General features: G+C 44.9%; 1 protein-coding gene across 1 annotated transcript; it reads right to left on the bottom strand.

Annotated features, from left to right (window-relative positions):
* Window positions 1–11762: 11762 nt before the first annotated feature.
* LOC140491234 (scavenger receptor cysteine-rich domain-containing group B protein) lies at window positions 11763–90285 on the bottom strand. The gene is made up of 11 exons (XM_072589207.1): window positions 90245–90285; window positions 88523–88555; window positions 86203–86232; window positions 76939–77244; window positions 56998–57063; window positions 55254–55568; window positions 49873–49965; window positions 44989–45054; window positions 43422–43733; window positions 40163–40252; window positions 11763–12088 (listed from the first exon to the last, which is right to left on the bottom strand). The coding sequence occupies exons 1-11, from the start codon at window positions 90264–90266 to the stop codon at window positions 11772–11774; spliced, it is 1650 nt and encodes a 549-aa protein (XP_072445308.1). The 5' UTR covers window positions 90267–90285; the 3' UTR covers window positions 11763–11771.
* Window positions 90286–144179: the final 53894 nt, after the last annotated feature.

Below are 144179 nucleotides of genomic sequence, written 5' to 3' on the forward strand. Positions count from 1 at the left end.
CTTTATCACTCTTATCCAAACAAGTCATAATGGTGTACACCTCAAACAAATCTCCTCTCGATCTCCTTTACTCCAGGGAGAACAAACATTGCTTCCCCAGTTGGATTGTAGCTAATAGCAGATGAGTATTTAATGAGCTCCTTAGATAGTTGCTAATTCTCCCCTCTCTGGAATTACAAGAATCACTGAAGGGATCCGAGTGGGAGCTTTGGTTGGTCATTCCTTGCTCGGCCGAGCATTCTGACAGTGATCACACTGGACCATCAGTAAGGCCAGCGGTGTGTGCAGTACAAATCTCAAACCAGGAGAGGTGATGGTCTGGACTGTTAATTCAGACACCCAGGTGATATTCTCAGGAACTTGGTTCAAATCTTGCCATGTTTGGTGGAATTTGAAATCAATTTTTAAAAAAGAGGCATTTGGATGGGTATATGAATAAGAAGGGTTTGGAGGGATATGGGCTGGGTGCTGGCAGGTGGGACTAGATTGGGTTGGGATATCTGGTCAGCATGGACGGGTTGGACCGAAGGGTCTGTTTCCATGCTGTACATCTCTATGACTCTAAGAGTCTAATGATGGCGATGAATCCATCGTTGATTGCTGGAGAAAAAAGCCCATCTGGTTCACTCATATTCTTGAGGTAAGGAAACAGCCATCCTTACTGAGTCTAATCTACATGTGACTCCAGACCTGCAGCAATATAGTCAACTGTTAACTGCCCTCTGGACAATTAGGAACAGGCAATAAATACTGGCCTAGCCAGCAATGCCCACATCTGTGAATGATTTTTTTTAAAAAAGGCACAGCTTACTTTGAAAAGCTTAAAATGTGCTGTCTCGAAAGGATTGCTTCGAGTTAAATATATTGTATGACAAAAGGAGAGGCAATTAGGTGGAAAAGGTGGAACAGTTAATCTAACCAAAAAGTATAAAGATCATTTAAGAAAGTGAATAATGAAAATGTTCCAATTGAAACAATCCAGAATCTTATAAGTTTTTATTATTTGTTGTAACTTGAATTTAACAACAAAAGGATATGGTACAAAAAGTACACAGTTGAACAGTGAGAGATACTGCATCGTTAACATAAATCAGACACGTTTTCTGAAATCCATGGATTTGGGAGAGTTAAAAGTCACTACTGAGTTTTCTGTAGCATGGAAACTGGAGAAACAGCCCATTTGTCTAGGAAGGAACACGCAGACACACACACACACAGACACACAGACACACACACACACACACACACACACACAGACACACACACACACACAGACACACACACACACACACAGAAAGACAGACATACACACAATAGCTACATAAAAAGCACTGTACCAAGCATGAAACTACAGGATTGCGAAATGGCTCGTTATTGTAATTATTCATGTACAGTGTCTTTATTACAAAATATTTGTACGAAACTTGAAATCAAAGGAAATTTTGTCATTAGAAAGATCATTTTAAGCCATATTTCCAGTCTTCACTCCGTTCGACAGTTTTAAATGCAAATTTTTTCAATAGTTCGCCGTATTCCACACACCAACACCTTTCCTCCACCTATGTGCTCGCCCTCCCCCCCCCCCTCCCCCAACACATTGAAGACTTACATTGGCACCTACGTCATGATGTCAGTCATGCACCATGCCATCACTCAATTTGACATTCACTTGGGTCTGAATGAGGACAGTCAGATTGGAAGAGTTTGAAACATGAAGAGCTTTCACAGCCAAATCCAAACAGACACCAGCCAGCAAAACAGGAGCAGGTATTCTGATTGATGGGTTGTTGTGGTTCTGTTCGCCGAGCTGGGAATTTGTGTTGCAGACGTTTCATCCCCTGTCTAGGTGACATCCTCAGGGCTTGGGAGCCTCCTGTGAAGCGCTTCTGTGCTGTTTCCTCCAGCATTTATAGTGGCCTGTCTCTGCCGCTTCCGGTTGTCAGTTCGAGCTGTCCGTTGCAGTGGCCGGTATATTGGGTCCAGGTCGATGTGCTTATTGATTGAATCTGTGGATGAGTGCCATGCCTCTAGGAATTCCCTGGCTGTTCTCTGTTTGGCTTGCCCAATAATGGTAGTGTTGTCCCAGTCGAATTCATGTTGCTTGTCATCTGAGTGTGTGGCTACTAAGGATAACTGGTCGTGTCATTTCGTGGCTAGTTGGTGTTCATGGATACGGATCGTTAGCTGTCTTCCTGTTTGTCCTATGTAGTGTTTTGTGCAGTCCTTGCATGGGATTTTGTACACTACATTGGTTTTGCTCACGAGCACCCGAGCTACAGATCTTCTCCCAAACTTTGATTAATGGTTTTTTTTCCCCTCCCGACAGACCCAGGGATAGTGTATTCAGCACTATTTCCAGCTGCAATCAGACACCCCAGCACAAACCAAGAGGACAAACCATCCTCACTTGTGAAGCAAGCAATTGACTATTCAGTGTTCCGATCAAACTGCAGCCTGTTCCATTAAACAGATAATCTGGGTTTGTCGCACGGCCAGAACCATGGTTAGTTTTCATCGGAAGTTGCAACACACTGTTCTTCTTCAACACATCAAGGATCAGTGCATTTCCCCACATAAACCTTTATCCCATTCTCCTCACTACTCCATTACTCAAAACACTGCCCTCAGTTTCAATCAACCCATTATCAATCTCTCGGAGACGTCCCACCAGTAGTGGCTCTGCCTTTAGCTGCTGAGGCCTGAAACCTTGGAATCCATTCCCTAAATCCACTCCACGTGACCTTTCTTTGACACTCCCCTGAAAACTACCGAACTGGCCGCATTAACAAGCAACAAAAGACACTCACATCAATGGTTAAGCCATTTAACTTTAGAAATCTCACTACTTCTCTCATCGTGAATAAGTGTTTCAGTTCTAAGGCATTAATGATAATAGACACTGATGGTAAAGCAATTCAAGCTCTTTCTTCTCCACACATATCCAATATCAAAACCTTCCTTTACCCAAACAGTTCCCACTACAGAATAACATGAGATTTGATACCATTGCTTTGTCAAACCCACAGATGTTCACTCCACTCAGGACTCAGTCCCCCCAAATCTCAGTCTACAGTTATATTCTGATGGTTCTAAGTGCTCACTGCTTGTCTATTAAACTCATCTCTGTAGACAATCGAAGCAGTGGGAATGGAAGAAAGAATCCGAACACTTCATTCTGGTCGGATAGTTGTTCTGCTCCACTGTACGTTATCCACATCTTATTCTGTTTTCACTTTTCTGTTCTTGAGACATAAACATTAACAACACTCAGTCAGCAGCAATTGTGAGGAAAGTTTCTTCAAACAGGTACAAAACTGATATGGTTGATGGGCCAGAGGGTTATTGAGCTCTTCATCTCCATATGGTGTTCAGTTAATCACGTTAAGCCAAGGTAGTATTGGAAATATGGTGACAATGTGTTTTTGCACAGATTGCCATATTGTCTGTGTGAAAGGCAGAGTCCAGCCAGCCAAAGTAAAACTCTGAAACTTCAAGGACTCAGTCCCCCCAAATCTCAGTCTACAGTTATATTCTGATGGTTCTAAGTGCTCACTGCTTGTCTATTAAACTCATCTCTGTAGACAATCGAAGCAGTGGGAATGGAAGAAAGAATCCGAACACTTCATTCTGGTCGGATAGTTGTTCTGCTCCACTGTACGTTATCCACATCTTATTCTGTTTTCACTTTTCTGTTCTTGAGACATAAACATTAACAACACTCAGTCAGCAGCAATTGTGAGGAAAGTTTCTTCAAACAGGTACAAAACTGATATGGTTGATGGGCCAGAGGGTTATTGAGCTCTTCATCTCCATATGGTGTTCAGTTAATCACGTTAAGCCAAGGTAGTATTGGAAATATGGTGACAATGTGTTTTTGCACAGATTGCCATATTGTCTGTGTGAAAGGCAGAGTCCAGCCAGCCAAAGTAAAACTCTGAAACTTCACCAGCATCTAAACAATGTCCTGACTTCAATATGAACGTCATACTTTCCCAGAAGATAAGAACCAGCAGAGGCCATTCCGCCCATTTCACCTTCCAGTGGGCTGATCCCCTGCCTCAAAGCCTCTCTCCTACATTAGTCTCCCTCCAAACATCTGCCAGTTTTGATCTTGAACCTGCTCCCTGGGGTAGAGTATTCCAAAGATTCACCACCCAGAGATAGAACAAATTCCTCCTCATCACACTCTTTAATGGCCTATCCCTTATGTTGAGATTAGGTGCTCTGGATCTTGACTCACAAGCCAGGCGAGAATTATTATTAGCATTCACCATCTCACACCCTGTAAGGACGTGTAACTTTCACTGAGCTCACCTTCAATTCTTCAAGACTCAGTGGAATACAAGACCCAGTCCCCTCAATCTCTCCTCGTAGGAAAACCCTGCCACCGCATGGATTCATCTGGTGAAACGCCATTGCATTCCCTCCTAGGTTCCCTGTCATTTTTGATGCTGCTGTGTAGGGCCCCAAGGTACTGTTTGTGGTAGAGGTTTCTTCAGCTGGAAGTCAATGTATCAGCACATTAACCACCAGCCTTTGAGTGGATGTGCAGCCATGCAGCTTAGAGAGAATGTCAACTCGCTCCATGATAAGTATACCCTTCCTTGGATAAGGGGATCAATAACTCAGAGTGAGTCTCACCAGAGCTCCACATAACTGCAGCAAAACATCTTTGCTTCTGTACTCCATTCCCCTTATGATGAAGACCCACAATCAAATTGTCTTCCTAATTACTTGCTGCACCTTTGTGTTGGAACTCACAAACAAGGAATTACAGATGCTTTTAGACTCTCACTTCCCAAACTCTCACTATTTAAGTAATATTCTGCCTTTCTGTTTTATATTTGTATCAAAGTGAATAACTTCCCACTTTCTTACACTAAATTCCTCTAGCCATGTTCTAACACCCTTTTATGCTTATATGCCTTCAATATACCCTTATATGCCTTCTATGCTCGCTTTGAGCAGAATTTCGGCAGAGAGGTAACACCTATTCCGGCAAGTCCTGATGAACCTATCCCAACAGTCACTGCATTAGAGCTCAGATCAGTTTTCCTTCATGTGAATCCAAGGAAAGCGATGGAGCCAGACGGAGTACCAGGCCGTGTACTCAGAGCATGTGCAGATCAACTGGCAGAGGTCTTCTCGGACATCTTCAACCTCTCCCTGCAGCAGGCCACAGTCCCTATCTGTTTCAAGAGGCCAACCTCATCCCTGTGCCTAAGAAGGCTCATGCAGCATGTCTCAATGACTACCGCCCAGTGGCCCTAACCTCAGTGGACATGAAGTGCTTTGAAAGGCTGGTCATGGCATTAATCAACTCCAGCCTCCCCACTATTCTTGACCCACTCCAATTTGCCTATCAGACCAACAGATCCACATCAGAAGCCATATCACTTGCCCTTCACTCCTCCCAAGAACATCTTGACACCAAGAACAGCTATGTAAGAATCATACTCATTGACTACAGTTCAGCCTTCAACACTATTATCCCCTCAAGACTGATTACTGAACTTAGTCATCTCAGACCAAGCCCCTCTCTCGGCAACTGGATCCTCAGTTTTGTGACCCACAGGCCACAATCAGTGAAGATTGGGGACAATATTTCATCCTCACTAACACTCAACACTGGAGCCCCTCAGGAGTGTGTACTCAGCCCCCAATTGTACTCATTGTATACCCATGACTGAATCGCCAAATACCAAACTAATGCCATTTACAAGTTCACTGATGACACCACCATAGTCGGTCGAATCTCAGATGGCGATGAAACAGACTACAGACGGGAGGTGGAAGACCTGGAAAAATGGTGCACTGAGAACAACCTAGCTCTCAATGCTGGCTAAACCAAGGAACTCATTATTGACTTTCGGCAGGATGTTACTCATGTCCCCCTAAACATTAACAGCAAAGAGGTGGAACGAGTGGAGAGTGTCAAGCTCCTGGGACTGGTCATCAACAACAATTTTTCTTGGACTCTTCATGTAGACACACTGGTAACAAAGGCTCAACAATGTCTCTTCTTCCTCAGGAAAATTTGGCATGACAATGAATACCTTGCCAACTTTTACAGGAGCGCCATTGAGAACACTGGATGTATCACTACCTGGTTTGGCAACTGTACCATTCAAAATTGGAGACAGTCTTAAATGGTACAACCTCCCATTTATAGAATCCATCTACCAGGCCCGCTGTCAAGGAAAGGCCACCAGCATTCTCAAAGATCCATCCCACCCTGACAATGTTTTTCTACAATCTCTAGCATCAGGGAGAAGGTACAGAAGCCTGAACGCACGCACCAGCCAGTTTCAAAACAGTTTCTACTCTACTGTTGTTAGAATACTGTATGGACTCACAAACTCTTAGCATTTGTCTGTACCTGTGTTTTGGTTTTTGCTGCTGTTTACCTATTATTTACTTATCTATGCTACTTAACTCTGTGATCTGCCTGTATTGCTCGCAAGACAAAGCTTTTCACTGTGTCTCGGTACATGTGACAATAAATTCAATTCAATTCTATTAGCCACTTCCTTGGATCTAATGCAATCTTTAATATATCTCATTAACTATGGTCAATTTCCCTTTCCCTTCAGGTGCTTATCCTCTCACTAACAGGTTAGAGACCAGAAACATGAGTTAAACCCGAGACCACTGCACATCCATTAGGCAGAATTTAACATAACGCACCCACCTTTGGCTCACAATTGCTCAGGAACCCAGGCTATAGGTGAGTGGCGATGGGCGGGGTGTTTGTAGGCGAAGTTCACAGCAAGAGCAGTTGGGTGGCACTGAGTGGGACCTCAGTTTGCAATAGTGGGTAATAAAAGCTGCAGGAGTTCCAATGAGGGAAGCCTCCCTGGAAGCCCATAGTCATCCCATTGGGGTTTGTTGTTTGAGGTTGTCTGTATGAATAGTCTCTCACCTGCCATTGGCTGTATAAGAAATGCCATTGGCAGTGCAGCATGAAGTCCATCCACACTCCTTCCCATGGTAGATATAACCAGAGAGAGAGAGAGAGACTGTGGGGTCCCCAATTTTACCCAGCATTCTCCTGGTTAAGTAAAGGTGCCTCCCACAAACCACCTGCTATGGGGAATGGCATTAAGTTCTGCCTATCATGGACAGCAATTGGCAAAGATCAGAGTAGACATCTAAAGGTGACAATACATATTAATATTATTGATCATTAATATTTATTGATATTACTAACACAATTAATATTAATTAACAATAATAATTGCTTATTATAATGCTAATATTGGTTATACCTGGTGAAACAGTAGCAGGCACATTTGATCCAATGGAAGGGCTTTGGACAATGTTCAATTACTGAAGTTGTACTGGCCTGAGGCTCAGTCTGACGCTCAAACATTATCAGGCCTCAGAGAGGTTTTCTTTGTCTGCTGCCTCTGATATTATTGTCCACACACCATTCAGCTGAGGCAGAGCAGAGGCAAAGACAGTAAGGCTCTCCCATCGCTTAACTGCCACCTCATACACGTCAGACCAATTCATCGCCGTTGATAGGCAGGAGAGTGGGCATGTTGGGGCTGGGAGGGTATGTCGGTGTTTCGCTCAAAATTAGAAGCCTGGAAAACTGGTTTCTAACTCTGTCCTGCACATGTCTGCTGCGGCTTTTGTGCTGACATTTTTGGAGAGGAGGAACTCTTCATTATGACCATTAACTCTGGCTCCCACAGCCCAAAATGGAACCTGACTAGAAGATAATTGCTGTCAGTCGAGTTACCAAGGACTGTGAAAACAGGTGACAATATGGAGATGGGGAGCTGGAATAAGTGAGTGCTTTTTGAAGCATTTCTGATTCAGGAAGAATAGGCTAACTCATTCTGGGCCACCTTTTCTTTTTAGGGTATGGGCGTCGCTGACTGGGCCAGTATTTATTGCATGTCCCTTGAGAAGGTAGTGGTGAGCTTCCTTTTTGAACCGCTGCAGTCCATGTGCTGTTGGTTGACCCACAATACCCTTAGGGAGACAATTCCAGGATTTTGATCCCGTGACAGTGAAGGAACAGTGATATATTTTCACATCAGAATAGGGAGTGGCTTGGAAGGGAACTTGCGGGTGGTGGTGTTCCCATGTATCTGCTGCCCCTGTTCTTCTAGATGGAAGTGGTCATGGGTTTGGAAGGTTATGTCTGTTATAACCTTTGGGAGGGGTTGAGACTTGCAGGGTGGTGGATACCAAGGGTTAAATGGGCAAAAACTTGGCAATTATGGGATGTTGCTCAGGCAGGGCAGCTTGCCCACTCCCAGGCAGCATTATGGCATTTTAATCATGTTCATTAGGTGAGAAACCTTGTGGGTTTAGCTACAGCCGAGCAGAATTCCCAGGCCTGGGGAAACCTAGCATCTACAGTAAGGCTAGGACAGGGTCATTTCCTCCATAGCTGGGCTAGGGATTCTAACTCCAGGTTAACCAAACTCCCCCATATGAAACATCTCTCCAGGGATAGGCAAAATAACACACACACTCACAGCACCCCTCTCCCCACCACCCTCAAAAGCATGTGTCTAATCACGAGTTCTGGCTTTGCTGTGTGACTGGTCTTCCCCTCCCCTGCCAAGCCCTCACCTCCAGTGCTGTAGTGTAAATAGCATCCCTTTCCTCTCTGTGTGAATCAGTGCCGTGAATATCAGCAAATACCCAAGCTGACATTGGTTGCCTCTCTGCACACCCTCAAGCACCAAGTTATCAGGAGTACACTGGGCCTTTTGTTCCTTACCTACGGACCAAGGAAGAGTGGCTAGGGCCAGAGATCAGCTCACTCAATACATGCTGGGCCTTCCTCTCAACGACTAAGATTTACTCTATTACTAGACCATTGGTGGTGCTTTCAGACCCATACTTAGACAGAAAGATAAGATTAACTATGGGGCACTAATCTCATTGATGAGTTCCAATGACAAATGGCTTGTACAACATGGAAGCAGTTTATAGAACTCCCCTCACATGTATTGTTCTCGCCAAACATGCACTGTGAAGGTCCTGTTAGAGTTTGGATTTGCTCCCACTCTGGTCATAGCTGTCACAATGCATTTCACATCATTATTTCAAACGATAGAGGCGAAGGTTTAATTGGGCAGTTTACCAGAAACTCATTTCAACATGAGCAAGAACACAGAGGTGGTTATTCAATTAGCTCATGAATGATCTATATCTGAATTTATTCACCTGCCATATTTCCCAAACCATTAATAACTAGACATTATTGATCTCAGTTTGACAAGTTTCAATAGTGATTTAAGAAGAATATGCACTGACTCATTCTGAGCCACCGTTTCTTTTTAGGATGACGGTGTGGCTGGTTGGCCCAGCATTTATTGCCCATCCCTAATTGCCCTTTGATAAGGTAGTGCTGAGCTGCCTGCTTGAGCCACTGCAGTCCATGTGCTTTTAGTTGACCCACAATGCCCTTAGGGAGAGACCCTCAATGGATTATGGGGGAAAGAGGATTATGAGGTTTTTCCCATTCTCCTCCTAAAGATAAGGTAACTAGCAAAGGTCTTTTCCCTAGGGTGGGGGAGTTCAGAACTAGGGGGCATATGTTTAAGGTGAGAGATAAAAAGATTTAAAAGGGACCCAAGGGAGGATCTTTTTCACACAGAGGGTGGTTCATACGTGGAATGAACTACTCCAGGAAGTTTTAGACACAGGTATAGTTACAACCTTGAAAAGATATTTGGACAGGTACATGAAAAGGTTTACAGGGATATGCGCCAAATGCAGGGCAAGTGGGTCGAGTTTAATTTGGGAAAGTTGGTCGGCATGGAGAAGTTGGTCCGAAGGATCTGTTTCCGTGCTGTATAACCCTGCTACTCTATAATCACTATTTAAAACTTTAACAAGACAGAACTGAAATGGACGTGACCTACACCCTACAGAGAAGATATCTAATATCCTCAAATAGGATGTGCGCCCTCTAAAATACACTTTAAATGATAAGAAAGAGAAAGCTATCTGTATATATAACACCACTGTAGGTGGTAAAAGGCAGACTTCACTCAATTCTCTAAGCAGTGTCTGCTAGCTGATAGCTGTCAGAACTGTGCAGTGTTCCTCTCCAAAGGGTGGCACGGTGGGTCAGTGGTTAGCACTGCTGCCTCACAGCACCAGGGACACTGGTCCAGGATTCTCTCAAGGAGAAAGTGAGGGCTGCAGATGCTGGAGATCAGAGCTGAAAATGTGTTGCTGGGAAAGCGCAGCAGGTCAGGCAGCATCCAAGGAGCAGGAGAATCGACGTTTCGGGCATCAGCCCTTCTTCAGGAATTATCAATTGTCTTACGGACCCAGATTTGATTCCACCCTGTGCGGAGTTTGCACATTCTTGAAGAAGGGCTCATCGCCGCCCCCCCCCCCCCCCACCTCCCCATGTAGAGTATTGTGAGCACTTTTGGGCCCCATACCTCAGGAAGGGTGTACTGGCCCAAGAGCAGGTCCAGAGGAGATTCACAAGAATGATCTCAGGAGTGAAAGGCTTAACAGATGAGGAGTGTTTGAGGACTCTCGGTCAATTTCAATGGGAGTTTAGAAGGATGAGGAGGGATCTGATTGAAACTTACAGAATATTGAATGGCCTGAACAGAGTGAACATTGGGAAGATGTTTCCATTGTTAGGAGAGACTAGGACCCAAGGGCACAGCCTTAGAGTAAAGGGAAGACTCTTTAGAATGGAGATAAGAAGGAAATTATTCAGCCAGAGAGTGGGGAATCTATGGAATTCATTGCCACAGTTGGCTGTGGAGGCCAGGTCACTGAGTGTATTTAAGACAAAGACAGATAGGTTCCTGTTTGTCAAGGGGATCATGGGTTGCAGGGAGAAAGCAGGAGAATGGGGTTGAGAAACTTATCAGCCGTGATTGAATGGTGGGAGAGACAAGGGTGGAGCAGACTTAATGGGCTGAATGGCCTAATTTCTGCTCCTGTGTCTGATGGTCTTACGGACCCAGATTTGATTCCACCCTGTGCGGAGTTTGCACATTCTCCTTGTGTTTCCGTTTTCCTCCCACAGTCCAAGGATGTGCAGTTTGGGTGGATTGGCCATGCTAAATTGCCCATTGTGTCAAGCAATGTGCAGGTTAGGTGGGTGAGCCATGGGAAATGCAGGATTACAAGGATAGGGTGGGGTGTTCTTCAGAGGGTCAGTATAGGTTGAATGGCCTGCTTCCACACTGTAGGGATTCTATGATTGATGAATAGTTTATAGGCTGCAAGTTAGCTCAGCAAGCTAAGGTGAAGCAGAATAAAGCTAACATTCTGGGTTCAATCCCTGTACTGCCTGTGGTAGTTTATAGAGTCTCTGCTTGCCCACTTTCACCTTGTGCTTGTCGAGTGGTCACCCTCAAGTTACACATCACCAACTGTCTCTCTCCAGTGGAGGGAAGATTACTTTCTGGATTAGTCCTAACCTGCCGTACAGGTAGCAATTTATGGTGCTGTCTGCCTCAGGGAACCAACACTGGTCTCTAAATGAGTGCTGCTAAGAAACAGTGCCAAAGAAACACATCTCTCACCCGAAAGCACAGCTTTGCTGGTACAGGAAATAATCATCTTTCGTAAGATAATACACATTAAACCTGTGATGGGAGATAATATTTAAAATGTATAAAGTGCACATTATATGGGGATTTCAGTTTGGTAGTTTTGAGCTATTTACACATTTATAGATTTACATATATTCACCGTACCTCCCTTCACACACCGCACCCACCCCACCCCCTACAGCCAATGGAAGGCACCTTCGTTGAGATTGTTCATAATGTGCACATCACACTTGCATCTTCCGTGTGGTCGCAGTTGTGGACGTCCCAGCCGATATGGGAGCACTGGTTCAGCAAGCTCTCGTTTCCTTTGCATTTCACATTGTCGAGGTGGATGATGCCAACGCCCTGCCCGAAGTACGCCTGTGCCTTCGCAGCCTGGGCCCTGCCACATCCCAGCTGCCTGCAGACCACCCTCGCTGCCCGCAAGTCCCAGGCGTCATCGCAAACCGTGCCCCACTGGGCCATCAAGTAGATCTCCAGCCGGCCCTCACACCGGTGCCGTCCATTCACAAGGCGGACTTGTGATTCTAAAACGGGATTGCAAAAAAAAAACACACACACACAAATGATAACATGATTCAAAACCTTGCTATTTGTGGTAGCCATTGCCAAGAATGAGACGGTAACAACAATTTTTAACATGTGTACCATAAAAAAAACAACAAATCCCCTGTGTCCGGATCTTGGTGCCTCCTGTAATAGGAGCAGGTCAGATTTATAAATGGTCGGTAGCAGCCCATTCTGGGATTCCCAACTTCATTCCCATCAAAGGAAATTGTTATGGCCCCAGGATAAGGGGGTGTGGCTGGTGCAAGCACAAACAGCAATCCCACTCTGACCCATTCCTTTGATATTCATTTCAACCTCCTCACCATTTTCCGTAGAGTTAGATTTTTCATGGTAGCTGACATGTTTCAGGGTTTCACAAAGGAGTTATGAGGGATTCATGTTCTGGAGTTGAGGCCTTTTGAGTGGAAACATTTACAACTCCATATAATGCTCTGTGATAAATTAAATAGATTTTTTAAAAATGAGTGGGCTTTGCTTTTAAAAGCTAAGTGACCAGCATTCTGAAAGTGTTCAGACAATTAGAGTATTCAATCCAATACAGAAAGTGCTCTTACACATCCAACAGTATTGAGATGGATACTTAATGTGTCACTTTTCTCATCATTTGATCCATCCTTCGATTAACAGTTCAGTCATATGTTCAGCTATTTAAATCAGTAAAGCAGACAGTCATCGCAATGGTCTTAAAGTCTTCAGTTCCAGAGGTAATGCTGACACAGGCTGGAGTTTGGAAACCCATTATGAATGCTTGTCTGAACTCCAAATGTCACTGATGGATTTAACTCAGTGTGATACAGCCAGCAGAGAGTCTATGAGAGTTGTTTTGCTGTACACTTTTTATGAAATTAAAGCATTTTGAAGAGGCATTTGATCATTTCTTTTGGTTTTGACAATTTTATGAATACAGAATAAGTTAATTTTTTCAAGTTAAGTTTGAATCTCTGAAGGTTTGACTGTTTTATGATCTCCTAAAGGGATCCATGTTTCAAGATGGTTTGGAATGGCTAGAAAGTTTTGCAATGTTATAATGACAGTGATGGAAATGATCATTATTGAATCCTCCTGCTTGCTTCTTCCTGAACTCATGCAAGTATAGGCGCATGCAGAATAAAAAGGCATTTCATAATTTTCAAAGGCATGGTCATGTCTGCTTTCCCTAATCTATGTGGACTCAACATTTCTCTTTATTCTTTCATGGGATGTGGGCACCATTGGCAAGGCCAGCTTTTCAAATGGTTTGGTCAGTCATTTCCAGTGAAGAGGTGAACATGTTTGATGTGGCTCTAGAGTCAAATGTATCCAGGCCAGGTAAAGACTGTGCTAGGATTAGGGTCAGGGTCAGAGTTAGGGTTAGAGTTAGTATTAGGGTTAGGATTAGATTTAGGGTTAGATTTAGGGTTAGGTTAAGGTTAGGATCAGGGTCAGAGTTCGAGTTAGGATTAGGGTCAGGATTAGAGTCAGGGTTAGGATTAGGATTAGGGTCAGGGTCAGAGTTAGAGTTAGTATTAGGGTTAGGATTAGATTTAGGGTTAGGGTTAGGGTCAGAGTCAGAGTCAGATTTACAGTTAGAGTTAGGATTAGGGTTAGGACTACGATTAGGGTCAAGGTCAGAGTTAGAGTTCGAGTTAGGATTAGGGTTACGTTTAGATTCAGGGTTAGGGTTAGGATTAGTATTAGGATTAGGGTCAGGGTCTAAATTCGAGTTAGGATTAGGGTCAGGATTAGATTCAGGGTTAGGGTTAAGGTTAGGATTAGGGTCAGGGTCAGGGTCAGAGTTAGATTAGGGATTGGGTTAGGGTTAGGTTAGGGTTAGGGTCAGTCCCAAGGGTACGTTCATGAAGCAGAGCAGCTTTTAGAAGAATTGATGCTTTTCCTTTTCATTACTACTTACATGACCATTGTATTCCAGACTTGTGAATTGAATTTAGTCCCTGGCAGGATTTGAACCCGTGTCTGTATCCCTGGATTACCAATCCAGTGTCATAATCGCTGCATCCTCCAACACTTCCAACTTTGTTTCCTCACAGACTCTAAATCACCGACTCTTATTGAGGTCACAATAGTTGCCATAAGAATGTGAGTTCAGTATTCCCAGATAACTGCTACACTCCCCTGTAAAGAAAACATGTATCTCCTCCTGTATCTCCTCCCATAATGCTCGTTTGTACATGGTCAGTTTTCCTTTATCTCCTCCTTCTTGCCCTGAAATAAGCCCCATATTCTGACAGCTCGATGGGTGAGGGAGTTCTTTCATTCATTCGCAGGGTTTCGCTGGCTGGCCCAACATTTATTGTCGATTCTGAATTGGCCCTTGAGAAGGTGGTGGTGTGTTGCGAATCCTGATTAGATTCCTTGATGACTATCCCATCTTGATGGCCTCCAGTTATCATCTGTCTACAAGACAACAGCCTCTCACCATCTCAATCACCTTCTGTGATATTAAATACATCTCTATGGGCACCGCTCAGTGCATTCAGTCAATCCACACACTTCCCCCTAGTTTGACCTCTTTCCAACAATGGTCCCGTTCCCTGCCCTGAACACAGCTCTTGTTTTTTTTGCCTGCTTGTGTGCACAACTGAGTGTGAGGTTCATGCATGAACATCACTGGTTTTCACACGATGGGACAGAGATGCTATGGTCCAGGCCAGACCCCCTCAAAATATCTCCAGCAGGTAGCCTAGACCCTAACTTTTTCTTATTTCAAAGGTAGATGTGAAGTGGGTGTCCAGGTGTGATGCAGCTGGTCAAACCACTCAACTTTAAGGAAACCAGAATTTATTTAAACACTGCAGTTGAAACACAAATAAAAGAAAGCAGAACTTAGACTAACAACCACTGGAAAATGTAACTGACCCACAGTAACTATGACTAATTAGCAGTTCCAATCCAGGAACATCCCACAAACACACCCCTTGGCAGAAAGGTAAATTCAAACACAGATTCTTACAGGCAGGAGGCAACAATTTCTAGAGGGGGATTTCAGAAGAAAGTCAGTGAGGAATTCTTTACCGAAGCTTACAACTCCACTTGATTCACATATCTTATGATGGCTACAGCTAAAACTAAAACAGCTAGAAAAAGCCTGAGCTGGGAGAACTGTCCACTTCCCTCCCATTGTTAAACCAGACTCCTCGGCATCTCTGCCTTTACGACTTCTCTTCAAAAAAAAAACCAAGGACAAAATCACCTTTTGAAAGTGACAGCACTGTCACACAGAAAAGATTCCAGCAATGTGATCAGTGTTTACTCTGCCCAAGGTGGGAGCTCAAGCAGAAATGCCAGTTAAACCTTCATTCAGTGGGAGACATCGGGTGTCAACACCTGAGATGAACGCCAACTAAAGAGTCTGAGTCCAATCTCGGCATTGATGGCAACTGCGTGGCCTGAGCACTGTGCTCAATTGGATAGATTCACAATGTATCCAGTCCATGGATCCGAGGACTATCATTAACAGCAGCCACAGCTGAGTTCAACCACATTGGCACGGTGGCTCAGTGGTTAGCATGCTACCTCACAGTGCCAGAGACCCAGGTTCAATTCCAGCCTTGGGTGACTGTCTGTATGGAGTTTGTCTGCGTGGGTTTCCTTCAGGTGCTCCTGTTTCCTCCCACAGTCCAAAGATACGCAGGCCAGGTGAATTAGCCATGCTAAACTGCTCATAGTGTTAGGTGCATTAGTCAGAGGGAAATGTCCGGGTGGGTTACTTTTTGGAGGGTTGGTGTGGACTTATTGGGCTGAAGGACCTGTTTCCACACTGTAGGGAATCTAACCTAATACTGTAATCTCATGCCCCGGCCTATTAGCCTTGCTGCCATAACCATAAAGCCCGGGGACCAACTCTGGACTACTACGGAATATCTGAGGACATGTTCACCTGGCGAAATTAGAGCACCCAGTACATGTATTCTAAACAGCTGGAACAGGACACTGTAGACAGGAAACAGTGTCTGTGGGAAGAATCTTGGACAGGTCGGAACAACGTGGATCATGGAGAAGCACATGAGAAGTTCCATGACGCCATTCTCAACATTGGGAGGACATTTTGCATTTTCTAATTAAGTCCCAGACATCGAGGCCAGATACTCACTAGGCAATAATGAGGTGCCTAGTAACAGGGATCAATGCTCGCTATTGGCCTCATTAATGGCACATCTCACCTCATCAGTATACTGCTTCCAATCCTACCGCGAAGTAACCGCATGCCGACAATTCCCACCAGGAAAAGTCCCAGCTGGCCACATGCTCCTACAGATCTCCACCTTGAACATCCAGGAGTAATGTCTAGGACACACTCCATGGGCACCAGTTGCCTGCATCCCACAGACATGGACGCTGCCTTCCAACATTTGCCAGCTTGGCAGGACCCTCAGGGCACCTCTCCGACCCACTTGCATCTGCACGTTGGGTACACTGGTAACTAGTATTGCAATACTGATGTGAGGGCACTGGGCACAGGGTCAAACCGCAGTTCACACATGGACCAGGCTGCATCAGAACTGCTCACTTTTTCTCTGAGTGTTCACTCACTTGGCAACTACCTGCCTCTCAAAAAAAACAGCCTTGCTGCTCCTTAATAGGCTATCTCTGTTCGCATGTTAGCACTTGTATTGCTATATTGACTGTATGGTGCAGACACAGAGCTAGGCTGCTTATTGTAATGATGAGTGTGGATCAGTCCAGGGAGTGGACATCTTGCTGTATGGCACATTGAGACATCAATCTCACAAATACACCATGTGCCAGCTGCCTGTGGCAACAAATACTCTTTATATTTATTCAACTAAATGGCCATGTGGGGGCTAGTCCTTCATCAAGTTAATGCGGGAAGGGGTTACTGTCACTTAGAGAGGTCTCAATGTCATCAGCCAAGGGTGGGTCCGCGCACAGTCCAGGGTCAGTTATCCACTGGTGGTGGTCATGGTCAGGGAGTGAAATACAGTCAGTCCTGTAGGAGCCTCATAAGCAGTCAGGGGAACTGCGTTCTGTCAGAAGGGGAGCTGCAGGGAGAGTGATTGCAGTCTGGTCTCTCCTTCCCTGTGGTGGTCTGTCAAAGTCAGTCAGGGGCTGAAGATCCTGTCCTGGGGGTCCGTGTGCTGAGCAGTGGAGAGGAGGAAGGGGGCATTCAAGGCTAAGGGTGATGCATTGAGGTAGAAGCAAGGATGGTGATGGGAGCAATGGGAAAATATGTTGAGGTATAAAGGAGACATCTGTTAAGGAACAGGAATGCTTAGAGAGTAGGGGAGGGGGGAGCTGTTATGAGTGACCACCAAACATGGTCTCCATGGGGGCAGATGTGTGGGGAGATGGGAGTGGCGGTGTGTACAGGTCCATAGTCAATATCACCAAACTCTAATGCCAGGTTTCAGAGCAAGGAGATAAGTTAGTGGCAGAGATCGGTATAGTGGGTGTCCACTTAGAGTGGGGGGAGGGGGTGTGGGGGTAATAGAAATGGGGTGTCTGGGTAGAGCAAAGTTAAAGGGGACATGGAGACACTGGGGGGGGACGGGAAATATCTCGAGAGCAGGCTGAGTCTGGTGCTGAGCTGTCTTGTGTGAGTGAAATTCTCTCCCTGTTTAATAGCAGTGACCTGCAGCTGGGAAATGGCTGGGACAATGCTCGGGGGCGGGGGGGCTGTTTGATGAGTCGGAGTGTGTACTCTATCTCCGCTGGACATTCAGGAGGATACTGAAGGGGTGAATGTCAAATGCAGCTGTTTGGAGTTCACAGGCTGTGTCCAACATGTCACTGGCCCTCGAAAACTGTACAAAGAGTTCTTAATAGAACAGAAGTTACTGCCCCGATTTTAAAACAGACAATACTGACCACCACCAAATACTCATCCTCTCTCCACCTACACTGAATCTGAGTGCGCATGTGTGTGTGTGTGTGAGAGAGAGAGAGACTGTGTGTGTGTGTGTGTGTGTGTGTGTGTATGTGTGTGAGTGAGTGTGTGAATGTGTGCATGCGTGTGTGTGTGTGAGCGAGTGTGAGTGTGTGTGAGAGGGTGTGTCTGTGTGTGCACCTATGTGTGTGAGCGTGTGAGTGTGTGTCTGTGTGAGAGTGAGTGTGTGTGTGTCTCTGTGAGTGCCTGTGCATGTGTGTGTGAGAGAGAACAAGAGTATGTATGTGTATGTCTGTGTGCAGCTGTGTGTATGTCAGTGTACGTGTGTGCGTGTCGGTGTCTGTGTGAACGTGTCAGTGTCAGTATGAGTGTGTGCATCTGAGTGTGTCTGCTGGTGTGGGTCAGTTTGTGAGTGAGTGCTGGTGTGTGTTTATATCTCGTTGAGTGTTGTGCATGTCTGTGTACTGTGTTAATGTATACGTGTCAGTATGAGCACATTGGTGTGTGTGTCCACATGTAAGTGTGAGAGTGTAGGTCTGTGTGTAAGTATTGTTATGTGTGTAGAGTATACGTGTATACTGCATGCACAGTATTTCACAGGATCTAATTAATTTTACTGATGGTACACAGACACTCAAACTTTGAGAGTTTGTGTTTTGTTCACATGGATAGACAATGAGCTGCTGGTTCATGGTCAGGGACAGCTCATTCCTTGACCCTTGTTAAAGGATATCAGACAAAATGGAGAGTTGTGACAGTACAGTTCTACCTCAGAGGTAAAGATTGAAGAAATCAACAACAGATTAAAATGAGAAATATTTAACTATCCTGGCAAATGGATGAGGAGGCTGAGAGACACATGAAGAGGTAGCATGAGAGGAAGGTGAAGAAGGAGAAAAAGGAAAGAGGAGACATAAATAGTGAAAGGGAGAATCAGAGTGGGATAGAGAAACAGAAAATAATCCAGAAATCAATAGGGAGAGAGCTGAAATTGGAGGAGATACAGAGTGCAATGAACGTACAAATGGAGCAAGTCAGAGACGGAGATAGTGACGGGGGAGAGAAAGGAGAGGGAGTCTGACAGAGGAACAAAAAACCATCAGGAAACAGATAGTGAACAGGAGAAGAAGGTGGGGTGAGAGAGGGAGAATCAGCGGGAAAGAGGGACCTAAAGGAAGAGACAAGAGAAAAACATCTGATGAGAGAGGGATGGCAGGAAAAAGAGAACAGAAACATAACTGTTCTCCAGCACCTATCATAATCTGAGGAAATTCAAGATGTCTCTGCAGGCAATCACTTGCTGCTCACTGCTGCAGTACAGGAAAAAGAGCAACCAATTTATGCATAGCAAACTCCAAGAACTATCAGGAAGGTATGGCCAGTAAACCCGAGTTAGTGATGGATGATCAGTGGGTAATGTTTGCACAATATAGTGTGAGCTCTCCAACACCTTCAAATATTGGCCAAAGAAGATTTGTGAGAGTAGGGGATTCAGTAACCAGCAGAAACACATTAAAGCTAATGGGAAAAGAACTGGATGGAAGATGAGGAGAAAGTATCTTGACACCGTAAACTGTTGTGACTTGAAAAGTGACTGAAAGAACAAAGAAAGTCAATTCAATTATAATGCTCAAAAAGGAAATTACATCAATGGTTTTCTTGAAAAGGAAAGCATTGGTGGGACAAATAAAGAGATCTCAAATTACACCAACATACAGTTGAGGTATGATGGCCTAAATGGCAAAAATTCGACGGCAGAATGATTCCCACTTTAAATACAACAAAGAATGTCTTTCAGACTTTGGCAGTTCAGGCATTACTTAGATCCATCTCTGTTAATTAATGGACAAAACAGACACATGTAATGTTTGATTCCAGTTACTCTCTGTCTCAGGAAGGCGACTGTCCCCTCCACGTGTCTAAAGTCGAGCCAACCCTCAATGCGTCTGTGTGGTTTATAATTACCAACTAACCTGTGCGTTCATTTAGAGAGCCCCTGTGCTTCCAGCCCTCTCATTGTGACTGTGAGGAGAGCAGCAGAGAATGGGGACAGCACTGCTTTTGTTCATTGGGTGCCTGGTCCTGGGGCAGCACTTTCTCAAAACATTCAGAGGAAAATAGGATGCTCTTCAGACACACAAGACTGTGTGCTGTATAACATAATTATGACTGATATCGGTTGAAACGCCATTTTAATTCATTAACCCTTAAAACTCTATCCACGTGTACCAATTTCAAACTCAGTTTTGAACTGTTTGTAAAATGCTGTGTAATTAGTCAACCTCTCAGATTACTAACTGAGGAGTGATCCTCAGCCAATTTGCATTGCCCATGACATGATGCCGCTCAGGGATAACTTGTATTACTATCTGGAAATCTTCAAATTCCCTCAGGGTCCCTCGTCTCTCTCTGCCTCTGTATACTCCTCCAGGTCGAAAAGCCTTCTGGGGTTCCTCCTTTGTAGGATTTTAACTAATTTGCCATTGGTGATGGTGCCATTAGCTGTCTGGGCTGAAGCTGTGGAATTCCCTTTGTAATCTCCCCACTTCCCTCTCCCCTCCTTTAAAACAGTCCCTAAGACTGAACCCTTTGAGCAAATTATTTGCCAACTGTACCAATATCTGCTCTTATGACTCATATAAAATTATTCTTTATTCTTTTACTGCTGATATTTTATTGTGGCCAAGACATAATAAAACTTGCACACTTTGGTTCTCCTTGTGCTTTGGCCAGACCATGTGTGGAACAGTGTCTGCAAGTCAGGTCCCCGTGTACCTTACGTTGGTCACAGTGGGAGCAGGCTGTGCTGGAGAGGTCCACATCATTCCCAGTTAGACCAGACTTGGAAGTTCAAAGGACCCGACTGGTGACATTAATGTACCCCCACTTTCTAATTCACAGGGTTTACTTGCATTTGTGGGGAACATGGAGGAATACGCAAATCTGAAAAGATATACACAGTTTCAGTGATGTAATATGTTGCATGCTGAAATAAGTGACAAAAGTGCAATACATATAACTGAGAGATCTGTCTGATGAAACTAACTGTGATTTCTCTAATTCAGGCTCAGCTCAATTATGTAGCTGCAGTGACTCCTGACCCACTGATTTCCGAATCATCTGAATAAAACTCGCTGTGTTGTTCAGTACCACTTTGTGTCTCATGTTTTCCTCAGATCAGTGCGTGGCCACGCTGACAGGGAGGAAGTGGGTGCTGGATAATGGCTGGGCGACATTGTCACCTTATGGTCTCAAAGTGGTCAGATTGACTGAATTGTGCTGTTACACATGACTCAAGCATTGGGGCTGTCTGAAGGTTATATACAGGGATCCTGTGTTCCACTTGCATCAAATCCCAAAGCTAATGGAACGTGTGACTCAGAAAATAAACTATTTGCAATGGACACTGTGATTTATGTGATTTTGCATGAGGACTTACAGGATTTACATGTATTTGGAGAAGCAAGGACTGATTAGGGATAGTCGACATGGTTTTGTGTGTGGGAAATCATGTTTCACGAAATTGATTGAGTTTTTTGAAGAAGTGACAAAGAAGATTGATGAAGGCAGAGTGGCAGACAAGATCTGTGTGGACTTCAGCAAGGCACTTGACTAGGTTCCGCATGGTAGACTTATTAACAAGGCTTAATCACATGGAATCCAGAGAGAGTTAGCCATTTGGATACAAAATTAGCTTGAAGGTTGGAGGCACAGAGTTTTTTTGGACTGGAGACCTGTGACTAACGATGTACTGACAGGATTGGGTCCACTGTGTTTTGTCATTTATAGCAATGATGTGGTTGTAAGTATAAGAGGTATGGTTAGCAAGTTTGCAGATGAGACCAAAATTGATGGTGTAGTGGACAGTGAAAAAGGTTACCTCAGAGGACAATGGGACCTTGATCAGATGGACTGAGGAGTAACAGATGGAGTTTAATTTAGATAAACATATGGTGTTGCATTTTGTTGAGGCAAAACAGGGCAGGACAAAGAACCCTTGGAGTGCAGGGTCATAATTCCTTGAAAGTGGATTCACCGGTAGACGGGATAGTGAAGCAGGCATTTGGTATGCTTTCCTTTATTGGTCAGAGCATTGAGTTGGGAGTTGGGAGGGCATTTGCAGCTGTACAGCACATTGGTTAGGCCACCTTTTGAATACTGCATTCATTTCGGGTCTCCCTGCTGTCAGAAAGATGTTGTTAAACTTGAAAGGGTGCAGAAAAGATTTACAAGGATGTTTCCAGAGTTGGAGGATTTGAGCTATAGGGAGAGGCTGAACAGGCTGGGGCTGCTTTTCCCTGGAGTGTTAAAGGCTGAGAGGTGACACAATAGGGGTTTATAAAATCATGAGGGGCATGGATAGGGTGAATAACCAAGGTCTTTTTCCCAGAGTAGGGGAGTCCAGAATTAGAGGGCATTGGGTTTATGGTGACAGGGGAAAGATTTAAAAAGGACCTGAGGGGTAAACTTTTCAAGTGGTGGTACATGTATGGAATGAGCTGCCAGAGGAAGTGGAGGAGGCTGGTACAATTACAACATTTAAAAGGCATTTGGATGGGTATATGACTCCAACCCTACCCCACCCTCCTATTTATCTCCCAGCCCCCTTAACCTCACCCCCACATTCCTGATGAAGGCCTTATGCCCAAAATGTCGACTCTTGCTCCTCGGGTGCTGCCTGACCTGCTGTGTTTTTCCAGCACCACACTTTTCAACGCTGACTCTAAAGCATCTGCAATCCTCACTTTCCCTTAGAGGGATATGGACCAAATGCTGGCAAATGGGACAAGACTAATTTAGGATATCTGAACAGCATAGATAGGTTAGACTGAAGGGTCTGTTTCTGCTGTACAGCTCTATGACTCTCTAACTCTCAAATCCCTCTCTGCTGCAACATTTTGTAACTTATCTCAATTTAAATAATATTCATTTCTTATTCCCACTTCACAATTATGTTTGTGCCATCTGCAAACTTGGGTATCGTTCTTTCACTTTCCTCGCCCAAATCACCAACATAAATTGTAAATAATTACAGCCCCAGCACTGATCCCTGCTGCAACCACCAGCTGATGAAGGAGCAGCGCTCCAAAAGCTAGTGCTTCCAAATATACCTGTTGGACTGTAACCTGGTGTTGGGTGATTTTTTAACTTTGTCCACCCCAGTCCAACACTGGGGTCAAGGTGAGGAGGTTCTCAGGGAGATAGTGAAGAAAGAGATAAGTCTGAGACTGGTACAGTTAGGAAAGGGAACAAGTCAAACAGTCAGGGCAGGCAGAAACAATACAGAGAACGAAGCAGGATTGATCAATTAAACTGCACTTATTTCAATGCAAAAGGCCTAACAGGGAAGGCAGCTAAACTCAGGGCATGGTTAGGAACATAGCAATTACAGAAACATGGCTCAGGGATGGACAGGACTGGCAGATTAATGTTCCAGGATACAAATGCTACAGGAAGGACACAAAGGGGGCAAGAGAGCAGGGAGAGTGGTGTTTTTGATAAGGGATAACATCACAGCTGTACTTAGGGAGGATATTCCTGGGAACATGTTCAGGCAAGTTATTTGTGTCGAAGTGAGAAATAAGAAAGGGATGAGCATCTTATTGGGATTGTACTGTAGACCCCAGTAGTCGGCGGGAAATTGAGAAACAAGTTTGCAAGGAGATCTCAGTTATCTGTAAAATAATAGGGTAGTTATGGTCGGGGATTTTAACTTTCCAAACGTAGACTGGGACTGCCATAGTGTTAAGGGTTTAGATGGAGAGGAATTTGTTAAGTGTGTCCAAGAAACATTCCTGATTCAGTATGTGGATGTACCTACGAGAGAAGGTGCAAAATGTGACCTACTCTTGGGAAATAAGACAGGGCAGGTGACTGAGGTGTTAGTGGGGGAGCACTTTGGGACCAGTGACCATAATTCTATTTGTTTTAAAATAGTGACGGAAAAGGATAGACTGGATCTAAAAGTCAAAATTCTAAACTGGAGGAAGGCCAATCTTGACGGTATTAGGCAAGAACTTTCAAAAGTTGATTGGAGGCAGATGTTCGCAGGTTAAGAGACGGCTGGAAAATGGGAAGCCTTCAGAAATGAGATAGCGAGAGTCCAGAGAAAGTATGTTCCTGTCAGGGTGAAAAGAAAGGCTGGTAGGTATGGGGAATGCTGGGTGACTAGAGAAATTGGAGGGTTTTGTCAAGAAACAGAAGGAAGCATATATCAGGTAGAGACAGCAGAGATCGAGTGAATCCTTAGAAGGGTATAAAGGCAGTAGGAGTATACTTAAGAGGGAAATCAGAAGGGAAAAAAAGGGGACGTGAGATACCTTTGACAAATAGGGTGAAGGAGATTCCAGTGGGATTTTACAAATACATTAAAGACAAAAGGGTAATGAGGGAGAATAGGGTAACAAGTGAGAGGATAGGGCCCCTCAAAGATCAGCAAGTGTGGAACTGCAGGAGATGGGGGAGATACTAAACAAGTACTTTGCATCAGTGTTTACTGTGGAGAAGATAATGGAAGATATATTATGTGGAGAAATAGATGGTGACATCTTGAAAAATGTCCATATTACAGAGGAGGAGATGCTGGATGTCTTAAAATGCACAAAGGTGGATAAATCCCAGGACCTGATCAGGTGTACCTTAGCAAGGTAAGTGATTGCTGGGCCCCTTGCTGAGTTATTTGTATCATCGATAGTCACAGGTGAGGTGCCGGAAGACTGGAGGTTGGCTAACGTGGTGCCACTGTTTAAGAAAGGTGGTAAGGACAAGACAGGGAACTACAGACCAGTGAGCCTGACGTCGGTGGTGGGCAAGTTGTTGGAGGGAATCCTGAGGGACAGGATGTACATGTATTTGGAAAGGCAAGGACTGATTAAGGATAGTCAACATGGCTTTGTCTGTGGGAAAGCATGTATTACTGACTTGATTGAGTTTTTTGAAGAAGTAACAAAGAGGATTCTTGAGGGCAAAGTGGTGGACTTCATCTATATGAACTTAAGTAAGGCATTCAAGAAGGTTCCTCATGGTAGACTGGCTAGCAAGGTTAGATCACATGGAATCCAGGGAGAACTAGTCATTTGGACATAGAACTGGCTTGAAGGTATAAGACAGAGGGTGATGGTTGCTTTTCAGACTGGAGGCATTTGACCAGTGGAGTGCCACAACGATTGGTGCTGGGTCCACTGCTTTTTGTTATGTGAACATAGGAGGTATAGTTAGTAAGATTGCAGATGACACCAAAATTGGAGGTGTAGTGGACAGCGAAGAAGGTTATCTCAGATTACAACGGGATCTTGATCAGATGGGCCATTGGGTTGAGGAGTGGCAGATGGAGTTTAATTCAGATAAGTGCAAGGTGCTGCATTTTGGAAAGGCAAATCAGAGCAGGGCTTATGCACTTAATGGTAAGGTCCTGGGGAATGCAGCTGAACAAAGAAACTTTGGAGTGCAGGTTCATACTTCTTTGAAAGTCTCAGGTAGAAAGGATAGTGAAGAAGGTGTTTGGTATGCTTCCTTTTATTGGTCAGAGTATTGAGTACAGGAGTTGGGAGGTCATGTTACAGCTGTACAGGACATTGGTTAGGCCACTGTTGGAATATTGTATGCAATTCTGGTCTCTCTCCTATAGGAAGGATGTTGTGAAACTTGAAAGGGTTCAAAAAAGATTTACAAGGATGTTGCCAGGGTTGGAGGATTTGAGCTATAGGGAGAGGCTGAACAGGCTGGGGCTGTTTTCCCTGGAGTGTCGGAAACTGAGGGGTGACCTTATAGAGGTTTACAAAATTATGAGGGGCATGGATAGGATAAATAGACAAAGTCTTTTCCATGGGGTGTGGGAGTCCAGAACTAGAGGCATATGTTTAAGTTGAGAGGGGAAAGATTTAAAAAGGACCTAAGGGGCAACATTTTCACACAAAGGTTAGTGTGTGTATGGAATGAGCTGCCAGAGGAAGTGGTGGAGGCTGGTACAAGTACAAAATTTAAAAAGCATCTGGATGGGTATATGAACAGGAAGGGTGTAGAGGGATATGGGTTAAGTGCTGGCAAATGGGAGTAGATTAATTTAGGATATCTGGTCAGCATGGATGCCTTGGAACGAAGGGTTTGTTTTCATGTTGTACATCTCTATGACTGTAATATCTCATGCACCTTCCCTTTAGCCTCTGAACTTATCTGCCAACTTTTTGTATTTCATGCGTGAGGGTCTCAATTCCTTTGGGCTGCAGCTTTCTGCAGTCTTTCTCCATTTTGTACATTTTTATTACATTGACTTTGACTCTTCTAAACTCCAACCTAGCTTGTGTAACCATGCCTTGTAAGACAATCAGTACATTCCAGCTATAGTGTAGTAAGCCTTCTCTGACCTGTTTCCACTGCATTTCAATGCTCCCTTAAATAAGGAGATTCATCTTGTATGACATGACATATAATCTTCAATTATTGTGATCTGGTACTTATGTTAGCTCCTGGTGCATTAATATGAGGCACAGGTCACGTTGTGCAGAGTAATACATCACCAAATACCTACATTTGCACTCACAGGTCTGGGCTGAAACTAAGGAAATCAGTCAGATATACTGAAGTTCACTTCCCTCAGCATGTCATGCTGCAGAAGGACAGGACTCAGTAAGATGGAGACTGAGCCCTCTAGATTATTAGGTCACATGCCATAATACAGTGATGGCAGCATGATGTATATCACGTTTCTGTTTTAAGACACAACACTGCACACAGTATTTCAGAATTGGGTCTCACCAATATCCTTTACAATGGAAACAGAACCTCCCGCTGTTGCATTTAATTCCCCTTACAATAAATGATACCATTCTCTAAGCCTTCCTGTTGACTTGCTGTCCCTATTGTTGAGAATTCCGAGGCTGGAGTTGATCTTGAAGCTCCAGTAAAGATTGGATTGCATAAAATCACAATAATATACTGATTCAAAGAGCCACTTGGTCCGAGAATTTTATTCACTTTGATACACCTTCACCCCCAACATCACTGATGTTTTGTTCAAGTCCACACACACACCCACCCAATCAACTCCACACCTAATTGCTTCAGTTGACACAACCATCATTTGATCCAGACATCCATTGGCACTTAAATTCCCTCTCGACTCCACAAGAAAATCACCTACTCAAACAGAGTCTAGATTAGAGTGGTGCTGGAAAAGCACAGCAGTTCAGGCAGCATCCGAGGAGCAGGATTCCTGATGAAGGGCTTTTGCCTGAAACATTGATTTTCCTGCTCCTCGGATGCTGCCTGAACTGCTGTGTTTTTCCAGCACCACTCTAATCTAGACTCTGTTTGAGTAGGTGATTTTCTTGTGGAGTCGAGAGGGACTTTAAGTGCCAATGGATGTCTGGACCAACTGACGGTTGTGTCACTGAAGCAATTAGGTGTGGAGTTGATTGGGTGGTGTGAGTGTGTCAGTGTGTTTGTGTGTGTGAGAGAGAAAGAATGTGTGTGTGAGAGAGAATGTGTGTGTGAACATGTGTGTGTGTCAGTGTGACAGAGAGAGAGCGAAAGAATGTGTTTGTGTGAGAGTGTGTGTGAGAGAATATGTTCGTGTCAGAGTGTTTGCGTGTGTGAGAAAGAGAATGTGTGTGAGAGAGAATGTGTGTGTGTGAGAAAGAGAATGTGTGTGTGTGTGTGAGAGAGAGAGAGAGAGAATACGTTTGTGTCAGTTTGTGTGAGAGAGAATGTGTGTGTGTGTGTGTGAGAAAGAGAAGGTGTGTGTGTGAGAAAGAGAATGTGTGTGTGTGTGTGAGAGAGAGAATACGTTTGTGTCAGTTTGTGTGAGAGTGAATGTGTGTATGTGTGAGAAAGAGAATGTAAGTGAGTGAGAGAGAGAATGAGTTTGTATGAGAATGTGTTTGCGTTAGAGTGTGTGAGAGAGAATTTGTGCGAGAGTGTTTGCGTTAGAGAGAGAATGTGTGATCATGTGAGTGAGTGAAAGAGAGAGATGTGTGTGAGAGTGTATGTAAGCGAGAGTGAGATAATGTGTGTATAAGAGAGAGAGAAAATGGATGTGTGTGAGTGTGTGTAAGAGAGAGTGTGTGTGAGAGAGAGAAAAAAAGAGAATATGTATATGTGAGAGAGAGAGAATGTATTTGTGTGTGTCAGTAAGAGAGGGAGAATGTGTGTGAGAGTGTTTTTATGAGAGGGAGAGAGAGAATGTGTGTGTGTGCATGTGAGAGTGTGAGTGAGTGCGCGTCTGAGAGTGATTGAGTGTATGTGTGCGTGTGTGTGTTACCTTCATGTAAAACCCCTGCACAGTACAATGATTTTTATCGCTGACCTGTTGACAGTCAATGAGTCTGCCTATTGTCCTGACAGACAGGCAGCTCGCTCCTATTCTGGGGCAGCTCATCCTGTGCTTCTTGCTAAAGAATTTTGGGCTGGATGGCAACTGGTGACAATGCAAATCTGCCTTGGAGGTAAACACTTCGCAAACCAAAGACAGTTTAAAATGAGGATTATTTCACAATCTGTCAGATGGCAGGGTGAGAGAGACACAGAGACACAGCATCAGAGCAAAACAGAGACAGAGATGGAGAAACCACCAGCAGTGAAACTGAGACGCAATGTGAGAACGAGTTTGGGGGGAGGGGTAAAGAGGGAAGCAAATAGGGAGAGAATGGAGAGGTAGGAGGGAGAGAGAGAGAGATTCAGACAGGGAGTGTGTAATCAGAATTTGAGAGAAGCAGAGACAATGGGGTAGGGTGAATAAAAGAGAAAAAGGAGAGCAGGTGAGAAGCTGAACAGAAAAAGAGGGGAAGGCAAGGTAGAACTGTCAGAAAGGGGAGAATAAAAGGTTGGCTTCTTATCCACACTTCTCTCAGCCACAGGCCCTCCCAGAGATCTCTACAGTCCATCGATCCCTGGTGACATGTATTCATCACTGCAGTGTAGGTTACCTGGCATCCAGTGTTCACACAGCAGGCTCCCATGAGCATAAGGTCACACCCAGGAACTCAGAGGAAGTGAGGTTGGTCGATCAGTACATTATGGTCCCAGGGTAACAGGGAGAACTTTACAAATACTGGCATGGAGAATTTCAGAGTAGTACATTTAGGGACCAGTGGAAGGTAATTGATAACAGAAAGGAAGGACATATCTGGTAATAGACAGCAGATATTGAGTGAAGCCTTAGAAGAGTATAAATGCAGTAGGAGCATTCCTAAGGAGGAAATCAGGAAGGCAAAAAGGGGACATGAGATAACTTTGGCAAACAGGGTTAAGGAGAATTGAAACGGATTTTATAAATACATTAAGGACAAAATGGTAACTAGGGAGAAAATAGGACCCCTCTGGTCTCCCTCCTATTGGAAGGATGTTGTGAAACACGAAAGTGTTCAGAAGAGATTTACAAGGATGTTGTCAGGGTTGGAGGGTTTGAGCTACAGGGAGAGGCTGAACAGGCTGGGGTTGTTTTCCCTGGAGTGTTAAAGGCTGAGGGGTGACACAATAGGGGTTTATCAAATCATGAGGGGCATGGATAGGGTGAATAACCAAGGTCTTTTTTCCCCAGAGTAGGGGAGTCCAGAATTAGAGGGCATTGGGTTTATGGTGAGAGGGAAAGGGGACCTAAGGGGAAATGTTTTCACACAATGGGTGGTGTGTGTATGGAATGAGCGACCAGAGGAAGTGATGGAGGCTGGTACAAGTACAACATTTAAAAAGCATCTGGATGGGTATATGAAGAGGAAGGTTTAGAGGGATATGGGCCAAGTGCTGGCAAATGGGACTAGATTAGGCTAGGATATCTGATTGGCATGGATGAGTTAGATGGAAAGGTCTGTTTCCGTACTGTACATCTCTATGGGTGCTGGGCCCTCTACTTTTTGTCATTTACATAAATGATTTGTATGCGAGCATAAGAGGTACAGTTAGTAAGTTTGCAGATGACACCAAAATTGGGGGTGTAGTGAACAGTGAAGAGGGTTACCTCAGATTACAACAGGATCTGGACCAGATGGGCTATGGGCTGAGAAGTGAAAAATGTGTAGCTGGAGAAGCGCAGCAGGTCAGGCAGCATCCAGGGAGAAGGAGAATCGATGTTTCGGGCATAAGCCCTTCTTCAGGCAGCCCTTCATTCCTGAAGAAGGGCTTATGCCCGAAACGTCGATTCTCCTGCTCCTTGGATGCTGCCTGACCTGCTGCGCTTTTCCAGCAACACATTTTTCAGCTCTGATCTCCAGCATCTGCAGTCCTCACTTTCTCCATGGACTGAGAAGTGGCAGATAAATGAAAGCAAATCTTAGCAGGACTTATACACTTAATGGTCAGGTCCTAGGGAGTGTTGCTGAACAAAGAGACCTTGGAGTGCAGGTTCATAGTTCCTTGAAAGTGGAGTCGCAGGTAGATAAGATAGTGAAGGCTGCATTTGGTGTACTTTCCTTTATTGGTCAGAGTATTGAGTACAGGAGTTGGGAGGTCATGTTGTGGCTGTACAGGACATTGGTTAGGCCACTGTTGGAATATTGCGTGCAATTCTGGTCTCCTTCCTATCGGAAAGATGTTGTGAAACTTGAAAGGGTTCAGAAAAGATTTACAAGGATGTTGCCAAGGGTTGGATGATCTGAGCTACAGGGAGAGGCTGAACAGGCTGGGGCTGTTTTCCCTGGAGCGTCGGAGGCTGAGAGGTGACCTTATAGAGGTTTACAAAATTATGAGGGGCATGGATAGGATAAATAGACAAAGTATTTTCCCTGGGGTCAGGGAGTCCAGAACTAGAGGGGCATAGGTTTAGGGTGAGAGGGGAAAGATATAAGAGAGACCTAAGGGGCAACATTTTCACGCAGAGGGTAGTACGTGTATGGAATGAGCTGCCAGAGGATGTGGTGGAGGCTGGTACAATTGCAACATTTAAGAGGCATTTGAATAAGGGTATATGAATAGGAAGGGTTTGGAGGGAATTGGGGCGGGTGCTGGCAGGTGGGACTAGATTGGGTTGGGATACCTGGTCAGCATGGATAGGTTGGACCGAAGGGTCTGTTTCCATGCTGTACACCTCTATGACTCTATGACTGTAATATCTCATGTATCTTCCCTCTACCCTCTGAACTTCTCTGCTAACGTTTTGTGATTCATGCATGGACAAGTTGGACTGAAGGGTCTGTTTCTGTGCTGTACATCTCCATGACTCTAACTAGTTGGAAGATGAGGAGAATTCCTTCCTGCACCATCAGTTGTGATTGAAATGTACTGTTTGAAAGTTATCAGAAGCAGATAGTGGGTGGCACAGTGGTTTACACTGCTGCCTCACAGCACAGGAACCCAGGTTCGATTCTAGCCTCTGGCAACTGTCTGTGTGGAGTCTGCACATTTTCCCCTCGTGTGGGTTTCCTCTGGTTTCTTCCCACAGTCCAAAGATGCACAGGTTAGGTGAATTGGCCATGCTAAATTGTCTATAGTGTTCAGGGATGTGTAGTTAGAGGCATTAGTCAGGGAAATGTACAGTAATAGGGTAGGGGAGTGGATCTGGGTGGGATACTTCTCAGCGATCTAATCATACCATTAAATAGGGGAGTTAGATGAATAATTATAAAGGGAAACAAAGGCACGACAACCAGAAACTGAGAAGAGGTTATGTTGGTATAGTTCAGTAAATTTAAAAAGACATGACGGGCCAAATGGCTCAATTTTTCTGAAGAATGGTTTTTATGTTAAAGATTGAAGATCTGCTTTCAACCTTCACCAGTTCAGTCATAACCCGGCTCTACTTCTCTGTTGATTAATAAAGCAAACAGACTGTAAGACTGGAATCTTGATTCCAATTACTGTTCGTCTCTGGAAGGGAACTGTCCCTTCCACATGTCCGAAGTAGAGCCAATCCTCAATGTGTTTGTGTGATGTATAACTACAGACTAACTTGTGTGTTCATTTCAAAAGCCTCTGTGCTCCAGCTCTCTCATTGTGACTGTGAGGAGAGGAGCAGAGAATGAGGCCAGCACTGCTTTTGTTCATTGGGTGCCTGGTCCTTGGCCAGTCCGTCACTGCTAATGGAGTGTTCATAGACAAGCCAATCCTTGGAGGTAAGTACATTACTCTTTATTTACAAATATTCACAGGAGAGACAGATGCCATTCAGACACAGAAGACTGTGCCCTACACAATATAAATGTGACTGATATTTGCCTTAACTCCATCAGTTCCTTAAAACGTAAAACACTTCCCATGTATAAAGATTTCAGACTCAGTTTTGAACGGTTCGAAAAATGTTGTGTAATTATCCAACCTCACTAATTATCAACTAAGGGGTGATCCTCAGCCACCTTGTTTATCCCCCCTACATGCTGTCCCTGAGTGATAACTTGCATTATTATCTTAATATCTTCAAATCCCCTCATGGTCCCTTCCCTCCCTGCCTCTGTAATGGTCTCCAGTCCCAAAACCCTTCTGGATAGCTGCATTCCTGTGTAAATTGAAACCTCCAAACCTTCTTAAGATTTTAAGCAATTTGCAAATGGTGCCATCAGCTATCTGGGGGGGCTAGGCTGAGGAATTCCTTCCATATCTTCCCACCCTTTCCTCCTTTGGAGCTGTCCTTAAGACCGCGTTCTTTGGGGAAGCTTTTTCACAACTGTCCCTAATATCTGCTTTTGTGATTCAGCGTCAAATTTCATATTATTCTTTTGCTAGGATGAAACTTGCAATGTTTAATAGTGATCAAGTCTTGATAAACATTCCTTCAATCTCAATGTCTACAGTTCAGGCCACCCTGTACCTTGGTCAGACCAAATTTGGAGCAGTGTCTGCAAGTCAGGTCTCCATGTACTTTGAGTTAGCCACACTGGGAGCACTGTGTACTGGAGATGTCCACATCACGCTCAGTTAGCCCAGACCTGGAAGCTCACAGGATCTGACTGGTGACATTAACGTACTCTCACTTTCTAATTCACAGGGATGAGTACTCTTTGTGAGCACGATGGAGGGACATGCAGATACACATGTAGGAACAATGAGATTTGGAAAGATATACACTGTTTCGGTGGCTTATGTTGCATGCTGAAATGAGTAACCAAAAGGAAACATGAATGACTGAGAGATCTGCCTGAGGAAACTAACTGTGATTTCTCTAATTCAGGCTCAGCTCAATTGTGTAGCTGCAGTGACTCCTGACCCACTGATTTCCGAATTGTCTGAATAAAACTCGCTGTGTTGTTCAGTACCACTTTGTGTCTCATGTTTTCCTCAGATCAGTGCGTGGCCACACTGACAGGGAGGAAGTGGGTGCTGGATAATGGCTGGGCGACATTGTCACCGTGTGGTCTCAAAATGGTCAGATTGACTAAATTGTGCTGTTACACATGATTCAAGCATTGGGGCTGTCTGAAGGTTATATACAGGGATCCTGTGTTCCACTTGCATCAAATCTCAACACTAATGGAACGTGTGACTCAGAGAAACAAGCTATTTACAATAGAAACTGACTCCATACTCCAAACCCAGTCGACAGCTTAGCTCCTGATCTCAATCAGCTAGCTAGCAAAGTTCAATTGATGGAGCTTCTATTCCTAATTTCCTGTGACCAGTTGAACCAGATGATTTGGCCTTCCAAACGCAAAGGAAATGCTCCTCTCCATGTGGCCTCTTGGTCTCGGGGTTGATGTCCTGGTGGTCTGTCTAGTTCTTCAGCAGCTGGAGGTCTGCACCTACTGGCTCCACCCTCAGCCTCTCTTTCTCCAGCCCATGCTCCTGGCTCCAAACCCTTCCCACTTGGTCCACCTCCCACACCTGGAGGCTCCAAGGGAAATCCCCCAGTGTTCCTGCTGTTACCAGTGATCCCTGTGGAGATGAATGTTAGGGAAGGGTAACCAGAAATGTAACATATCAGCTGGGGCATAGTCACCTGTTCATGTTGTAACAGGGCCAGGTGGTATTTAAGATGGTGGGCAGGACCTGGATTCCAGGATTGCGGACACCAATGCCATAACGTGTTTTAATCACCCCTGAATAATGGTGCGAGTCAGGAAACTGTGTGCACTATTCCCACACACGCATTCTGCATTGGAGGTGAGCACTTGAGCAGACCCTACAACTTACATGGAGGTCAGGCTTGGGTGGTCAGACATATGGGTCATAGCACTTCATAAGGTTCCGGTCCATGGAGGACCCATAGGCTAGGATTGAGGAGATTTGAAAGGCAAGTTCTATAGGTGCTGCTATATCACATCAAAATAGAATCACAATAATTGTCAGTGAAATATAAGGCCATGTTGCCTGCCTGGTGCCAGTATGGGACATCTGCTCAAGGCACAAGAAGGACGTGGAGTGGAAGGAGAAGGATGTCACAGGCAAAAGATGGAAAGGAAGTCAGCACGAGGAGCTAGGCATGAAATTAAGAAGCAGCACTGCTAAGCCAGTAACCTCTGGGATTATTACCTGAGCCATGTGAAAATTGACATAAAGCACACAAGATTAGAGAAATGAATGTGTGGCTTAAAGACTGACGTGATAGAGATGGGTTCCAGTTCATGGAGCACTGGCACCGGTACTGGGGTCTGTAACATTCGGACAGGCTAAGTCTGAAACATGCTGGGGGGGTCAGAGTTGTCGTGAGCCACATAACAATGGAACTCATGAGCATTTGAAATGAAGTACTGGGTGAAAGTGATCAAATTCAGGAAGATATGCAAACCAAAGAGTCGAAATAATGCAAGAGAAAAAGGTATTAAGATGGGAAATGATGAACAGTAAGAGTTAAACAGTAGGTTACAACAATAAGAAAAGGACAAAACTTGAGGGTCTGTGGCTGTGTTCATATTGCATTAGAAAGAGAGACAGGAGAGCACAAATAGAAATAAATAAATATGATCTGGTGCCCATGACAGAGACATGGCAACAAGCTAGTATATACTGGGATCTGGATATTGAAGGCTATGTCACATTTAGGAAGCACAAGAAGATCAGAAACCATTCACAACAGGCCCAAATACTGAATGTTGGTATTAGCACAATAGAAAGAGTTGGCAGGAAACGAGGGTGTAGAAACAGTTTGGGTGAGATTGAGAAATGTGAAATGAAAAAAGGCATGAAGTTATTTGTGGGATTGGTGTAAAGGAGTCTTAACAGTGGCCACACAGTTAGAAAGATTATAAGGGGAGATATAATGGGAGTTTGAAAGAAAGGTTTACAATATACATTAATGACTTGGAGGAAGGAAGTGAGCGCCTAATTTGCAGGTGACACAAAAACTAGGTTGTACGTTTGCTCACTGAACTGGTGGGTTTGTTCTCAGACATTACATCACCATGCTAAGTAACATCATCAGTGAGCCTCTGGTGAAGCATTGATGTTCTGTCCTGCTTGCTATTTAACTCTCTTCTTGGAAGCCGATGTACCCCTTGTTGCATTAGAGCCAGTCTCAATACCAGAAACTTGGCTGTTCGTGCTACATTCCCCTGAGAATCCATCACCCCGTACATTTCTGGTCGGCATGGACAGGTTGGACCGAAGGGTCTGTTTCCATGCTGTACATCTCTATGACTCTCTCAGTTTGTTGTGGTGGGTGATATCATTTCCAATTCTGTTTCTGAGAGTTTGGTAAATGGGGTCCAAATCGATATGTTTGTTAATGGAATTCCTGTTTGAATGCCAGGCCTCTAGGAATTCCCGTGCATGTCTTTGTTTAGCCTGTCCCAGGATGGATTTATTGTCCCAGTCGAACTGGGGTCCCATTTTGTCTGTGTGTGTCTGTGGATATCAGTGATAGAAAACTGCATTTCTTCAATTGATACTTAAAACTATGGTGGTCGTTTTTCTTTGACTTAGTGCTACATTCATAGTGAGAAATGAAATAACAGGCAGAATAAATTCTACAACAGCAGCAACAATAACTTAGGAATAATTTATGTAGCACATTTAACACAGTCAAATATCTTCTAGTGCTGCACAGAAACATTGTGTTAGACTCCAGACCATTTAAGTAGATACTCGGAGAGGGGCCAAAAGCTAGTGCAAAAATAGTTTTTAAAGGGTGTTAATTTTGATGGTATTAGACAAGAACTTTCAAAAGCTGATTGGGGGCAGATGTTCGCAGGTAAAGGGATAGCTGGAAAATGGGAAGCCTTTAAAAATGAGATAACGAGAATCCAGAGTAAGTTTATTCCTGTCAGGGTGAAAGGAAAGGCTGGTAGGTATAGGGAATGCTGGATGACTAAAGAAATTGAGGTTTTGGTTAAGAAAAAGAAGGAAGCATATGTCAGGTACAGACAGGATAGATCGAGTGAATCCTTAGAAGAGTATAAAGGCAGAAAGAGTATACTTAAAAGAGAAATCAGGAAGGCAAAAAAGGGGACATGGGATAGCTTTGGCAAATAGAGTTCAGGAGAATCCAAAGGGTTTACATTAAGGTCAAAATGGTAACTCAGGAGAGAATAGGCCCCTCAAAAAATCAGCAAGGTGGCCTTTGTGTGGAGCCACAGAAAATGGGGGAGATACGAAACGAGTAGTTTGCATCAGTATTTACTGTGGGAAAGGATATGGAAGATATGGAATGTAGGGAAATGGATGGTGACATTTTGAAAAATGTTCATGTTACAGAGGAGAAAGTGCTGGATATCTTGAAATGCATTAAAGTGGATAAATCCCCAGGACTTGATCAGGTGTATCCCAGAACTCTGTGGAAAGCTAGGGAAGTGATTGCTGGGCCTCTTACTGAGATATTTGTATCATCGATAGTCACAGGTGGGGTGCCGGAAGACTGGAAGTTGGTGAATGTGGTGCCACTGTTTAAGAAAGGTGGTAAGGACAATCCAGGGAACTATAGACCAGTGAGTCTGACCTCAATGATGGGCAAGTTTTTGGAGGGAATCCTGAGGGACAAGATGTACATGTATTTGAAAAGGCAAGGACTGATTAGGGATAGTCAACATGGCTTTGTGCATGGGAAATCATGTCTCACAAACTTGATTGAGGTTTTTGAAGAAGTAACAAAGAGGATTGATGAGGGCAGAGCAGTAGATGTCAGCTAAATGGACTTCAGTAAGGCATTCGACAAGGTTCTCCATGGGAGACTGATCAGCAAGGTTAGATCTCATGGAATACAGGGAGAACTCGCCATTTGGATACAGAACTGGCTCAAAAGGTAGAAGACAGAGGGTGGAGGAAGGTTGTTTTTCAGACTGGAGGTCTGTGACCAGTGGAGTACTGCAAGGATCGGTGCTGGATCCACTACGTTTCGTCATTTATATAAATGATTTGGATGCGAGCATAAGAGGTGTAGTTGGTAAGTTTGCAGATGACACCACAATTGGAGGTGTAGTGGACAGCAAAGAAGTTTACCTCAGATTACAATGGGATCTTGATTAGATGGGCCAATGGGCTGAGAAGTGGCAGATGGAGTTTAATTCAGATAAACGTGAAGTGCTGCATTTTGGGAAAGCAAATCTTAGCAGGACTTATACACTTAAAGGTCAGGTCCTAGGGAGTGTTGCTGAACAAAGAAACCTTGGAGTGCAGGTTCATAGCTCCTTGAAAGTGGAGTCGCAGGTAGATAGGATAGTGAAGAAGGTGTTTGGTATGCTTTCCTTTGTTGGTCAGAGTATTGAGTACAGGAGTTGGGAGGTCATGTTGCAGCTGTACAGGACATTGGTTTGGCCACTGTTGGAATATTGCATGCAATTCTGGTCTCCTTCCTATCGGAAAGATGTTGTGAAACTTGAAGAGGTTCAGAAATGATTTACAAGGATGTTGCCAGTGTTGGAAGATTTGAGCTACAGGGAGAGGCTGAATAGGCTGGGGCTGTTTTCCCTGGAGCATCGAAGGCTGTGGGTCGAACGTATTGAGGTTTATAAAATCATGAGGGGCATGAAAAGGATAAATAGACAAAGTCTTTTCCCTGGGTGGAGGACTCCACTACTAGAGGGCATAGATTTAGGATGTGAGGGGAAAGATATAAAAGAGACCTAAAGAGCAACATTTTCATGCAGAGGTTGGTATGCGTATGGAATGAGCTGCCAGAGGAAGTGGTGGAGGCTGGTACAATTGTAACATTTAAAAGGCATCTGGATGGATATATGAATAGGAAGGGTTTGGAGGGATATGGGCCGGGTGTTGGCAGGTGGGACTAGATTAGGTAGGGATATCTGGTCGGCATGGATGGGTTGGACCAAAGGGTCTGTTTCCATGCTGTACACCTCTATGACTTTATAAATAGGAAACAGAATTAGAGAAACAAAAACATCTAGAGAGGGAATTTCAGAATTTTGGTCCCTTACTTGAAGGAAGAGCTCGGAGGGTCAACCTGAGGGAGATATCTATTTGATCCAGTAGGTTAACAAGGTAGTCTGACTAATGCCTTCTATAACTGATGTATTTTGCATTTTGCATTTAATTCCCCTCACAGTAAATGAAAACATTCTATTAGCTTTCTGAATTACTCTCTGTACCCAGATCCCTCCACTTGAAGAAATTCTCTTTCTCTATAGATTTCTAATCTGACCACAAAATGAAATATATTGGAACAGGAAGTCGATGTTGCTGCCATTGAGGTGTGCCTAGAACTGGGAGCCAGTGCTAAATCCACCAATATACCCATGGGTGGTGTACTGATGCCCAACGATGCCATGCCAACCTCACTCCACTCCCTGCTCCACTTGGCATACCATTCTGCCACTTGGCACCAGGCTCCCTATCTCCTTCTCTTCCCCAACACTCTACCCATTCACCCTCTCCTTCTTGCTCCCAAAGCCAGTCAACAGTAAGCAAGCGGGAGGGAAGCAATGAGGGCTGGGGAACGGGTGGACAAGTATTGGGTGTGCAACAGTGAGTAAATAACGATCCCAAGATTTGAATTGATTTTTAAACATGTGAAGCACACGGAAAACCTAAGAATTTGGTCTTAACGCTCCACAAGTGAAGATTGAGGGATTACTCAATTGAAGTGTATAAGATCCTGAATGTCTTTACAAGATGGGAGGGGACAGGATGTGTGTGTGTGTGTGTGTGTATGTAGTGGGGGGCACAGTTTTGCAATGAATGGTCAAGGGTCATCCTTTCAGGACAGAGATGAGGAGAATTTGTTTCTCTCTCAGAGATTTGAGAAGAGTTTGGAACTCACTGTTTCAGAAAGCAGTGAAGTGAGGGTCATTGAATTGTTGGAAGGTAAGGATAGATTCTTGTTCGCCAGGGGAATCGAGGATGATTCGGGTGGATAAGAATTCAAAATACAATTAGAGTGGTCATGACCTTATTGAATGGCGGAACAAGCCTGAGGTCTGCCTTATACACTTGTATTTTCTTGGTCGTATTCCTTGATGCAGGGATCCCATTGGCAGTGATGACACAGGCAATGTGACTGCACTGGGGGCATGTCTGTAAACACAACCATTCAGAGAATCTAACTTGCTGCACTGGGTGAATGATTGCATTCACATTTACTTGTTTCCAGTCAGTGGCTCTGGGCATTTTCAGATTTAAGAAGGTTCAAATGCAAGACGTATGTGTAACAAAAGCCGCCAGGATAAAGAGAGAGAGAGATGAATCTATGCTGGAACCTAGCCACAAGAACCTGCCAATCAAACGTGCAGTAACCTCCTCAACAAATGACAGGCACTGAGAAATGTCTGTGTATCTCTGTAGAGGTATTAACTAGCACAGTGTAGGAAATCAAGTGCACTATTAGATTGTTGAAATAAACAGATTAAGCCCAAGGCCTTGCAAAAAATAGACTCCAGGAAGAATAATGCATCTTTGCACTTGCTTCTTTCTATGTCTTGTGTTTAAATGCACCCACACAAACACACACTCAGACACACACACAGACACAGACACACACACACACTCAGACACGCGCGCACACTCAGACACGCGCGCACACTCAGACGCGCACACACTCAGACACAGACACAGACACACACACACACTCAGACTCACATACACGCAGCAAATAAGAGATTCCCACTTTGGCAATGGAGGCAATATCAGAGCACATTCAATTGAGGCATGTTGCTGAAGAGTGACAGGGAGGTTAGGGGTGAGGTATGACAGCAATAATGGAACAAAGATAGACAGGTTAGCAATGAGAATCAACCCAGTACTGATGCATTCATCACTTAATTTAAGAACACTGCCCGTACAAAACGATCACACCATGTTCCCATGGTTACATAGCCCAATGCACACTGCTAAAAGCTTCTGAAATAATTCAATGGTTACTGATTATATTGTGTATTACCTTTTGCCGTCTTCAATGCTTGTGATGTTCTTGTCGTGGTTATTACTGGCGCTTGTTTGCCAGAACCTGTCACCTCGGGAGTTTTATACTCTGAAATGAAATACAGATCTCCGTTAGTGACTGGTGAACTGTCTGGCGATTTGCGATAACTGTCTGGCGATTTGGGATAACTGGCGATTTGGGATGTCTCAGTTCCTATCCACACGGATTTGTTTATTCATGGAGAATATTGAAACTTGGCCAAATTCTAGAGCTTTCCAAGTGCTTCTTTTATGGGAGCCCCTGGGGTGACAGAACATACACAGCAGATGCTGAAGCAAAATCCTGTATCATTTCCTCTCAGATGGTTTGGTCTTTGCGGGCTATAATTCATGGTGGTACCTTCGTTCCCTGGTAGTTTAGTTTTTTTTTAACAATTTGCTGGCAAAGTTCTTTGGTGTTGCTCATGGTTAACCAAAGCTATGAATGACTTTTCAATGATTTACACACACACACACACTTCACTTTTGACTCATAGTTTTCATCTCCCCTCCTTTCTAATTTGCTGCTGTCTTCCTGTGAGCCACATGTGTGACAATAAAAACAGGAAGTACATGTATCAAATACAGGAAATGGAAACTACCTGGGCTGTTTTTTTAATATATTGGTACCACTATCCCATAGTATCATTTTGATGACCGTAAAACCATAATATGTGGAAGCAAAGCAGGCCGTTCAGCCCATCGAGTTCGCTCTGTCATTCAATGAGATCATGGCTCATCTGATAATCCTCAACTCCACTTTCTTGCATTTGCTCCTGAATTCTTTACTGATTAAAAATCTCTCAGACTTGAATATACTTAATGTCCCAACCTCAACAGTCCTCGGTGGTAAAGAATGCCACAGATCAACTACCCTCAGAGAGAAGACATTGCTCCTTGTCTCTGTCTTAAAAGGATTACCCCCTCACTCTCAGATGATGCCCTCTGCTTCTAGACTCTCCCAGAAGGAGAAATAAGCTTCCTACATCTGTCAGTGCCCTCTGAATCATGGGTGTTTCAAAACGTAAAGTGGGTAAATGCCTCGACTTGAGGGTAGGGAGCGAATTCCACTGGCAAGGAGATGAGGAGGGGGATTGGGACAGGACAGGAGAGAGGTGGGAAGGAGAGGAGAGAGGGGATAGGGAGAGGAGCGGAAAAGAGAGGAAGAGCAGTGAGAAGAGGGGAGGTGGAAGAGAGAGGGGAGAGAGAGGGGATGAGAAAGGAAGGGAGGGAACATGAGAGGAGAGACTGGAGCGGGGAGAGAAGGGAGGGGAAAGGGGACATGGAAGAGACAGCAAAGGATGTGATAAGAAAGGAGAGGAGGGCTGAAAGGAATGGCAGTCAGTGACATTGAGCCAGTAAAGTGGCTCCTCAGTCAATTGTCTCTCCCTCATGTAGCACACCCATAATGTCAAGGTGGTATAAAACCAGAGTAAAATGTCGTCCTTGGCTCATGGCTTTTCATTGGCTGACATGAGCTGGATGCAAATGGACTCTTCTAGCACTGCATTTGGCTGGAACCCAGGCAATGAAAAGAGTGAATCTCACTGACCTGCAAACCAGATCCGTTGGGATTTACATACTAACTATGGTGGCAAAAAGCATTTTCATTCGTTAAATCTGATGAGCTCCAAAATAATTCTGTTCCTTATTGCAAAAGCCGTTAATTGCTGAGAAGAGACAGGAAGCTGAAACCTTTTGCCTTGTGCTCATCAGGACAATTACAGAATGCCAAATCTCAAACAACCCCAACTATTTATACCACAGGAGAAAAGAGCGCTGATTTGTTGGCAAGTTGATTCCAATTGTCTGAGGCATTGCCATGGAAAATAAAAGGGAAACAGAAGGCTCTCAAGGAATTCAAAAAAGACACAAGCTTCACCATGTTCTTTTGTAGGAAACTGATCCCCATGTACAAGTGTATGCCACGTATAGAGGGCATAAAGGAACCAATCGGCACCCTTTCTGCTGTGGTTTAAATTCCTCTGGCCTCAAAATCGCTGAGTTCACAGAAACATCATAGTACCCTTATAATGCAGATGGAAGCCATTCGGCCCATCAAGTCTGCATTGACCCCCAGAAGAGCATCCCAACCCCTGACTCCATCCCTATAACCCCACATTTACCATGGCTAAACCACCTAGCCTCCATATCCCTTACTACTATGGGCAATTTAGCATGGCCAATCCACCGAAACTGCATATCTTTGAACATCTCTGAGCTCCAAGGTTATAAGTTCAAGTCCCACTCCAGGGAGGGTGTCAAGCACTAGATCTCCCTTGACACTTGGTTGCAGTGCCAAGGGAATATAGCACTATTTTGGGGGGGAGGGGGTTGCCATCTTATGAATGAGCTATGCCGCCCTCTGGGCTTCACATGGGAGATCCTGTGTCACTTCTGTCTCAGAGAAGCATCGTGTTGTCCTGTTCAATGTGACGATATTGTCACTTTAACAGGTTATTTAGTCATGTTGTTTTTTTTGAAGAAGGTTATAAGGCAGAGGTGACAAGCTGTCTCTAAGAAATTAAACAGTTCGTGAAGGCTGGGGAGTTTGTTTTTAATTGGGACATTGGAGACAGAATGGGTGTGGCCAGCTCTCACAGATCAGGCTTTCTTTTTTTTTACTTTTTAGATTTAGTTTTGAGCAGAAGCCTTTGGAATCTCAAAAGAGTTGGAAGCTTCAGTGAATGTCTCCTAGCTGCTAGTTTCTCTGATTTTTCTCTGGATACTTTTTCCTCCTGGATTGGAGAACTGCATCTGAGAAACTGTGTCTGAATTTGCCTTTTTGCCAAGGTGTGTGTTTGCTGGATGTTGCTATATTAGAACAGTTAATTAGTATGTTGTTTGGTTAAGTTTTCCAATAAGTTGGTTAAGTTATTCTAAATTTCTCTTTCTTTTGTTTGTATTTTAACTATGGCTTCTCATTAAATTATGTTTTGCTTAACATCAAGTAGTTTGACCAATCACATCCCATCTGGAACATAGCACTTCTCATCTACCTTTAAAATAAGAAAAGGGAAGGGTCTAGGCTGTCTTCTTAAAATATATTGAGGGGACCATAACATGAGCATATTAGCTCAATACTATTAGTTAGGCCTCCCTGGGTGCAAAATGGCTGCCGCATTGAAGTGACAATGACACCTGCACCAGAAGCACCTTGGGATATCCCGATCATGCAAGAAATGGTGTGATTGGTTGTTTTCCACGTAAAAGTGTGTTGCTATTGACGTCGGCCTTACCTACACAAATAGCACCGGCATCTTCATGGTGTCTGCAGTTGTGCTTTCCCCAGCCGAGGTTAAAACAGTCTGACAAGGATGACTCTGTCCCTTCACAGTTCACGTTGTCCAGCAATATCGGGCCACGGCCATAGCCGAAGTAGCTCAGGTCGGTGGCAGTAATGGCACCACCACATCCCAACTGCCTGCACACCACTGCCACGTTTTTAATATTCCATTCATCATCACACACGGTTCCCCAATTGTTGCCGTAGAAAATCTCCACTCTGCCTTGGCAGCTGTTGTTACCATTCACCAGACGAATGGATCTAGCTGAAAACATTCTCAGATGATCATAGTTTTCAGTCCTCACTTTTAAATGAGCATTTTTTAAGACTGCTTTCAAATAAATCAACCAATACATCACTGTAATCTTGTTCCTTAACCAAGAAAAGAAAGGATAATCTCAAAGGAAATTTATATTCACAGTTAGTCTCTTACAACAGTCCTACATTGATATGTTTCCTTCTGGTTGTAAATCAAGGACGTGGTTCAGGTCCAGATGTTGGTCAGCCTGCTAAATGATTAGATTCTCTACAGAATGGAAACAGGCCCTTCAGCCCAACAAGTCTGCACCAACCCTCCAAAGAGTAACCCACCCAGACCCATTCCCCACATTTACCCCTGACAAATGCACCGAACACTATGGGCAATTTAGCATGGCCAATTCACCTGACCTGCACATCTTCGGATTGTGGGAGGAAACTCACGCAGACACGTGGAGAATGTGCAAACTCCACACAGCTGCCCAAGGCTGGAATCGAACCCAGGTCCCTGGCGCTGTGAGGCAGCAGTGCTACCCACTGAGCCACCGTGCCGACTCATGTGTAGGGTTTTGTTCTGTTTGGATTCCCTAACATAGAATGAGGTTCTCTAAAAGGCCAGTGAGAGGCCTAAGGAAGGATGTTCCAAACTGGGTGTTGGGTTCCTAATTGGGATTACGATCTGAGATTTTGGGGGTTCTGAGGCAGTAATGGCCATAATGGAGCCCTGCCCCTCTCCCTCCTGCCCTCACACTCTTGATTTGCCTCTTCTCTCATTACTCTGCTCCTGTACAGCACCCTCTCCCACTCCAATATCCTCATAGCTCTCGTCCAGGGGTCATGGCAATTTCCAAACTCCAAAATGGGCTCACAGTGGGAAAAACATTTGCTCAGGATTCCTTAGCAGCTTGAGATCAGGTTGATTTCTGAATTCAGAAAGATTTGAATGCTAAAGTCCACATTAAGTCTGCTCCCCCAACTCCCCCCATCCCCACCCCCCTTAGATGAGTAAGTTTGAGGTTTGTTTCATTACTTTTAATGTTTAGGAAATAGTTCAGCTCAGCATTTTCCCAGAAAATGAAATGGATGCAGCAGAGTCTACAATCGGGTAGATTACACGCTGCCCATAGGAGAAGCAGGAAGCCACTTACTGACTTCAGACAGTCTCTCACACTCACAATAATACATTTACTTGGAGCCATACCTTCCTGTGGCTGACATAACAACAACTTTACCCCAAGTGAATGAAAACTTATTAAGTTTACCAGTCTGGGGAGTTGTGTGTTTCATGGTTGTAAGTTGTTCAGAAACTTGGTCTGTCACATCTGCAACTAAACAGAAAGAGCTTTAATTAATTGTACTCCTTGAACAATTTGAAGGGACAACAACTTACATTAAAAAGAAGAGAATCTGGATTCCTTTTCTCAGCTTCTCTGAAGTCTCGAAACAACAGGTTTTGTCTGTTTATCCTACTGAATGAACTGTCTTTCTCAAACTCTCCCCTTGTCTGAGGTGTAGTGACGCTCAGGTTAAACCACCAGCAAGCATCTCTCTGGAAGGAGAGAGTAGCACTATGATCCTTTTAACCAGCCAGTGTTGCTCAACCTCACCACCCCCCCCCCCCCCGCCCAAAATAACTGGATTTGGATAAAGTGCAAAGTTAAACATTTTGAACTTGACTCTGAGCAGATTCCAGATCATAATTGGAAGCAGTGAGCCAGGTTTGGTGAGGCTGAAGGGTGAGGGAAGCTGGGTACAGAGTCAAATTGCTGTCAACAGGAGAATTACTCATTGAACCTTGATGAGGAGGCTGCACGATTGTATGTTTAATATGGTGTCATTGAAGCCAGGAAAGATCAGATACATAAAGACTGAGTCCAAACGCAGTTACCCAAGAGGGGAGAAGAGTATGCGTTTCACCTCTAGGGGCAAGATTGGAAATGTGCAAACAAATCTCCTCTCTGTGATCAGTCTGAGCTTCCAGCTCCAAGATCACCAGCTGACCCCACTCCAATCATCAAACCCTTCCATCCTATCTCCTCTAGATTCCACCCCATCATCAGTAACCCTCCCCAAGGTGTCTCTGCTCCTCCCAGCTCAATACCATCTCATCCCCCCCACCTCTGTCTCAAACACAAGCACAAGCTCATTTCCCACCGACTCTCCCATCCATCACTCCACCTAACTCCTCACAAAACCAAATCACAGCCTTTCCTACTGGACATCAATCAGGCTTTGATAATGTACTCTAAAAGGCCCTTGAGTAAAACTCCAGACAGTTCAGGGAACCCTGCACTTTCAGATTTTCTGACTGTGGTTCCAGCTCCCAGCTCAGAGATGGTAACTCTGTATATACCTGGAACAGAGTGTCAATGGCCAGATTTCACACTGACTCAAAATTTCCTCAATACTGACTGTATCCTGCATTATACTGCAGCACAATATTCCCAGCTGGGACTGGATAGTGACTGGACAGCAATTACGTTGAGGGAAATGGTCTGGTTTTTGGTTCTCTTGCCTAGAGCTCTGGAGAAATGAGGACTATTGCTGTAGATAGACCTTCCGCGGCTCCCAGACCCCATTCACTGGGGAAATACGTCAACAATTTCCAAATTCTGCGCCATTCTGCTTGAGGAGAAACAATGGTACAGTGGCAATAGGACTGGACTAGCAATGTAGAGGCCCAAACTCTCCATGGATTCAAATCCCATCAAGGCATTTGGTGGATTTTAATTTTAATTAATAATCATAGAATTGAAAACAAGTGGAATTTTTTACTGCAGAGGATGGGTCATTAAGTATATTCAAGGCTGAGATAGATTTTTAATCTGTACTGGAACTAAGGGGAGAGGTAGGAGAGTGGGAGTGAGGATTATCAGATCATGATCTCATTGAATGATAGAACAGGCTTGATGGGCCGAATGGCCTACTTCTGCTCATGTGTCTTATGGCCTAAGTCCTAGTAATGGTGACCATGAAACTACCACTTATCTTGGAAATACCCCTTTGTCTTTAGAAAGGAAATCTTCCAACCTTTCTTGGTCTAGCCTACAAGTGACTAAACTGTAACGTGGCTCCCTCTGAAATGGCTCCAGCAAGCCACTCAGTTAAAGGCAATCAGGGATGGGTCATAAATGTTGGCTTTGGCAGCGATGCTCAAAATCTATGATAGAGTGAAAAGCACCAACTGAAAGATTGCCCAAATGTCACCTAAGACCATAAGACCATAAGACCATAAGACATAGGAGTGGAAGTAAGGCCATTCGGCCCATCGAGTCCACTCTGCAATTCAATCATGGCTGATGAGCATTTCAACTCCACTTACCCACATTCTCCCCATAGCCCTTAATTCCTTGTGACATCAAGAATCTATCAATCTCTGCCTTGAAGACATTTAGCGTCCCGGCCTCCACTGCACTGTGCGGCAATGAATTCCACAGGCCCACCCCTCTCTGGCTGAAGAAATGTCTCCGCATTTCTGTTCTGAATTTACCCCCTCTAATTCTAAGGCTGTGTCCATGGGTCCTAGTCTCCTCGCCTAACAGAAACAATTTCCTAGCGTCCACCCTTTCCAAGTCATGTATTATCTTGTAAGTTTCTATTAGATCTCCCCTTAATCTTCTAAACTCCAATGAATACAATCCCAGGATCCTCAGCCGTTCCTCGTATGTTAGACCTACCATTCCAGGGATCATCCATGTGAATCTCCGCTGGACACACTCCAGTGCCAGTATGTCCTTCCTGAGGTGTGGGGACCAAAACTGGACACATTACTCCAAATGGTGGCTAACCAGAGCTTTATTAAGTCTCAGTAGCACAACAGTGCTTTTATATTCCAACCCTCTTGAGATAAATGACAACATTGCATTTGCTTTCTTAACCATGGATTCAACCTGCATGTTGACCTTTAGAGAATCCTCGACTAGCACTCCCAGATCCCTTTGTACTCTGGCTTTACGAATTTTCTCACCGTTTAGAAAGTAGTCCATGCTTGTATTCTTTTTTCCAAAGTGCAAGACCTCGCTTTTGCTCACATTGAATTCCATCAGCCATTTCCTGGACCACTCTCCCAAACTGTCTAGATCCTTCTGCAGCCTCCCCACTTCCTCAGTACTACCTGCTTGTCCACCTAACTTCGTATCATCGGCAAACTTCGCTAGAATGCCCCCAGTCCCTTCATCCAGATCATTAATATATAATGTGAACAGCTGCGGTCCCACTGAACCCTGTGGGATACCACTTGTCACCAGCTGCCATTCCAAAAAATAACCTTTTATCCCAACTCTCTGCCTTCTGTCAGACAGCCAATCCTCAATCCATACCAGTAGCTCACCTCGAATACCATGAGCCCTCACCTTGCTCAGCAGCCTCCCGTGTGGCACCTTATCAAAGGCCTTTTGGAAGTCTAGATAGACCACATCCACTAGGTTTCCCTGGTCTAACCTACTTGTCACCTCTTCAAAGAATTGAAGAGGTGACCCAATCAGCTGACTGCTCAGAACAATAGAACAATACAGCTAAGGAGGAGGCCATTTGCACGATCGTGTCCATGTTATCTCTTGAAAACAGCTGTCCAATTAATCCATTCTCCTGTCTGTTTGCTCACTGCCTCCTTTCTAAATGCTTCCCTTTTAATTTTTTAGTCAATTCCCTTTTTGAAGTTACTTTTAAATCAGCTTTCATTAGCCAGATTGCCCTAAAACAATCTGAAATATAAACTACCAAAAGAGAAGATACTGGAAAATCTCAGCATGTCTGGCAGCATCTGTAAGGAGAGAAACGAGCTGACATTTCGAGTATAACTGACCCTTTGTCAAAGCTAAAAAAAGGGAGAAATAGGGAGGTATTTATACTAGGCTGAGAGAAGGTGAGTCATGGCTCCAGAAGCAAAGGTAGCAGTAAAGAGGTGATAATGACAGTGCAGAGAGAGATTATAGGGAGATTAGGAGCTGTGAGTGACCAAGGCTGAAGCCGGTGCTATGTGACAAAATATGTGGGGGATGGGGGTGGGTAATGGGTGAAGCAGAGACAAAATGGAAAACAGGGGAGAAGGGTAGCAAAGGGGGAAGAGGAGAGAAAAAAGATGATGCGAGAGTGGGGAGCAAGAGAAGGAGAGACAATCAAGAAATAAGAGGTACAGAACAGTGAAAAAAAAATTTCAAAATATGAAAAAAAGGATAAGTAAAATAAAATTAATGAAATAAGATTACGGAGCAGAATGAAAACAGAGGGGTCGAGATGGGATAATCATCTGAAGTTGTTGAATTCATTTTGAGACCAGCAGGCTGTAACGTGCCGAGTCAGAAGATGAGATGCTGTTCCTCCATTTTGCGTTGAGCTTCACTGGAACATTGCAGCAGGCCAAGGACAGACATGTGGACGTGGGAGCAGGATTGTGTGTTGGAGTGGCAAGCCACAGGGGGGTCCGGGACCTGATATAACCGTGACAATATGAGGGGTGATTTTACCACCTTCCACACTCGAGTGGTAAACTTGGAGAAAGTGAGGACTGCATCCTTGGAAGAGGTTTCGCAGTGAGGTTATAATCAACTGGGAGACAGAGTGAAGACTGCAGGTGCTGGAGATCAGAGTCAAAAAGTATGCTGCTGGAAAAGCACAGCCGGTCAGGCAGTATAGGAGGAACATCTGAGGAACAGGATACATTTCAAGCATAAGCTCTTCATCAGGAATGTGAGGGGGTATGCAAGGGGGCTGACAGATAACTGGGAGGGGATGGGATTTGGGGGAAGGTAGCTGGGATTGTGATAGGTAGACGCAGGTGGGGGGGGGGTGATGGTGATAGGTCAGAGTGGAGGGTGGAGTGGATAGGTGGGAAGGAAGATGGACAGGTAGGACAGTTCAAGAGGGCCAGATGTGGAAGGATTCCTTTGGAGCCTTGGATGGAGGTGGGGGGTGGGGGGAGGTGTGGGTGCAGGTTTTACATGTTTTGCGGTGGCAAGGGAAGGTGCTGGGAGTGGAGGGTGGGTTGGTGAGGCGGGGGGGGGGGGAGCGTGGACCTAACAAAGGAGTCACGGAGGGATTGGTCTCTGAGGAACGCAGATAGGTGTGGGGCTGTTACAGAAAATTCCATCACTTTCATTTGGAATTCAGTACCTGCTCTGGATAAGCTTAAGATAAAGTGTACATACTGTGAAGGGTAGTCGCAGTAGATTCGGTCCCAGTGTGGTCTGCTGTAAGTGTAATGGATGAAACATCTGGAGCTGTTGTGGGAGTCCGGGAATCTTGAAGTTAAAAAATGTAAAACAATCACATAATAAGTGAAATGCTGAGCTCAAGGTTTGATATTTAATAGCAATGTACAATCTAACTGCTCAGAATTACAACAGTGGTTTGTGCACTTACTATAGTACTTTTTAATGGAGAAAGGCACTTTGCAACATGGGGAAGAGGGAAATTGTCAGATTCAGGGGTTGATCAATACACACATATTGGACTGATGTCTATGGGGGGAGTAGGAGTGAGGCTGGCCAGCCTGATTAACCAGCAGCGCTTCCAGCAGAGACAGGACTGGAGCAGTGGGCATTGCCCAGAGACTCAAACACTTAGAAGAGTAATTCCAGTAAGCTCTGGGAAGAGTCAAAAGTCAGGGAGGAACAAAGGGATTGGAACATCCTGGATGGGGAAGGGAGGAGGCGCCCCCAACACAGACACAACCTCTCCAAAAGACACAACCCACTGCCCCCTGCCCCCTGCCCCCCACCCCCCACCACCGCCCCCCCCCCCCCCACCCACCCTGGACAATCCAACATTTGCCACCATGTTATGTTTTTTTAAAGAGTCTCTGAAGTTCACCCGTCTGCCCACGCCAGTCAGTTTATGATGAGGACAGCATTATGTTTGCTCATTAACTGAATTGCTCATTAACTATTTAACTTTGATAAATGACTGAAGGGTTACTAATGTCCCACCCCCCCCACTATATCGTGGAGAGCCAGTTGAGGAGAGGATGGGAAATTGGGTGGTGGGGGGGGGTGGGGAGCGAGCCATTGATATGGTTTGGAATCCCACAGCCTGACCACAAACAAGTCCAGCAGAGGGACATAAAATCCAACCCACTCTGATCCCATGATGGGCCTATATACTTTTCAGTTTGTTTTATAATTCTATTTTCTTTAAACGTATGTGAATTCATGTTCACTTCTATTCATCCATGCAACGCGGGTGCTGCTGGCCGGCCAGCATTTACTATCCATCCCTAGTTGCCCTTGAGGAGGTGGTGGTGAGCTGCCTTCTTGAACCCACTGCAGTCCACCCACTGGGGGTTGACCCACAATGTCGTGAGCCGGGGTAGGGAGGAAAGTTTAGTTGCAGTTGCAGATACTAAGTGGAAGCTTGAGATAAAACAGATCAATTGTGATGCTTCAACAATGCTTCCATGACCTATGATGCTCTTACAAGCTCTGTGGGACTCTGCAAAGTGCATGTAAAGGTTTGCGATAGAGAGTGCATGCGCCTCAGCCTTGACTATATGAAGGTTCCTGAAAGCCTGTAATGAGTCCTTGCCATGGGTCACAAAGTGGGCAGCTGAGTGCAAGAAAGGAGGCACTTAAAAAAATGCACTTTCTGACAAACCTGTGATGAGATGCGTGATTGAGATACGAGCGAACATAATCACAATTCCCCAATTCTCAAACATCCAACACCTTCCCATCTCTCTATGTCCATTCACCACAAGACTGAAATAAGCATTCCAAATGAAACATATTAATTCAATCACACCAAACATCAATTAATTATCCTTGTGTGTTTCATTATCACCCATGATCCCTATTTGCCCCAGTGCTCCTATTAAAATGTGACCCTTGTGACCACAGCGTGGCTGGTGGGAAGTTGCAGAACACTGGGATCCACAGTGATCCTGGCAGAAATCTGAGTTTACTGGGCAGTGAGCAAGGCTTGCGTGACATCAGTTTGAGCCTCCAGCACAGCTCCCAGTCTCTGGTGGATTGTGGTGGAAGCTGAGGTTTCAATCATCAGATGCTGCATTGTGTTCGAATCCTGTTCTATATTGGCTGCCAAGTTTAATGTCAATGTGCTGTGCCAAGTTGCCGCTAGACTCCTTCATGCTACTTGACACTGGGTACAGGCTTTCTGCCAGACCAGCCAATATATCAAGTATTTCATTGTGCAAACCCACTAGCTTCCTTCTGTAACTTCCCCATTCGAAGTGCTCATCTGATTCCTTCAAACAATAGGACCAATGTGTAAAATCAGTTCCTAGTGCTCCCCTTGTCCACTGAGCTGGCTAGAGACTGCTGTATATTCAATGTCTTCAATCGGATCTCAGAGCTATCCCTCAAATTGTTCATAGTGACAGTGTCTGAGCCGACGGCTGAGAATGAGAGATTGAATGGCAAGTGTTTTCCTTCATCACTGTCATTCAGATTTTCCACTTATTCCTCTTCCACCGCTGCCTGGCCAGGGAGCAGTTCTTGGCTAACTGAAAGGAGAAAGACACAAGGGTGGGAGAGGAATAAGAGGTTCATGTTTACCCAGCCTGGCAAACAGAAGGGTTACAGCCTGAGGGGGAAGTGGGATGGATGAATGGTAACTAGCTTTGAACATACTGTCGTCAGCAATCGCTTCAGCCCCACCACTGGCCACTTCAGCCTCACTCATCGACACTGCAATGTTCGGAAACAGCATCTCCCTCTTGAGTAGGTGGAGTACAGAAATGGAGCTGTGCCCATTCCCCACCACAGGAAATCCCCTATTGCCTCTGGGGATGCAAGAGAGAGGGAGGGGATCACTTATGGCCTTGGACAGGATGGTATATCAGAAGTCAATCACCAGGGCTTGAGGGGGCCTCAGGTGCTCACGTCAGCAGCCTGGCCAGGTGCAGAACCTTTACTGAATCTGTCCTGGTGCCAATGAACATTATGTTTGCATGGTGTGCCTGCCATTGGATGGTGTGCCTGCCATTGGATGGTGTGCCTGCCATTGGATGGTGTGGCTGCCATTAGATGGTGTGGCTGCCATTGGATGGTGTGGCTGTCATTGGATGGTGTGGCTGTCATTGGATGGTGTGCCTGTCATTGGATGGTGTGCCTGTCATTGGATGGTGTGCCTGCCATTGGATGGTATGGCTGCCATTGGATGGTGTGGCTGTCATTGGATGGTGTGGCTGCCATTAGATGGTGGGGCTGCCATTGGATGGTGGGGCTGCCATTGGATGGTGGGGCTATCATTGGATTGTGTGTCTGCCATAGTTGAACAACTGGTAGCATGTGTTAATTGTGAGATACAGAGTTAAATTTTCATTTATTCATTCATGGGATGTGGACATTTCACGCTCAGCCAACATTCATTGACCATCCTCAATTGTCCAGAGGGTTTTAGAAGTTAGTAATATTGTTGTGCATCTGGAGTCACACAGAAACCAGGCCAAGTAAGGATTCCCTCCCCTAAAGGGCATTAGCGAACCAGGTGGGATTTTACAACCCTTGACACAGTATCCTTAAAGCTAGCTTTTTAAAATCAAATTTCACCACCTGTTGTGCTGGGATTTGTACCAACACCAACATCTCAGTCATAGGATGATATTAATCCAGTGACAGAACCACTTCACCACCACCGCCTTAGCCGCGGGTAAGGATGAAATGTGAACGTTTGGAACAAGCTGGGACTTGTTGCTGATGGATGAATGCTTGGGCTGTGCTGCCTTAAACATTATCTGCGATATGACACATAACGATACAGTTACTGAACCTTCAAGGTTCATGTTAAAATGACTGAACATTTTTTGGCACTGCATCCGAGTCCTCAAGGGTTAACTCCAGGCATTTACTCAAAGGAGTATCTTCTCCTCTCTCCCTCCGAGGGGTCACAGCCTGCTTATTCCCTGCAGTTTGATCACCTCTCTCCTCTCCTCCAGTTCTGCACCAAAGCAGGGCAGCATTGGGCACTCTATCTCACATCAAACTTATTTTTGGAATGACTTCCAGCACCTGGTTCAACCACAGTTCACCTCCCTCTTTAAGCTGAAACCTGTGCTAGCCTGGAATCACTTTGAGACGACATGCTCAGTTGTAAAGTCATCAATGGACTTACTTCTTGCACCCTGTATCAGAATGAACAGGCAAACCTACCTCAAGGTCCTATACTCAGTCTCAGAGATTTGAAGCACCGATGATCAAATGTTATATTACAATGCATTTAGCATTTAGTAAATTAACATTGCATTTTGTAATATTCAGCAGGCTTCATTCTTTGGTGATGCATTTATCCAAGAACACATGAGGGGAGCCATATCAGTTTAGCTGAGCAAGAGGAAACTGGTATAGAACATAGAACATAGAAGAATACAGCGCAGTACAGGCCCTTCAGCCCTCGATGTTGCGCCGATCAAAGCCCACCTAACCTACACTAACCCACTATCCTCCATATACCTATCCAATGCCCGCTTAAATACCCATAAAGAGGGAGAGTCCACTACTGCTACTGGCAGGGCATTCCATGAACTTACGACTCGCTGAGTGAAGAACCTACCCCTAACATCAGTCCTATATCTACCACCCCTTAATTTAAAGCTATGCCCCCTTGTAATAGCTGACTCCATACGTGGAAAAAGGTTCTCACTGTCAACCCTATCTAACCCCCTAATCATCTTGTACACCTCTATCAAATCACCCCTAAACCTTCTTTTCTCCAATGAAAACAACCCCAAGTGCCTCAGCCTTTCCTCATAGGATTTTCCTACCATACCAGGCAACATCCTGGTAAACTTCCTCTGCACCCGTTCCAGTGCCTCCACATCCTTCCTATAGTATGGCGACCAAAACTGCACACAATATTCCAGATGCGGCCGCACCAGAGTCTTATACAACTGCAGCATGACCTCAGGACTCCGGAACTCAATTCCTCTACCAATAAAAGCCAGTACGCCATATGCCTTCTTCACTGCACTATTTACCTGGGTGGCAACTTTCAGAGATCTGTGTACATGGACACCAAGATCCCTCTGCTCTTCCACACTACCAAGTAGTCTACCATTAGCACAGTAATCCATCTTTTTATTACTCTTACCAAAGTGAATCACTTCACACTTAGCTACATTGAACTCCAATATCGAGTATTGAGAAGATTTGTTGCTCAGGTTGAGGTTCTTTAGTGAGCCTCCGGATCAAGCACTGGTGGCATGGCCCACTTTCTATTTATGTGTTTCGGTTTCCTTGGGTTGGTGATGTCATTTCCTGGGGTGACATCATTTCCTGTTCAGGTACCCCCAAGAAAAAGTACAGGAAATGATATCATCATGGGAAATAATGTCACCAACCCAAGGAAACCAAAACACAAATAGAAAGCGGGCCATGCCACCAGTGCTTGATCCGGACGCTCACTGAAAATGTTACCTAGTATGGTGACGAAACATCTGAAAACAAACCTTCCAGTTCAGCGAGCAAACCTACATCCAGAACCTGGTATATTTTTATTGTGAGGGAGAGAAGGCATCATAAATTGAGTTGCAGTTTGCTTTCCAATGAAGTGAATGGTTTGTTGAAAGCGTTACCTGTACAGATGACTCCTGCATCTTCATGGTGCCCGCAGTTGTGCACACCCCATCCCAGGCTGCTACAGCTTAATAGCGATGGCTCAGTCCCATCACAGTTGACGTTGTCCAATAGAATCCGTCCTTTGCCATATCCAAAATAAGAGTTGGTGGTGGAGGATATCGTTGTGCCACAGCCCATCTGCCGGCACACGACTTTGGCATCATTCATGTCCCAGTCATCATCACAAATTGTTCCCCACTGTCCTCTGTACTTAATCTCCACTCTGCCTTGACAGGAGTTGTAGCCATTGACTAGCCGAATATTGCCCTCTCCTGAAAAGAGAAGAAATGGTTAACTTCCAAATAGAGAGGTTCAATTTGAATTATACATTTAAAGACTTCAGCAACTTCTTCATCAACCTTCTCCAGAGAGAGTGTTTGATTGCTCTCTGTTTCACTATAGCACACAGATTAGTGTGCAGTAATAACCAGAATAACAGGGATCATAACCAGAACACCGTATGGTGGAGACATGTGGATTTTCTCAACCCAGTTTACTCCCCTCCACTCTGCAATTGTTGAATGTTGCTGGGAAGTAGTTACTTGGGCTACCTGCCTCAGGCAGGGAGGCATGTTTTGTGAATAAGCTGGAACAATGTTTAGTGGTCGGTCTGTCTAACCATGGAATTGCATGTACCATTGCAGTCTGGACTGACACGTACCACTGCAGTTCGGATGACCAACCTGTTCTAGTACTTTAACTTAGGCCAGCCAGTCCTCATCCTTAATGGCGTGATCTCTGCATTGTAAATTTGCATGTGATTAGATTAGATTCCCTACAGTGTGGAAACAGGCCCTTCAGCCCAAAAAGTCCACACTAGCCCTCTGAAGAGTAAGCCACCCAGATCCATTCCCCTACATTTACCCCTGACGAATGAACCGAACACTATGGGCCATTTAGCATGGCCAATTCACCTAAACTGCACATCTTGGATTGTGGGAGGAAACCAGAGCACCCGGAGGAAACTCACACAGACACAGGGAGGATGTGCAAACTCCACACAGACAGTCACCCAAGGTTGAAATTGAACCCAGGTCCCTGGAGCTGTGAGACATCAGTGCTAACCACTGAGCCACCGTGCTGCCCATATAGAATGCCTACAGTGTGGACACAGGCCCTTTGGCCCAACAAGTCCACACCAACTCTCTGGAGAGTAACCCACCCAGCCCAATTCCCCTACTGCTCGACATTTACCCCTGACTAATACACATAACCTACACATCCCTGAACACTCTGGGTAATTTTAGTGTGGCCAATTCACCCAACCTGGACTGTGGGAGGAAAGAGCTGAAAAATATGTTGCTGGAAAAGCGCAGCAGGTCAGGCAGCATCCAAGGAGCAGGAGACTCGACGTTTCGGGCATAAGCCCTTCTTCAGGAATGCCCGAAACGTCGATTCTCCTGCTCCTTGGATGTTGCCTGACCTGCTGCGCTTTTCCAGCAACACATTTTTCAGCTCTGATCTCCAGCATCTGCAGTCCTCACTTTCTCCCACTGTGAGAGGAAACCAGAGTACCCGGAGGAAACCCACACAGACACGGGGAGAATGTGCAAACTCCACACAGACAGTCGCCAGAGGCTAGAATTGACCCCGGGTCCCTGGCATTGTGAGGCATCAGGGCTAACCACTGAGCCACTGTGTAAATGGTAACTCAAGGTAATAAAGCAGATGCTGGTTAAGGGATTGTTATATAAGAATTACCTTGTTTATATTCCCAGGCAGATACTTGGGTTTTATTGACCAGGTTGATCGGCGTAGAGCTGAAATCTAGAGACAGAAACGTCAGTTAACATTGCTTCATGGAGAAACCACCGAGGTGAATCTTTGACGGGAACTTACTTTCTTGTTTCCTATCTCATTGTGGGGATCTCAAATCTATAGCCTGCCTCTCTCAGAGACTGTGACGAAGGAGGAGTTGCAATCACTGGTGACTTACATTCCTGAACCAGATAGAACACCTGAGTTCACATGGTGATCATTTAATGAAATAATTCTCGTGAAATAACTGACCCTGGTTTCACTGAGCACCACAATATACCAACACCACTTCATACAGGGCCACTTTAAAATGTTTTAGTGCTATGTTCAGGGCCTTGCATGATCCAGGCTTGTGAAGCCTCACAAGGTTCCCGCTTCCACCTACTCCCCGTGACCTTTCTGCTCGCTCTCCACCACCTTCAACACGCACGGCCTCCACCGCCGTCGTGCTGTGGCATCAGGGATTGTCATCGACAAGCTGCACTGCAGCAGTTTATGCAGGCACCTTCACAAGAACCTTAAATGCCCAAGTCTGCCAGCTTGAAGTCAAGGGTAGCAGATGCATGAAATAGCACCACTTGTAATTCACCTCCCAGTCACAAGTCATGCTGACTTGAAACTACATTGCTGTTCTTTCACTATCCTGGAACACCCTTCCTAACAGCACTGTGGGCGCCCCGATACCCCAGGAACCGCTGCAATTCAAGAAGGCAACTCACCACCACTTTCTCCAGAACTATTAGGGGTGGCCAATAAATGCTAGCCAAACCAGACACTCCCATAGGTGAATGGGAAGGAAAGGAGCAGCATCAGCAGGAATACTGAGGGGTGAAGCCATCCTCACTGCTCCTGTCTCTTTCTTAAGGTCAGGTAACCCAATGGAGGGCACAGGGAGATAGAACAACAATGCTCCTCAGCACCAGCATCAGCGACCACTGCCCGAGGCCACTGAGACTGGATACTGGTGCCATGTCTCGGGCCTGGGTAGAGATTTCATTATGTACAGAGATTCACTCCAGTTGCAGGGATAATGGCTGAGGACTTAGTTGGGAGTAACAAAATAAAAAGTGTCTTATTGTGAAGCTGCTGCACACAAGAAAAGGAAGAAATCCAGTCTGCTGCAGGTGTGTCACTGAGGTAACCAAGTTTAACCACAAAATACTCGACATGCAGCAGTCGGTACCAGACAGGATGAATAGGCCAGATACTCGACTCACTATCCCGAATGCAACCAGTTACCTGGCCAAACCAGCAGGGCCCTAGCTGATCCCACCTCTGAATGGTTCGCTTCAACTCCAGGCCTAAGCACAGGAAGTTGAAGGAAATGTGTGGATATCGTGTCTGCAATTCTACAGACTCTCGCTGTAACTCCAGCAATGACCCTAACCAGTCTCTCACTGTAACTCCAGCACAGACTCTAACCAGTCTCTCACTGTATCTGCAGCACTTACTCTAACCAGTCTCTCACTGTAACTCCAGCATTGAGTCTAACCAATTTCCCACTGTAATCCCAGCGCTGACTCTAACCAGTCTCTCACTGTAACCCCAGCACTGACTCTAACCATACACGCACTGTAACTCCAGCACTGACTATAACCAGTCTCTTACAGTAGCTCCAGCACTGACTCTAACCAGTCTCTCACTGTAACCCCAGCACTGACTCTAACCATACACGCACTGTAACTCCAGCACTGACTCCAACCAGTCTCACACAGAAACTCCAGCACTGACTCTAACGAGTCTCTCACAATAACTCCAGCAGTGATTCTAACCAGTCTCACGCCGTATCTCCAAGATTGACTCCAACCAGTCTCACACAGTAACTCCAGCACTGACTCTAACCAGTCTCTCACTGTAACCCCAGCACTGACTCTAACCATACATGCACTGTAACCCCAGCACTGACTCTAACCATACACGCACTGTAACTCCAGCACTGACTCCAACCAGTCTCACACAGAAACTCCAGCACTGACTCTAACGAGTCTCTCACAATAACTCCAGCAGTGATTCTAACCAGTCTCTCACTGTAACTCCAGCACTGACTCCAACCAGTCTCACACAGTAACTCCAGCACTGACTCTAACCAGTCTCTCACTGTAACTCCAGCAGTGATTCTAACCAGTCTCACGCCGTATCTCCAAGATTGACTCCAACCAGTCTCACACAGTAACTCCAGTACTGACTCTAACCAGTCTCTCACTGTAACTCCAGCACTGACTCCAACCAGTCTCTCACTGTAACTCCAGCACTGATTTTAACCAGTCTCGCAGTGTAACTCCAGAACTGGCTCTAACCAGTCTCTCACTGTAACCCCAGCACTGACTCTATCTAGTCTCACAGTATACTCCAGCACTGACTCTATCTAGTCTCACTCTGTAACTCCAGCACTGACTCCAAACAGTCTCTTGCTGTAACTCCAGCACTGACACTAACCAGACTTTTATTGTAACTCCAACACTGACACTTACCAGTCTATCATTCTAACTCCAGCACTGACTCTAACCAGTCTCACACTGTAGCTTCAGCACTGACTCTAACCAGTCTCACACAGTATCTCCAGCACTGACTCTAACCCGTCACACACTGTAACTCCAGCATTGACTGGAACCAGTCTCTCACTGTAACTCCAGCACTGACTGTAACTAATATCACACTGTAACTCCACCCCTGACTCTAACCACTATCTCACTGTAACTCCAGCATTGTCTCTATCCAGTCTCTCACTGAAACTCCAGCACTAATTCGAACCAGTCTCTCACTGTAACTCCAGCACCGTGTCTAACCCGTCACACACTGTAACTCCAGCACTGACTCTAACCAGTCTCCAGCACTAAATTTAACCAGTCTCACACAGTAACTTCAGCACTGACTCTAACCAGTCTCCAGCACTAAATTTAACCAGTCTCACACAGTAACTTCAGCACTTACTCTAACCAGTCTCTCGCAGTAACTCCAGCACTGACTGTAACCAGTCTCACACTGTAACTCCAGCACTGACTCAAACCAGTCACCCACTCTAACTCCAGCATTAACTCTAACCCACCTCTCACTGTATCTACAGCACTGACTCTAACCTGTCTCACAGAGTAACTCCAGCACTAACTCTAACCACTCTCACATTGTACCTCCAGCATTGACTCTAACCAGTCTCTCACTTTAACTCCAGCACCGTGTCTAACCCGTCACACACTGTAACTCCAACACTGACTCTAACCAGTCTCACATTGTAACTCCAGCACAGACTCTAACCAGTCTCTCACTGTAACCCCAGCACTGACTCTAACCAGACTCTCACAGTAACACCAGCACTGACTAACTAGTCTCACACTGTAGCTCCAGCAATGACTCTAACCAGTCTTTCTCTGTAACTCCAGCACTGAATCTAACCAGTCTCTCACTGTAAATCCAGCAATGACTCTAACGAGTGTCACAGTGTATCCAGCAATGACTCAAACCACTCTCTCACTTTAACTCTAACTAGTCTCACACTGTATCTCCAGCACTGTCTCTAACCAGACTCTCACAATAACTCCAGCAATGACTCAAACCAATCTCACACTGTAACTCCAACATTGACTCTAACCAGTCTCAATCTGTAAGTCCAGCACTGACTCTAAGCATTCTCTGACTTTAACCCCAGCACCGTGTATAACCCATCACACACAAATTCCTGCACTGACTCTAACCAATCTCACACTGTATCTCCAGCAGTGTCTCTAACCTGTCTTTCACAGTAACCCAAGTACTGACTCTAACCAGTGTCTCACTGTAACTCCAGCACTGACTCTAACCAGAATCTCTCAGTATCTCCAGCACTCATTCTAACCCGTCTCTCACTCTATCTACAGCACTGACTCTAACCAGTCTTTCATTGTAACTCCAGCATTGACTCTAACCAGTCTCACACTGTATCTCCAGCACTGACTCTAAACAGACTCTCATTGTAATCCCAGCACTGACTCTAACCAGTCTCACACTGTATCTCCAGCACTGACTCTAACCAGCCTCACACTGTAAGTCCAGCACTGACTCTAACCAGTCTCACACACAGTAACCCCAGCACGGAGTCTAACAAGTGTCACTCTGTAACTCCAGCAGTGTCTCTAACCTGACTCTCACTGTAACTCCTGCACTGACTCTAACCAGTCTCTCCCTGTAACTCCAGCACCATGTCTAACCCGTCACACACTGTGACTCCAGCACTGACACTAACCAGAATCTCACAGTATCTCCAGCACTCATTCTAACCAGTCTCACTCTGTAACTCCAACATTGACTCTAACCAGTCTCTCACTATACCTCCAGCACTGACTCTAACCAGTCTCTCACTGTAACTCCAGCACTGACTCAAACCAGTTTCACACTGTAACTCCAGCAGTGTCTCTAACCTGACAATTACAGTAACTCCAGAACTGACTCAAACCCTGACACAGTAACTCCAGCACCGACTCTAACCAATCTCACACTGTATCTCCAGCACTGACGCTAACCTGTCTTTCACTGTAACTCCAGCATTGACTCTAACCAGTCTCTCACTGTAACCCCAGCACTGACATTAACCAGTCATTCACTCTAACTCCAGCATTGACTCTAATGCTGTATCTCACTGTATCTACAGCACTGATTCTAACCAGTCTTTCACTGTATCTCCAGCACTGTCTCTAACAAGTCTCTTACAGTAACTCCAGCACTGACTCTAACCTGTCTCTCAGAGTAACTCCAGCACTAACTGTAACTAGTCTCACACTGTACCTCCAGCACAGACTCTAACTAGTCTCTCACTGTAAATCCAGCACTGACTGTAACCAGTCATTCGCTGTAACTCCAGCACTGACTCTAACCAGTCTCTAGCTGTAACTCCAGCACTGATTTTTAACTAGTCTCACACTGTAACTCCAGCACTGACTTGAACCAGTCTAACACTTTAGCTCCAGCACTAACTCTAACCAGTCTCTCACTGGAACTCCAGCATTGACTCTACCCCATCTCTCACAGTAACTGCAGCACTGATTCTAACCAGTCTCTCACTGTACCACCAGCACTGACTCTATCCAGTCTCAATCTGTAACTCCTGCACTGACTCTATCCAGTCTCAATCTGTAACTCCAGCACTGACTCTAACCAGCCACTCACTGTAACTCCAGCACTGACCCGAACCAGTCTTTCATTGTACTTCCAACACTGATACTCACCAGTCTCTTACTGTAACTCCAGCATTGACTCAAACCAGTCTAACACTGTAACTCCAACATTGACTCTAACCAGTCTCTCACTGTAACTCCAACACTGACTCGAACCAGTCTAACTCTTTAGCTCCAGCACTATCTCTATCCAGTCTCTCACTGAAACTCCAGCACTAATTGTAACTAGTCTGTCGCTGTAACTCCAACAGTGACTCTAACCAGTCTCTCACTTTAACTCCAGCACCGTGTCTAACCCATCACACACTGTAACTCCAGCACTGACTCTAACCAGTCTCACATTCTAACTCCAGCACTGACTCTAACCAGTCTCTCACTGGAACTCCAGCACTGACTCTAACCAGACTCACACTTTAATTCCATCACTGACTCTAACCAGTCTTTCATTGTATCTCCAGCACTGACACTCACCAGTCTGTCACTGTAACCCCAGCACTGAATCTGACCAGTCTCTCTCTGTAACTCCAGCACAGTCTCTAACCTGTCTCTCACAGTAACTCCAGCACTGACACTAACTACTCTCACACTGTAGCTCCATGCACTGACTCTAACCAGTCTCTCACTGTAAATCCAGCACTGACTCTAATGAGTCTCACAGTGTATTCAGCACTGACTCCAACCAGTCTCTCACAGTAACTCCAGCACTGACTCTAACTAATCTCATGCTGTAACTCCAACATTGACTCTAACCAGTCTCAATCTGTAACTCCAGCACTGACTCTAACCATTCTCTGACTTTAACACCCGCACCGTGTCTAACCCATCACACACTGTAGCTCCAGCACTGACTCTAACCAGTCTCTCACTGTAACTCCAGCAATGAATCTAAGCAGTCTCTCATTGTAACTCCAGCAGTGTCTCTAACCTGACTCTCACAGTAACTCCAGCGTTGACTGTATAGACAATAGACAATAGACGATAGGTGCAGGAGTAGGCCATTCAGCCCTTCGAGCCTGCACCACCATTCAATATGATCATGGCTGATCATCCTTAATCAGTATCCTCTTCCTGCCTTATCTCCATAACCCTTGATTCCAATATCTTTGAGAGCTCTATCCAACTCTTTCTTAAATGAATCCAGAGACTGGGCCTCCACTGCCCTCTGGGGCAGAGCATTCCACACAGCCACCACTCTCTGAGTGAAGAAGTTTCTCCTCATCTCTGTCCTAAATGGTCTACCCCATATTTTTAAGCTGTGTCCTCTGGTTCGGCACTCACCCATCAGCGGAAACATGTTTCCTGCTGCCAGAGTGTCCAATCCTTTCATAATCTTATATGTCTCAATTAGATCCCCTCTCAGTCTTCTAAACTCAAGGGTATACAAGCCCAGTCGCTTCAGTCTTTCAGTGTAAGGTAATCCTGCCATTCCAGGAATTCACCTCGTGAACCTACACTGCACTCCCTCAATAGCCAGAATGTCTTTCCTCAAATTTGGAGACCAGAACTGCATACAGTACTCCAGGTGTGGTCTCACCAGGGCCCTGTACAGCTGCAGAAGCACCTCTTTGCTTCTATACTCAATCCCTCTTGTTATGAAGGCCAGCATGCTATTAGCCTTCTTCACTACCTGCTGTACCTGCATGCTTACCTTCAATGACTAGTGTACAAGAACACCCAGATCTTTCTGTACTGCCTTTTTATCTAAATTGATTCCATTGAGATAGTAATCGGCCTTCCTGTTCTTGCCACCAAAATGGATAACCATACATTTATCCACATTAAACTGCATCTGCCATGCATCTGCCCACTCACCTAACTTGTCCAGGTCACCCTGTAATCTCCTAACATCCTCATCACATTTCACCCTGCCACCCAGCTTTGTGTCATCAGCAAATTTGCTAATGTTATTGCTGATACCATCTTCTATATCATTAACATATATTGTAAAAAGCTGCGGTCCCAGTACTGGTCCCTGCGGTACCCCACTGGTCACTGCCTTCCATTCCGAAATTGAGTCGTTTATCACTACTCTTTGTTTCCTATCAGCCAACCAATTTTCAATCAAATCTAGTACTTTGCCTCCAATACCATGTGCCCTAATTTTGCTCACTAACCTCCTTTGTGGGACTTTATCAAAAGCTTTCTGAAAGTCCAGGTACACTACATCTACTGGATCTCCCTCATCCATCTTCAGAGTTACATCCTCAAAACATTCCAGAAGATTAGTCAAGCATGATTTCCCCTTCATAAATCCATGCTGACTCTGTCCTATCCTGTTACTACTATCCAGATGTGCCATAATTTCATCCTTTATAATAGACTCCAGCATCTTTCCCACCACTGAGGTCAGACTAACTGGTCTATAATTTCCTGCTTTCTCTCTCCCACCTTTCTTAAAAAGTGGTACAACATTAGCCACCCTCCAATCCTCAGGAACCAACCCTGAATCTATCGAACTCTGGAAAATAGTCACCAATGCATCCACGATTTCCCGAGCCACCTCCTTCAGTACCCTGGGATGTAGACCATCAGGCCCTGGAGACTTATCAACCTTCAGACCTAACAGTCTCTCCAACACCAAATCCTGGCAAATATAAATTCCCTTCAGTTCAGGTCCTTCAGCCACTGTTACCTCAGGGAGATTGCTTGTGTCTTCCCCAGTGAACACAGATCTGAAGTACCCATTTAATTCTTCTGCCATTTCTTTGTTACCCGTAATATATTCCCCTGTTTCTGTCTTCAAGGGCCCAATTTTAGTCCTAACCATTTTTATGCCTTGCACCTACCTAAAAAAGCTTTTACTATCCTCCTTTATATTATTGGCCAGTTTACCTTCATACCTCATTTTCCCTTCATACCTCATTTTCCCTCTGCGTATTTCCTTCTTAGTAATCCTTTGTTGCTCTTTAAAAGCTTCCCAGTCCTCAGTTTTCCCACTTATCTTTGCTATGTTATACTTTTTCTCTTTTAACTTTATATGTTTCTTAACTTCCCTCGTCAGCCACGGCCACCCATACCTCCTCCTAGGATCTTTCTTCCTTTTAGGAATGAACTGATCCTGCAACTTCTGCATTATACACAGAAATATCCGCCATTGTTCCTCCACGGTCATCCCTGCTAAGGTATTGCACCATTGAACTTTGGCCAGCTCCTCCCTCATAGCTCCATAGTTCCCTTTATTCAACAGAAGTACTGTCACTTCCGACTGTACCCTCTCCCTCTCAAATTGCAGATTGAAGCTTAATGTATTCTGGTCACTACTTCCCAATGACTCCTTCACTTCGAGGTCTCTGACCAATTCTGGTTTGTTACACAATACCAGATCCAGAATTGCCTTCTCCCTGGTCGGCTCCAGCACCAGCTGCTCTAAGAATCCATCTCTGAGGCACTCCACAAAATCTCTTTCTTGAGGTCCAATACCATCCTGATTCTCCCAGTCTACCTGCATGTTAAAATCCCCCATAACAACTGTAGTAACATCTTTGCGACAGGCCAATTTCAGCTCCTGATTCAACTTACATCCGACATCCAGACTACTGTTTGGGGCCTGTAGATGACTCCCAAGAGGGTCCTTTTACCCTTAGTATTTCGCAGCTCTATCCACACTGACTCTACATCCCCTGACTCTAGGTCCCCCCGCGCAAGGGATTGAATATTCTCCCCTACCAACAAGGCCACCCCACCCCCTCTGCCCATCAGTCTGTCCTTGCGATAGCACGTGTAGCCTTGAATATTCATTTCCCAGGCCCTGTCCACTTGAAGCCACGTCTCTGTTATCCCCACAATATCGTATCTGCCAATTTCCAAAAGAGCCTCAAGCTCATCCATCTTATGTCTAATGCTTCGTGCATTCATATATAGTATTTTTAATTTGTTACTGCTCTCACCCTTCCCATCAACCCCTATTTCAGTCAACCTTACAGCATGATCCCTTTCCAAGTTTTCTGCCTCATTGATACAGTTGTCATTCTTGACTTCTCTTGTGCTAACTTTCCCTTCAATTTCCGTTTTAAACATCCAGTTTGTCCCCCGCCCCCCCGCTACTTAGTTTAAATGTAGCGTTGTTGCAGTAGCAAACCTGCCTGCCAGAATGTTGGTCTCTAACCTATTAAGGTGCAAACCGTCTCTCTTGTAGAATTTATGCTTGCCACAAAATATACCCCAGTGATCCTAGAACTTAAATCCTGGCTTCCAGCACCAGTTCCCCAACCACACGTTCAAGTCTATTATCTCCCTGTTTCTGGCCACACCAACCACCAGATTCTAACCAATGTCTCACAGTATCTCCAGCACTCATTCTAACCAGTCTCACTCTGTAACTCCAGCACTGACTCAAACCAGTCTCTCACAGTAACTCCAGCAATGACTTTAACCTGTCTTTCACTGTAATTCCAGCAGTGACTCTAACCAGTTTCTCACTGTAACTCCAGCACTGACTGTAACCAGTCTCACACTGTAACCCCAGCACTAACCAGTCACCCACTCTAACTCCAGCATTAACTCTAACCCGTCTCTCACTGTGTCTACAGCACTGACTCTAACCTGTCTCTCAGAGTAACTCCAGCACTAACTCTAACTAGTCTCACACTGTATCTCCAGCAAAGACTCTAACCAGTCTCTCACTGTAAATCCAGCACTGATTGTAATTTTACTGCTCCTCGGACCTGATGAAGGGCTTTTGCCCGAAACGTCGATTTTACTGCTCCTCGGATGCTCCTGAACTGCTGTGCTCTTCCAGCACCACTAATCCAGAATCTGGTTTCCAGCAGATGCAGTCATTGTTTTTACCTAGTTGATTTTAACCCTACTGCGAATCCTCTTGCAAGGATGCCTGCCTTGAAGAAGTTTTCCTCCTCTCTCTACAAGAATCTCAGGGAGTCCCTCTCCCACTGCAACTCCCAGGTCATTTCCTCGGCCCTGAAGCTCTTCAACCATGTCCTGTAACAAACTCGCTACCACATCCACATTCGCTTCCTCAGTGCCTGCCTCCGTAACCAACTCATCCCACACGGACTCCGGAGCACCTTTAAACCAGCAGAGTTCGGACTCGAACAGGATAAACAATACAGACTACAGATTCAAAAACACCAGCAACGGTTCTCCTTCAAGATCCTCCGCTCCACGCTTGCAGCAATGCGCTGGCACCTAACCTCTCTCCAGTCAGCCCTGCCTCAGCTGAGGGCCACACTCTCTCAGAATTGCAAAGGACCCACTCTGTACAACATCCTCAGGAGAATTCATACTCTCAACAAACAGTATTTCAACTCCATCTCAAACATCAAAAACTGTAAGTACAACAAACTTTTATCTACCCACCTCCATAACCAGTGCTCCTCAAACATTCCAGAAGATTCTCCCGGCCTCTGGAACTGTTTAGACGCCATGAGCCATGCGGCTGGTGCAGCTGCCACCCCCACGCTGATTGAAGATGTCACTTCCACCCCATCATGGCCACTCCCACAACCACGTCCGCCCCTCACAATTCCTAATGCATCACACATGACATCACTTCCGCCCCTCACATCATCGCTGATGTCACACGCTCAGTGACTTCCGCCACCCCTACTGCCATGTCTGCCACCACTTCTGCCACCCACCGGCATTCTGATGACACGCCCCCCTCACATATCCCACTGTCACCATTCCCGGCCCCCAGAAACCTGAGGGAAATACCACCCCTGCTCGTGACTCCACCCCCATTCCCCCCAACATCACACCCACTCCAGTCACTGGGTCCACCCCCACTCCCAGCTTCACACCCACACCAGATCCCAGATCCCAGCTCCCAGCCCTGCCAAGTTTTCATCATCCCACCAGACGTTCCCCTCACTGAGGACGAACGATCAGTCCTCAGCAAAGGACTCACCCTCATCCCCCTCCATCCACGCATCAATGAATTTAATACACGCCGTGACGTCGAACAATTCTTCCGCCGCCTCCACCTCTACAATCAGGATTCCCGCCCACCTTCCGAGGACCCCTTCGCCCACCTCCAACACACTGCATCCACCTGGACACCCTGCACTGGCCTATTATCTGCCCTCGACCTCTTCATTTCCAACTGCCGCCAGGACATTAACCGCCTCAACCTGTTAACCCCCCTCCCCCACTCCAACCTCTCACACTCACAACGCACAGCCCTCCAATCCCTCTGCTCCAATCCCAACCTCACCATCAAGCCAGCAGATAAAGGGGGCACAGTGGTAGTCTGGCGCACTGACCTCTACACCGCTGAAGCCAAACGCCAACTCGAGGATACCTCTTCCTACTGCCCCCTCAACCATGACCCCACCCTCCATCACCAAACCATCATCTCCCAGACCATACAGAGCCTCATCACCTCAGGAGATCTCCCACCCACAGCTTCCAACCTCATAGTCCAGGAGCCCCGCACTGCCCAGTTTTACCTCCTTCCCAAGATCCACAAGCCTGACCACCATGGCCAACCCATTGTCTCAGCATGCTCCTGCCCCACTGAACTCATCTCTGCCTACCTCGACACTGTCCTATGCCCCCGAGCCCAGGAACTCCCCACATATGTTTGAGACACCACCCACGCCCTCCACCTCCTCCAAGACTTCCGTTTCCCTGGCCCCCAACGCCTCATCTTCACCATGGATATCCATTCCCTCTACACCTCCATCAACCATGACCAGGGCCTCCAAGACCTCCGTTTTATCCTCTCCCGACGTCCCCAACAGTACCCTTCCACCGACACTCTCATCCGTTTGGCCGAACTGGTCCTCACCCTTAACAATTTCTCCTTCAAATCCTCCCACTTCCTCCAGACCAAAGGGGTAGCCATGGGGACCCATATGGGTCCTAGCTATGCCTGTCTCTTTGTTGGCTACGTAGAACAGTCGATCTTCTGTAATTACACCGGCACCACTCCCCATCTTCCTCCGCTACATTGATGACTGCATTGGCGCCACCTCGTGCTCCCGCGAGGAGGTTGAGCAATTCATCAACTTCACCAACACATTCCACCCTGACTTTAAATTTACCTGGACCATCTCTGACACCTCCCTCCCCTTCCTGGACCTCTTCATCTCCATTAATGATGACCGACTTGACACTGACATTTTTTATAAACTCATTGACTCCCACAGCTACCTGGATTACACCTCTTCCCAACCTACCTCTTGCAAAAATGCCATCCCGTATTCCCAATTCCTCCACCTCCACCGTATCTGCTCCCAGGAGGACTAGTTCCACCACAGAACACACCAGATGGCCTCATTCTTTAGAGACCGCAATTTCCCTTCCCACGTGGTTAAAGATGCCCTCCAACGCATCTCGTCCATATCTCGCACCTCCTCCCTCAGACCCCACCCCTCCAACCGTAACAAGGACAGAATGCCCCTGGTGCTCACCTTCCACCCTACCAACCTTCGCATAAACCAAATCATCTGCCAACATTTCCACCACCTCCAAAAAGACCCCACCACCAGGGATATAATTTCCCTCCCCACCCCTTTCCGCCTTCCGCAAAGACCGTTGCCTCCGTGACTACCTGGTCAGGTCCACGCCCCCCTACAACCCACCCTCCCATCCTGGCACCTTCCCCTGCCACTGCAGGAAACCTGCGCCCACACCTCCTCCCTCACCTCCATCCAAGGCCCTAAAGGAGCCTTCCACATCCATCAAAGTTCTACTTGCACATCCACTAATGCCATTTATTGTATCCGTTGCTCCTGATGTGGTCTCCTCTACATTGGGGAGACTGGACGCCTCCGAGCAGAGCGCTTTAGGGAACATCTCTGGGACATCCGCACCAATCAACCTTACCAACCTGTGGCCCAACATTTCAACTCCCCCTCCCACCCTGCTGAGGACATGAGGTCCTGGGCCTCCTTCACCGCTGCTCCCTCACCACCAGATGCCTGGAGGAAGAACGCCTCATCTTTCGCCTCGGAACATTTCAACCCCAGGGCATCAATGTGGACTTCAACAGTTTCCTCATTTCCCCTTCCCCCACCTCACCCTAGTTCCAAACTTCCAGCTCAGCACTGTCCCTATGACTTGTCCTACCTGCCTATCTTCTTTTCCACCTATCCACTCCACCCTTCTCTCTGACCTATCACCTTCATCCCCTCCCCCACTCACCTATTGTACTCTATGCTACTTTCTCCCCACCCCTACCCTCCTCTCATTTATCTCTCCAACCTTCAGGCATTCTGCCTGTATTCCTGATGAAGTGCTTTTGCCCTAAAACGTCGATCTTCCTGCACCTCGGATGCTGCCTGAACTGCTGTGCTCTTCCAGCACCACTAATCCAGAAATCATTCAATCTGACTCCCGCTTTGAATCTAACCAGTCTCTCACTTTTACTCCAGCATTGACTCTAACCAGTCTCTCACAATAACTCCAGCACTGACTCTAACCAGTCTCACACTGTACCACCAGCACAGACTCTAACCAGTTTAACTCAGTAACTCAAGCAGTGACTCTAACCAGTCTCACACTGTAGCTCCAGCAATGACCCTAACCAATCTCACACTGTAACTCCACCCCTGATTCTAACCAGTCTCACACAGTAACTCAAGCAGTGACTCTAACCAGTCTCACACTGTAACTCCAGCAGTGACTCTTACCAGACTCTCACAGTAACTCCAGCACTGACTCTAACCAGTCTCACACTGTACCACGAGCACAGACTCTAACCAGTTTAACTCAGTAACTCAAGCAGTGACTCTAACCAGTCTCACACTGTAGCTCCAGCAATGACCCTAACCAATCTCACACTGTAACTCCACCCCTGATTCTAACCAGTCTCACACAGTAACTCAAGCAGTGACTCTAACCAGTCTCACACTGTAACTCCAGCAGTGACTCTTACCAGACTCTCACAGTAACTCCAGCACTGACTCTAACCAGTCTCACTCTAACTCCAGCACTGACTCTAACCAGTCTCACAGTAACTCCAGCACTGACTCTAACCAGTCTCACTCTAACTCCAGCACTGACTCTAACCAGTCTCACTCTAACTCCAGCACTCACTCTAACCAGTCTTTCATTGTATCTCCAGCACTGACACTCACCAGTCTGTCACTGCAACCCCAGCACTGTCTCTAACCAGTCTCGCTCTGTATCTCCAGCACTGACTCTAACCAGTCTCTCACTGTAACTCCAGCACTGACTCTAACTAATCTCACGCTGTAGATCCAGCAATGACCCAAACCAGTCTCTCACAGTAACTCCAGCATTGACTCTATCCAGTCTCTCCCTGTAACTCCAGCACCATGTCTAACCCATCACACACTGTAACTCCTGCACTGACTCCACACAGTCTCTCACTATACCTCCAGCATGGACTCTAACCAGTCTCACACAGTAACTCTAACCAGACTCTCACTGTAACTCCAGCACTGACTCCAACCAGTCTAACACAGTAACTCCAGCATTGACTCTAACCAGTCTCACACTGTATCTGCAGCACTAATTCCACCCAGTCTCTCACTGTAACTCCAGCAGTCTCTAGCCTGTCTCTCACAGTAACTCCAGCACTGACACTAACTAGTCTCACACTGTATCTCTAACACTGACTCTAACCAGTCTCTCACTGTAAATCTAGCACTGACTCTAACGAGTCTCACAGTGTATCCAGCAATGACCCAAACCAGTCTCCCACTTTAACTCCAGCACAGACTCTAACCAGTCACAGACTGTATCTCCAGCTCTGACTCTAACCAGTCACTCACTATGACTCCAGCATTGACTCTAACCAGTCTCTCACTGTAACTCCAGCACTGACTCTAACCAGAATCTCACAGTATCTCCAGTACTCATTCTAACCAGTCTCACTCTGTAACTCCAGCACTCACCCTAACCAGTCTTTCATTGTATCTCCAGCACTGACACTCACCAGTCTGTCACTGCAACCCCAGCACTGTCTCTAACCAGTCTCGCTCTGTAGCTCCAGCACTGAATCGAACCTGTCTCTCACAGTAACTCTAGCAATGACTTTGACCAGTCTCTCACTGTAACTCCAGCATTGAATCTAACCAGTCTCCCACTGTAACCCAGCACTGATTCTAACCAGTCTCTCACATTAACTCCAGCACGGACTCAAACCTGTCTTTCACTCTAACTCCAGCACTGACTGGAACCAGTCTCTCACTTTAACTCCAGCACTGACTCTAACCAGTCTTACACTTAATCTCCTCCACTGACTCTAACCAGTCTCTCACTGTAACTCCAGCACTGACTCTAACCAGTCACTCACTATGACTCCAGCATTGACTCTAACCAGTCTCTGACTGTATCTCCAGCACTGACTCCAACGAGTTTCACAGTGTACTCCAGCAATGACTCAAACCAGTCTCTCACTGTAATTCTAGTATTGATTCTAACCAGTCTCTTGCTGTAACTTAGGCACTGACTCAAACCAGTCTCTCACTCTAACTCCAGCACTGACTCTAACCAGTCTCACACTGTAACTCTAGCACTGACTCTAACCAGTCTCACATTGCAACTCCCGCACTGACTCTAACCAGTCTTGCACTGTAACTCCAGCACAGACACGAACCAGTCTCAGACTGTAACTCAAGCACTGACTCTAACCAGACTCTTACTGAATCTCCCGCACTGACTCTAACCAGTCTCACACTGTAACTCCAGCACTGACTCTAACCAGTCACTCACTATGACTCCAGCATTGACTCTAACCAGTCTCTGACTGTATCTCCAGCACTGACTCCAACGAGTTTCACAGTGTACTCCAGCAATGACTCAAACCAGTCTCTCACTGTAATTCTAGTATTGATTCTAACCAGTCTCTTGCTGTAACTTAGGCACTGACTCAAACCAGTCTCTCACTCTAACTCCAGCACTGACTCTAACCAGTCTCACACTGTAACTCTAGCACTGACTCTAACCAGTCTCACATTGCAACTCCCGCACTGACTCTAACCAGTCTTGCACTGTAACTCCAGCACAGACACGAACCAGTCTCAGACTGTAACTCAAGCACTGACTCTAACCAGACTCTTACTGAATCTCCCGCACTGACTCTAACCAGTCTCACACTGTAACTCCAGCACTGACTCTAACCAGTCTCCCACTGTAGCTCCAGCACTGACTCGAACCAGACTCACACTGTAACTCCTGCAGAAAGCTGCCTGCATGACTTATTACTTCGCATGCATGGCCACTTCGTATCATTGACCCCACTCCTTCTGTGATTGGGAACGTTTAAAACCGTACTGTTTACACTGACCACACAGTAACAAACAGGGTTATCATACAGGGTGTACTTCAAATACTCTGGGATCTTTTGTTCAGCTGCTGAGCGCAGCGTAAAACTCCAGACAGGATAAATAGAGCTTCTCCCATTACCAGTTTCAACATCATGTACACTCTCTCCTGCTGGCCCAGGGTAGAGCAGACATGGGGAAAGACAGAGAATGTTGCATAAACCCAGCAGGTCTGGCAGCAGTTGTGGGGAGGGAAACAGAGTTAACTTTCCAAATCCAGTGTGATTTTTCTTCAGAACTGAAAGGGATTGGACAATGTTTTGTTTTTGTAATGAGGTACTATTATTTGAGCACGTGCTATGCTTCATTCAAACATTGTAGTAGGCTCAGTACAGAAAGGTTTGCACGACAGCAAAGTTGGGTTATTGAAATGGCAAATAACTGGGAGGTCAAGGTCATTCCTGCAGAAGGAGAGGTGGCAAATACTAGCTCAGAGATAGAAAGCAATGAAGGTGAACAGGACAAAAGGATGAAGTTAGAAATCATCTTGGACCAAAGCCAAATAATTAAAACAGAAACCTGCACAAGGGGGTACTGGATGTCATAGAATCTCAACAGTACAGATAGAGGCCATTCAGCCCATCAAGTCTGCACCTACCCTCTGAAGAGCAGCCCATCCAGACCTACCTCACCTCACATAGATAAGAGACAGGACAGGCGCTAATTGAATATTTTTCATCAGTATTCACAATGTTGTCCAGGAGAATACTGAGATACAAGCTGTTAGACTAGACTGGGTTGAGGTTCACAAGGAAAAAGTGTTGGCAATTCTGGAAAGTGTGAAAATAGATAAGTCCCATGGACCGAATGGGATTTATCCTAGGATTCCCTGGGAAGACAGGGAGGAGATTACAGAACCTCTGGCTTTGATCTTCATGTCGTCATTGTCTACAGGAATAGTGCCAGAAGACTGGAGAATAGCAAATGTTGTCCCCTTGTTCAAGAGGGGGAGTCGAGACAACCCTGGAAATTATACACCAGTGAGCCTTACTTCAGTTGTGGGTAAAGTGTTAGTAAAGGTTATAAGAGAAAGGATTTATCATCACATAGAAAGGAATAATCTAATCAGGGATAATCAACACAGTTTTGTGAAAGGTAGGTCATGCCTCACAAACCTTATTGAGTCCTTTCAGAAGGTGACCAAACAGGTAGATGAGGGGAAAGCAGTTGATGTGGTGTATGTGGATTTCAGCAAAGTGTTTGATAAGGTTCCCCATGGTAGGTTATTGCAGAAAATACAGGCGTATGGGATTGAGGGTGATTTAGAATTTGGCTTCAGAAATTGGCAAGCTGAAAGAAGACAGAGGGTGGTGATTGATTGGAAATGTTCATCCTGCAGTTCAATTACTAGTGATGTACCGCAAGGATCTGTTTTGGGGCCACTGCTGTTTGTCATTTTTATAAATGACCTGGAGGAGGCTGTAGAATGATGGGTTAGTAAATTTGCAGATGACACTAAGATCGGTAGAGTGCGGAAGGATGTTTCAGGTTACAGAGGGATATAGATAAGCTGCAGAGCTGGGTTGAGAGGTGGCAAATGGAGTTTAATGTGGAAAACTGTGAGCTGATTCAGTTTGGAACAAGTAACAGGAATTCAAAGTACTGGGAAAATGGTAAGATTTTTGGAAGTGTGGATGAGCAGAGAGATCTCATTGTCCATGTACATAGGTCCCTGAAAGTTGCCACCCAAGTTGATAGGGCTGTTAAGAAGGCACATGGTGTGTTAGCTTTTATTGGTAGAGGGATTGAGTTTCAGAATCATAAGGTCATGTTGTAGCTGCACAAAACTCTGATGCGGCCGCACTTGGAGTATTGCATACAGTTCTGATCGCAGCATTATAGGAAAGATGTGGAAGCATTGGAAAGGGAGCAGAGGAGATTTACCAGGATGTTGACTGGTATGGAGGGAAGGTCTTATGATGAAAGGCTGAGGGATTTGAGGCTGTTTTCATTAGAGAGAAGAAGATTGAGAGGTAACTTAATAGAGACACGTAAACTGGATTAGATCGGGTGGACAGGGAGAGCTTTTTCCTCGGATGGTGATGGCTAGCACGAGGAGACATAACTTTAAATTGAGGGGTGATAGATACAGGTCAGAGGTCAGAGGTAGTTTCCTTACTCAAAGAGTAGTAAGGGCGTGGAACATCCTGCCTGCAACAGTCGTAGACTGTAACTTTAAGGGCATTTAAATGGTCATTGGATAAACATATGGATGATAATGGAATAGTGTAGGTTATATGGGCTTCAGATTGGCTTCATAGGTTGGTACAACATCGAGGGCCGAAGTGCCAATACTGCACTGTAATTTTCTGTGTTCTATGTTCTATGTTCACCCTATCCCCATCACCCCAGATTTCCCATCACCAATCCATCCAACCTGCACAGCATTGGACTGTGGGAGGAAACCAGAGCACCTGGATGAAACCCATTCAGATATGGGGAGAACTTACAAATTTCAGATGGTTGTCTGAGGCTGGAATCAAACCAGGGCCTTTGGCGCTGTGAGGCAGTAATGCTAACCACTGAGCCACAATGCAATCCGTGTCTTATAATGTCTCATTAGATTAGATTAGATTAGCTTCCCTACAGTGTGGAAACAAGCCCTTCGGCTCAACCAGTCCACACTGACCCTCCGAAGAGTAACCCACCCAGACCCATTTCCCTCTGACTAATGCATCTAACACTATGGGCAATTTAGCATGGCCAATTCACCTGACCTGTACATCTTTGGGCTATAACATTACGTCCGTGTCATTTGTGATAAAAGTTTTTATTGTGTGAGGTATTTCAGCCCTATATATTGGTGCTTGATCTTTGAAGGAGTTATCCAAAAATGTCCCATTTTCTTACCCTTACTCATAGCCCTGTAAGATATTTCCTTGTTGAGCATTTATCCAACCCCCTCTGAAAGTCACTGTTGCTCTTTCAAGTAGTACATTCCAGATCATAACTACTCATTGCATCAATAAAATTCTCCTCATCACATTCTGGTTTCTTTGCCCATTATCGAAAATATGTTTTGTTTGATTACCGTCTCTCTGGTGAATGTAACATTTGTCCTTATTCCCTGTACATCACCATGATATGCTCTTGTCTAACTCAGATGGGATTTTCTGTGCCAGCAAAGTGATAGCAATTACAACTCAAGTGATCAGAGATTAGGGTCCTGGCAATGGAGCTTTTAACTTTCTCTTGCACCCTAGTCCAACCATGGCATGCATTTTAAGAGAGGGCTGTGGACAGGAAAATGGACTCTGGAAGCAAAACTGGAATTATCGATCAGAATTGAAATTAAGATTACAGCATTGAGGTGGGTTAATTTCTTCATCATCACTCTGAGTTGAGATGCTGTTTACTCACTGAGGTATGTTATTACCAACTTGTTCAGGCATTTACAGTATTAACAGTTCTCAGGTCTAGGATTAAAACCAAACTTAATTAAGATTAAAACTAAATTTAATGAAGATTAAAGATAAACTTTGTACCATTGCATATGACTGCCACATCCTCATAATGGTTGCAGTTGTGAATGGCCCAGCCCAGGCTTCCACACTCGCTCAGTGATGACTCGGTCCCTTTGCAATCTACATTGTCCAGCAGTATCAGCCCTGACCCTCTGCCAAAGGGCAGGGTTCCTGCCACAGAGAGGGCACGGCCACATCCAAGCTGCTGGCAAACCACATTGGCATCGACGATGTCCCAATCATCATCACATACCGTTCCCCAAGTGCCATTGTAGAGGATTTCCAAAAGACCCTGGCACAGATTGTGCCCATTCACCAAGCGAACTCCTGGGGTCAGAAAGTAAAAACCAACTTGTGAAAAACTGTTCACTGTCTTTGTTTGACAAACAAATTCTCAATATTTGAAAATGCTCAATATTTTCGGTGCCTCCTCTCCATCTCTGTAGTCCATTCAAAGAACTGAACTATAAACTGAAAGGAAAAAGAGTTAGTATTGCAAACATTTTCTTAACTGGCACCAATGGGACCAGGAGTGTGCCAATTGTTCAAGTATTTTGGATAATCAAGAGGTCCACATAATCAATGTAAAAACACACACTGAGTAATAGAAATGTAATGCAGGGGATATACACATCACTAGTATATGTTATTTCCAACAGAAGTCACTTAAGTAATAACACAACTTTGCCTTAAATAAAACATACCAACAGCCTTCTCACTCGCACTCTGAAGTGACTACTCAGATATCACATGGTATTTGAGGGGGAATTGTTTCAAAATTGAGTCAATTGTTGATGTTCTGCAGGGCCATTTGATCGGACACCAAGTATATTTATCCCTATTGAGATAAATAAACTAAAAACTATAATAATTGGACAGAATAATAGAGTGAACTCCATGGTATTTGAGGCATATACTTTTTACCAGTTTATCGAGAGTGCTGGTTCATAAAGTTCCCGTTAAAACAAAGCTGCTGTCCCACTGCCCACAATGTTAGGACACCCCAAAGCACCGATGCAATTCCTTTTGATATTAACTGCTGTTGTACAGGAAATGTGGTCACTTATTTATGTAATGGATGCCAACAAACTAAAGACAGTGAAAACCGAAAGAACTGCAGATGCTGCAAATCAGAAACAAAAACAGAAGTTGCTGGAAAAGCTCAGCAGGTCTGGCAGCATCTGTGAAGAGAAATTAGAGTTAACGTTTCAGGTCCAGTGACCCTTCCTCAGATTGGCCCACACTGGTCCATGTCGACCAAAATGTGCATCCAGTTTAGCCCCATTTCCCTGCACTTGGCCCATACCCTTCTAATTCTTTCCTATCCACATATTTGTCCAAATGCCTGTTAAATGTTGTTAATGTACCTGCCTCAACCACTTCCCCTGGCAGCTCAGTCCACATGCGTACCTGGCCCTGTATAAAAAGGTTGCCTCTCAGATTCCCTTTTATTCTTTCCCCTCTAACCTTAAACTGATGCTCCCTAGTCCTTAATTCCCCAACCCCAGGAAAAAGACTGAGGTGCATTCACCCTATCCATGCCTCTCATGATCTTATACACTTCTATAAAGGTCCCCCCTAAGTTTCCCACGCTGGAAAGAAAAAAGTTCTCGCATGTCCAACCTCTCCCAATAACTCAGATCCTTGAGTCCTGGCAACATGGTTGTAAATTTCTTCTGCACTCTTTCCAGTTTAATAATGTCCTTCCTATAGCAAGGTGACCAAAACTGAGCATAATACTCCAAGTGTGGCCTCACCAACATTCTGTACAACTGCAATATAACTTTCCAACTTCCATAGTCATGTGATATTGATTAAAGGATGAAATATTGATTGTGACATGAAGGAATGAAAATATTGTACATACTGCCAAGAAGAATAACTAGATACTGTAGTCAAGGCTAACTCATGATAGATTCACTACCAATTTGTTCCCTTGCCTGACCCAGGCCCACATTTCCATAGTCACAAGGATTTTATGCCAAGCTAAAATAACAGAAGAATGCTGAATACTGAAATCCAGGCCCATTTCCAACAGATCCTATTTTTGCTAGGATAAAGGAAGAGGGACACATTTGGGAAACTCAATTCAGTCAGGGACATCTGAACTTAATGCAGAGTTCAAACAATGTTTTCTGAAACAAGTTCCATTTTCTACAGTGTGTGATTTACCATTCTCAGGATACCCGTGAATGTGTGAAAGATGTCATAAGGTCTGCTGAACTTTCAAATTGACACGCTATTTAAATTTAAAATGTACAATGTGCCCTCTCTCTCTTTCTCTCTTTCAGGTAACAAAAAACATCAGTAGAAATTTGTGGGTGTAATCCCGTGGGCTATCATTGCAGTATGAGTCTGGCTTAACTATCAATCTATCATTATCACATGAGTGGGCCTATAAGCTCAGAGTTGGTCCAATAGTTCCAATAGGGTATTGAGAAATCAGCTGACATCGATGTGGGCTACAAATACAACTCTTCAGAATAATAAAGGAAAGAAATTTTAAATAAACTCAACAAACTCAAAGAGGATAAGCCCTGGTCCTAATTGATTACATGGGCAGATATTAAGGGCTGTCTCCTTGACTTGTCCGACCTGCCTATCTTCTTTTCCACCTATCCACTCCACCCTCTCCTCCTTGACCTATCACCTTCATCTCCTCCCCCACTCACCCATTGTACTCTATGCTACTCTCTCCCCACCCCCACCCTCCTCTAGCTTATCTCTCCATGCTTCAGGCTCACTGCCTTTATTCCTGAAGAAGGGCTTTTGCCCGAAACGTTAATTTCGCTGCTCGTTGGATGCTGCCTGAACTGCTGTGCTCTTCCAGCACCACTAATCCAGTATTTGATTTTCAGCATCTGCAGTCATTGTTTTTACCTTGTTGATTTTAACCCTACTGTGAATCCTCTTGCAAGGATGCCTGCCTTGAAGAAGTTTTCCTCCTCTCTCTACAAGAATCTCAGGGAGTCCCTCTCCCACTGCAACTCCCAGGTCATTTCCTCTGCTCTGAAGCTCTTCAACCATGTTGTGAAACAAACTCGGTACCACAGCCACATTTGCTTCCTCAGTGCCTGCCTCCGTAACCAACTCATCCCACACGGACTCCTGACCACCTTTAAACCAGCAGAGTTCGGACCCGAACAGGACAAACAGTACAGACTACAGATTCAAAAACACCAGCAACAGTTCTCCTTCAGGATCCTCCGCTCCACGCTTGCAGCAATGCGCCGTCACCTAACCTCTCTACAGTCAGCCCTGCCTCAGCTGAGGGCCACACTCTCTCAGAATTGCAAAGGACCCACTCTGTACTACATCCTCAGGAGAATTCATACTCTCAACAAACAGTATTTCAATTCCATCTCAAACATCAAAAACTGTAAGTACAACAAACTTTTATCCACCCACCTCCATAACCAGCGCTCCTCAAACATTCCAGAAGATTCCCCTGGCCTTGGAAACGCCATTAGCCAAGCGGCTGACGCAGCTACCACCCCCACGCTGAGTGATGATGTCACTTCCGCCCACATCTTGGCCACTCCCACAGCCACTTCCAGCCCTCACATCATCGCTGATGCCACACGCTCAGTGACCTCCGCCACCCCTACTGCCATGATCACCACCACTTCCACCCCCACCAGCGCCACTCACCTGCATTCTGCTGACACGGCCCCCACAGACCCCACTGTCACTATCCCCACCCCCCAGAACCCCAAGGGCAACATTCCCCCAGCTCATGCCTCGACCCCCATTCCCCCCACCATCACACCCACTCCAGGTACTGGCTCCGACCCCACTCCCAGCTCCACACCCACACCAGATCCCAGCTCCCGGCCCTGCTGAGTTTTCATCATCCCCCCAGACCTCCCCCTCACTGAGGACGAACGATCAGTCCTCAGCAAAGGACTCACCTTCATCCCCCTCCGTCCACGCATCAATGAATTTAATACACGCCGTGACATCGAACAATTCTTCCGTCGCCTCCGCCTCCGAGCTTACTTTCACAATCAGGACTCCCGCCCACCTTCCGAGGACCCCTTCGCCCACCTCCAACACACTGCATCCACCTGGACACCCTGCGCTGGCCTATTACCTGCCCTCGACCTCTTCATTTCCAACTGCCGCCGGGACATTAACCGCCTCAACCTGTCTACCCCCCTCCCCGACTCCAACCTCTCACTCTCACAACGCGCAGCCGTCCAATCCCTCTGCTCCAATCCCAACCTCACCATCAAGCCAGCGGATAAAGGGGGCGCAGTGGTAGTCTGGCGCACTGACCTCTACACCGCTGAAGCCAAGCGCCAACTCGAGGACACCTCTTCCTACTGCTCCCTCAACCATGACCCCACCCCCCATCACCAAACCATCATCTCCCAGACCATACAGAACCTCATCACCTCAGGAGATCTCCCACCCACAGCTTCCAACCTCATAGTCCGGGAACCCCGCACTGCCCGGTTCTACCTCCTTCCCAAGATCCACAAGCCTGACCACCCTGGCCGACCCATTGTCTCAGCATGCTCCTGCCCCACTGAACTCATCTCTACCTACCTTGACACTGTCCTATTCCCCCTAGTCCAGGAACTCCCCACATACGTTCGAGACACCACCCACGCCCTCCACCTCCTCCAAGACTTCCGTTTCCCTGGCCCCCAACGCCTTATCTTCACCATGGATATCCAATCCCTCTACACCTCCATTCGCCATGACCAGGGCCTCCAAGCCCTCCGGTTTTTCCTCTCCAGACGTCCCCAACAGTACCCTTCCACTGACACTCTCATTCGTTTGGCCGAACTGGTCCTCACCCTTAACAATTTCTCCTTTGAATCCTCCCACTTCCTCCAGACCAAAGGTGTAGCCATGGGCACACGTATGGGCCCCAGCTATGCCTGTCTCTTTGTTGGCTATGTAGAACAGTTGATCTTCCGTAATTACACCGGCACCACTCCCCACCTCTTCCTCCGCTACATTGATGACTGCATTGGCACCACCTCGTGCTCCCGTGAGGAGGTTGAGCAATTCATCAACTTCACCAACACATTCCACCCTGACCTTAAATTTACCTGGACTATCTCTGACACCTCGCTCCCCTTCCTGGACCTCTCCATCTCCATTAGTGACGACCGACTTGACACTGACATTTTTTACAAACCCACCGACTCCCATAGCTACCTGGATTACACCTCTTCCCACCCTATCTCTTGCAAAAATGCCATCCCGTATTCCCAATTTCTCCGCCTCCGCCGTATCTGCTCCCAGGAGGACAAGTTCCACCATAGGACACACCAGATGGCCTCCTTCTTTAGAGACCGCAATTTCCCTTCCCATGTGGTTAAAGATGCCCTCCAACGCATCTCGTCCACATCCCGCACCTCCGCCCTCAGACCCCACCCCTCCAACCGTAACAAGGACAGAACGCCCCTGGTGCTCACCTTCCACCCGACAAACCTTCGCATCAACCAAATCATCCACCGACATTTCCGCCACCTCCAAAAAGACCCCACCACCAGGGATATATTTCCCTCCCCACCCCTTTCCGCCTTCCGCAAAGACCGTTCCCTCCGTGACTACCTGGTCAGGTCCACACCCCCCTACGACCCACCCTCCCATTCTGGCACTTTCCCCTGCCACCGCAGGAACTGTAAAACCTGTGCCCACACCTCCTCCCTCACCTCTATCCAAGGCCCTAAAGGAGCCTTCCACATCCATCAAAGTTTCACCTGCACATCCACCAATATCATTTATTGTATCCGTTGCTCCCGATGTGGTCTCCTCTACATTGGGGAGACTGGGCGCCTCCTAGCAGAGCGCTTTAGGGAACATCTCCGAGACACCCGCACTAATCAACCAAACCGCCCCGTGGCCCAACATTTCAACTCCCCCTCCCACTCTGCCGAGGACATGGAGGTCCTGGGCCTCCTTCACCGCCGCTCCCTCACCACCCGACGCCTGGAGGAAGAACGCCTCATCTTCTGCCTCGGAACACTTCAACCCCAGGGCATCAATGTGGACTTCAACTGCTTCCTCATTTCCCCTTCCCCCACCTCATCCTAGTTTCAAACTTCCAGCTCAGTTACTGTCTCCTTGACTTGTCCTACCTGCCTATCTTCTTTTCCACCTATCCACTCCACCCTCTCCTCCTTGACCTATCACCTTCATCTCCTCCCCCACTCACCCATTGTACTCTATGCTACTCTCTCCCCACCCCCACCCTCCTCTAGCTTATCTCTCCACGCTTCAGGCTCACTGCCTTTATTCCTGATGAAGGGCTTTTGCCCGAAACATTGATTTCGCTGCTCGTTGGATGCTGCCTGAACTGCTGTGCTCTTCCAGCACCACTAATCTAGTGTTTGATTTTCAGCATCTGCAGTCATTGTTTTTACCCAGATATTAAGGGAGTCTAGGCAGGATATAGCTCAGGCACTTTCTAACAATTCATCAGAAAAAAGCTGCAAGCCAGACAAAAAAAAAACATGTAGAACATGTTCAGGGAACGAGAGACCAGTCAGCTTGGCAACGGCACTAGAAAAGGTAATGGGAATAAAGGACCAAATAGAAAAACATCCAGAAATCAGAAATACAACAATGTATGGTCAGAAGGATTTGAAAAGAGATGTCTTGCTTGGCCAACCTCACAGATTTATTTGAGGAGGTAACACAGATAAGGGTAACATCATAGATGTAATTTATCTAACTTATCAGCAGCCTTCAGTATGTTACCATGCAATAGATTAGTGAATAAGGTTGGAGTCAGGTGGCAATTATCAAAATGGATAGGCAGGTGGCTTTAAGAGTTGGGTAAAAGGAAGCCATGTTGAATGACAGGAAGTGAGAGCCAGCAGGGATCAATGTTGGGATCATAATTATTCATAATTCAAATTAAGAGCTAAGAGCAGGAATCACAAACACTCTTTCTGCATTTCTGTATAAGACAATGAATTTTACTAGAATTTGGCTATGTGACAATTTTGGTAAGTTTCATCAGGTATTTACTTCATGAGCACACTAGTGACCTTTCTCACCCTACCTTCCCTCAGAAATAATGCCCCACGACACTGTAGCAGCCCAATCCTTGCAGTTTCCCACTTGCTGTGGGTGGAGGTACTGGCCACTGCCTGGACCTCCCAGGATGCCTGGTGCCAACGCTGTCATTAAAGCTCAGTCTGTGCATCCAGGCAAGTGCTGGCAGCCTGAAATGTAGCTTCCCTGCAATGTTCCTACCCTGCACGGCTCTTGTCAATTGCTCCAGACATTTTGGACAGAGGGAAGTTGCCATTTTGCTTTGCCACTGAGGGTTTGGAGGTCCTGGTCAGTGCATTGCCCAAAGAGTTTGTTGACTGGCGTCTAAGATGGAAGGTCAGAGGAGCAAACTGCAATGGGAAGTGACTAAGCCACTGCTAACTGATGGATTGTAGAATGGAAAACTGCATATTAATAAGGTCCGTCTAAGTATCATAATGTGAAATGGTTTAAATCCTTCAAACTTGGCAAATAGGCCGCAGATGTAAGAGTGAGTGAAAATGTGTGGTGCTGGAAAAGCACAACCAGTCAGGCAGCATCCAAGGAGCAGAAGATTTGATGGTTCGAGCTCTTCATCAGGAATGTGAGAGTTAATGCTCGAAACATTGACTCTTCTGCTCCTTGGATGCTGCCTGACTGGTTGTGCTTTTCCAGCACCACACTTTTAAAATATGATCTCCAGCATCTGCAGTCCTCGCTTTTCCCTGCAGATGTAACAGTGAGTATAATACTGGCAGCTTCACCATTTTAATTGACAGACCATCTGATGCAAGTTGAAAAAACAATTAGATCACATTCGATCAGTTGCTGCTGTTTCAATAGATCTAATGGTTGATATTTCCAAAGAGCTGTTCTTATAGCTGATGCCATTATGAATGCTTGGCTGAAATGAAAAGGGACCAAGTTCACATTATTAACGAACATTTATAAAAAGAGTTGTTGTGGTTACTGAATAGAAATATCTTTGATTTCTTTAGTAATGAATTGGTCTCTTTAGAGAATTTAAAATCTTTGAATATGTCTCATGCATTGAAGGCTCTTTTATTGAACCAACTGGGAATGAGTGAAATGTCTCCTAAATCATTGAAAGTTGATTCTTTTTATTTCCAAATGTATCCAGTGACCTGTCCATAGTGGTTCCTGGGTGAGATGACCTGGGAGAATGAGATGCCATGTGGAGCAGTTGGGAGAGGGAGGAGAGTGTATAAGGGATGAGGGCTAAGTGGACCAACAATTGGGACAAAGCTGCAGACAGAAACGATTGGCCCTTCTAAACGGCCTCACTCAGTACTCATCCGAGCACCACCCCCACCCGGCCTCCGCCAGCATCCTGGCTGTCGTTTGAGCTCAGCAGGTCTGAGTGAAATCTCACTCCACTTCCTGCAGGGTGAACGATGCTTATCGCAAGCTCTTTATATCCAGGCGATCCATGGAGTTGGAAAATTTCTCAATTCATATCTTGCCTCGGTTTGTCGAAATCTGGCTTAGAGAGGGTATTCCTGCTTGTGGGGGAAGATCTTGTGGGGCAGCACGGTGGCACAGTGGTTAGCACTGCTGCCTCACAGTGCCAGAGACTCGGGTTCAATTCCCGCCTCAGGCGACTGTCTGTGTGGAGTTTGCACGTTCTCCCCGTGTCTCCGTGGGTTTCCTCCGGGTGCTCCGGTTACCTCCCACAGTCCAAAGATGTGCAGGTTAGGTGAATTGGCCATGCTAAATTGCCCATAGTGTTAGGTGAAGGGGTAAATGTAGGGGAATGGGTCTGGGTGGGTTGCTCTTCGGAGGGTCGGTGTGGACTTGTTGGGCCGAAGGGCCTGTTTCCACACTATAAGTAATTGAAATAACCTCCACAAAGGCCAGTATCTTGTCACCAAGCCACTCTTTATTTACATGTACATAGTGAACACATGAGAGTGAACACATCTGACATTCCTGTTTATATCTGTCAGCCAGGGATCCCTGAATGGACCAGATTAACAGCCCCAATTAGGGAACTCATATTCTATAAAGTCTAGGAGAAAGTGAGGACTGCAGATGCTGGCGATCAGAGCTGAAAAAATGCGTTGCTGGAAAAGCACAGCAGGTCAGGCAGCATCAAAGGTGCAGGAGAATCAACGTTTCGGGCATAAGCCCTTCTTCAGGAATGTTCTATAAAGTCTACCTGGCTGACCTTGTTACAATCACTACATTCACCTTTATAGAAACATGAGATTTTATTAATGAGCAGAAAAGAAACGCTGATATTAATCCAATGGCAACTCTCCTTACCTTTATAAACAGGGGCTGATGCTGAATCATCTAAAATGAAAGTGGAGACACACAAGTTAGTTCAGAGAGGGGTAGACAAGTCTCAGTAAATTGTATGCTCCCAAACTGCCTGAAATGCCAACATTTGTATTTCGGATTTGATGCAAAATGTGGCAGATGTTGGAGATCTGAGATGAAAAGCAGAAATTGCTGGAGAAACTCAGCATCTTCAGAGAGAGAGAGAAACAGAGTGAACATTTCGAGTCCAATCTGGCTTTTGTTGGAATTGAAGATGGAATGTAATAGGCTTAATGCAGTTGTAAAAATGGTGGGAGGTGGGTGAGTGGGAGGTGCCAGGCAGGGAAAGCTCAGGGAGAGATTAGAGGGCAAGCAAGAGGACAAAGATGGCATGGAATATAATGCAATGTCAATGGTAATAATTAGAGCAAAGAGACAAAGAATTTCAGAGTGTTCCTATTTATTTAATCTTTAACGCTCCCAAAATTAGCAGAAGTCCTGGTGAGAACACAAAGGAATTCTGAAGAGCTGCCAAGCAATGTGGCTGTAAAAATACAAATGGTGGTTGCCACCTGTCATTTTGTTCAGCGGGATTCATAAAGAGAGTTGTCGGACAGAGAAGTCAACTGCAAACTATTGAAAAGGCACTAACTTCATGCAGTATTGTTTGGGAAATATACCTGTAGTTGACTGAATTTCACCGAGATCCTGGGGTAATCACTGACCTGAGACCACTCTGGTACAAATGGTAATCAGCTTATCAAATTTAAAAATAAAAAGTTCAATCAAAAAGTCTTCTGTTTCCTGCCAATGTATTCACATTTCAACCATCATACATGAACCAAAGGAGTCAGCTCAACTCAGATTTCCACTCAGCACTCCACAGGATTCCTAATGGGTACAGCTGTCCCAGGCTGTTTCTATTTCCTTGACCAGGGCTAACTTCCCAGGAATCAAGCTCACTGTTTTCAGAATCAAACTTGTGAGTACTACCACTGAGCTGCAGCTGATAAAATATTCTAGAAGGTGTGGGAAAGGGGTTTATCTGCCTGTGTGTGTCAACTAGAAACTGCTGGCCTCAATTAGTCTCCCAATGTTTTGTCACTGCATGATGTACACGACAAAATGTACACCTTGCACTTTATTAGAAATGCCCAATACTCAGGTGAAGTAGGGAGATGCTGGTAACGGGGGTTGTGGTGTTCAACTGTTTGAGGTTTGATTATGAGTGTCTATTAACAAATCTGTCCTCACAGTGCTTGATTGGTTCAGTCTGTGTGTTAATAGATCGGTGCTCACAGTTCTTGATCGGTTAGTCTGGGTGTGGACTCAGAGGAAAGTAAACACATCTTACAAAGAGCTGGAAGCCTTGACCTTGAAGCAAGGGGCAGACATTTGAAATAAAAACTATTAAGAAAACCATTAATCATCTAGAAGTATTTTTGCATCACTCTGAAACATACAAGGGCTCCCATGAGTGTTTCACAATTGGGAAGGGCTCTACTGGGGACAGCAAACAAAGAATCCCGAGAGAAAAGGAGCTTGGCATTTTCATCCAGGTATAGTTTCCCTGAATCTGATCAGAACAAGACGATTCAGATTGTCTTGCTATCCTGGGCCACCCCTCATTCCCTTTCATTTATACCCGATATACTTGGGTTAATAATTACCCCATTAAACATTCTTCATGATCAACTGACTGACAGATTACAAATGGTAATTTACTGGCAACCAGATTGATTGGATTTATTGCCACATCAATGAATGGCTAGAGCTGCAATTCTATCCAGACAATGAGGCATCTCCTCCCCTTCATCTCTGAACATGAAAGAGGTGACGTGAATTCTGAATAGATAGACTGTGTATTCTGTGATATCTGAGGAACCTCCCATTGCACTTAAATAACAACAAGAATACTTCCACACTGTTAAGTAAAAATGATACACCTTCAAGGATTTGCCAGATGTGGAGCAGCATTTTAGGCTGGGGGTGGGGGTTAGGTGGGGGAGGCGGGGTTAAAGTCAGGGATGAGTTAACTTCCTCGTGGTTAGTGCTCCCTGCAACCACTTAAATTCCATCCCTGCTACACCTACCTATTCCCCAGGAAATGATAATACAGTTGGTTCTCAGATAAGGCGTATGAAAATTGTGCCATTTAAGTTAGTGGAGTTGGAATCGTGTTACAGCCAATTCAGGTAAGGAAACTTCACATTCTACAAATAACAGTCTAACTTCTCCAATCACGTTAAAGCCAATTTGCTTTGAAGACGCATGCGTTATAGCAGAACCAGCTGCATTGTGGCCATTCTTACAAGTGACTTACTTGTGACTTCACGTTTTGCAATGTGTTCAGTTTCTGAAAGAAAGAAAAGACACTAAATGCAAATTCCTAATTTGACAACATTTCCAAAAGAGCTATTTATCTCTACAATATAATCTCTTCTGAGTATGGCTGTGTTCCCAGAGGCATGTGTGAACCTGAACCTGCTGAATCCATCCTGTTTATTTCCACCAGGGGCTTCCCAACCATTACACTCTCTGAAATATTGTGGTTGAATTTCAACAGAGGTTCTGTTTTACTTTATTTATAAACCAATCTTTGTGTGTATATATATATACACATAGTCACAAATACAGTTCAGTTCTCTACAGTAGCATAACAAGGAAAGAAACATTTGAAACACTCTATCCAAACAAATCAAGGCCATCTCCTACACATACAAGACTGTGCATACATACGTATTTGAGGCACTAACACGGATCTCAGTGAATGATGGAGCAGACCTGATGGCAATGAATGGCCTACTTATGCCCCTGCATCTTAAGGATCAAATCTCTTCCTGCACACTCAGCAGAACCACCTGGTGCTCAATAACACTGCACATCGCCGCTGCTGCTGCTGACTTTGCAATGCACTCCTAATATGCGGCAGCATCTTATGTTCAGCTGTTTATTGGATTTTCCAATTTCCCAATAAATGCAAGTGGATTGCTCTTCCATTGTCATCCTGACATCCCACTGGTCAATTCCAGCACAGCCTCGGTCAGAATTGTACAGCTGCTGTTTCCATTAGTGGCTGCAGAGGGCACTGTGGGCTATGAAAGGCAGAGTCGGCCTCTGAATGAGGAGAGTCAGACTGTGTACAATTGAGGCACCAGAAGGAATGGGGAAAATAGAAGGTGTTTGATAAATAATTACAAAACAAAAGATGAGGAGCACTATAAGAGGGTGGCTGCTTGGCACTCAGAAGAAACCAGTTCAAACTTAGCCGCTATTCACTGCAATCTGGCAACGTAGTGAATAAGCAATGAGTTCAAATCTCACTATGGCAATTTAATACCAACAAAGGGTCGGTGTTAATAAAATTACATTGAAACAGTCTGATAGTGAACAAGACGGGCTTTAAAAACTATGCTTTTTAGGGCAGGATACATGCCGACGGTACCACATTAGCCTTTAGAATGAATACAATTTGGAAGCAGGTTATTCAGGTATTTGAGTCCACACCGACTCTTGGAGGAGCAGCCCACCCTATCCCTGTAACATTACATTTCCCATGTTCAATCCGCCTAACCTTTGGACTGTGGGAGGAAACACACGCAGGCATGGGGGGTGGAATACGCAGACTCCACACAGATAGTGTGGGCTTCAATCAAACCTGGGCCCCCTGCACTGTGACTCCACTTCCACCTGAATACAGATCAGTCTTTACTGGACTCTTGTTAGGATAAGCAGGAACTGCTGTCTTGTCCTGTGGTCCCAGATTTGGAGGTAATCCACTCCTTTTGGTGAGCTAATCATCCTGATACTGTCATGGAATCTTCTCAATAAACGTGAATGACAAACACTCTCAGGTGTTTTCAAGTTTTAAAAAAAAACCCACTGCAAAGCTAGCAGAAGTCATCCATCAGATAATCAATAGTCCCATTGCTGCTTGTTTCTGATTCTGCAACTTTGCTTCAAATTCCAAATGTTAAAAATTCAAAGTAAGAATTTACTGTCACTCACCTGACTGACAGCAAGGGGCACAGGACTTTAAACTTACCCGGAACAACCATATAGATCATCACAATAGTTACAGAGGTGATGAGGATACCAAGCAACCAAAGGAAAAACCTCCATCTTCTGAGCTGGATCTTTACACGGTGCCTCAGAGACATTTCCTTCTCGTCGTTTTAAACTAGTTTCTCTCCTGATCAAATGCTGAAGTCAGAAACAGTCTTCAAAGTGCTTATCCTGCCTGCACAAAAAAAAACAAGGTTATATGACCGGTGGATTATCTTTTAAATTAGTGACGTAGCAATCTGTAGGGAACTTTACACTTTCAAACTTGGCAACGTCTTCAGATGGGCCATCACTCAGAGCTGGAGGCTCCAAGGAAGTGTTCCTCATTGTAACATACCATCCATTTGTAATACTCCCCCCCCCCAAACACCAGGTCTGACTGACCGCATCAGAGTGTAATGGGGGTCACTAGTCAGTTGTCTCTCTCAGGATTCCAGGATGGGAGAGAAATGACCAGGAATGCCACAAAAGGAAGAAATTACCAAAATATATAACTTTTGTTGTGATGCTCTTGTGGTGGAGCGATAATGTCCCTACCTCTGATCTGGGTTCAAATCCCTACCTGCTCCATGGGTGTACCATAACAACACTGAACAGACAGATTAAAGATAGGAGTAGACTTTAAAATACTTCATAAAGTATTTTTCCCGGAGTGCTGGAATGCAAATCAAATATTATTAGATTCATTTATTTGTTTTAATATATAATTAGCCCTTCTGGCTCATACCCGAAATGTCGATTCTCCTGCTCCTTGGATGCTGCCTGACCTGCTGCGCTTTTCCAGCAACACATTTTCAGCTCTGATCTTCAGCATCTGCAGTCCTCACTTTCTCCTTAATATATAATTATGCAATATGCTGGAATGTTCTGCCTGGGAGGATGGTAGAGGCAAGTTATCTTACATCCTTTAAAAAGGACTTGGATGAGCACTAGGCACATCATGACATTCGAGGCTATGAACCAAGTGCTGGGAAATGGGATTAGGTTAAAGGTCAGGTGTTTTCAAGTGGCAGCACACTCGATGTATCAAATGGCCTCTTCACTGTATGATTCTGTGATTCAATCCCACCACTTCCAATTTTCAACGTTGCGGGTTGAGGATGCAGGCTGTTGTGGGTCATAGTCTTTCCACACTGAGCGTGTTGTCCACTTCCCCTGGCAGAGAACATAGTGGGGCTTGAGCTTACAATAATATCCCATTGTCAATGAAACAGATTATTCCCCCCTTACGCAAAATGGCATTAATGTTCCTACAGGTACTAAATGTAAAAAATTTGGGATGTAGTTATAGTGGAGCAGTTCACGGGAAGTTCACTAAATTGATTCCAGAGATCAGGAGTTTGTCTTATGAAGAGAGATTGAACAATTTAGGCTTATACTCTCTGGAGTTTTGTAGAATGAAAGAAGATCTAATTGAGGTACAAAAGATGTGACAGGGAATTGACAAAGTAGATGTAGACAGTGTTTCCCCATTTGGGGCTATCTAGAATGAGATTGCACATGATTGCATTTGGGAAGACTCCTGGGATAATACAGAACAAGGCTGCATTTGGATCTCATTTACCTGCCTCAGAAGTGAAAACATTGCCATTCAGTGTAATGTTCAAGGTCAATGCTCAGCACTGTTATACTTTTCAGACCAGTGGAAACAGGGAATCCTGAGGGACAGGATGTACATGTATTTGGAAAGGCAAAGACTGATTAGGGATAGTTGTCATGGCTTTGTGCATGGGAAATCATGTTTCACAAACTTGATTGAGGTTTTTGAAGAAGTAACAAAGAAGATTGATGAGGGCAGAGCAGTAGATGCCAGCTAAATGGACTTCAGGCGTGCGACAAGGTTTCCCATGGGAGACTGGTGAGCAAGGTTAGATCTCACGGAATACAGGGAGAACTAGCCATTTCGATACAGAACTGGCTCAAAGGTAGAAGACAGAGGGTGGTGTTGGAGGGTTGTTTTTCAGACTGGAGGCCTGTGACCAGTGGAGTGCCACAAGGATTGGTGCTGGGTCCTCTACTTTTTGTCATTTACGTAAATGATTTGGATGCGAGCAAAAGAGGTACAGTTCGTAAGTTTGCAGCTGACACCAAAATTGGAGGTGTAATGGACAGCGAAGAGGGTTACCTCAGATTACAACAGGAGCTTGACCAGATGGGCCAATGGGCTGAGAAGTGGCAGATGGAGATTAATTCAGATAAATATGAGGTGCTGCATTTTGGGAAAGCAAATCTTAGCAGGACTTATACACTTAATGGTAAGGTCGTAGGAATGTTACTGAACAAAGAGACCTTGGAGTGCAGGTTCATAGGTCCTTGAAAGTGGAGTCGCAGGTAGATAGAATAGTGAAGAAGGCATTTGGTATGCTTTCCTTTATTGGTCAGAGTATTGAGTACAGAAGTAGGGAGGTCATGTTGTGGCTGTACAGGATATTGGTTAGGCCACTTTGGAATATTACATGCAATTCTGGTCTCCTTCCTATCGGAAAGATGTTGTGAAACTTGAAAGGGTTCAGAAAAGATTTACAAGGATGTTGCCAGGGTTGGAGGATTTGAGCTATAGGGAGAGGCTGAACAGGCTGGGGCTGTTTTCCCTGGAGCGTCGGAGGCTGAGGGGTGACCTTATAGAAGTTTACAAAATTATGAGGGGCATGGATAGGATAAACAGACAAAGTCTTTTCCCTGGGGTATGGGAGTCCAGAACTGGAGGGCATAGGCTTAGGGTGAGAGGGGAAAGATATAAAAGAGATGTCAGGGGTAGTGTTTTCATGCAGAGGGTGGTACGTGTATGGAATGAGTTACCAGAGGAAGTGATGGAGGCTGGTACAATTGCAACATTTAAGAGGCATTTGTATGGGTATATGACTAGGAAGGGTTTGGAGGGAAATGGGGCGGGTGCTAGCAGGTGGGACTACATTGGGTTTGGATATCTGGTCGGCATGGCCGGGTTGGACCGAAGGGTCTGTTTCCATGCTATACATCTCTATGACTCCATGACGTTTTTAAATTGCATTGAGTACTCATCAATCTATTTACTATACAGTTCTAATCAAGTAGAGTTCAAACTGACTCCTTAAACCAATTTCAATCTTTGGGTGCCCTTTAAGCGGCAATTGGATAGGTACATGGATAGGTGCTTAAGCTAGGACAAATGTTCGGCACAACATCGTGGGCCGAAGGGCCTGTTCTGTGCTGTATTGTTCTATGTTCTATGAGAGTTGAGGACTCTGGGTCTCTACTCGATGGAATTTATAAGGATGAGGGTTAGGGTTAGGGTTAGAGTTAGACTGAGTTTCTGATTAAAACTTAAAGAATACTGAAAGGTCTGGGTAGAGTAGACTTGGAGAAGGTGTTTCCACTAGCAGGAGAAATTAGGATCTGAGGGCACAGCCTCCGAGTGAAGGGAGAACTGAGATGAGGGGGAGATTCTTCAGCCAGATATTAGAGTGCTACTTTCATGTCATGAAGATGAGAACAGTTTCATTATAATTTATTAAATGACATTGGACATTTTGAGTGTGAAGATTTGGGGTGATTTTATATCCTGCTATTCCCATTTTTGCTTTTCGCAAAACACCTTTTGTATTCATTTCAAGACAGCTAGAATAGAAGAGCAGAGATATCCTACTGAGGCTGTATAAGACTCTGGTCAGACTCCATCTGGAATACTGTGAGCACCTTTCGGTTCCATATGTCAGGAAGGATGTGCTGTCATTGAAAGGGGTCCACAGGAGGTTCACAAGAACGATCCCAGTGGTGAAGGGTTTGTCATATGAGGAGAGTCAGAGAGTGGTGGTAGATGGTAACTATTCAGCCTGGAGCCCAGTTACAAGTGGAGTTCCACAGGGATCAGTTCTGGGTCCTCTGCTGTTTGTAATTTTTATTAATGACTTGGAAGAGGGAGTCGAAGGGTGGGTCAGTAAATTTGCAGACGATACGAAGATTGGTGGAGTTGTGGATAGTGAGGAGGGCTGTTGTCGGCTGCAAAGGGACTTAGATATGATGCAGAGCTGGGCTGAGGAGTGGCAGATGGAGTTCAACCCTGTCAAGTGTGAGGTTGTCCATTTTGGAAGGACAAATAAGAATGCGGAATACAGGGTTAACGGTAGGGTTCTTAGTAAGGTGGACGAGCAGAGGGATCTTGGGGTCTATATTCATAGCTCTTTGAAAGTTGCCACTCAGGTTGATAGAGCTTATAAGAAGGCCTATGGTGTATTAGTGTTCATTAGCAGAGGGATTGAATTCAAGAGTCGTGAGGTGATGTTGCAGCTGTACAGGACCTTGGTAAGGCCACATTTGGAGTACTGTGTGCAGTTCTGGTCGCCTCACCTTAGGGAAGATGTGGAAGCTTTGGAGAGGGTGCAGAGAAGATTTACCAGGATGTTGCCTGGAATGGAGAATAGGTCGTACGAGGATAGGTTGAGAGTGCTAAGCCTTTTCTCATTGGAACGGCAAAGAATGAGGGGTGACTTGATAGAGGTTTATAAGATGATCAGGGGAATAGATAGAGTAGACAGTCAGAGACTTTTTCCCCGGGTACAACAGAGTGTTACAAGGGGACATAAATTTAAGGTGAAGGGTGGAAGGTATAGGGGAGATGTCAGGGGTAGGTTCTTTACCCAGAGAGTGGTGGGGGCATGGAATGCGCTGCCTGTGGGAGTGGCAGAGTCAGAATCATTGGTGCCCTTTAAGCGGCAATTGAATAGGTACATGGATAGGTGCTTAAGCTAGGACAAATGTTCGGCACAACATCGTGGGCCGAAGGGCCTGTTCTGTGCTGTATTGTTCTATGTTCTATGAGAGTTGAGGACTCTGGGTCTCTACTCGATGGAATTTATAAGGATGAGGGTTAGGGTTAGGGTTAGAGTTAGACTGAGTTTCTGATTAAAACTTAAAGAATACTGAAAGGTCTGGATAGAGTGGACTTGGAGAAGGTATTTCCACTAGCAGGAGAAATTAGGATCTGAGGGCACAGCCTCCGAGTGAAGGGACAACCCTTTTAGAACTGAGATGAGGGGGAGATTCTTCAGCCAGAGGGAGGTGAATCTGTGGAAATCATTGATGCAGAAGATTGTGGAAACCAAGTCATTGACTGTGTTTAAGACAGAGATAGATAGGTTCCTGATTAATAAGAGAATCAAGCTGAGAAACATATCAGCCATGATCAAATGACACAGCAGACTCAATGGGCGAAATGGCCTAATTGTACATCCGTATCTTCTAGTCTTATGGTCAACTTTTGTTTCTAGACATATTACTGTCTTTTTCATTGCACTGTCATCTCTTCTGTTATTTATTTTCTCTCTTGAAATCCAACCTTTCACAGACGTCCCACTTTCACTGGCTCCGAATTAGCTTAAAACCTGCTGTTAACGTTTTCCAGTTCTGACGCAGGGTCATTGACCTCAGGCTGTACTATACCACAGAGCTGGGGGCATGGAGGGGGTGCAGTGAAATTCAGATTATTGTCTTCAGTCAGCCTTTCCTCCCCTCTCCTTGACGTGTGTGTGTGTGTGTGTGTGTGTGTGTGTGTGTGTGTGAACCCTTATTATGTAAATTAAATTTTCAAGGCAGCCAACTAGTTAGATCCATCAAGGCCCCACTTGGGGATTACTGTGAGAACCCTCAGTATTCTCCCTCTGTCTTACTGGCCCTCCGCAGAGAGCAGACATCAGCACAAACTTGGATGGGCCACCTCGTACCTCTTAGAGTTGAGGAGTGGGTTGAGTGTTGGGGGTGTGCTGTGATGAGATTAGTGGCGCATCCTTATGTTAGCCCAGTGAAGGGGGACTGCAAGGATGAAAAGGCCAGGATGTGGAGTAAAGGGTTAAGCATATTCTAATAATGCAACTGAGTGCGTGTGTACGGACCATGTCAATACTAGGTCAGATCAAATAGAACTGGGACCCGAGTGAAAAGGCTTCCCGAGATGTCCTGCCTTACTGTCTCCTTTATGCAGTTACATTGAATATGGGTTGTTGATATTCACTGATGTCACTTCCATCAAGACCCTAGACCTGACCTTACCACACAAGGTAGTGGTCACAGCCATTCCACATAACCTGCCTAATTTAACATAGGGCCCTTCCCTATTGTGACACAATCAAAGGCACTTTCTAATAGAACACTGGGGTTTGGTTCTGGTAAAGTAATTGTCTAGTTTGGCTGTTGAAAATGTAATTATTAAGTTTTCATTTTAGCATTTAAAAGACTAATAATTAGCAAGAATGCCTCAATTTGAATGAAAAGTGCAATCTATTTTCCTGTAACAGGACACTCCAGTAGTCTCCTGAAATGTAATACCATTTCCTTTATGATATCAGATTTTGGATTGCCCCTGAAGATTTCATCCTCTTATGTTGTTCTCCCAAGTAGAAATGGAGAAATATTATCAACAGCTGGCATTAAAATTACAAACAAGCCTGTTCTTCATTTGCCACTTCCCCTTTTAGGGTGAAAAACCCTTGCAAAGTTTTATAAATCTGATGAGCTGCTTTTGCTATTTTTCTCACTGGGAACATGTGCTTTTGTAACATTCCTCTAATGTATGAAATACAGTTACTATACAACTGCCCAGGCTGAGACTTTACCCAGCATGAAAATAATATAGCACTCTGCCAAACGTGGGACCAGTAACATGATGGAATTGCATGTTGACAAAATGCCAACTGAGGCTAATCAGCCCATTGTGTCTATGTCAACTCTTTGAAAGAGTTACCTACTGTTTCTAAATCCCCTGCTCTTTTGCTCCAACACTAAGTCTTTGCTGTTCGTATTTATCCAACCTCCTTTTTAATGCTATTATTAAATATTATTCTTAGTCAGATTACAGTCTCAATCATAACTTGTCTAAAAGCTTTTTTTGTCACGTGGCCACTGGTTGGTTTACAAATTAGGTTAAACATATAGCAGTTTGATGTGGAGCCATAAAAGTATAATCTACATGAGATGAACACTTAATTCTTAGTCATGTAGATAGTACATGATTCTATACAACACTGAGATTAATACAGAACAGTATTATTGGAGACCAATATGTGATTCTACCATAATAATACAAATTCACATTCATTCTAGCAAGAGAAGAACAATAATTTTACAAACAACTGTCTAAGATGAGAATAGCAGATAACATGAGACATGAATCTAATGTGGGATTAATACATACCACTCTGAAAAAAAAAGAGTCTAATACACTACATTGCAAAAAAAGGGTTGAATAGACCTCAATGCTGAACATGAGACTCACACTCACCCTCACTGATCATAAGGCAGGTTCACAACTTCACTGGACTGGAGCTGAATGTGTAATTGTCACCAACAGAAATGTAATACATGACTTCACTGAACATGAGACTGTTTCAAAGTTCTGTCTAGCTTGAACTAATACAGGACTGTTCCTAATGAGAATGACACGTGTCACTAGTGAACAAGATACTAATGTATTCCCTACACAGAATGAAATGGATGTATAGTTCTAACTAACATGAATTGAATAAAATCTTGGCACAACATGGAATGAATTGTTCGGTGTATTGTATCTGGGCCAGCTCCTTGAAATAGCAATCCAATTCATCCCGCCCTCTGTTCGTTCCACAGAACCCTGTAGATTGTTGCTTTTCAAATATTGGTGTAACTTTTTTCTGACAGTTATTAATGAATCTTTTTAGACCATCATTTTAAGTCCTACATTCAAGGTCACCACATTGTCCTGTGAATTATTCTTCTTCAGACATGAAAAGCTATTCTTGAACCCAGTTCCATAACCTCATCATGTGGAGGTGTCAATGTTGGACTGGGGTGGACAAAGTTAAAAATCACATGACACCAGGTTATGGTCCAATAGATTCCAAATAAACCTGTTGGACTATAGCCTAGTGTTGTGTCATTTTAAACTATAACAAACTCAGGCAGTGAATTCAACACCATGACAATTTTTCTGTCAAAGTTCTTCATGTTGCTACTGGACCCTTTGAAAGCCACACCTCTACCATACCATACCAAACCTCTCACCACCACACACACTACTTGATGCTGCTTAACATGTAACTAAAACAGAAATCTCCCAAATAAAGGTGTATTACACACCTCTACATAATATGACATTAATGCAAGAAATGTAAGACTAAAATATGACTTTAAATACTATATGTCTCATTGAATAATGGAGTGATGAAGCCTAGACACGTCATTATGCCTATGCTGACTCCAATGTAGCACTGACAGAATAGATATCCACATATGTCTCCTCCCACCCCTTCTTCACTGAATTGCACCACCAGATCCTTCTTCCTGTCTCCATCATGATTTTATTTAGCTTTATCTTAAATGTATCCATATTCTCGCCATTCCTTGGCAAAACAAAATCACTCTCCCTGTTAGATTGATGAGGGAGTATCTCATTTTAAGGGCCTTGTCTACCAGTCACCCTCTAAGTTGTTCCTCATGTACCTTTATAAACATTTTACAATCTAGTGTGGTCACCTTCTCAGTCATTTCTTTTCTACAGAAAAGAGCTTAGACCGTTCAACCTTTCCAAGAAGTATTGTCTTTCAGGCATATTCCAGAAAACAAATCCCACATTGAATATATGAAGAACGTTTTTCTCATATCTTCATTGATGGCATTGCTGTCTCTGCAGCTGACTATTCTAATATCCCCAGACTGCTTTCACACATTCTACCATCTGTACACCTGCACATTAGCACTCTGTTCCACCTGACTGCACAGTGGTGACTCCTACCAATCTGTCAAGGATAGATGTCAAGGTTGACTGATGAGGACAGGTTGAAGTGGGTTTTTCGCTTGTGTTGGTGGCCTCATTGTCTGTCAGAACTCCACTCTTGCAGCATTACAGCTTATCAGTGGTGATGTTACTTTGTTGAAATCCCTCACCGCGTTCCCTCGTCAACCCCAATGCCCCTACCAAATGGTGTTCAATATAGAGGAGAACTTGTGTGCGTGTGTGTGTGGCCCCCAGGGAAACCCCTGATGAAAGTGTCTGGTCAATTGTGAGTGATGATTGATGTTGTCAGTATGGCCAGGTCAGGGTGTTGCTCAGCTAGTCTATGGGACAACTCTTTTAATTTTGGCACAAGCCCCAGGTGTTTGGGTACAAAACTTTCAGTGTTGACGGGAGTGGTTTGCCATTGTCATTTCCTGATCGAAGGTCGATGGTAGGTAATGCATCCAATTTCATCCCTTGCTGTCTTTTTTTTTGTGCTGGTTTGATGCAAATGAGTGGCTTGTTGGGTCATTTCAGTGGCATTTGAGAGTCAACCACATTGCTGCTGGTCTGGAGTCACATGTATACTAGCTGGGGAAGGACAGCAGACTTCCTTCCCTCAGGGACGTTAATGCCCCAGATGAGTTTTTACAATAATCAACAATGGTTTCATGGTCACCATTATGGGGACTAGCTTTCAATTACAGTTTTTAAAAATTTAATTAAATGTAAACTCCACCAGCTGACTGGTGGGATTTGACCTCATGTCACTAATATGAGTTGATAGAATAGTCACCAGTGAACCAGATGTACAAGGGATTGAGTGATTGAGTGATCCAGTGATTGAGTGCATAAAGGCCAACACTCCAGTGGGGTACTGAGGTAGTGCTATACTGTCAGAGGTGTCTGTATTTTTCAGATACCACCTTGAACTGATGCTCCATCTCCCTGATCAGGTTTAAACAAAAGTGGATAAATTATTCCTGGTGACCAGCCTTTGGTTTGATTTGATTTATTGTTGTCACATGTACTGAAGTACAGTGAAAACGTTTCGTGAGCAGTACAGGCAGATTCTGTCAACGTATCTCCTTTCATGAGCATCAAAAATCTGATTATTTACTCACCATCACTTTATTAACTATATTTGTCATGTTTAAAAATGCTGATGGAATGCAAATTTCATTCTGTGGGGGTGGATCCAGGGCGTTGGGGATTTTCTTATGAAGACAGGTTGAACTTGTGTTTATTGGGGTTTAGAAGGAAGAGAGCAGACCTGATTGAAAAAAAATCAGATACTTAGCAGGTATGGCAGAGTGGATGTAGAAAGCTTGTTTCCCTTTGTGAGAGACTCCAGGATCAGAGGAAATCATTTCAGAGTAAGGGGGTCACCCATTTAAGACAGAGATGAAGAGGAATTTCTTCTCTCAGAGAATAGTTAACCTGCTGAATTTTTTTTTTAGTCACAGAGGGCTGGAAGGGTTGGACCATTGAGTATATTCAAGGTCGAGACAGATAGATAGATTTTTAGTCAGTAATCAAGGTTAAAGGGCAAAGCTTGGAAAGTGGAGTGGAGGATCTTCAGGTCAGCCATGATCTCAATGAGTGGTGGAGGAGAGTTGATGGACAAAATGGCCTACTTCACTCCTACGTTTAGTGGTGATGCAGACACAACCAAAGTTGATGCCAGAGGCAAATATGAGTCTACAAGTCTCTACCCAACAGGACACTAATACCACAACTGTACTACCAAACATGAGAATAATACATGACTATATCTGAAGTAAACCAGCGCCTGACTCCACTATTATGTAAATATAATGCATAATGTATTCACTATAATATACATAATTAATATGTATTTTCATATTCATTATATGGAATAATTAATACAAATACAAACTGTTATGAAGATGTACAATCCAAAACATTAATGTACAATATGATTGACTGGGCATATGCATATACAGTACATCTCAAACCTTTTACAAATAACACTTTGCAAAGCCAAATATATTGTATATAAAAGCAACAATGTTGCATTTGCAGCAAAGTGGCTTCTTGAATGAAACTGCCAAGAACGCAGTACTTTTGGAGAGAAGTCACATGATTCTATTTGTGGGTGAAAAATTATATTGGATTTCAAAACAGATAGTCTAAGATCATTTACCTCAGGAGAACAGCCATTCCCTTCTCTCTTTCTCTGAAACCCTACTCATTAAAGATTATGAATTCAAACCACTTAATAATCTTTGTTTGAGAGTGGTTTAGGAAAAAGAGAGTATATGATAATTTTCACCCCAATGTAGAATTCTAAGTTGTCCAACCTGAATCTAAACAAACGGAACTACAATGGCATGAGGATTGAGACGGCTGTGATAGACTGGGCAAATTAATTAAAAAGCATGACAGTGGACATAATTCTTTGAAAGTGGTTTCTCAGGTAGACAGGATGCTGAAGAAGACATTTGGCATGCTTGCCTTAATCGGTCAAAGCACTGAGTCCAGGAGTTGGAATGTCATGTCACAGCTGTACAAAATGTTGGCGAGGCCACATTTGGAATATTGCTTGCAGTTCTGGTCACCTGCTATAGGAAAGATGTTGTTAAACTGGAAAGGGTGCAGGAAAGATTTACAAGGATGTTACCAAGACTTGAAGGCTTGAGTTATAAGGAGAGGCTGGATGGGCTGGGACTTTTTTCCCCTGAAGCAGAGGAGGCTGAAGGGTGACCTTAGAGGTTTATAAAATCATGAGGAGCATGGATAGGGTAAATAGACAAGGTTTCCCCACCCGCTCCCCCCCCCCACCCTTGCCCCAGAATGGAGGTGTCCAAAACTAGAGGGCATAGATTTAAGGTGAGAGGAGGAAAGCTTTAACAGGGACCCAAGGGTCAACATTTTCATGCAGAGAGTGATGCATAAATGTAACAAGCTACCAGAGGAAGTAAGTGAAACAAGTATAATTACAACATTTTAAACACAGTTGGACTTGTACATGGATAGGAAAGGTAGGGAGTGATATTAGCCAAATGCTGGCAAATGGGACTAGTTCAATTTAGGAACAATGGTCAGCATGGATGAGTTAGGCCAAGGGGTCTGTTCCTGTGCTGTACAACTCTATGACTCTATGACAGATACATGCATTGAAACAGTTATGCATGCCTTTTGAATAAAAGAAGATAAAAGGTATGGTATCCAATCATGGCTATCAAAAAAATTAAGGATCGTATTAAGTCCAAACCATATAAAGTTGCTGTTTAAAAAAAAAATAGCAAGTCTGAGCTATGGAAGCAGTTCAGAATGCATCAAAAGAGGACCAAGAAGTAATTAAAAATAAAATGAGGGTGATTTCTCAAAAACGTAAAAAAGGAATGCAAGAGCTTCTAGAAGTATTTGCAATGAAAAAAAGATTAGTATCTGCTCCTTACAGTCTAAAATGGTAGTTTTGATAGTGGAGACCATTAACAATATTATTTTAATTAATTTCTTGGAAATCCTAGGGAAGTAAGGATCTATTGGGAAGTACGAATTGGCAGTAGCAAAAATAAGCCTGGAGAAATGAATGGGATTTAAAGTCAATAAATCCCAGGCTTGATAATGCATATTACGGAGTAGTAATGGTATTGGTTATGGAAATACTGAGTATATTGGCTGTCATGTCCCAAATTTCTGTAAATTCTGGAACAGCCCTAGACTGTAGAGTGACTCTTCTATTTAAGAAAAAGGAGAGAGGGCGTAACGGACCTCAGATTTTTCATTTCCGAGATTATACCTTGAAACGCAAATTGTCTGCTATAATTGGAATACAAACAAAGGTTTGTAAACTTAAAATCAAGTGTTTTTGCATTTTGGAAGCAGTGACAGGAAGAACTAAGACTTGATAACATTGGGAATCTTTCAATTTAAGGAAATTCTCCCTGACAACAGCCCTCTGATTGGCTGAACTCTATTCTGTTAAAAAGCTGTAAGTCCCAAGATCAACAAAGTCAAAGAAACATTCAGACTCTGCAGACAGAAAGCAGACAACTCTCCTTCTCTTCCCACCAGCCTCACCCCCGCCCACCCCCACGCCCCCCCCCACGCCCCCCCAAAAAACTGGAAGAGAAGAAAATAAAACCAAGAAAACTTAAAAGAAGGAATTCATATAAGAATAAATAAAATTCACCTAATCAATCACCAAATTGAAGGATGACTATTATTCTCCAGAAAAGAACACATGCAAATATCAACAGGACTGTGAGAAAAATACATTTCCACCTTCGGATTTTGATTTTTGGATTGTTTTTTTCCCACTGTATATAGCATTCTCCCAACAATAGTACTGACAAAATCTGTGCATCTTCTACTTGCCTACATCATGATTTTTGAAAATTCATCCATGGGATGTGAGATTCACTGATTGGTCCAGCAGTCATTAATCTTCCCTAATTGCCCTGGAGAAGGTGGTGGTGCTTTCTTTAACAACCACTTCTACTGGGGAAGGAGATTTGGGATTTTGGCTCAGCAACAGTGAAGGGAAGGCAATGTATTTCCAAGTGAATGGCTTGGAAGAGAATGTTGCGGTAGTGGTGTTCCTGTACATCTCTCCCCTTGTTGTTCAAGATGGTAGAGGCCATAGGTTTGGAAGATGCTACCCTCAGAGTTTTGGTGAATTTCTGCAGTGCATCTTGCTGCTACTGAGTATTGGTGGCGGAGGGAGTGGATGCTTATGGATGTGAGCTAATCAAGCAGGCCACTTTATGCTGGGTGATGTCAAGGTTCTTGAGTGCTGTTGGAGCCATACACATCCAGACAAGTGGGGAGTATTCCATCACCCTCCTGACTTGTATCTTTAAATGATGGACAGGCTTTAGGGAGTCAAGTAATGAGTTACTCACTACAGGATTCCAAGCCTCTGACTTGCTCTTGTAGCCAACGTATTTATGAGGTTATCTAATTCTGTTTCTAGTCAACGGTAACTCCCAGGATGGTCATAGTGGGGATTCAGTGATGATAATGCCAATGAATATTAAATGGATAGATAGATTCTTTCTTGTTAGAGATGGTCATTGCTTGGTGTTTGCGTGGTGTGAACGTTATTTGTCACTTGTCAATGCAAACTTGGATATTGTCCAGGTCTTCTGTATTTGGACATGGAATACTTCATTATCTGAGGATTCACTGAGAATTGTGCAATCCTCAATTAACATCCCCACTTCTGACCTTATGATGGAGAGATGTCATTGATGAAACAACTGAAGATGGGTCTGGACATTACCCAGAGGAACTCCTGCAGAGATGTCCTGGAGCTGAGATGACTGACCTCCAACAACCCCAACTATCTTCCAAAGTGCCAGGTATGACTCTAACCATGAGAGAGTTTGTCCCCGATGCCCTTTGATTCCTTTTTGCTAGGAATCCATAATGTCCTACTTACCTTGATGTCAAGGACTGTCATTCTCACCTCCCCTCTGGAATTCAGCTCTTTTGTGCAAGCTTGAACCAAGGCTGCAATGAGGTCAGGAGCTGAATGGCCTTGGTTTCTGAGCAGGTGCTGCTCAATAGCACTATTGGTGACACCTTCCATCACTTTACTGGTAATCGAGAGGAGACTGACAGGCCAGGGTTGGATTTATTTTGTATTTTGTGCACAGGACATACCTGGTCAATGGGCCACATTGTTAGGTAAATTCTAACAATTAACAAGCACAGCTTGACCAGAGGCATGGCATACTCTGAAGCACCGGCTTCAGTAATATTGCGGGAATGGTTTTAGGACTCATAGCTATCCAGTGCATCCATCCATTTGTTCCTTTCACTTGAACTGAATCAAATTGATTGAAGACTGGTATCTGTGATGCTCAGGACAGTTGGAGGAGGCCATCCACTCAGATGGATTATTCACTCGGCGCTTCTGGCTGAAGATTGCTGTGAATGCTTCAGCCTTATCTTTTGCACTGATGTGCTGGGCTCTTCCATCACTGAGGCTGGGGATATTGTGGAGCCTCCTCCACCAGTGAGTTGATTAATTGTCCATCCTCATTCACGACTGGATGTGGCAGGACTGCAGAGCTTCGATCTGATCCATTGGTCACATGCATTTTTACGTTTTTTGAAGAGGTCTGTCTAAATTTAAATTCCATAAATTAGAAAGACTTTTTTTTTCACAGTTTTGATCAAAGTTATGTGTGTTACAGTAAATAGTTTATCCGTTATTGATGAAATCTGGTGTGAGTTGCTTTTCTCAGCCTACAGAAAACATCTAAGACCATCATATGGTTAGAATTGCCGACTAGGTTCTCCAGTAGTTTTCTTTTAAACTAATTCAGGTCATTAACCCTTCAGTTTCCTACCCAATTATTGCCCATCAGGGATAATGACATCCCATGTGCAATGGTCTAAACTTATTGCCTCACTGTAAATTAGCAAGTTTGACAATTAGAGAAAACAGCTGATAATATGTTGCTGGAAAAGCGCAGCGGGTCAGGCAGCATCCAAGGAGCAGGAGAATCGACGTTTCGGGCATGAGCCCTTCTTCAGGAATCCTGAAGCTCCTTGGATGCTGCCTGACCTGCTGCGCTTTTCCAGCAACACATTTTCAGCTCTGATCTCCAGCATCTGCAGTCCTCACTTTCTCCTAATTAGAGAAAACAGACAGGCAAAGTATGAAGTAATGGAATTGAGATAAGCAAAAGTTGCATCCCACTTCACCGCCATCTCCCTGGATTTGCTACTGAAGGCTGTGAAGACCCAGACGGTGATAGAACAAAGAAAATTACAGCCCAGGAACAGGCCCTTCGGCCCTCCAAGCCTGCACCAATCCAGATCCTCTATCTAAACCAGTCGCCTATTTTCTAAGGGTCTGTATCCCTCTGCTCTCTGCCCATTCATGTATCTGTCTAGATACATCTTAAATGACGATATCGTGCCCGCCTCTACCACCTCCACTGACAATGCGTTCCAGGCACCCACCACCCTCTGCATAAAGAACCTTCCATGCATGTCTCCCTTAAACTTTTCCCCTCTCACTTTGAACTCGTAACCCCTAGTAATTGAGACTCTGGGAAAAGCTTCTTGCTATCCATCCTGTCTATACCTCTCATGATTTTATAGACCTCAATCATGGCCCCCCTCAACCTCCATCCTTCTAATAAAAATAATCCTAATCTACTCAACCTCTCTTCATTGCTGGTGCCCTCCATACCAGGCAACATCCTGGTGAACCTCCTCTGCACCCTCTCCAAAGCATCTACATCCTTTTGGTAATGTGGTGACCAGAACTGTACGCAGTATTCCAAATGTGGCCGAACCCAAGTCTTATACAACTGTAATATGACCTGCCAACTCTTGTACCCAATACCCCGTCCGATGAAGGAAAGCATGCCGTATGCCATCTTGACCACTCTATTGATCTGTGTTGCCACCTTCAGGGAACAATGGAGCTGAACACCCAGATCCCTCATACATCAATTTTTCCCCAAGACCTTTCAATTTACTGTATAGTTCACTCTTGAGTTGAATCTTCCAAAATGTATCACCTCGCATTTGCCTGGATTGAACTCCATCTGCCATTTCTCTGCCCAACTCTCCAATCTATCTATATTCTGCTGCATTCTCTGACAGTCCCCTTCACTATCTGCTACTCCACCAATCTTAGTGTCATCTGCAAACTTGCAAATGAGACCACCTATACCTTCCTCCAAATCATTTATGTATATCACAAACAACACGGACCCCTGTGGATCACGCTGGTCACAGTTCTCCATTTTGAGAAACTCCCTTCCACTACTACTATCTGTCTCCTGCTGCCCAGCCTGTTCTTTATCCATCTAGCTCGTACACCCTGGACTCCACATGAATTCACTTTCTCCATCAGCCTACTATGGGGAACCTTAGCAAACACCTTACCAAAGTCCATGTGTATAACATATACAGGAGAAAGTTTAAAATCATCTAAAGAGAAAGTAACGTCTACAGTCCTTTCCTCATCAACTAACTTTTGTCATTCCTCAAAGAATTCTATTAAGTTCATAAGACGAGACCGTCCCTTCACAAAACCATGTTGGCTATCACTGACAAGCCCATTTTCTTCCAAATGGGAATAGATCCTATCCTTCAGTGTCTTCTCCAGCGGCTTCCCTACCACTGACGTTAGGCTTACCGGTCTATAATTACCTGGAATATCACTCACCCTTCTTAAACAAGGGGACAACATTAACACTTCTCCAGTCCTCCGGGATCTCACCCATATTCAAGGATGCTGCAAAGATATCTGTTAAGGCCCCAGCTATTTCCTCTCTCACTTCCCTCAGTAACCTGGGATAGATCCCATCCGGATCTGGGGACTTGTCCACCTTAATGCCTTTTAGAATACCCACCACTTCCTCCCTCCTTATGCCGACTTCACCTAAAGTAAACAAACATCTATCCCTAACCTCAATATCCATCGTGTCTCTCTCCTCGATACTGTTCCCTGGGGATGGGAAGAAGAAGCCTTCTGGTGACTGAAAGTATGCAAACGTGGAGGTTTTCCAGGACCTCCTCAATGGGAGTATGGTGTCACAATATTGTGGTAAAAACAATGACTGCAGATGCTGGAAACCAGATTCTGGATTAGTGGTGCTAGAAGAGCACAGCAGTTCAGGCAGCATCCGAGGAGCAGTAAAATCGATGGTTTGGTCAAAAGCCCTTCATCAGGAATAAAGGCAGAGAGCCTGAAGCATGTCTGCAGTAGCAAGTGCAGCAATGAATTTGGCAAGGCAAGGCTATTTATGAGGAATGACATATTCATTTATATCCTGATGTGTATCACCTCAATTAGCCTCATGCTGCTTTCTGAAACCTATTTCAGCACATCACACCTCACACCAATATACTTTGGAGTTCACCTAACTCTCCTTATTAACACACACACATTCTCACTGTTCATTGATGCTCACTCTCGTCCTTTTGTAATTTTGTATCTCTCCCTCAGAGTGACCCTCAGCAAGTTCTCTCTGTCCATTGAGTGAACGCATTCCTTTACTCTCACTCCAAGGTCTCGGTTTTCCCTCCCTGTCGGAGAACACAGGACATGAAGGCATGGCAGAGATCTGAACGATGGCCCTTAAAGATCTCACAATCAAGACTTTTAGAGGAGATGGCACTAGAAACCAGGACGATCTCTGTGTGACTGACCTTTGGAAATGAGACACTAGAGGCCTGCCAGCTATCTGTGTCAAATATGAGAAATCTGCATGGTACATTGCACTCAGTCAAATTGGCAAGATGTCAATAGCACTTGAAACCGGACAATGTACATAAATGATAACTGGAAACTACTCTGACATTGACAGCACTCCTTCCTGTTTTATATCACTGGCTGGTCCTTCCTGCTTTCTACAGGATGTAACTGAGATTGCCAATGGTGATGACCCCTTCAAATGAACTCTCTCTTTCTGAGTTTGTGAAATCTCAGGACTGTTTGTGTCCCTTTTTCAGCCTGCCTCGTTTCCGTTATTCTGCACCATGCTTTAACCAATCGCCAACTGGGCGAAAGTGAGGACTGCAGATGCTGGAGACCAGAGTCAAGATTAGAGTGATGCTGGAAAAACAGAAGGTCAGGCAGCATCCGAGGAGTAGGAAACTCGACGTTTCGGGCAGGAGCCCTTCATCAGGAGTGAAGCTGGGAGCCTCCAGGGTGGGGAGATAAATGGAAGGGGGGGTAGGGCTGGGAAGAAGGTAGCTAAGAGTACACTAGGTGGATGGAGGTGGGGATGAAGGTGATAGGTCGGAGAGAAGGGTGGAGCAGATAGGTGGAAAGGAAGATAGGCAGGTAGGACAGGTCATGGGGATGGTGCTGAGCTGGAAGGTTGGAGCTGGGGTGAGGTGGGGGAAGGGGAAATGAGGAAACTGGTGTGAAGTCCACATTGATGCCCTGGGGTTGAAGTGTTCCAAGGTGGAAGATGAGGTGTTCTTCCTCCAGGTGGTGGGTGGTGAGGGAGCGGCGATGGAGGAGGCCCAGGATCTGCATGTCCTTGGCAGAGTGGGAGAGGGAGTTGAAGTGTTGGGCCACAGGGCGGTGTGGTTGATTGGTGTGGGTGTCCCGGAGATGTTCCCTAAAGCGTGCTGCAAGAAGGCGTCCAGTCTCCCCAATGTAAAGGAGGCCACATCAGGAACAACGTATACAATAAATGACATTTGTGGAAATGCAAGTAAAACTTTGGATGTGGAAGGCTCCTTTTGGGTGTTGGATGGAGGTGAGGGAGGAGGTGTGGCACAGGTTTTGCAATTCCTGCTGTTGGTAGGGGAAGATGCCAGGACGGGAGGGTGGGTTGTTGGGGGACGTGGACCTGACCGGGTAGTCATGGAGGGAATGGTCTTTATGGAAAATGGATGAGCGTGGGGGGGGGGGGGGGAATATATCCCTGATGGGGGAGTCCATTTGAAGGTGGCGGAAATGTTGGCAGATGATGCAGTTTATGTGGAGGTTGGTGGGGTGGAAGGTGAGGATTTCTGTCCTTGTTGCAGTTGGAGGGGTGGGGTTTGAGGGCGGAGGTGCGGGATGTAGACGAGATGGTTTGAAGGGCATCTTCAACCACGTGAGAAGGGAAATTGCGGTCTCTAAAGAAGGAGGCCATCTGGTGTGTTCTGTGGTGGAACTGGTCCTCCTGGGAGCAGATACGGCGGAGGCGGAGGAATTGAGAATATGGGATGGCATTTTTGCAGGAGGTAGGGTGGGAAGAGGTGTAATCCAGGTAGCTGTGGGAGTTGGTGGATTTGTAAAAAAAAAATGTCGGTGTTGAGTCGGTCGTCATTAATGGAGATGGAGAGGTCCAGGAAGGGGAGAGAAGTGGCAGAGATGGTCCAGGTGAATTTAAGGTCAGGGTGGAATGTGTTGGTGAAATTGATGAATTGGTCAACCTCCTCATGGGAGCACAAGGTGGCGCCAATGCAGTCATCAACGTAGTGGAGGAAGAGGTGGGGAGTGGTGCCGGTGTAGCTTCGGAAGATGGACTGTTCTACGTAGCCAACAAAGACAGGCATAGCTGGGGCCCATACGGGTCCACATGGCTACCCCTTTCTCTGGAGGAAGAGGGAGGATTCAAAGGAAAAATTGTTAAGGGTGAGAACCAGTTCAGCCAAACGAATGAGAGTGTCAGTGGAAGGGTACTGTTGGGGACATTGGAAGAGGAAGAAACAGAGGGCTTGGAAGCCCTGGTTGTAGTGGATGGAGGTGTAGAGGGACTGGATGTCCATGGTGAAGGTGAGGCGTTGGGGGCTGGGTAAACAGAAGTCTTGGAGGAGGTTGAGGGCATGGGTGGTGTCCTGAACGTATGTGGGGAGTTCCTGGACTAGGGGGTATTAAGGTAGGTGGAGATGGGTTCAGTGAGGCAGGAGCATGCTGAGACAATGGGTCGGCCAGGGTGGACAGGCTTGTGGATCTTGGGAAGGAGGTAGAAGTGGGCATTGCAGAGTTCTCGGACTATGAGGTTGGAAGCTGTGGGTGGGAGATCTCCTGAGGCGATGAGGCTCTGTATGGTCTGGGAGATGATGGTTTGGTGATGGGGGGTGGAGTCATGGTCGAGAAGGCGGTCGGAGGAAGTGTCTTCAAGCTGGCGCCTGGCTTCAGCAGTGTAGAGGTCAGTGCACCAACTGGGCTAACCGACCTGGACCTGGCTTTAACCCCTCAGTTCCTGTGGGGAATCATTTTGCTTTCAACCCATGATTTCCAGGAGGGGAGCCCTTGGAATCAAGGCTCAAGTAGAAGACTCAAGCCAACAGGCACTATTGCTATATTTGAAGGTATTTGACACAGATAGCTGGTAGGCCTCTAGTGTCCCATTTCCAAAGGTCAGTCACTCAGAGATCCTCTTGATTTCTAGTGCCACCTCCTCTAAAAGTCTTGATTGTGAGATCTTTAAGGGCCACCATCCTGACCTTTGCTATGCTTTCGTGTCCTGTGCCCTCCTACAGGGAGAAAAAATGGAGACCACTGAGGGAGAGTAAAGGAATGTGTTCACCCAATGGGCAGACAGAATTTACTAAGGGTCACCCTAAGGGAGAGATACGAAATTGCATAAGGGTGAGAGTGTCAATGAATCGTGAGAATGTGAGGAAGTGTGTTAGTAAGGATAGATAGGTGAACTCTAAAGTATGTTCAAGGGTTTGCGACACACAGTCTAACCCACTACAGTGATTTGTGGAAGTCACTGGTTTCCTGGTAAATGTTAATTTCAACACTATTGACTTTCACCTGAACACAAACCCAACATTCAAGGAGATTAAATTAAAGTTAATTAAAATTAAAGTATTAGTGCAGAAAAGAGACCAATTATCCCATTGAACCTCTTGTGATTCTTAGAATCATAGCTTCCCTACAGTTTGGAAGCAGGTCAATTGGTCCATTAAGTCCACACTGACCCTCCGAACAGCATTCAGATCCATCCCCATAATCCAACATTTCCCATGGCCAATCCTTGTAACTTGTACATCTTTGGACTATGGGAGGAAACCAGAGCACCCAGAGGAAACCTATGTAGACACTGGGAGAATGTGCAAAATATACCCAGTCGCCCAAGGCAGGAATCAAACCTGGGTGCCAGGCGCTATGAGGCAGCAGTGCTAACCATTGAGCCATCCTGCTGCTCCTTTCTTGGAAAGAGATGTTCAAGACATTCCCGGTGCATTTTCCATTTCAACAATGTACCAAGTTCAATTTTGCAAGTTATTGTTCAGTCATCGACAACCATTCCTTCAGGCAATACATTCCACATCAGAACAATTCTCTCAATAAAAACTGGTTTCCTTGTGTTGCCTCAGGTTTCTTTTCCAATTGCTATGAATACAAAAGTCTGTCAAACAGCAGAATAATTCACAGATCTACTCGATACGAGAAAATGGGACCAATTCACAAATGTACTGAACATGAAAGTAATGTATGATTCTACCTATTTGACCGAGGAGGAGAGAAGTGAAAAATCTAATAAATGTGGGGCTCAAATATGAATTGCGTGAACATGAGACTCATAGCAAAGCTTACCTGAAATAAAAATTGAAGTCGAATATGAAGAAACCTAAGAATAACAGAGGTCTACTGGGTATGAGACTACTTCACATCTCTACCTGATACAAGTGCAGTACATTGCTTTATCAAACATGAAACACTTGCATTCATCCAATACACAACTCAACCACAATGGAGCAAGCAGACAACTGTACCTCACACGAGATTCTGAAAAAGATATTACCAACTGATCAATACTGAAAATCTCAAGTAAACCCATATGAAGAAATAGGAAAGGTTTCAATTAAGCGTATCGCCTATTCTTAAAAATAGAAAGCTAGTTAATTCTCTAAAAACTGGCAAAGTAAGTTTGAGAAAGCTTATGTCAATACTGACCAAGTTTTACTTAAAATCTTCTGAACTTTTCATAATTTGGAAACTATTAATTAAACTAGAAAACTTTGCATGTTGTTCCACTATTTAAGGAAGGTGTGGGAGGGAAATCAAAGAATTTTAGTACAGTTAGGCTAAAATCAGTTGTTGGGAAATTGCTGGAGTCTCTAATTAAAGATTGGGTGACTGCACTGATTATTGATTCCACTCCACTGGAGAGAGCTTGAATACATTCACAGATTGGACGGAGTTGTATCTGAGGGCTGGCCATTGGCTCCTTCAAGAACGTTGCCTCTCACTGGATGGTCACAGTGTCCATGCTTGTGTAGTGACTGGAATGAGAGCCAGGTGGGTCTCAGGGACTCTGAGGTTCAGAAGGTCCCCACGAAGTAGGGACTGGCTCTGAGCTGGCTTATCAGAGCCCATGTGCTGTGCACATGTGAATAAAAGCTGACTTGGTGATGGGATACTGGCCTCTGCACGGTTATTTCATCTTGCCTTCCCTGAGCTGGAACTTAATGGCTCACAATACCATTATTGTTTTTACTATTTTGTGCAAGATGTCAGCTGTCCCTTAATCAAAAGGGGCTGGGAATGTTGTTGCGTGGCACTATGTCATGATTAGATTAGATTCCCTACAGTGTGGAAACAGGCCCTTCGGCCCAACAAGTCCACACCAACCCTCCGAAGAGCAACCCACCTAAATCCATTCCCCTTCACCTAACAGTATGGGCAATTTAGCATGGCCAATTCACCTGACCTGCACATTTTTGGATTGTGGGAGGAAACCAGAGGAAACCCACGCAGACACGGGGAGAATGTGCAAACTCCTCACAGACAGTTGTCTGAGGCGGGAATTGAACCCGGGTCTCTGGCGCTGTGAGGCAGCAGTGCTAACCACTGAGCCACCCTGATCAGAGGGTGCCTGCCCTTATCTGTCATGTCAGCGTTACACCTGCATTATGTGCAAGCACCAAACACACAGCAAGTGCTTCAGGCAGATGGCTATGTCTCCAAGTCTAAGTCCTCCATCAAGTTCAGAAGACACTCTTCAAGCAACAATAAATCAAGGGCAATCTCTGCTATAAGTCTAGGGACTTGGACACAGTCAGGGTCAGGAACCTGGGCTTGTAGGGCTTGAGGTGCTGAATATTGGGCACCCCACCATCCGACCTGGCTTTATCTGCCGTTTTATGACCTGTTTTCCCTTGGGTTGAAGCAAAGGGCTGAACTAGTGAAATCAAATTGGCTGGGACAGCCATTAGTGCTGGTCGGTTTGGGGCCAAAGTGGTGAGACCTGAGTGAGTGAGTAGGCTGCATAGAGGCCATGCAGGATAATTAGGATTAGGGATTTGGGAGGTTAGAGTGACTGAGAAAGATGGGAAAAAGTCAGATGTAATAGTGTGAGTGGTAGAGTATGGGCCTTGGTGGGATGTGGGTGAGGTAGCAGAGAGAATATGGTCACATTTACTCTGACAGCAGGGTAAAGGTCATCAACCTTATTTTGGCAATGCTGGACACTTCTCTGAACAGTGGAGACATGACTTATCCAGTTGGAAAAACCTCAGATTAGGCTGATATCCCAAATTATAATACAAGCAACAATTAACAGATCCCATATTCCATGTTCTTTTAAAAACATCTACATGTAGAAATAATTACAAAGAAATTAAAGTAATCCATATTCTCATATTACACACCCTCATCTTAATATTCTAGTTCTTATTGTAACACAAGATTTAAATTTTCAACTTTTTCTCTGTTACAAACTTTGTTTAATGAAAATTGTCCCAAGGAAAACAAACATTCTGTGAGTAACCTCTTTCTCAGTTTGCATTAAACTATTAGACAGCTACACCTCCATATCTATTGCTTCTATCAGTGCCAGTGTTTCAGCAGCTAAGGTGTTTTTAATTACTCTTTTTGTTTTCTTGGCTTCCCAGGCCCATGGACAATTATTAATTTTTTCTGATGCTTGAAATCTGAAACAAACCCAGAAATTGCTGGAGATACTCAGCAGGTCTGGCAGCACCTAAGGAGTGAGAAACCGTTAACCTCTTGAGTATTGAACGACTCTTCAGAAATGAAAGGTGTTAGAAAATAGGTTCTTTTTTAAAATTTTGACAGAGGCAGAGGAGGAGAAAGATGGAAGATGGTATGGAGGCTCAGTGCAAAAGGCGTAAGGTTGTTAATAGTGGAGAAAGGAAAAAAAGCGACAAAAAAAGATGTCAATTAAGATTTGAGAGCAAGACAATTGGTCCTCTCTCCTAAGTGCAAAATGAAGAAAACACAAATATGACACAGCAGTAGATGGGGCAGTAGATGATGTAAGAATAACAGAGATCAGACATACTGCAGTCAGTTTCTGAAATTATTGAATTCAATTTTGAGACTGCAAGGCTGGAAAAGCAGAAAATGAGGTGGATCTAGACTGAGTGCACAACAAGTTCAACAGACCAAACAAACATTTTAAGTGTGTTTCTTCCTTCGATGCGGGATCCTGTTTCTCCATGTGAACCTGGCCATACTTTGTTGGGATACCATTGACATGCTCTAAGTAAGATTGCTACCCAACATTACTCCCACCTTGTTCTGCTGGTTATCTAATTGTGTGTAGTTACAGGCCTCTGAAGCCTGACTACCGAACTTCAATTCCTGTCCTTTTATTTGTCACAGCGGGCTTGAATTCTGTAGAACCACCCACAAAAATATCGACACGCCTTATGAAGATGTATGCTAATTTCTTGCTGTGATACCAATAAAACATTGTGGGTCTATTTCCAAATGAATGCAATCCACTTTTGACTGGATGGACCTAACTGAGATGGCCTTGGGGCATCATTCAAATCTTAAACACATTTGTTCAATTTCCACAGCTTCCCTTCCACATTGCTAGCTTATTAAAAGGCAGCTTCAGAAAGATTTCCCATCAATTTACATTCATGGGAATATGTTGCTAAAACAGTCAGAAAAGCTTCAGGCTTAATTTACCTCCTGCAGGGACATTGACTCTAATATTTCAGTCACAGACTCTCTCTTTGAAACCCTAAGCCCTTAGGCCATCTTTAGCCCATACCCAGGCACAGGAAGCACTTATCCATCTGTTTGAGAAGATTGGCTGCCTTCTGTCTGACACCTCAGTGTTTACAGTAAGTTCTTTCTAGCTATCCAACTTCTCGTTTTATTTGGCATCCTTTTATAAAACTTATCTGAAAATGTCTTAAAAGACAGTAAAACTTCTTTATCAAAAGGACTTCTACTTCTTGTGATGTCCATGGCCCATTCTATAGTCCTTTCCGTTGTCAAATGATGAGCACAGGGCGAAAGTGAGGACTGCGGTTGCTGGAGATTAGAGTTGACAGTGTAGTATTGGAAAAGCACAGCAGGTCAGGCAGAATCCGAGGAGCAGGAAAATCAACTTTTCAGGCAAAAGGCCTTCATCAGGATGAGCACAGCTTGCCATCCTATCTTGCTCTGGACCACAATGACAAGATCTTCCATTCCTATGATCTGAGTTCCCCTCACCAGTCTCTGATGTTTTCCTAGGACTGTGCTCACTTCTAAGTCCACTTTCAGAATGCTTACTGTGTTTTCTGGTCTTTACACATTTTTATTTCATTTTATCAATCTCTGAATCTTATCTTCTGTCCCTCATCGTGTACGTTTGGCCATTGTTTGCACTGGCTGCTGTCTTTCCCTGCTCTTCTCGTAATTGTGACATGCTTTGGCTCACTAGCCCTTTCTGTATGTGACTCTGGTGCCAATCTTTAGTTGTTGCCCTCTGGGACAAATAGCCTTGCCCTGTTCTTCAGGATCACAGTGTCCATATTCAGCCAGCTCTTGACACACCATAATCTGCTCTTCATAACTGTCCATCATTTGTGTATGTGAAGTGCTTGATGGTGCTTCATCACATTCTGTTACTTGTTCAGATGTTGTCAGCATGTAATCAGTGCCAATTAGTCTGAAGAACATACACTAACAGTTTTGATACCATGCTGGTAAGGTATTCATTTTCCATCAAAACCTGTACTCTTACCTGGACATTTCCACTCTTTATGCCTTTCTGTTTTGTAGTCCCCTGGACTAAAATTTATCTGTGATGGTTTTATACAATGCCGTAAGGCTTATCAAATTCTCTCTCAAACCTCAGTCTCAGTGAATGCCATTCTCCCTGCAGCCAAAGCATTCAGCTGTTCAGAAAAAGGATGTTCTAATTGTAGCCCTTCCCAAACCAGACAATGATCACTCATTACCAAGGGAATTTTGTGGATTTCTCCCAGAAACTATTTGATATGGTCTGCAGCTCTTGATTGTTAGATTCAGACACAAGGATTGCCCACACCAGGGCTGATGTTAGTTTATAACTTGGATTTTCCATTAAAACTTTATGAAGCATCCCCGATGACTGCACGACTTCTTTCGCAAACTCCATTGCTGAAGGAATTTCCATATTCATTGCTACAATGTTCCCATTTTCACACAGCTCTTTAAACTGATTGTTGGCAGAGTACATCCCCACCTCCCATATTGTCGGGTTGTAGCTGTACGGAGAAACAGCTTGGCTCGGGGCAAAGCAATTTCTAGAGCACAAGTCTTCAGCTCTATTTTCAGAATGTCATAGCGTTACAGCATCCAAAGCGTAATTCCATTTGTTGCTGTCATGTGAAGTAAATCAAATTGGTTGAAGACTGGCATCTGTGATGCCGAAGATCTCTAGCAGAGGCCAAGGTGGATCACCCACTGGGCAATTCTGCCTGAAGATTGACACAAATGCTTCTGCCTTACCTTTGCACTGATGGGCTGGCCCCCTTCCCCTCCTCGGTGAGGATAATTTATTTGTCAATCCTCCTTCTCTACTGAGTTAGTTAATTGTTCACAAGCATTCATGACTGGATGAGGCAGGATTGCAGATTGAATACAAACGAATGGCTGCCTCAGCCATTTCAGAGGGCAATTGAGTCAGCTGTGAGTCTGGAGTCACATGTAGTTCAGAACAGATAAGAATAGCAGTACTCCCCTTCCCTAAAGGACACTAGGAAACCAGGTAAAAACAATGACTGCAGATGCTGGAAACCAGATTCTGGATTTGTGGTGCTGGAAAAGCACAGCAGTTCAGGCAGCATCTGAGCAGCAGTAAAATTGACGTTTCGGGCAAAAGCCCTTCATCAGGAATAAAGGGAGAAAGCCTGAAGCGTGGTGAGATAAGCTAGAGGAGGGAGAGGGTGGGGAGAAAGTAGCATCGAGTACAATAGGTGAGTGGGGGAGGGGATGAAGGTGATAGGTCAGACGAGTAGGGGGAGGGTGGAGTGGATAGGTAGAAAAGAAGATAGGCAGGTAGGACAAGTCATGGGGACACTGCTGAGCTGGAAGTTTGGAACTAGGGTGAGGTGGGGGAAGGGGAAATGAGGAAACTGGTGAAGTCCACATTGATGCCCTGGGGTTGAAGTGTTCCGAGGCGGAAGATGAGGCGTTCTTCCTCCAGGTGTTGGGTGGTGAGGGAGCGGCAGTGAAGGAGGCCCAGGACCTCCATGTCCTCGGCAGAGTGGGAGGGGGAGTTGAAATGTTGGGCCACAGGGCAGTGTGGTTGATTGGTGCGGGTGTCTCGGAGATGTTCCCTAAAGCGCTCTGCTAGGAGGTGCCCAGTCTCCCCAATGTAGAGGAGACCACATCGGGAGCAATGGATACAATAAATGATGTTAGTGGATGTGCAAGTAAAACTTTGATGGATGTGGAAGGCTCCTTTAGGGCCTTGGATGGAGGTGAGGGAGGAGGTGTGGGCGCAGGTTTTACAGTTCCTGCGGTGGCAGGGGAAAGTGCCAGGATGGGAGGGTGGGTTGTAGGAGGGCGTGGACCTGACCAGGTAGTCACAGAGGGAATGGTCTTTGCAAAAGGCGGAAAGGGATGGGGAGGGGTCCGTTTGGAGGTGGCAGAAATGTCGGCGGATGATTTGGTTTATGTGAAGGTTGGTAGTTTAGAAGGTGAGCACCAGGGGTGTTCTGTCCTTGTTACGTTGGAGGGGTGGGGTCTGAGGGCGGAGGTGCGGGATGTGGACGAGATGCGTTGGAGGGCATCTTTAACCACGTGGGAAGGGAAATTGCAGTCTCTAAAGAAGGAGGCCATCTGGTGTGTTCTGTGGTGGAACTGGTCCTCCTGGGAGCAGATACGGTGGAGGCGGAGGAATTGGGAATACCGGATGGCGTTTTTGCAGAAGGTAGGGTGGGAAGAGGTGTAATCCAGGTAGCTGTGGGCGTCGGTGAGTTTATAAAAAAATGTCGGTGTCAAGTCGGTCATCATTAATGGAGATGGAGAGGTCCAGGAAGGGGAGGGAGGTTTCAGAGATGGTCCAGGTAAATTTAAGATCCCGGTGGAATGTGTTGGTGAAGTTGATGAATTGCTTAACCTCCTCCCGGGAGCATGAGGTGGCGCCAATGCAGTCATCAATGTAGCGGAGGAAGAGGTGGGGAGTGGTGCTGGTGTAACTACGGAAGATGGACTGTTCTACTGAGCCAACAGAGAGACAGGCATAGCTGGTGCCCATACGTGTGCCCATGGCTACCTCTTTGGTCTGGAGGAAGTAGGAGGATTCAAAGGATAAATTGTTAAGGGTGAGGACCAGTTCAGCCAAATGAAAGAGAGTGTCAGTGGAAGGGTACTGTTGGGGACGTCGTGAGACGAAGAAATGGAGGGCTTGGAGGCCCTGGTCATGGCGAACAGAGGTGTAGAGGGAATGGATGTCCATGGTGAAGATGAGGCATTGGGGGCTGGGGAAACTGAAGTCTTGGAGGAGGTGGAGGGCATGGGTGGTGTCTCGAACGTATGTGGGGAGTTCCTGGACTAGGGGGGAAAGGACAGTGTCAAGGTAGGTAGAGATGAGTTCAGTGGGGCAGGAGCATGCTGAGACAATGGGTCGGCCAGGGTGGTCAGGCTTGTGGATCTTGGGAAGGAGGTAGAACCGGGCAGTGCGGGGTTCCCGGACTATGAGGTTGGAAGCTGTGGGTGGGAGATCTCCTGAGGTGATGAGGCTCTGTATGGTCTGGGAGATGATGGTTTGGTGATGGGGGGTGGGGTCATAGTCAAGGGGGCGGTAGGAGGAGGTGTCCTCAAGTTGACATCTGGCTTCAGCGGTGTAGAGATCAGTGCGCCAGACTACCAACTGCGCCCCCTTTATCCGCTGGCTTAATGGTGAGGTTGGTATTAGAGCAGAGGGATTGGAGGGCTGCGCGTTGTGAGGGTGGGGGAGGGGGGTAGACAGGTTAAGGTGGCTAATGTCTCGGCGGCAGTTGGAAATGAAGAGGTCGAGGGCATGTAATAGGCCAGCGTGGGGTGTCCAGGTGGATGCAGTGTGTTGGAGGTGGGCGAAGGGGTCCTCAGAAGGTGGGCGGGAGTCCTGATTGTGAAAGTAAGCTCGGAGGCGGAGGCGACGGAAGAAGTGTTCGATGTCACGGCGTGTATTAAATTCATTGATGCGTGGACGAAGGGGGATGAAGGTGAGTCCTTTGCTGAGGACTGATCGTTCGTCCTCAGTGAGTGGGAGGTCTGGAGGAACGTTGAAAACGCAGCAGGGCTGGGAGCTGGGATCTGGTGTGGGTGTGAAGCTGGGAGTGGGGTCGGAGACTGTAACTGGAGTGGATGTGGTGGTGTGGGGAATGGGGGTAGAGTCATTTGCAGGGGTGGTGTTCCCCTTGGGGTTCTGGGGGGTGGGGATAGTGACAGTGGGGTCTGTGGGGGGCTTGTCAGCAGAATGCAGGTGAGTGGCGTTGGTGGGGGTGGAAGTGGTGGCAAACACGGCAGTAGGGGTGGCGGGAGTCACTGAGCATGTGACATCAGTGATGATGTGAGGGGCGGAAGTGATATCACGTGTGGTGCATGAGGAATTGTGAGGGGTGGAAATGACTATGATGGGGGCGGAAGTGATGTCATCCATCAACGTGGGGATAGTAGCTGCAGCAGCCACATGGCTAATGGCATTTGAGCAGTTCCAGAGACCGGGAGAATCTTCTGGAATGTTTGAGGAGTGCTGGTTATGGAGGTGGGTAGATAAAAGTTTGTTGTACTTATAGTTTTTGATGTTTGAGATGGAGTTGAAATACTGTTTGTTGAGAGTATGAATTCTCCTGAGGATGTAGTACAGAGTGGGTCCTTTGCAATTCTGAGAGAGTGTGGCCCTCAGCTGAGGCAGGGCTGACTGGAGAGAGGTTAGGTGCCGGCGCATTGCTGCAAGCGTGGAGCGGAGGATCTTGAAGGAGAACCGTTGCTGGTGTTTTTGAATCTGTAGTCTGTATTGTTTATCCTGTTCGAGTCCGAACTCTGCTGGTTTAAAGGTGGTCAGGAGTCCGTGTGGGATGAGTTGGTTACGGAGGCAGGCACTGAGGAAGCGAATGTGGCTGTGATAGCGAGTTTGTTTCACAACATGGTTGAAGAGCTTCAGGGCCGAGGAAATGACCTGGGAGTTGCAGTGGGAGAGGGACTCCCTGAGATTCTTGTAGAGAGAGGAGGGAAACTTCTTCAAGGCAGGGAACCAGATGGAGTTTTACATAATTGACAATGGACTAATGATCACCATTAAACTTTTAATTACAGATTTTATTGAATTGAAATTCCATGAACTGCCATGGTTTGATTTGAAACGAGGTCCCCAGAACATTACCTGGGTCTGCTGGATTACTGATCCACTGACAATATCATTGTGCTATCACCCATCATTGTAGATTATTGTTGATTGATTAAATCTAGTTTCCAAGTCTACGTGGTGGAAGATGAAAATGACTTCCCAAAACAAATGTCTGGACATGTTCCATATCCAATTTCATTTGAGCTTGTTTTATAGGTGCTTGCTCATTAGTGAAGATATTATACTGACTACTCCAACTATTTCACATGGAATTATCACTCTTTTCAGTCATTTTGATCTGCTATCATCCCCAAACATGAAGTACGTAGAACTCTCAACTGTTTAACCTTACACTGGTCCTTGATATTTCACCAATGTATGTTGCATTGTAACCAGTCCAGCCCACACAGTGTGGTCATGCTCTCACTGTACAACCCATTACGAAAGAAACAAACTTTGGAGTGAATGAAACCTTTGAAGAGCAGGTGTGCATGCTGGAATGGATAGAGATAGAGGAAGCTGATGTGCTGAAAAGTTTGTCAAACATTAAGATTGACAAGTCGCCAGGCCCGGACCAGATTTGTCCTCGGCTGCTTTGGGAAATGAGAAATGCAATTGCTTCGCCACTTGCGAAGATCTTTTCATCCTCGCTCTTCACTGGAGTCGTACCTGAGGACTGGAGAGAGGCAAATGTAATTCTTCTCTTCAAGAAAGGAAATAGGGAAATCCCCAGCAATTACAGACCAGTAAGTCTCGTGTCTGTCGTCTGCAAGGTGTTAGAAAGGATTCTGAGGGATAGGATTTATGACTATCTGGAAGAGCATGGCTTGATTAAATGCAGTCAACACGGGTTTATGAGGGGCAGGTCATGCCTCACAAACCTTATTGAATTCTTTTGAGGATGTGACTAGAACAGTTGATGAGGGTCGAGTTGTGGATGTGGTGTATTTGGACTTCAGCAAGGCATTTGATAAGGTTCCCCATGGTAGGCTTATTCAGAAGGTCAGGAGGAATGGGATACAGGGGAACTTAGCTGTCTGGATACAGAATTGGCTGGCCAACAGAAGACAGCGAGTGGTAGTAGAAAGAAAATATTCTGCCTGGAAGTCAGTGTTGAGTGGTGTTCCACAGGGCTCTGTCCTTGGGCCTCTATTGTTTGTAATTTTTATTAATGACTGGGATGAGGGGATTGAAGGATGGGGTCAGCAAGTTTGCAGATGACACAAAGGTTGGAGGTGTCGTTGACAGTATAGAGGACTGTTGTAGGCTGCAGCGGGACATTGACAGGATGTAGAGATGGGCTGAGAGGTGGCAGATGGAGTTTAACCTGGATAAATGCGAGGTGATGCATTTTGGAAGGTCGAATTTGAAAGCTGAGTACAGGATTAAGGATAGGATTCTTAGCAGTGTGGAGGATCAGAGGGATCTTGGGGTGCAGGTACATAGATCCCTTAAAATGGCCACCCAAGTGGACAGGGTTGTTAAGAAAGCATATGGTGTTTTGGCTTTCATTAACAGGGGGATTGAGTTTAAGAGTCGTGAGATCTTATTGCAGCTCTGTAAAACTTTGGTTAGACCGCACTTGGAATACTGCGTCCAGTTCTGGTCGCCCTATTATAGGAAAGATGTGGATGCTTTGGAGAGGGTTCAGAGGAGGTTTACCAGGATGCTGCCTGGACTGGAGGGCTTATCTTATGAAGAGAGGTTGGCTGAGGTCAGACTTTTTTCATTGGGGAAAAGGAGGAGGAGAGGGGATCTAATTGAGGTGTACAAGACAATGAGAGGCATAGATAGAGTCGATAGCTAGAGACTATTTCCCAGGGCAGAAATAGCTAACACGAGGGGTCATAGTTTTAAGCTGGTTGGAGGAAAGTATAGAGGGGATGTCAGAGGCGGGTTCTTTACACAGAGAGTTGTGAGAGCATGGAATGTGTTGCCAGCAGCAGTTGTGGAAGCAGGGTCATTGGGGACATTTAAGAGACTACTGGACATACATATGGTCACAGAAATGTGAGGGTGCATACATGAGGATCAGTGGTCGGCACAACATCGTGGGCTGAAGGGCCTGTTCTGTGCTGTACTGTTCTATGTTCTATTATAATTGATTGAGTGTGTGACAAGAACATTTGTTACTGATCTGGAGCTTCTTCTGATGGATATAATTCCTTGTGTCTCATCACTTTGCCCTCTTCTCTGTCTGAACCTTTTGTGAGATATGTCAATTCAAAAGCCTCGTTATTCCTTTTAGGGGCACTCATTTCATCATATATTTAGAGGTGAACAAGCTGATGATTCCTCAGGCTTTCAGGAGATTCCTTCTTCTATTGTAAGCCCGCCGTTCCTATCATCAATCTGCCAAAGGTTCTCCACCTTCACTCTGTTTTTCATGGTCTTTCTTTCGTGCTGACACATGTGCTCCATATTTGGACAGTCACCACTGTTGAAACCTCTCATTTTTTGGGTTACATCTGGATATCAACATTAGGGCTGCAAGTGAATGTTCTTTGAATCTTAGAATCCCTACAGTATGGAAACAGGGCCATTTGGCCCAACAAGTCCACACTGACCCTCTGAAGGCTATCCCACCGAGACCCATTCCACTACCCCTCTTGCTCACATCTCCCCTGACTAATATACCTGACCTACACATCCCTGAACACTATGGGCAATTTAGCATGGCCAATTCACCAAACCTGCACACCTTTGGACTATGGGAGGAAACCAGAGCACCCGGAGGAAACCCACGCAGACACAGGGAGAACATGCAAACTCCACACAGACAGTCGCCCGAGGCTGGAATCAAACTTGGGTCCCTGGTGCTGTGAGGCAGCAGTGCTAATCGCTGAGCCACCATGTTGTCCAAGTAAAATTTTGAAGGCTTTCAACTCCTGTTCTAAAAATGTTTCTTTCTGAAAATCCAATTCTTGCTAATATAGGGAGTCTATCCATATTTGATCCCTGAATCTGACAATTTAAAGGCAAAGACCAAATTAGGACTATCTAAATGCAAGTTTTACCATCTTGCATATATACTGATAAGTTCCTTCTGTCGTCTTCAATGGAATAACTCTTTGGCTTTCAAAGTGTATCGAAATCTGAACGGGTCTTGTATTCATTTAATAGGGCATATTTCTTATAAACTTTGTCCATAAACTTTGATAGAATTTTCAAACCTTTCCTAGTATTTAATTGTTGAGTCTTTAGCCCTGTAAATTAATTTTCATTTAATTTTGGTTTTGGAAAGAAGGAACAACATCAAAGCAATCCCTCACTTTTCTGGTGAGTCCACTTTTAGTATGCTGCATACAATTCTGGTCGTCCTTCTACAAGAAGGATGTTGTTAAACTTGAGAGGGTGCAGAAAAGATTTACAAGGACGTTGCCTGGGCTGGCGGGTTTGAGCTATCGGGAAACACTGAATAGACTGGGGCCATTTTCTCTGGAGTGTCAGAGACTGAGGGGTGAGCTTATAGAGGTTTACACAATCATGTGGGGCATGGAGAGGGTGAATAGCCAAGGGCTTTTTCCTATGGTGGGGGAGTCCAAAACGAGAGGGCATAGGTTTAAGGTAAAAAGGGAAAGATTTAAAAAGTACCCGAGAGGTAACTTTTTTTCATGTGCAGGGTGGTTTGTGTATGGAAAGAGCTGCCAGAGGAAGCAGAGGAGGGTACAATAACAATATTTAAAAGGCATCTGGATGGGTATATGAGTAGGAAGGGTTTAGAGGGACATGGTTCAAGAGTTTTGGGCAGGAATTCGTTGTTTCCTGATGAAGGGCTTATGCCTGAAACATCAACCCTCCTGCTCCTCGGATGCTGCCTGACCTGCTGTGCTTTTCCAGCACCACACTCTCAACTCTAATTTCCAGCATCTGCAGTCCCCATTTTCTCCTCAGAGGGATACAGGCCTATGCTGGCATCTGGGACTAGGTCAGATTGGGATTTTGATCGGCTGGATGAGTTGGACCAAAGAGTCCGTTTCCCTACTGTATAGTTCTATGATTCTGTAAAGATATATCTGTGTCCATATAGCTGTTTCATTTATCCACTGATTGTAAGTTTCAACTTCATAAAGCATCAGTGAGAAGTCATATCCCAAAACATTGCACTTTATTTCAGCCATTGTTCAAAAGTAATTACAACTACAATCTGCAGTCTGAAAGAAATCTTAGGGTGTAATACGCCCAGGCCTGAATGACATGGGCAAGAGCAGGAAAGTTGGGAAAATATGGGGCGAATGAAAAAAATCAGAGTCCTGATGTCAAACAAAAAATTCCAGTTTTCCTGTTAAGGATTAGACCTCGATTCCTGCCTCTCAGTGAGCAGCGACTGTCATGTGTCCTTGGATCTGTATCTCATGAATCCCCAATCTCACCTTATTTCTGAACAGCTCCCTATTCTCCCCTCCTCCCCACAGACATTAGACAGTGTCAATGCCTGAGATGAAATTCAGAGCAATTCCCCAGTGCCACAGTTTGCTGCTTGCTTCCATCTACAATAATTTGCCTGCGAGGCCCAACTGTCTGGGACAATTGTATTAATCATGCAACCATTGAATCTAAAATATCATCCATCTGCCATCAGATTAGATTCTGCTGAAAAGTCATTCTTTTGATAGTTGTAACATTACAGCAACCTGACTGTCACATACATAGCATCAAATGGCCCCCTGTCATGTCATATATATAACGTAATGGAGATGCCTCACTATTTCTGCATCGCATTTTACACCTGGCATTGAAACATAAGGCTTCAGAGTTGCCACATTCCACACCTAAGTGTAAGTATGTGATGACATGTTCTGTGATGTTCAAGAGTTTTGGAAGGGATTTGCTATCACAGTAGAGAAGTGTTTTAATTTAACTCACTCCACAGGAGGACTCCTAGCCTAGCAACGGTGCCAGGTTCTCCTGGCTGCAATGTGCCCAGAGCAGGGTCTCCTGGCATTGGTGAGGTAGCTAGCAATGAAGCATGGACACCTGGTTGTGATTGTGGTAAGCCCGGAGCAGGGATTCTGGTAATGGGTGAGTTAGCAGCAGGAGCAGAGCTGGGACTCCTGGATAAGAGGCAAGTCTGGATTCAGCACGGGACTTGGCAGCGTCCGAGTGGTAGGGTCAGCAATGAAAGAATGGCATTGGTGGGTCCAGTACAGGCAGCAGTGAGGTGGTAGACAACTCTTTCAGTTACACGAGATTAGGTGCTGGCACAGACTGTTGGCAGGACTGTTATATTGTCGGTTCTGCTATAACACAAATTTGGTTTTAATGAGATTGAAGAATTTAGACTGTTAGAAACTTCATAGAATGCAAACTTTCCTTCCCTGTATTGGCTATAATGCGATACTAGTCCCATTAGTTTAAATGGTGTGGATTTTGCACAATTTTCTTACAATGCGTGTCTGCAGGAGAACGGAACTATCACGTTATATCAGAACTGACTGTACTCAACTTTTATTTCTTTTTTAAAAATTTAATCCTAAGATCTATGATGATGGACTTATTATTTCTTTATTTTCTATATTGTTTTCCTAAGAATTTGTACTTAAGAATCCATACCTCGATACTTTTATCCCTAAGATGGCGCTGCAAGTGGCAACGTATCAACTTTTCACTGTACTCATGTACAGTGACAATATGTAACAATAAATCTAATTCATCTTAATTCAGTTCAATTCAATTCAATATACCATTTGCACATTACTTCTGCAAGAAGAATCTGCATCAGGATACAGAGCTCAGAGCTCCTCATTCAGGCATAACATTAGCATCCTCACAAAAGCAAAGCCTCCATGTCGCAATGTGTGAGGCCATTTCTTGTCATTTTATTGTGAGTGATCAGGAGTACTGTTAATGATATGCTGCTCTAGTTCCAATATTCCTGATAGATTATTTTATCACTAATCTGAGGTGGTACTAATGCTAATCAAAAATTAGACAGGGAGATCTTAACCAGAGGCTATTAATGTGTGATAGTCAGCAAGAAGTCAACTGAGGAACTCGAAATAACTTTTTTTTACCAAAACAGGGGTGAGAAAGGAATGAGAGTAGAGTTGGCTTAAGCATACTGGGAAAGGAGTTTAACAGCAGAGATGGTTGAGGAAAAATGGTAGCCTTTTACGAAAATAATTCATGAATCACAGCCAATATATATCCCAGTGAGAAAGAAGGATTCTCAGAAGGAGATAAGCAGACCATGATTAACCAGGGAAGTTAAGATAGCATCAAACTTAAAATTAGTGACAAGAGCATATGGCAAAGATCAGCAGTATGACAGAGGATTGGGGACATTTTGAATATCAATAAAAGATGAGCATAAAAAGAGGAGCAGATAAACTATGAGGGTAAACTTACAAGTAATCTCAAGATGGACAGCAAGAGCTTCTTTAACTATATCAAAAGGAAGGAAGAGTTCAAAGTGAACATAGACCCCTGAAGTAATAATGGTGAGGAACCAAGAAATGGCAGAGAAGTTGAATAAATGCTTTACGTCAGTCTTCACATTAGAAGAGAAAGATAGCATTCAAAAAAATATTATATCGTCAAATGCAAAGGGGCAGAGGAAGTAAATACAGTAATAATTATGTACTTTGGCAGGAAGAATACAGGGGCTGAATATGATTTAAATGGAGAAAAACTGCAGAAAGCTACAGAGAGAGCCAAATCCAACTTGAATGGGGAATAGAATCATAGAGATCTACAGCACTGAAGGAAAAAGCTGGTTGGCCCATGTCAGTCAAAAATAACCTCCTCACTATTTTAATCCTATTTTCTTGTCTGTCTTGGTGCTGCAGGTGCACCTCTAAATCCTTCTTAAATGTTATGAGGGTTTCTGCTTCTACCACCTTACAGGCAGTGAGTTCCAGTTTCCCACCAGCTCTGAGTGAAAAGATTTTGCCTCACATTCCCTCTAAACCTTCTGCTCCTTATCTTAAATCTATTTCTTTGTTCCCAGGTATTGAAACCTGCTGAGGTTCTCCAGCAATTTCTGTTTTTGCTTTAAGCCAAGTCCTTTGGTCATTGATCCCTCTATCAAGGGGAAAACTTTCTTCCTGTCTATCCCTTTTAGTGCCCCTCATAATTTTACAATTTAAATCATGCCGCCTGTCTCAATCTGAAGAAGGGCTCATGCCCGAAACGTCGATTCTCCTGCTCCTTGGATGCTGCCTGACCTGCTGCGCTTTTCCAGCAACACATTTTCAGCTCTGATCTCCAGCATCTGCAGTCCTCACTTTCTCCTGTCTCAATCTACTTTCCTCTGAGGAAAACAATCCCAACCTGTCCAATTTCTCTTCATAACCGAAACTTCCTAGCCCAACACTGTCCAGGTAAATCTCCTCTGTGTCCTATCATGTTCTCCCTTTAAAATGGATTCCAGAACTGCACACAATAAACAGGGATTGGGAAAAGCGAATGGGATCCTGACTTTTATTTCAAAGAGAATGGAATATAAAAGTAGTTTTGCTAAAACTACACAAAAACTGCACTATCAGATCACAGCTAGAAGGTTGATGAGGGCAAGGTGGTAGACATAGTCTATATGGATTTCAGTAAGGCCTTTGATAAGGTTCCATTTGGTAGGCTGCTCTGGAGTTAGATCGCACGGAATTCAGAGTGAACTGGCAAATTAGATACACAATTGGCTTGATGGTAGGAAGCAGAGGGTAATAGTGGAAGGATGCTTGTCAAGCTGGAGACCTGTGACTAATGGAGTGCCTCCAGATCAGTGCTGAGCCCATTACTGATTGTTATCTATATCAATGATTTGGATGAGAATGTACAAGGCATGATTAGTAAGTTTGCTGATGACACTAAAATAGGAGATATCGTGGACAGTGAGGAAGGTTGTCAGAAATTGCAACAGGACCTTGGTCAGCTGGGAAAGTTGGCCGAGAAATGGCAAATGGAGTTTAATATAGATAAGTGTGAGGTCTTGCATTTTGGAAAGTGAAATCAAGGTAGGAGTTTCTCATGCATGGTAGGACCTTAAGGAGTGTAGTGGAAGAGAGGGATTTTAGAGTTCAGGTTCTCATTTCTCTAAAAGTAGAGTCACAGGTAGTCAGGGCAGTGATGAAGGATCTTGAACACTGCCCTTCATCAGTCAGGGCATTGAGTATAGAAGTTGGGAAGTTATGTTGCAGTGGTACAGGACATTGTTGAAGCTGCACTTAGAATATTATGTTCAGTTTTAGTCACCTTGTTATAGAAAGGATGTTATTAGACAGGAAAGAGTGCAGAAGAAATTTACAAGGATGTTGCCAGGACTCAATGATCTGAGTTATAGAGAGAGGTTAGATACACTAGGACTTTTTTCTTTACAGCATAGGAGACTGAGGAGGGGGGGGGGGGAGCTTATAGGGGTGTATAAGATCACAAGAGGCATGGAATGCACTCAGTCTTTTTCCCAAGGTTGGGGAATCGAGGACTAGAGGGCATCAGTTTAAGGTTAGAGGGGAAAGAATAAAAGGGAACCTGAGGGGCAACTTGTTTACACAGAGGGTGGTATGCATATGGAGTGAGCTGCTTGCGAAAGTGGTTGAAGCAGGTACATTAACAACATTTCATAGAATCATAGAATCCCTCCAGTGTGGAAACAGGCCATTTGGCCCAACAAGTCCACACCCACCCTCCAAAGGCACCCAGACCCATTCCCTTTACCTATTACTCTACATTTTCCCTGACTAATGCACCTCACCTACACATTCCTGAACACTATGGGCAATTTAGTATGGTCAATTCACCTAATCTGCACATCTTTGGAGTGTGGAAGGAAACTGGAGCACCCGGAGGAAAGCCACGCCAACACAGGGAGAATGTGTAAACTCCACACAGTCGCCCGAGGCTGGAATCAAATCTGGGTCCCTCTTGCTGTGAGGCAGCACTGCTAACCACTGAGCCACTGTGCCGTCCCTAAAGGCATTTGGACAAATACATGGATAGGGAAAGTTTGGATGGATGGGCCAAATCCAGGGAAATGGGGTTCGCAGTGGATGGACATGTTGGTCGGCATGGACCAGTTTGGGTCAAGGGGCGTTTCTCTATGCTCTAGGACTCTATGACTGTGTAACACAGTGAACAGTTTTGGGCTCCTTTTTTAAGAAAAGATATACTGGCATTGGAGCCAGTCTGGAGAAGGCTCATTAACTGATCCCAGGTATGGAGAGTTGAGTATGTTGGGCTTGTATTCACTGAAGGTTAGGACAGTGAGGCATGACCTTGCTGGTTCTTAGGAGCTTTGACAGGGCAAACGCAAAGAGGTTATTTCCCTTTGTGGGAGGGTCTAGGACCAGAGGACATATTTCAGACTAAGGAATCAGCATTTATATCAAAGATGAGGAGAAATTTCTTCTATCAAGTGTTAGTGAATCTGTGAAATTCTTTACGACAGAGTGCAGTTGAGGCTGGGTCATTATGTATGAGAAAGACCAGATTTTTCTTCAATAGAAGAATTGATGAATAATACTCATTTTGACTGTCCTGTATTTTCCACATAACCCATATATCATGGGTTATGTGGAAAATACAGGACAGTCAAAATGAGGATTATCAGATCAACTATGATCTTATTGAATGATAGAACAGACTCAATGGGCTGAATGGTCTACTCCTGCTCCTCCATCTTCTGGTGTCATTTGGATCTCACTAACACAGGGAGTGGGTGAATTGAATATAGTGCAGATGGACTTATGGGCAAACTGGATGAGCTTGTGTGTTGGAGATGTTAGCTGAGAAAATATGGGAGAAGGCTAGTGTGGAGCATAAATGTCGACATAGACTGCTTGGGTTGAACGGCCCATTTCTGTCCCACATGTCCAATGTAACCTCATGTAATATAATTAGTATGGAATTCCAGAAAGCCATTAATAAAGCCTTCATAAAAGATTGCTAGATAATTTGGACTTGACAGAATTGAAGGCATTGTCGACCTGCTTAGGAAATTGGAGTCGAAAAGGATGGCGCTGGAAAAGCACAGCAGGCCAGGCAGCATTCGAGGGGCAGGAGAGTCAACATTTTCAGGCCCTTTGATCAGAAATGTGGAGGGGGAAGAGGCTTAGAAATAAATAGGGGGTAGGGGTGGGGCTAGGGGCAGGGTGGGTGGGAAGGCAATAGGTGAATGCAGTTGGGAGTTAATTGTCAGTGGGGAGGGTGGAGTGGATAGATGGGAAGGAAGATAGACAAGTAGGACAGGTCAAGGGGGTGGTGCTGAGTTGGAGCATTGGATCTGGGATGAGGTGGGGTGGAGGGGGGGATTTGGATATAGTGAAGTCAATGTTGATGCCGTGTAGCTGAAGAGTCCCATTGCAGGAGATGAGGCATTCTTCCTCCAATTGGTGGGTAGCTTTGATTTGGCGACACTCTCGTTAGATCCATGCCCGCACCTCCACCTCCCCCCTTCCCCCCCCCCCCCCAACCGTCCCCCAAACCAGGAAACCCTCCAATCTCAGCACCTTCCCTTGTCACCACACGAGGTGTAAAACCTGTGTCCACACCTCCCCCATCACCTCCGTTCAAAGCCCCAGACGATCTTTTCACATCCTGCAGAGATTTTCCTGCACGTCCACCCACCTCATCTCCTGTGTCCTTTGCTCTCGATGTGTCTTCTCTACATCTGGGAGATATGATGGCAACACATAGAACATTTCAGGGAACAGCACTGGGACACACGCGCTAAATAACCCCATTGCCCTGTGACCGACTACTTCAACTCCTCCTCCGACCCTCTCAAGGACATGCAAATCCTGGGCCTCCTCCACCACTAAATCATAGCCACCCACCAACTGGAGGAAGAACGCCTCATCTTCCACCGTGGGACCCTTTAATGACAGAGCATCAACATCGACTTCACTAGTTTGTAAATCCCCCCTCACCCCACCTCATCCCAGATCCAACCCTCCAACTCAGCACCGCCCTCTTGACCTGTCCATCTTACATCCCACCTATCCGCTCCAACTTCCTCACCGACCCATCACAATTAACCCCAACTGTATCCACCTATTGCCTTGAGCTGAAAATGTGTTGCTGGAAAAGCGCAGCAGGTCAGGCAGCATCCAAGGAGCAGGAGAATCAATGTTTCGGGCATGAGCCCTTCTTCAGGAATGAAGCCCTTCCTGAAGAAGGGCTCATGCCCGAAACATCGATTCTCCTGCTCCTTTCTTGCTGCCTGACCTGCTGCACTTTTCCAGCAACACATTTTCAGCTCTGATCTCCAACATCTGCAGTCTTCACTTTCCACCTATTGCCTTCCCAACTACCTTCCTCCCCAGCCCCATCCCTACTCCCCTATTTATCTTTCACCCCCTTCACCCACCACATTCCTGATGAAGGGCTTAGGCCTGAAACATTGATTCTCCTGCCCCTTGGATGCTGCCTGACCTGCTGTGCTTTTCCAGCACCATGCTTTTTGACTCTGACTTCTCCAGCATCTGCAGTCTTCACTTTCTCCTGCTTAGGGAATTGACTGAGCATCAGGAGACAGAGAGTAGGGTCAATAGACAGGCACTAGAGAAGGCAGGAGTCTGGCGGTGTCCCACAAGGATCTATTTGGGGCAAAGTTGAGGCTATGGATTTATATTACAGATTTAGGGCAGCACGTTGGCTCAGTGGTTAGCATTGCTGCCCCACAGCATCGGGGATCTGGGTTCAATTCCAGCCTTGGATTGTCTGTGTGGGGTTTGCACATTCCCTCTGCGTCCGTGTGGGTTTTCACCCACAATCCAAAGATGTGCGGTCTAGGGGGATTGGCCATGTTAAAATGCCCATAGAGTCTAGGGATGTGTCAGTTAGGTGGATGAGCCATGGGAAATGTGAGGTTACAGGGATAGTGTGGCTCTGGGTTGGATGCAGACTCAATGGGTCAAGTGGCCTCTATCTGCATTCTATGGATTCTATGACTTGATCAGCCAAGAGCACTATGAATGGCGGATCAGTCTTAAATGTTCTAAATAGCCCACTCCTATTCCTCAGTTCAAAAGGCTATCAGTGCTACAGCCCAGTAACATTGCAGATTCTTCTCTGTGCTGAGCACCAATACAGGACATCAGTGGAATATATCACCATTAAATCACCCTCATACCAGAAGTACTTTCCTTTGCTTTCAACTTCCATTCACGAGTAATCTTATTCATCTCTTCATTCTGCAACCCGTGGAACATTCTGTGTTGTGTAAGATTGTAAATCAAAGTCAGGTTGCAGCATTGGTCTGAAGTGTAGGTTTTGATTAGACTGAGAATATTCCTGGCAGCGAAATCGCACAATGTTGGTCTGAGAGGCAGGAAAATGTTATTACACCCTCAGAGTTTTAGATGCCAGCCATTAAGATGATATTTGAGCCTGAGAGAAGGTTCTGATCTCCACAGCTCTTGGTATACTCAGATAATGCTGTGAAACAAATTTTCAGGTTTAAAAACAATTGCAGAGAATGCATTAGAACCCAGCAACAATGTTTTATTGAATTAAGCTACACTGAGACAGAGGCAAGGTACAAAGTGTGGGGGTGGGCAGGAAAGGTGGCGACATGTTTCATGAAGATTTCTTCCCTCACCTCCCTAACATTGGTGGAAGGGCTGTTATCACCTCTTATGCAATAAGCACTGTTAATGCCTTTTTCTGTGTTGGGGTGGGGGTGTTCTCACACTCCTGAAACTTTGTTGGATGAATTAAAGATATTTTCCCTCTTCAGGAAGGGATATTCAGTCCTTCTTCCGGCTTGCCTATGCTGCAAGGCAACCTTTCTTGGGGCTGAATACACAGAACAGCGACAGTTATTTATCAACTTAACATCATAAAATACAGTTCAGAGTATCTGGAAGCACAGAAGAAAAAATTAGCCTGAATTTTCAGAATGACAGGGAGTTCAACTCCAGAAGCTCAACCTGTAAAAATGGCAGGCATAAGTTTCACCGGAACGGCTGTTCAGGAAAAGAGAGGGAATATGATGAGCTCCAAATTACACATCCCTGGTTCACAGAGGTAGCTGCCACACACTGAACAGCAGCCACCTTCCATTCGGTCAGGGTTCTGTTAACCAGGAGAGGGGGGAATAAAAACACAATGTGCACATCCAACCAGGCAGGAGCTGGTCCAAACTTGGCTGAGTTGCATGGACAGGTAGGAGAGGTAAAGGACCCATTTCAGTTTGGTCCTGGGACACTGTTGGGTAAGTCAGGTGACCTCCAGGGGAGGTTAGGTGCACTGTGGGAGAAGGTCAAAAGGCGAAGTCTTTACCTGACAAAAGCAACAGTGCTCCGAAAACTTGTGATTTTGGACTATAACCTGGTGTTGTGTGATTTTTAACTTTGCCCACCCCAGTCCAACACCAGCATCTCCATATCATGGCACTGTGGGAGAGGCAAGATTTCCTTTCGGAGAGGTAAACTGTTTGTTGGGATTGTTCACAGTAAATGTGAACGTTACAAAGTACATACACTTTTTGAAATGTCAAGAGGAGGTACCAAGGCATTTTGAAATTCTTATTCTTTAAGTATTTGAAAAAAATTTGCAGTGTTTTAAAAAAAATCAGTGTTTGATATTTCCTCTTCGTTGACATAAATTAATGATACTCTTACAAAAGTAATGGTGCATGATTGATTTCATAACCTTCCATTCTTGCAGTGGGATGCCTGCCTGTTCACAGTTTGATTGACATAGTCAAGGGTCTTAACTCTTTGAAGTGGATCTATAGATTCCAAGTTTTTCTTCTTTAAAATATGAAAGCAAGCTTTTTCTCTTAATTAAAGATAGCTTTTTTTGAAATAGCAAATTATTCAGTAGAAACTTTATTTAATTTCAGCATGGGTCCTGAGGTCAGCCCATAGTGAAGCCTGGTTGAGTGCACACAACAGATATAATGGAAAAAAAAGAAGGTAAATGGACAGCATGGATTGGAATGAGTTGGTACTAAGCTGGCATAGGAACTGTACAGGGACATGAGGGTGGCCAGAAGAACATAAATTGACATGAAGGGTGTGAAGAGCCATGAGAGTTAGGTGGAGGACATGAGGTGGAACAGGATGTGTGCGTGAGGGTGGGGGCCAGTGGAGAGGTGTCAGGGTGAGGCCTGGAAGGAGGTGTTCTGTGTTATTCATTTACATTTGAACAAATACTTGTAAACTAATACAGGCCTCCACACCCACTCTGTGTCCACACCCACTCTGTGTCCACACCCTCTTTCTGTCCACACCCATTCTGTGTCACAGCCTCTCTGTGTTCTCACCATCTCTGTGTTCACACTTGGTCTGTCTGTACCCAGCCTGTGTCCACATCCAGCATCCTCTGTGTTTTGCACCCTCTGCATCCATTTTGCCTATCAACTGTTTCTGACTCCCAGAGTCTAGGCACCACTACAATGAGAAGGGGCAGGAAAATAAATATCTCTGAGTGTTATGGGCTTAGAGCGACAGAGATCAGCTAGTAGATGGGTGACAGGGAAAGGGACTTAGTGCAAGACAAGGTAAGGTCAGCAAGGTTTTAAATGACCTCAAGCCATATCCTTATCTACCCATCCTAATGTTCAAAATTAATTAGTCAGTAACTCTCTGTCAATTACTTTCTAGCAGATCATAGTGCTGCACAGTGGCTCAGTGGTTAGAATTGCTGCCTCACAGGGCCAGGCACCTGGGTAGATTGCAACCTTGGATGACTGTCTATGAAGAGTTTGTACATTCTCCCTGGGAATGCATGGGTTTGCTCTGGTTTCCTCCCACAATCCAAAGATATGTAGGTTAGATGGATTGACCATGCTAAATTACCCATAGTATCCAGGGATGTGCAGGCTCTGTGGATTAGTCATGGGAAATGCAGGGTTAGAGGGAGAGGACAGGGTGGTGGGTCTGGGTGGGATGCTGATCAGAGGGTTGGTGTGGACCTGATGGGCTGAATGGCCTGCTTCCATACTGTAGGGATCCTATGATCATATCGCTGTTTTTGGTGGGCTGACCCATTGGCTCTGGATGGGTCAGAGTCATGGCGCAAAACACAATTTCATTTTCCCAATACCCCACCTTTATAAAGCTGGGATGGGATTAAAGTGCAAAGACAGTAGACTCTGAACAACTGCTCTACTCTGAGAACAAAGAGAAGCAAGTGGGTGTGCTACAATCATTGTGTTGTAATGTTCCGAGGAGGAGGAGTTATTCAATGGATTGGCCCTCAAAATATTTATGAAAGGGAATAATGGTGAGCTGATAAATAGCTATTCTTTTAGCTATGTTACCACAGTATTATTAAAATATACTGGACTTCTGTATTTACCATTTTACATTCCGTTAATTCCTGCTGTCCATGTGTTGCAGTTACTCCCACAGTACTGAAGAGGGTTTCAGGATTTTGATTTAGCATAATGGAGGAACAGCAACATCAGTCCAAATCAAGATGATATGTGGCTTGGACGGGAACTGGCAATGAGCGATGTTTCCTGGGAGTGCGGGTGTAAAACTCAACTTGGCAAACTGGTGGAATTTAAATTCATTGAGTTAATTAAAAATGTATAATTGAAAAGCTAGTCGGAATGCTATCTTTGGAAATCCTTGAGGAAAGAAAATCCTGCAGGCCCACAGCAACGTCATTGACTATTAATTTTCCTCTGAAATTACCAAGCAAGTCGCTCAGTTGTACCAAACTAAAACAGGTAATAGATAGCGTTGAAGAGGGGAACACAGTGGATAAAGTGCGACAGAAAAGGCTTATCAATATAGTAAGACCCATGGAATAAAAATGAACAGTGGCAACATGGATATAAGAGTCAGTTAGGATTGAATAATGACTTGCAAAGGATATTTGGACAATTATCTGAAGAGAAACAAATTGAGGACTACTGGGGAAAAGACAAGGCTGAGCTGCTCATTCAGTGGGACAGAATGGACACAATGGGTTAAACGGCATCCTTCTGCCCTGTAATCATACCATAATTTGATCCTTTATAATTAATGGAAGTCGTCAAACATACCACTTTGTGCAGTCTCTTCTGATAAAAGTGAAAAGAAAGACTTGAATTTGTATAGCCCTTTTCACAGCCACAGAACATTGTGGAGAGCTTTGCAGTTAATGAAGTACTCACAATGTATATACTGTTGTAGTGTAAGACACACAGAAGTCAATGTGCACACAACAGCTCTCACACCACTAATAAAGACCAGGTAATCTTTTTTGTGTGTGATGTTGATCGGGGATAAATATTAGTTAGGACACAAGTGATCATTTCCATACTGTACCATGAAATAATTTTTTTTAGATTAGAATCCGTACAGTACTGAAACAAGCCCTTCAGCCCAACAAGTCCACACTGACCCTCCGAAGAGTAACCCACCCAGACCCATTCCCTTCACTAATGTACCTAACACTACGGGCAATTTAACATGGCCAATTCACCTGACCTGCACATCTTTGGATTGTGGGAGGAAACCAGAGCACCTGGAGGAAACCCACGCAGACACGGGGAGGATGTATAAACTCCACACAGACAGTCACTGGAGGCTGGAATTGAACCCATGTCCCTGGCGCTGTGAGGCAGCAGTGCTAACCACTGAGCCACCCTAACACTAATACCCTCTGATTCTCAAGCCTTCTGCCAACAGAAGCAACTTCTCTTGATTTATTGTTGAGACCTTTCATGGTTTTGAAGGCTATCAAATCTCCTTTCCCTTTCCCAAGGAGAACCTGCCCAGTTTCTCCAGTCTATTCAAGTTACTAAAGTCAATTGATGCTGGAATCAAACCTCGATCCCTGGCACTGTAAGGCAGTAGTGCTAATCGCTGAGCGACTGTGCTACCCGAACGCTTCGCGATCTTTTACATCTGCCTGAAATAGCAGGAAGAGCCTTGGTTTAACTTCACATCCTAAAGATGGCACCTCAGACAATGCAGTATTCCTAAGTCACTGCACTAGAGTGTCAGCCTTCATTTCACGCTCAAGGGGAATTTGAACCCTGCTCTCTATTGCATCGATGACATTGCTATTAACTATGGCACAATTTTCCATGAATCCATTCCAATATGAGTCACGAACTTGCCTTGAATTATTTCTAATTGTGCTCTAATGTGCTTTGTTACTTGCAGACTCCAGGGACTCTAGGAACGATGTAGTGCAGTTGTAGTGTATGTACCTCTGGACCAGGAGGCCTGTGTTAAAATCCCCCCTTGCTCCAGAGGAAATATCACTGAATAAAGTGATTAGAACAAATAATGAATTGGAGATGCCGGTGTTGGACTGGGGTGTACAAAGTTAAAAATCACACAACACCAGGTTATAGTCCAACCTGTTGGCCTATATAATTAAACCTGTTGGACTATAACCTGGTGTTGTGTGATTTTTAACTTAGAACAAGTAAAATAGACTAGCATCTTCTAATGGATAAGTATAAATGGTCATTAAATGCCAGAATTGCTAGCAATGGCTCGTTTCCTTGGATTGAAAATGCAGTACAATAATAACATGCTTGCTCACCCATCTATGACGTTCCCTTACAGTAGACAGTCAGTTATAATTACAGCATTCTATTTTTTCACAACTTTCTAAGTACATACTTTCTCCTCACACAAGCTAGTCCCTATTAAAGACTGTAAATGTAATTACGAAACAATAATGTCCATTCAAATGAGTGCTTCAAAACAACCACAGAATTAAATTGATTCTAATCACTGAGAAAAAGTGGCACAGATTAGGTCTGTATACTCAAGTGTAGAAGATTAATCAATGAACTATTGTGGTGTTTAAAATGATTATATATTTGATAATGTAGAAAAGAAATCACTTTTCGTGCTGGAGAAGTCCAGAACTAAGGGGTGCATAATCTTAAAATTATAGCTAGTTCTTTCTGAACAGATCCAGCAAAATGTCTTTGCTGAAGATAGTGTAATCCAGAACTCTGTCTGTCAGAAGATTGTTATGATTTGTTCAACTGAAAAAGTCAAAGTTTCAGATAGGTTTTAGCCGGATAAGTTGGGAAATTGGAGTTGTGACATGGATCGGACGTAAAAATACAAAACAAAACCTGCATTTATAAGGCTATCTCGAAGTACTTTAAAGCCAAAGAGGTACCTGTTGGTTGTAATAAAATCATACAATCATAGAGGTAGACAGCACAGGAAAAGGCACTTCAACCCATCACATTTGTGCTGGTCAAAGATAGCCACCTAAATATTCTAATCCCATTTCCCAGCAAGTGTCCATACAAAAACTTCTGAAATAATGAGGGTTTCTGCCTCTGCCATCCCTATAGACAGTGAGGTCCAGATTTCCACCAACCCCCGGGTGAGAAAATATTTCCTCACATTTCCTTCACTGCATTACATGGCTCTGTTCGTTGATCTCTCCATCAAGGGGAAAGGTTCCTTCCTGTCTATCTTATCCATGCCCTTTGCCTGAGGAAATTTAGGAAATGCAACACCCAATTTATGCTCAGCAAGCTCGCAATGACAGCAATGTGATAATAACCAGGCAATTCATTTTTGTGATCTTGTTTAAGAGATAAATATTCGTGAGGATAGTTGATATATCACTTCTGACTCTTCTTTGTAATAGAATTGCGGGATATTTTACAAATGGTTAATGGACCGAACCAAAGGCCAAGTTTTCACTTTATAAGGACTTTTAATATAACAAATAAACTAAAATCAACATTTAGCAAACTGTAATACATAGGCAAGTAAAACACCATGCTAATTAAAGAGTACTCTTGCATTAGCGAGCTAATGATACAGAAAAAAAATCAGTTCTGCACCAGCTCAACAGCTCTCTGTCTTCTCTGCAGTAAAAGTCACTTTAAACCTGAAGAAAACGAGTTGATCTTTCCTTCAACAATTGCTGTAAACTCTCAGTTTTAATGTTTAAGACCAAGGCCTTTCTGTCATTGTGAAGCAGACACCATGCCTCCTCCGAACCAGTGAACATCTCCAGAGAAGGAAGACTGAGATGTTCTGACCGGTGCAAGAATGAGAAGAATCATTTTAGCAACTCCTGTCAACAGGAACCACTGAACTGCCTTTCCAGTCTTTCCCACCACACATAACACCCTTTTCTTTTGTCTGCGTGAGTATTTGTGATTAAGGACCATGAACCTTGAGCTGGACATCGGAGTGCATCTGGGAAAATTAACAAACAGTGAAATTCACAACTAATCTTGAAGGAACTGTTGGGCGAAGTTCACAGCACAGAATCAGATAAGTTAGTTGTTGTTTTAAGTCTGTCCAAGAGAAAGGCTGCAGAAGTGGGTACAGTGGATTCTTTCTTGATTATAGTCTTTGGAGATAAGACTCTTGATTAAACTTAAAATATAAGCCATAGCTATTATTTTAACCTGGGGCAGTGCTTGTAGAGGAATAAGACAGTGTTATTTTCTGGGTCTGTAGATTGTGAAGGAGCAAAAATGGCCTTTGCAGTGGTATGCACTTCTTGTCAGATGTGGGAGTTTAAAGAGAGTTTAAGGGTTACTGCGGATTATATCTGTCATAAATGCTGTTGGATGCAAATCTTATCAGATCGAGTGGATCGGTTGGAGAGACCAAAAGAAGCGATAAGGGATTTGCAACAGCAACAGTATGTGATGGATGGCAGTTATAGGAAGGGGGGAAGGTCTCAATTACAGTCACGTAGATGGGTTAACTCCAGGAAAGGTAAGAGAGGTTGGCAGCTAGTGCAGGAGTCTTTTGTGGATATAACCATTTCAAACAGGTATGGTGTTTTGGAAAATGTAGGGGGTGATAGATTCTCAGGGGAACGTAGCACGAACAGCCAAGTTTCTGGTATTGAGACTGGCTCTAATGCAATAAGGGGTACGTCAGCTTCCAAGAGATCAATTGTGTTAGGGGATTCTGTAGTCCGAGGTACAGGGAGATGTTTCTGTGGCCAGCAGAGAAAAAGCAGAATGGTGTGTTGTTTCCCTGGTGCCAGGATCAAGGATGTCTCCGAGAGGGTGCAGAATGTTCTCACAGGGGAGAGGGGCCAGCAGGAGGTCATTGTCCACATTGGAACCAATGACATTGGAAGGGAAAAGGTTGAGACTCTGAAGGGAGATTACAGAGAGTTAGGTAGAATTTTAAAAAGGAGGTCCTCAAGGGTAGTAATATCTGGATTACTCTCAGTGCTACGAGCTAGTGAGGGCAGGAATAGGAGAATAGAGCAGATGAATGCATGGCTGAGGAGCTGGTGTATAGGAGAAGGATTCACATTTTTGGATCATTGGAATCTCTTTTGGGGTAGAAGTGACCAGTACAAGAAGGACGGATTGCACCCAAATTGGAACGGGACTAATATACTGGCAGGGAAATTTGGTAGAACTGCTTGGGAGGATTTAAACTAGTAAGGGAGGTGGGGGGGGGTGGGACCCAGGGAGATAGTGAGGAAAGAGATTGATCTGAGACAGGTACAGCTGAGAACAGAAGTGAGTCAAACAGTCAGGGCAGGCAGGGACAAGGTAGGACTAATAAATTAAACTGCATTTATTTCAATGCAAAGGGCATAACAGGGAAGGCAGATGAACTCAGGGCATGGTTAGGAACATGGGCCTGGGATATCATAGCAATTACGGAAACATGGCTCAGGGATGGGCAGGACTGGCAGCTGAATGTTCCAGAATACAAATGCTACAGGAAGGATAGAAAGGGAGGCAAGAGAGGAGGGGGAGTGGCATTTTTGATAAGGGATAGCATTACAGCTGTGCTAAGGGAGGATATTCCTGGAAATACATCCAGGGAAGTTGTTGTGGTTCTGTTCGCCGAGCTGGGAATTTGTGTTGCAGATGTTTCGTCCCCTGTCTAGGTGACATCCTCAGGGCTTGGGAGCCTCCTGTGAAGCGCTTCTGTGATCTTTCCTCTGGCATTTGTAGTGGTTTGAATCTGCCGCTTCCGGTTGTCAGTTCCAGCTGTCCGTTGCAGTGGCCGGTATATTGGGTCCAGGTCGATGTGCTCATTGATTGAATCTGTGGATGAGTGCCATGCCTCTAGGAATTCCCTGGCTGTTCTCTGTTTGGTTTGTCCTATAATAGTAGTGTTGTCCAAGTCGAATTCATGTTGCTTGTCATCTGCGTGTGTGGCTACTAAGGATAGCTGGTCGTGTTGTTTCATGGCTAATTGGTGTTCATGGATGCGGATCGTTAGCTGTCTTCCTGTTTGTCCTATGTAGTGTTTTGTGCAGTCCTTGCATGGGATTTTGTACATGACATTGGTTTTGCTCATGCTGGGTATCGGGTCCTTCATCCTGGTGAGTTGTTGTCTGAGAGTGGCTGTTGGTTTGTGTGCTGTTATGAGTCCTAGTGGTCGCAGTAGTCTGGCTGTCAGTTCGGAAATGCTCTTGCTGTATGGTAGTGTGGCTAGTCCTTTGGGTTGTGGCATGTCCTCACTAGGCAGATTCAAACCACTACAAATGCCAGAGGAAAGATCACAGAAGTGCTTCACAGGAGGCTCCCAAGCCCTGGGGATGTCACCTAGACAGGGGACGAAACGTCTGCAACACAAATTCCCAGCTCGGCGAACAGAACCACAACAACGAGCACCCAAGCTACAAATCTTCTCCCAAACTTTGAACATCCAAGGAAGTTATTTGGGTGGAACTGAGAAATAAGAAAGGGATGATCACCTTATTGGGATTGTATTATAGACCCCCCAATAGTCAGAGGGAAATTGAGAAACAAACTTGTAAGGAGAGCTCAGCTACCTGTAGGAATAATAGGGTGGTTATGGTAGGAGATTTTAACTTTCCAGACATCGACTGGGACTGCCATAGTGTTAAAGGTTGAGATGGAGAGGAATTTCTTAAATGTGTACAAGACAATTTTCTGATTCAGTATGTGGATGTACCTGCTAGAGAAGGTGCAAAACTTGACCTAGTCTTGGGAAATAAGGCAGGGCAGGTGACTGAGGTGTCAGTGGGGGAGCACTTTGGGGCCAGCGACCATAATTCTATTCGTTTTAAAATAGTGATGGAAAAGGATAGACCAGATCTAACAGTTGAAGTTCTAAATTGGAGAAAGGCCAATTTTGACGGTATTAGGCAAGAATTTTCAAAAGCTGATTGGAGGCAGATGTTCACAGGTAAAGGAATGGCTGGAAAATGGGAAGCCTTCAGAAATGAGATAACAAGAATCCAGAGAAAGTATATTCCTGTCAGGGTGAAAGGGAAGGTTGGTAACTATAGGGAATGCTGGATGATTAAAGAAATTGAGGGTTTGGTTAAGAAAAAGAAGGAAGCATATGTCAGGTATAGACAGGATAGATCGAGTGAATCCTTAGAAGAGTATAAAGAAAGTAGGAGTATACTTAAGAGGGAAATCAGGAGGGCAAAACGGTGACATGAGATAGCTTTGGCAAATACAATTAAGGAGAATCCAAAGGGGTTTTACAAATATATTAAGGACAAAAGGGTAACTAGGGAGAGAATAGGGCCCCTCAAAGATCAGCAAGGCGACCTTTGTCTGGAGCCAAAGAAAATGGGGGAGATACTAAATGAATATTTTTGCATCCGTATTTACTGTGGAAAAGGGTATGGAAGATATAGACTGTAGGGAAATAGATAGTGACATCTTGCAAAATGTCCAGATTACAGAGGAAGAAGTGCTGGATGTCTTGAAACGGTTAAAGGTGGATAAATCCCCAGGACCTGATCAGGTGTACCCGAGAACTCTGTGGGAAGCTAGAGAAGTGATTGCTGGGCCTCTTGCTGAGATATTTGTATCATCGATAGTCACAGGTGAGGTGCCGGAAGACTGGAGGTTGGCAAACGTGGCGCCACTGTTTAAGAAGGGTGGTAAGGACAAGCCAGGGATCTATACACCAGTGAGCCTGACCTCGGTGGTGGGCAAGTTGTTGGAGGGAATCCTGAGGGACAAAAGATGTACATGTATTTGGAAAGGCAAGGACTGATTCGGGATAGTCAACATGGTTTTGTGTGTGGGAAATCATGTCTCACAAACTTGATTGAGTTTTTTGAAGAAGTAACAAAGAAGATTGATGAGGGCAGAGCAGTAGATGTGATCTATATGGACTTCAGTAAGGCGTTCAACAAGGTTCCCCATGGGAGACTGATTAGCAAGGTTAGATCTCGTGGAATACAGGGAGAGCTAGCCATTTGGATACAGAACTGGCTCAAAGGTAGAACATAGAGGGTGGTAGTGGAGGGTTGTTTTTCAGACTGGAGGTCTGTGACCAGTGGAGTGCCACAAGGATCGGTGCTGGGCCCTCTACTTTTTGTCATTTACATAAATGATTTGGATGCGAGCATAAGAGGTAGAGTTAGTAAGTTTG

The sequence above is a fragment of the Chiloscyllium punctatum genome, chromosome 19, assembly GCF_047496795.1.
Source record: "Chiloscyllium punctatum isolate Juve2018m chromosome 19, sChiPun1.3, whole genome shotgun sequence".
NCBI classification, from domain to species: domain Eukaryota; kingdom Metazoa; phylum Chordata; class Chondrichthyes; order Orectolobiformes; family Hemiscylliidae; genus Chiloscyllium; species Chiloscyllium punctatum.

What these genes read in the sequence shown, in the direction of transcription:
- LOC140491234 (XM_072589207.1), bottom strand. Translation starts at nt 90,266, where the DNA reads ATGATCTATATGGTTGTTCCGG. An exon ending in ACACACAACTCCCCAGACTG is followed by an intron (nt 43,734 to 44,988) that starts GTAAACTTAATA and finishes GAATGTTTTCAG; the next exon opens with CTAGATCCATTCGTCTGGTG. An exon ending in TGCCGGTGCTATTTGTGTAG is followed by an intron (nt 40,253 to 43,421) that starts GTAAGGCCGACG and finishes ATTTCATTTCAG; the next exon opens with AGTATAAAACTCCCGAGGTG.